The sequence below is a fragment of the Rhineura floridana genome, chromosome 3 (genome assembly GCF_030035675.1).
Source record: "Rhineura floridana isolate rRhiFlo1 chromosome 3, rRhiFlo1.hap2, whole genome shotgun sequence".
NCBI lineage: Eukaryota > Metazoa > Chordata > Lepidosauria > Squamata > Rhineuridae > Rhineura > Rhineura floridana.
The window spans coordinates 203,188,454-203,311,157 of NC_084482.1; the positions used below are offsets into that span (position 1 = coordinate 203,188,454).

Here is a 122,704-nt window from a genome sequence, read left to right on the forward strand (position 1 = left end):
AATTAATCATCAAATCTCATAAACATTACTTTATTCTTTCCACAAAAAGTCAAAGAGAGGTTTCAATTCTTTAAGAAATATATCTATCAATTTTTCTCCAAATAAACATGTCAATTAATCCATCTCGTTAATAATTATAATAATCTTATTGTCATAATCATAGTCCAAATAAACATTTCGATTAATCCATCTCATCAGAATCTGTTAGGTCCAATAATTTCAATAGCCATTATTCCATTATCCCTATTAGTTCCATCTTCCATCTTCAATAGTCCTGTTAGGTCCAGTAATTTCAGTGTCCAATCTTCCATTATCAGTATTCCATAATAATCTTGCTGTTGTAGCCATAGTCATATAATAAGAGTCTGATGGGAATTTCCTCTATCCCAAATATTTTCTTGCCATCCATTCTGAATAAGTTGCTGAAACATTGTTGTAAATTCATATCTGTGTTCTTCTTTTTTAGAAAATGCACTGGCTCATCTCTTAAGAGTTTTTCCATTGTCACATGACTGCAGTTAATTCCATAGATTTTCTCTATATCAAGCTCCATCACATCATTCCAGTCCAGAAGATTATCCAAGCCATTGATAACTTTATCTCTAATATCTTCATTAATTTCTTCAGAGATAACGTTAAATTCCAAACAGTAGATTTTATTTCTAAAATCCATAAACTCCAGATCTTTTTCCAATTCCACATTTGTTCCAATCTCCAGGGCTTGTATCTTCCCTTTATTTTTTCTTTTCTCATCTCTGATCTCATTCTCCTCTCTGACAGGGTCCCCTATTTCTTTAAACTCCTGCGTCATTTTGCTCAGTTCAATTTTCAGCTCCTTACTACCCTGTCGCAGGGTTTGTTTCGTTATCTCAATCTCATCCATTATTTTCTGAAACATAATTACTTCCAGATTCTCAGCCACTTTCTTGATTGCCATTTTTAAAACCACGAAAACAAAGCAAAACAAAAATAAAGAAGAGCCACTTCTTATTTCAGCAACAATTGGGTTAATATTCCAGGCTTGATGACATCACAGTATAAACAGAGCAACCTGCCTTATCTCTCTATGTTCAAGAATGCAAAATAAATTTAGTTCCCAGCATCAAAACAGTTAGTGGCGTCGTGAAGAAGCAGATTCGTCAAAATAAAATAGACCAAAAAGAGAATAGTCCCAGACAATATAATATTCCTCGGAATAGAAATCAGGAATAGAAATCCCTCTTCTGTTTATTATCTTTAGAATGCACTTCCAGGACAGCTTTTTGCGACAGAAACAGAGATAAGCTGTTAATTTCGTGAATAACAGAGAAGAGCTATATCTCACCCAGAAGTTGTCCAAAGCCGATCAATCTGACAAATCTCCTTTTGCTGCAACAATTTAAACCAAGTAAAAAAAATAATAGAAAGAAGGGTGCTTGCCTGTTAGTCCGTTCTCTCTTTCAAGAAAAGATAAACGTATCGCTTAAGCAGATAGAGCTTGTTAGGAAGTCCGTCCGGCATTGTTGGCTGGACCTTATCTCATAAATTAATGAAATCCAGTCCTCCCAACAAAAACAGGCTTTGAGGTTGATCTCTACGTTTCTCCCTGCCCGGGAGAAATTTCATCAGTCAAAAAAAAAAAAAATGTTCTGACTGATTTATATCTGAATAAGCTTCTTTTGAGGCGGGAGTCCGTCCCAAAAGCAGGCACAAGCGAAGTCACCCTTCCCGGAAGTCAGCAGCAAGATCATTTTGTGAGAAAGAAGAGAACATCACAGGTACTTCTAAAGAAGTGGTGTCTGAGTTTGCTTCCCCCCCCCTTTCCTCCCTGTTCCTTTTCCCATCTTTATTTAGATTATAAACCTGAGGTCAGGGATTAACACTGAGATCAGTCTTGTTTGGTTCCCATAGACAACCCATCTTTTCTGCATTTTGATTTGTCCTTTCCTTGCACCTCACTTTTCTTATTAAAGATTCAGTTCTCCATTGCTAAATGACAGATCTCTGGATAAACACCTACAGTTTCCCATTATTTCAGGGATTGACAGGAGCCTGTCATGGTACGGGGGGAGACTCACAATGGTCACCCGGCACTGCTACTTGTGTGGAGTAACAAATCTTTTGTCTTCACAATTAGTTTGGCTAATGCCTTGTCAGAGTTTCTGCTTCTCATACTCCAGAAAAAAAATATTCTGCCTTCAAGGCAGACATTCAGGCCTACATCAGTCAGGAGCCAGAATTTCTTCACCAAAGTTTTTCTTCCATTCCAGTCCACACCTCCTTCATTCCACTTCACCTTCACCATTGTTTTGCCAAAGGATTTTTCCTTTTCCTGAGGCAAGAAAGTTCAGAATCTGAAGGACCATGAAACCCACTGGTGAGGAAAGAAAATGTAGTGTCTTTTTGTAGCAAAGCTGTTGATTTTTTACAAACTGGCTGTAATTCCCTACACTTAAATAACTACTGATAATAGCTTTGATATTATGTTCTCCATTCTCCCTGCTGGAAGCCTCTAATCAGCAGCAGAGGAAGAAATCCCGTTATCTGGCCCTGTTTGGATTCACACCATGCTGCTCTTCCCTTCAGACTGCTGATGAGCCTTCTCCAACCAAATCGAGGGCTGTTTGTTTGTTTGTTTGTTTGTTGCACTTGTATACCGCCCCATAGCCGAAGCTCTCTGGGCGGTTTACAGCAATCAAAAACATTAAAACAAATATACAATTTGAAACACATATTTTAAAAACAATTTAAAACACAATTTTAAAATTTAAAACAATATAAAAAGAATTCCAAACAATTTCAATTTTATTTACACCCAAAAGACCCTCTGGGAGGGGGCATCAGGTGACACCTATACCTGTGAGATGTTTATCTTTTCTAGGAGTTAGGGTCTGTGATCTCATACTTCCAGCTTTTACTTCTGATGTTTGTTTGTCTCTCCCTGTGAGTCCTTGAATGTGCAGCTGGGAAGACTCACTGTTTTGACAAATTAAGCAGTTGTTTCCAGCCTCTGTTATTCAGCATAGGCAGTGTGAAAAACGTCTCCTAAACAGCTTCAGGAAGCCTACAATTTCAGCTTGCTGTTCTACACAGAGAGCTCTCTTAGATTCAAGCAGTTTGCAAAAGCAATAAGCACCCACAAACACCCTATAGATCAGGGGTATGAGACAAGAATTATGAGACGGGAAATGGGGCATGCCATACTATTTATTTATTTGTTTGTTTGTTTGTTTGTTTGTTTGCTTGCTTTATTAGATGCCCATCTGGCTGGTTATCCTGCCAATCTGGGCAACGTAAAACATAGCAATATAAATTTACATTACATACTAAACATAAAAACATTAGCATATTAAAAACATAACCAGTAACTACAGGACCTACAAGGCCTAGCCTACCTCAAAAGCCTGTTTGAACAGCCAGGTCTTCAATGCCCGGCAAAAACTCACCATAGAGGAGGCCTGGCGAAGGTCATTTGGTAGATACTAAGCCTCCTCATTACATCTAGGTATCTTGCCATTTTTATTTGCCCCTACAACCATCCTCGCAGATTTGACCCCAAAACTGAGCTCAGTAACAACCTTCACTGAAACTTTCCTAACAGCTCAAACATTCCTAACAATTCCTTCCACTGGTATATCCTACAGGCATCTATTATGTAGAAGAGGTGTACTGAGAAGTGAACTGAACAAGTTTTCCACCACTGTGAACCTCAATTAAATTTTATCTGTAGCAAGGGTGTAATGCTCTTTCCACATTCCAAACATTTAGATGGCTTCTTCACTGTATGGAACTTCTAATGTACATTAAGACTGGAACTCTGCTTCAGGCTTTTTCTACATCAAAAGCATTTCTATGGCTTCCCCCCCATATGGATCCTTTGATGTGCCTGAAGATTCCTATTCTGACTAAAGCTCTTTCCACACTCAAAGCATTTGTAAGGCTTGTCTCCTATATGAATTCTTTGATGTCCACTAAGGGAGCTACTGTCACCAAAGCTCTTTCCACTCTCAAAGCATTGATAAGGTTTCTCCCCTACATGAGTTCTTTGATGAATAGTAACAGAGCTACTGTCCATGACTGAAGCTCTTTCCACACTCTCAGCTTTTTATGGTTTCTCCCTTTTAAGTATCCTTTCAGGTGAATGATGCATGGAAATGGGATTCAAGCTGTTTCCTATGAATTATTTGATGCAGAAAACAGGAGGCATGCTGAATGAAACTTTGCACACTCTGGACAGTTATATAGTTCCCCACCAGTGTGATTACTTTTTTGTGTGCAGCAAGGATGTGATGATGACTGAAGCTCTTTCCACGTTCCACACATTAAAAAAGGTTTCTCTGGTGTATGTATGCTTTCATGTAAGACTACAACTCTGCTTAAAGCTTTATCCACATTAAAAGTGTTTATTTGGCTATTTATTTCCCCCTGTATGGATCCTTTGATGCGTCTGAAGATTCTTATACTGACTGAAGTTCTTTCCACACTGCAAGCACTTATAAGGCTTCTCCCCTGTATGAGTTCTTTGATGCAAAGTGAGGGAGAATCTCTGACTGAAGCTCTTTCCACACTCTAAGCATTCATAAGGCTTGTCCCCTGTATGAGTTCTTTGATGTCTAGTAAGGGTGCCACTGTGACTGAAGCTCTTTCCACACTCCAGGCATTTATACGGTTTCTCCCCTGTATGAGTTCTTTGATGTTTAGTAAGGTTGCTACCTTCACTGAAATTCTTTCCACATTCAAAGCATTTATAAGGCTTGTCCCCTGTATGAGTTCTTCGATGTGAACTGAGGTTGCCACTCTTATTGAAGCTCTTTCCACACTCCAAGCATTCATAAGGTTTGTCCCCTGTATGAGTTCTTTGATGTGTAGTAAGGGTGCCACTTTGACTGAAGCTCTTTCCACACTCTAAGCATTCATAAGGCTCGTCCCCTGTATGAGTTCGTTTATGTCTAGTAAGGTGGTCACTGTAACGGAAGCTCTTTCCACACTCCAAGCATTTATAAGGTTTCTCCCCTGTATGAGTTCTTTGATGTCTAGTAAGGGTGCCACTGTAACTGAAGCTCTTTCCACACTCCAAGCATTTATACGGTTTCTCCCCTGTATGAGTTCTTTGATGTATAGTAAGGTTGCCACCGTCACTGAAATTCTTTCCACATTCAAAGCATTTATAAGGCTTGTCCCCTGTATGAGTTCTTCGATGTGAACTGAGGTTGTCACTGTTATTGAAGCTCTTTCCACACTCCAAGCATTCATAAGGTTTGTCCCCTGTATGAGTTCGTTTATGTCTAGTAAGGTGGTCACTGTGACGGAAGCTCTTCCCACACTCCAAGCATTCATAAGGTTTGTCCCCTGTATGAGTTCGTTTATGTCTAGTAAGGTGGTCACTGTGACGGAAGCTCTTTCCACACTCCAAGCATTTATAAGGCTTGTCCCCTGTATGAGTTCTTCGATGTGAACTGAGGTTGCCACTCTTACTGAAGCTCTTTACACACTCCAAGCATTCATAAGGTTTCTCCCCTGTATGAGTTCTTTGATGCAAAGTGAGGGAGAATCTCTGACTGAAGCTCTTTCCACACTCTAAGCATTCATAAGGCTTGTCCCCTGTATGAGTTCGTTTATGTCTAGTAAGGTGGTTACTGTAACGGAAGCTCTTTCCACACTCCAAGCATTTATAAGGTTTCTCCCCTGTATGAGTTCTTTGATGTCTAGTAAGAGTGCCACTGTGACTGAAGCTCTTTCCACACTCCAAGCATTTATACGGTTTCTCCCCTGTATGAGTTCTTTGATGTTTAGTAAGGTTGCCACCGTCACTGAAATTCTTTCCACATTCAAAGCATTTATAAGGCTTGTCCCCTGTATGAGTTCTTCGATGTGAACTGAGGTTATCACTCTTATTGAAGCTCTTTCCACACTCCAAGCATTCATAAGGTTTGTCCCCTGTATGAGTTCTTTGATGTGTAGTAAGGGTGCCACTTTGAGTGAAGCTCTTTCCACATTCCAAGCATTCATAAGGTTTGTCCCCTGTATGAGTTCTTTGATGTGTAGTAAGGTGGCCACTGTGACTGAAGCTCTTTCCACACTCCAAGCATTCATAAGGTTTGTCCCCTGTATGAGTTCTTTGATGTGTAGTAAGGAGGCCACTCTGACTGAAGCTCTTTCCACAATCAAAGCATTTATAAGGTTTGTCCCCTGTATGAGTTCTTTGATGTGTAGTAAGTGTGTCACTTTGACTGAAGCTCTTTCCACACTCCAAGCATTCATAAGGTTTGTCTCCTGAATGAGATCTTTGATGTTTTGTAAGGGACCTACTGTAACTGAAACTCTTTCCACATTGTAAGCATTTATATGCTTTTTCTCTCATATGCCATCCTGGTTGTATATTCAGGGCTTTTTGGCAAGTTAACATTTTACTGCACTTAGGAGATGCTCTCATTTCCTTCAGGTGATCAGCACCCCCCTGAATTTTATTTACACCTCCCTGAGAAGTACTGGCTTCATCCCCCAGCTTCTCTGTGTGTCTCCCCTGTTGTCTCTTTGCTCCATCTTTACTCCACACTTTCCATTCCTCCTTCTGCTCTTCAGCTCTTTCCAATGACGCTTCTGATGGTTCCCCTTCAGCCATAATCCTGCAGACATCTCCTGGTGGAATAAAAAGGAAAGCTGGTAAAGTGCTGTGATTGAGGCCAACTCTCCAAAGTAAACCCTGAATGATAAAGGGCAGTCTAGTGTCCTTCCTCAGTTGTGCTGAACTCAACCCCCCACCTACTCTTATGCCTTCTGTGTTTGCTCCTTCGTGTCTGCATGTATGTTGAATGTGTGGGTGACTTTCGTTATGGTCAAGATTATTTAGCTAATTCCCTCACTCCAAAGAAATGTATATTGTTGCTAGGCTAACTCTACTGATGTTAATAGATATGTATTTTTGCTGAACTATTCCCTACTGGAGTGTTAAATGTGTATATTTTGATTCTGTATGCGTGCGCTCAATAAATATCCCCATTTTTAAGACCTCTGTGAGTGTATGTTCTACGGAGATCTTCCAACACATGCTATTGACAATTTTGAAAGATCCTAATTGACAATTTCGAAAGATCCTAATTCACAAGAGTTTTAGAATGTGTTTATGTGAAGTGAATGTTGGTCGTACCATGACAAGTTGCTTTTCTGCAGCAGAGGAGTAAGTCATGAAGGTGTTGTTGCCACTCACTCATTCTGCTGGCACGAAGCTGACCTTTTGGATGGGTTATTCGAGTTGGCTGGGCAACCAGACTCCAGTGTCTGACTGAAGCCCATATTTCTGCATAGCAACCCAGATAAAGGAGAGAAGGGGAACAGAGCTCCAGGGCAAAAGTTGAAAGAGTCCTGAAGAAGAAGGTACAGTCAGAATTAGCAGATCACTCCATTGTCCCCACTGGGGTCAGAGCCCTGGGCTGGGCTGTCTAGGTACTTTAATAGGCCTGGCCTTTCCTCTATGCCCGCCTGACAAAGGCTCTCCACGTCAACTCATACATGCATTGCATGGAGCTTCTCTGCAAGGCCATGATGGCTGAAGCTCCCTTGTCAGAGAAACTAAACCTCCTTAGGTGTCCCCTCTCAAGAGCCGCGCGTGGAGTTGTAGCCAATGTGAGTCAGGAGGAAGAACTTTTCTTGACTGGGAAGGTCTGCTTGGAAGTGGCCACAGTTCCCGAGGCCTTGGAGACCAGCTTGGCAACCAGACATTTTCCAAACAGCTGTTCCCCTTAAAAGGGGTCAGTGGCCAGGTTGGACTTTGCCCTGATGGCAGCGTGCCAAGACTGGAGCCAGAGCTGTCTGTGTGCAGCAACATCCACTGCAATGGCTCTAGGTGACAGCTGGATGGCATCTCCTGAACCACCTGCCACAAAGGCGGAGGCCGTGGCTAGCTCGGTCAGTCCCGGTTGTACATGGGGATCAGGTTGGGCCGCCTACTGCAAAATGGCCTGTGCCCATACCAGGCAGGTCCTGGCCATAAAGGATGGCGGTGCTGAGGTTCTGATGGATAAGACCAAGGCTTTGTGCAACGTGCGCAACATGGCCTCTGCCTTCCTATCCTCTGGGTTCTTTCGGAAGCCCTGCCCATCCCGGACCATCGTGGAGCCATGCGCCGGAGAAGCTACTGGCGGATCTATGAGCGGGACCCCCAGAAATTCAACCTCTTCTTTCTCAAGTGGTTAAGGATGTCTCAGGAGCGCTCGACAGGATCTAGCTGCCCCTGGGTTCTTCCACTGGGATATAACGGTTTCCTTAAAGCCTGGTGCAAAGGACTTCTCTTGTAAGTTTTGCGCTTTGGAACAGCTATAGAAGAGTCCCCTGTCTCTGTTGCTTGCTCCCCCTCCCTAGAGGCAATAGGAGCGAGTGCAACTGTTTCACAGGCCTTCCTGAGGACGGCTATTAGGTCCTGTGGGGCGAACAGTTTGGGAGCTCCCGAGTCTTCCTCCTACTCTGACCCTACAGATGAGAGTTCCCCCTCCTCCCTGTCTGAGGGAGAGAAGGGGGGGTCTTCCTGCCCCCGCTGCCTCATTGCCTGGGAACTGCCTCTCTCGAGGACTGATGTCTTCCTGGGACCCCCAGCCCTGCCTGCTCTTAAGCAACCTTCCCCGACCCTGCTGGCTGCCTTCCTCCAGAGAAAGGGAACCATCCTGTGAAATGGGAGGCCTGGGGGTGCACGTGTGGAAACTGCAGTGGCACCGGTACCACCTGTGGCAAATGAGTCCCCCCTTGAACCCCTGGCCTGTTGCAGTGCCGGGAACCTCCACGGCCTCCACTGCCAGGCCTCACTGGGGTGGGGAGCCTGTGTGGAACTGGGGGCTGGGTGAGTAAACACCCACTGAAGCCCCTGAAGACTTCTGGTGTTAGCAGAATGGCCTCATGAGGTACAGGAGATAGGGACCCTTGGCCTTTCCCTCCCTCCTCTTCCCGGCTCATCACTGGGCCTGCCGGAATGCCTAATGCCGCCGCTCGTGTCACAAGACCCCCAGCTACCTTTGTGGTGCTGGAGAGGGCAGAAGAGTCCCAATGCTGAACCGCAGAAGCAGAACCCCCACCTCGGGCGAGCTTCCTTCCCTCACTCTCCTCCAAGGAATCCACTGAGAGGACCATCATGCTCACGTTGGCCCCTCTCTTTCCTTCCCCCTCCCCTCTTTCTTTTGAAAAAGGGGGGTGAAATTGACAGATGGAGAGGACAATGGAAAGAAGGAGGGGGAGATCAGGTTGCTGAAATAGCTGGCTAAGAAAGAGCAAGAAGAAGAGAGGAAGGAATGAGGAAGTAAAGAGACAAAGGAAAGAATCCCATCTTGCTCTGACATGCTCTGCAGAGAGCTCATGAATGACCTCCAGTGGAGCTAGCAGGAAGTCAATCTGGGATGTGGTTGCCCAGCCCACTTGGGGAACCCCTCAAAAGACCAACTTCCTGCTAGTGGGGCAAATGGGCAGCAACAACCCCTGCATGACTCCCCTCCTCCACCGCAGGAAAAACAGCTTCTTCGGAGGAAGCACTGATATAGTGAGCATAACGGAAACCTGGTGGAATGGAGAAAGCCAGTGGGACACGGTTCTCCCTGGATATAAACTACACTCGAACGAAATGGCATGATGTATTGGCGGTGGTGCCACTCTATAGATGAAAGAGGGCATTGGATCCAGCAAGCTAGGACCCCACAGAACCTTCTCCACAGAACCGTTGTGGGTGGTGATGCTGCGCCCCAAGAGGAACTTAGTACTGGGGACATGCTATCGTCCCTCCGATCAAATAGCTCAGGGAGATTTGAGATGAGAAATGAAATCAAGAAAGCATCCAAACTATGAAATGTTGTAGTAATGGGTGACTTCATCTATCTGTCTGTCTGTCTGTCTGTCTGTCTATTTGTATCCTGCCCTTCCTCCCAGCAGAAGCCCAGGGCGGCAAACAAAGTACTAAAAACACTTTAAAACATTATAGAAACAGATTTAAAATACATTAAAACAAAACAACATTAAAAACATTTTGCACCAGCTGCAGCTTCCGGACCAACCTCAAGGGCAGCCCCACATAGAGCACGTTACAGTAATCCTACTATCTTGACATAGACGGCTACATAGGTGTTCCAGTCACGGCAAAGAAGCAAAGTTTCTAGATACCCTAAATGACTGTGCCCTAGAACAGTTGGTCATGGAACCAATCAGAGGAACAGCGAGCCTGGACTTAATCTTAAGTGGCACTCAGGACATGGTGCAAGAAGTAAGTATTGTCAAACCAATCTGGAACAGTGACCACAGTGCTAATAAATTAAACGTACATATAAATGGCCACTTGCCAGAAAATCCAACACATTCACATTTGATTTCAAAAGGGAAAACTTCCCCAAAATGAGCAGATTGGTAAAAAGAAAGCTGAAAGAAAAAGTCCTGAGGATCACATCACTCCAAAATGCTTGGGAGTACAGAAGTTCAACTAGAGTAGATACTGCAGATCAGGAAAGGTTTCACAAGGGCCAAAAGGATGCCAGCATGGTTAACGAGCAGAGTCAAAGGAGCTATTAGAGACAAAAAGGCTTCCTTCCAAAAATTGAAGTCTTGTCTGAATGAGGAAAATAGAAAGGAACACAAATTCTGGAAATGCAATTGCAAGAAGATAATAGGGGATGCTAATAAAGAATTTGAGAAGCACATTGCTAACAACATAAAAACCTACAACAAAACATTCTTTAAATACATTCAAAGCAGGAAACCGTCCCGGGAGGCGGTTGGACCCTTGGATGATCAGCGAGTCAAAGGTGTGCTAAAGCAGGATAAGGCGATTGCAGAGAAGCTAAATAAATGTTTTGCATCTCTCGTCACAGTAGAGGATATAGGGCAGATCCCTGAACCTGAACTGACATTTGCAGGAAGGGAGTCTGAGGAACTGAGACAAATGGTGACAAAATATGAAGTTCTAGTCTTAATAGACAAAGTAAAAACTGACAAATCATCAGGTCTGGATGGCATCCACTTGAGAGTTCTCAAAGAACTCAAATGTGAAATTGCTGATCTTCTAACAAAAATATATAATTTGCCCCTCAGATCCACCTGTATACCTGAGGACTGGAAAAGGGCCATTGTAGTGCCAGTCTTTAAAATGGGATCCCAGAAATTACAGGCTGGTTAGCTTAACGTCTGTCCCAGGAAATATGGAAGAAAGTATTATTAAAGACAAATTAACCAAGCATATAGAAGAACAAGTCCTCCTGAAGCAGATCCAGCATGGCTTCAGCAAGGGAAAGTCCTGTCTCACTAACCTATTAGAAGTCTTTCAGAGTGTCAACAAGCATATAAAGGTGATCCCGTGTACATAGTGTACTTGGACTTTCAAAAAGCTTTCGACAAGGTACCTCACTGAAGACTCCTGGGTAAGCTTACAAGTCATGAGGATCAGGAACTGGTTAAGTAGCAGTAAGCAGAGTAGGAATAAATGGCATAAACTTTATCCCAATGGAGGGCTGTAGAAATTGGAGTCCTCCACGGACTGTTATTGGGACCTGTGCTTTTTAACTTGTTCGTCAACGATCTAGAGTTAAGGGTGAGCAGTAAGGTGGCAAAGTTTGCTGATGCTACTAAATTGTTCAGGGTTGTTAAAAAGGGATTGTAAAAAGCTCGAAAAGAACCTCTCCAAACTGAGTGAATGGGCGGGAAAATGGCAAATGCAATTCAATGTAGCTAAGTGTAAAGTTATGCATATTGGAGCAAAATCCCTTAATTTCACATAAACTCTCATGCGGTCTGAACTGGCAGTGACCAACCAGGAATGAAATCTTGGGGTCGTAGTGGATAGCTCAATAAATAAACTGACCCAGGGTGTGGCAGCTGTGAAAAAGGCAAATTCCTTGCTAGGGATCATTAGGAAAGGTATTGAAAATAAAACTGCTGATCTCATAATGCCGCTGTATAAATCTATGGGGCAGCTGCATTTGGAATACTGTGTATAGTTCTGGTCGCCTCACCTGAAAACAGGATATTGTAGAGTTGGAAAAGGATCAGAAAAGGGCAAAAGGAATGATTGAGGGGATCGAGCAACTCCTCTATGAGGAAAGGCTGCAGAATTTGGGGCTTTTTAGTTTAGAGAAAAGGCGAGTCAGAGGTGACATGACAGAAGTGGATATAATTATGCACGGGATGACAAAACTGGATAGAGAAAAGTTTCTCTCCTTCTCTCATAAAACCAGAAGTCATGGACATTCAATGACGCTGAACGTTGGAAGATTCAGGAGAGACAAAAGAAAGTCCTTCTTCACGCAGCACCTAGTAAAACTATGGCATGTGCTCCCACAAGAGGCAGTGATGGCCACCAACTTGGATGGCTTTCAAAGAAGATCAGACAAACTCATGGAGGATACGGCTACCAATGGCTACTGGCCACGATGGCTGCACTCTGCCAACACACTCAGATGCAGTATGCTTCTGAAAACCAGTAGTGTAGAAATCACTCTAAATTTTTAAAAATCAATAAATGCAATGCCAAGTAGCACAAAGGAGAAACCGTGAGCCTTCTCCTTCCATACCAGATGATCTGGGGAAATGGAAATCTTTTACTTCCATCCACCACCGTTCTGGAACTGGCTCTGCCCCTGCACCACCATTTTGTGACTGGAGGGCCCTGTGAGTAGGAACGTTTGAGAACGCCTGTGTGAAGTAATGCTGATGGGGACACAACTCATATTCTACAGTTTTGTCACCATTCCCAGATACATAGTCCAATCTCAACTGAACATCTTCCTGCTGATCTCTCCTCTTCCAGCCGGAAGATGAGGTTAGGTGGCCTTTTTGGAACAAGAAACATATAAACGCAAATCTGGCTTAATCAGCATCAGTCTACCCAAGAGCAGCCAACTGGGAGGGGTGATGTTCACCAGGCCTCCCCAGCAGTGGTGGTGCTGCTACCTAGCATGAGGGAGAGGAGCAACACAATGGAGAGATCGGGGCTCTGCCAGAGCACTGCTGGAACCAATCCAGTACTCCCCCCCCAGTGTGCTGACACAGCCCCCAGCTACTGACCAACCCATCCCTACCCCTCCCTGCCAGCTGCTCCTGGGCCTATCCACCTTAGGACTGTGTACTCTGAAGGAATGGCAAGTTCCCCCCATCCTTCTCCCAACGAGAGACCTGCCTGGCCAGAAAAAAGACAAACAGGATACATAACTCAGAACAAATCCATCCATTACCACCATTATCAGAGGCAGTGATGGCATCACAAGTGGGGAGAGTGTTCTCACACTCATGTTCTGCTTGTGGGCTTCCCATGAGCATCTGGTTGGCCACAGAATCCTGGACTGCACACGCCTTTGGTTTGATCCAGCAGGTATCTTCTTATGTTCTTATGCCGGGTAAACAGATCAGGACCATTCTTATAATCTCGTTGGTAACATCACCAAGAGAAATTCATACCTTCCATAGCTATTCACGGAGGGCAAAAGAATCCTTACCCAGAAAGGTTGCCATCTCATGAATCTCCCAAGTGACCTCCTTGTACAGAGCTCTCTGGCCTGGATCCAGCAAGACCGATTCCTCCTCGGTGAAATGCAAGGATACGTCTTCGAAGGTCACCAGTCCCTGAGACAAGAAAACAATAGCCTTCCTCATAAACGCTTCCAGACAAGGTATGGACATCATCTGCCCTTCACACAATCTGAACAGAGATGAGGTAAGCGGGGATTTTTCCTTCACAAAACATCTGAAGTCAACATGGCATCTACCTGAGAGGTCTTAAAATGTGATGTTGCTGATCTTCTAACAAAAATATGTACATATATGACCAGCTTCTATATCTGAGGACTGGTCAATGTATTGCATTAAAGAAAAAAAAGGGAATCCAGACCCTTGGAATGCTGTGTAGAGTTCTGGATGCCTGACCTCAAAAGTAACACTGTAGAGGTAGAACAGGGTTAGAAAAGAGCAACCAGAATTATTAAAGGGATGGAGAGCTCCCCTGTGAGGACTGACCACAACATTTGGGGCTTTTTGGTTTAGGGAAAAGACGAGTAAGAGGAGACATGATAGGTGTATGGTCACACCATATATTTAAAGCATGTCCAACACACATGTAAAGGACACGGCTTCCCCCAATTAATCTTGGGAATTGTAGCTTATCCCTCACCATGCTACAATTCCCGGCACCCATAATGAACTGCAGCCCTCAGGATTCTTTGGGGGAAACCACATAATTTAAATATGTGTTGAATGTGGTTTAAACTGGAGAGGTGGCTTTGATTTGGCAGGGCTCTTACACCTGGAATGCAGGAAGAGGGAGAGGGAAGTTGTTCCCACCAGTTTGCATCAGTTGCAGGAAAAGCTTCACTTGCAAAACATTATGTCTGCCAGGCTACTTTGAAAAGCAGGGCCACAGTTCTCTTCTTGTGAATCAAGCACAGACCTTAATTCTGAGACAGGAGAGCCAGCAGATGGGTATTTAAATAATAACTTCATTATTAAAATATCAAGGCTAAGCCAAAGAGCAAAAGAAGAAAAATTAAGAAGCTGCCTTAAAAGTCAGTCCTTTTAGCTGACCTTTGTCTAGATACGTTCTTAAGTATTCCACGTGTGTATATCCAAAGCTTAGATACATTCAAGATCAAATTCCAAGGTAAAGCAGAAAGGTGCAGCACTTTAAAATAAATGTTTGCTATTTACATACGTGATTTTATTCATCACCATAACTTATAACTGTGGATGTTCCCGAAGGATATTCAAATCAAAACAGAAAGCTGAGGGGGGGGGTAAAGAAGCAGACAGAGCCCAGTGGTAGGGCAGTTGAGATCTATATAGGGCAGGCCTGCAGCCTCAAACAATGGGAGTCTGCTGGGGGGCTTAAAGGGCCCATTACCCACTGCCCCAAATTGTGCTCCTTGATCTTGGGGCTTCCTCCATGCGGCCCTTTCTATCATCTGTGCAAACAGAAAAAGTCTCCCATACTCCCTCACGGCATCTCTTTCAGGAAGGCGGGATAGGAAAGGGAAGTCCCTCTTCTGCTGTCTTTCCTTCTCCTCTAGAAATGGCTGCTCTGTTGTTCTAAACCCTTAAAAGGCCTGAAACCTCTTGCCTGCTTGACAAAGAATGTGTGATGTAATGGCCCTTTAACCGCTAGGGAAAATATTCAAGCGACAGTGGTGTGCTGGAGCCGGCTCGTAGGCGGCAAGAACAATAAAGGGTGGCGGCTGAAGGGGCCTCGGTTTGTAGTGGGCTGCGGGTGCAGGCGATGGGAATTGCGTTACGGAATCTTTCTTTTTTAATCGTTCTGAAGACTTAAAAGGGAGATTGTAACCTGCTAAGCGTGTGCATGTATGTATTTATCTTAAAAAAATTAAAAAAGCATATTATGTGGAGAGCAGAACTTACTAGATGTGGGCTGAAATAAGCCTCTGGTCTCTGCCCGAGACTTACAGGGTGTTGACAAGTCCCTATCTGTCCTCGCTTAGTTCAAACCAAAACGCCCTCAACTGCTAATTTCTCCTCACGCGGAGAGGGAGAAGCTCGAGCAGGAGGAGGCGGCGGCACGAGCACCACGCTCGGCCTCGGTCGAAGCGCGCACGCGCCGGCTGTTGGTCTGACACACGCACGCGCGCGGAGGATGGGTGGGGGGAGGGGGAGGAGAGCGGTGTTTGCGGCGCCCTAGAACGGCGCACGGAACGTTCTCTCTCTCTCGTTTCCCGTCTTCCACGCCGCCCCCTCCAATGCTCGGCTTAGCCTAGCCCTTCCTTGGGGTGATCGCTCAGTGTTTGTTTGCTGACCCCCTTCTCTGCATTCTCACTCGTGCTCCTGGACGATCCCCATCCTAACTCCTTTGCTTCTAAGCGGTCCCGCGGGTTACTGGCTTGTGTGGAAACGGACTGCCCCTTTCCCATGCCTTTAAACATTGTGTGTCGGGTTAGGAGGAAGTGCCGCTAGGCAACATTTGGGTTTTTTGGGGAAACCACTGAAGTGTCTCCAATAATGATAGACTTATTTGTAGGAATCCTGGATGGAAAGAGGGGAGGAGTTCCTGTTGGTTGAAAGGGGTGGTGTAGAGATGAAGCGAAGGCATGGGAAACAGGTGTGATTTTTTTATTTCATCCACCCCAAGTAACCAGCACAAGAATCACCTGGTTTCTCCAAACCCATTTGAAAGCTAACCTGTAAAAAAAGTGGTACATTTGTCCACAATACTTTTCAGAAAATGAGCTCCTAAGTTTTAAAAGGGGAAGGAAGCTTTGCCTTCCTAGAATGTAACAAAATATTGGCAGAATGGTTTTGAATATGCTCTTAAAATAAATATTATGAGCAAGTTTCATAATCAGGAAGCAAGTTCTACTGGGAAAACTCAGCAGATTTCTCATTAAAACTTTTTTAAAATGAAAAGAGGGTGGGAGAGTTTAAAGAAAAACATTCAGGCCACACCCCTGTCACATTCTTTTTGGCTGGCCAGTCTATATGCTTGAGTCAGGAATTAAAGGTGATGTGGTGAAATGTTTTGATAGGTAGATTGTTCTCTCCTGGTCAAAACAAGGCTTTACTCTTAGCTTATTGGATGGAGGCTGATCGTATGCCCCCTGCCAAGGAAAATTTTGAAATTTACACTTGCTTTTGGCTGCTGGTGGTCTTTGGTCATTAACAAAAGCCCAGTTATAAATAATAGATTTGTTTTCTTTAGTTTTAAATAGTTACTATCTAGATGGAATGCTTTCAGACTTATTTTCTAGGATGCTGAGTTCACTTGAAAAGAAACATGTTCCTATCCACATAATTTGTGTAATAGTTAAGTTTACATTGTATGTAATACTAAGCCTTCCATGGGTTTCTGTTAAAATACAAATGTATGTAATTGATCTCTTTTTTTAAAAAAAAAGTGTTGGCACTCATATTGTTGGAAGTGGCTTATTTGAGGGAAGTAGTCTGCCAGTTTTGAACTTTTTTACATGTGATCATAGGATTAATAACAATGTTTGTGTATAATTTTAAATTTGCATTTTCTCCAGCCCTCCTTATTCTGTGACAGGTTAGAGTTGTGCAGTCATGTTGTTAGCAGCTGTGAACATAAGAGTTGAAAATCCAGTTGTCTTAGATCAGCTATTCAAACCTGTTGTGATACAACTCACTCCAAATCTGTTTCAGATAATAGGACTGGTACAACTAGAAAAATAACCTGTCATATTGTCTGGCCAGGGCTCCATCATTTGAGGACTTACTTTGATGCTTATCTTACTACATGTAGTTCTAAAATATCTGCATTTCTGATTTGAACATTGGAATCTTCAGGTTCCTTGGATGGCTTCTCAAAATAATCCCATTGTTTATTACTATGGAGCTTGATTTAAGTTTTGTCTTTAATGCAGTATAATGCCTTTAATTCTTCTCTTTAGGCACCTTATACATTGGAATCAACATATACCTTATTCTGAGTGCAGGGAGAACATCTGTTGTGGTTGTTGGGTATGCTATGGAAGTAATTCTGGTGACCTAGCTACCTTTGTACCATGTGGTACTGTGCGCATATTTGAACCATTAAAACAAAAGTTTTGCTTTGGCAACACAGAAATTGTTTCTTGGAGGAAGTCTTGGAGGAGAGTGTCCAATTGAGCTTCTGTCTACCTGAACCATGCTGTGACTTTCTTTCCGTTAGTGTCAGAGTGGAAAAGCACTTAAACTGGCATTAACATCCAAACTCATTCACTAGCACGGTCTCTCAGTTCTCATTTGTTTATGCTGTACAACTCAGAACCTTCACATGCCTTGGTGACATAATTGTGCTACAGGCAAGCATCATATACCCAGTTAAAGGGACGTATGTTGTGAAAATGAACATATGTAGTGAAAGGTTTGGTATAGCTGAAGTGATCCAGATAGGCATTAAAAAGGAGATTTTACAATTACATTAAATAACAACCAAATTATAAAATTAATTAACAATATAGTGATCCAGATTGCATGTCACAGTAAGCCATGATTAATGGTTTACCATGATTGTACCTACCTATTTATTTATTTATTTAATTATTAGTCGCTCATCTGGCAGGTTTACCAGCCACTCTGGGCGACATACAACATAAAAACATATAATTCACATTAAACCCCTAAAATTCCAACAATAACTCTAAAACCCTAACCTGCCCCAAAAGCCTGTCTGAAGAGCCAGGTTTTCAAGGTCCGGCGGAAGCTCATCATGGAGGGGCCATGGCGGATGTCATTTGGGAGGGAGTTCCACAGAGTGGGTGCCATGATTGAAAAAGCGCTCTCCCTAGTTCTCACCAGTCTAGCTGTTTTAACTGGTGGGACGGAGAGGTCTTTTGAGGCTGATCTTGTTGGGCGGCAACGTTGGTGATGTTGGAGGTGCTCTTCCAGATAGACTGGGCTGAAACCGTATAGGGTTTTAGAGGTCAAAACCAACACCTTGAATTGGGCCCGGAAAGCAACTGCTAACCTAAATGGTCTGAACTGGGGATCATGGCTTGTTATTCCTAAAAAAACATGATATGTAGCAAGATTTGTTCTTGACTTACTGCTTGTGGTCTGTTGGAGTGAAACAAACCATGATCCCTGGTTCAAATGTAGGGTGAAGCCAGGGATTATTGTTTGTTTCCTCTGCATGCTAGCAGGGAGGACTGAAAGACTCCTCTTAGGTGTGAGCAGTGTAAACCATTAACCATGGTTTGCTGTGATGTGTGATCTGGGGTAGTGTTTTTCAAGTGTTCAGACAGTCTTTCAACAATATGAAAAGGCTAAAAGCATAATTATCTATATTGTAGATGGGCTGATACTGAGGGTGGCTTGCCTAATTTTTCTTAATAAGTTCACATATGAAATGCGTATATGGTTTGATGCTACTAGTGCTATGATTCATTAGAAAATATAATAATGCTGGGAAAAACAGAAGGGAGTAGAAAAAGAGGAAGGCCAAACAAGAGATGGATTGATTCCATAAAGGAAGCCACAGACCTGACCTTACAAGATCTGAACAGGGTGGTTCATGACAGATGCTTTTGGAGGTTGCTGATTTATAGGGTCGCCATAAGTCGTGGTCGACTTGGAGGCACATAGCAACAACAAAAAGTGATAGGAAGTACATTCAACTTAGAATAATAACTAGATAACATCTGGATTCCTTTTAAGGGGATCACTTCTGCAATATACAGTTTGTAGGAGCCAGCATTTTGTACAATAAAGAGTATTGTATATTTTATTATTTGTAAATTGTATGCTATACATCCTTTATATCAGTAAAATTTATAATAAACTTATGTACATATATATATGCATACTTTTTTTTTTGAAGAGCCGGTTGTTAAACATTTACCATCACAACACTGCCTCCAACCCCACATTTCAAATGAGTTGACTTACAACACTGGGGAAAAATATTTAACGGGCCAAGTGCTTTGGTTTGGTCTAGCCTTTTTTCTCCAGATGGGTGTGTTTAGACTCAAGAATAAAGCTGTTTGCCATGTGGGAGGCTTGAAGATCCTTGAATTTGTTTCACACCACCAGCCATCACAGAGAGCAAGGGGAGGTGGTCAACAAGTTTCTGGACTGTGTCTCTCCTCCATATTAAAAATTTAAAATCCCATGCACATTAGAAAACTTAAAAGGCTGTCAGGAAAAAGTTTAGGTTAGGCTAAACCCCATTTTCTTTTCCTGCTAGATTTCTGTGTGCAGGGACTTTTCTTGTTCACTTGTATGGAAGAACATTCAACTCTGCTACATGCACTATGAAGTGATTCAGTCGAGAAACAGATTTCCCACCTAATCTGCTCCTGTAAATGAGGGTACTGCCCATCTCCCACACTGTGCTGTCAAGACAAGCACCCTGCCATCATATCAGGATGGATACTTGTCATGTCACCAGCCTATAAACAAGTCAGAATAAATGCTGAATAAAGACCCAGCAAAGTCTTAACTCCTCTCCTTTGTTCTTAAGATGGCAGCCTGAAAGCAGATTCTTATGAGTGTTTTTTCTCTGCATTTCACCAGAAGGTCCCAGGGTGAAAAGCACCATTTAAACAGCATTAAAACAACACCCACAGTCCTATTATTATTAACAACAAGAACAACAACAACAATAATAAATTGATGTACAGTTTCTGCTGTGTTCTGGCAGCTGACCTTTATTTCACTAGGGACAATGGTGAACTTGACAGCAAATGTTTCCAACTCCTAGTATGGTCCTGCCCACATGAAGGTGTCATCTCATAAGCAGGTTGTTCATATTCGATAGTTGTTTATGTGCAATTGGCTTAGAAGCCTCCACACACACCTGGATTTTTAGTCATCACACCCCTTGTTATTCTGCCAATTGCCATCCACACCAGTGGGCAAAGCCAGATGGAGTACTGTGGCATCTCGTAGAGGACTCTCTCCCTTTTGCTTGGATGTATGACCTCTGAGTTATGGACCCACCAGGCTCCCACTGCACTACTCTAGCAGATGGTGGTTTTGACCCATCGACCTCTGGGTTATAGATCCAGCAGGCTCCCACTGTATCAATCTGTTGGGCAAGGGAAAAGTGGCCTAGTGTGGTTTGTCAGCCTGTTTCCAACCTAGCAACTGATGTTCCAAGTCACGCTGCCCACCTTTTGTCTGGCTGAATCTTCCAACAAGGTCCTCTGTTTGAATCCAGGCAGAAACATGGCCCTTTTCCTGTGGGGTGAGAAGTTAACAATGCTTCTTGCAACTCTGAAGCCTTGCTTTGGAGGAAGCTTGAGTTGTGCTCCCCCCACCCCACCCCAGGAAGCAAAAGTAGCTCAACTGGGAGAGTGTTAGACTGAAGATCTAAAGGTCCCTGGTCCAGTCCTGGGCTTTGGCAGAGTGTTAAGTTCCTTTTACCAAGTAGTCCCTCCTCTTCAGATGCACACCTTAACGTGGTGAGGGGGTTTGAGTGTGTTGAAGAAGCTGAGAGCAATGCCGTCAGAAGTCTAGACCAAGAGGCTAGACTCCTAGCAGGGGCACCCAAGGTGGAATGGTCAAAGCTGAAACACCAGACTAAGATGCATCCAAACTCAGAGGAAGGCAATGGTAAACCACCTCTGAATATCTCTTACCACGAAAACCCTATGAACAGAATATCCAAAATGCAACACGAGATAGCGCTGGAAGATAAGACCCCCAGGTCAGAAGGCACTCACCGAGCTACTGGGGAAGAACCAAGGACAAGTACGAGTAGGGCTGTGACTAATGACACAGCTGGGTCAAAGCCGAAAGGAAGCCCAGAGGCTGATGCGCACAGATGTGAAAGGAGAGTCCGGAGTTGTACGACACACACAATAGGAACGTGGAACGTGGGAAGCATGAACCAGGGAAAGTTAGAAATTGTCAAGCAAGAAATGGAACGCATCAACATTACAATACTTGGTGTGAGCGAACTAAAATGGACGGGAATGGGACATTTCCAGTCAGGCAACTACAAAATATTTTATGCAGGAAATGAGAAATTAAGAAGAAATGGGGTTGCTTTAATAGTGAAAAGTGATGTAGCAAAAGCAATTAGGAGCTACAACACAAGGTCTGAGCGAGTGATATCAATGAGATTAAATGGGAAACCTATCAACATAACCATCATCCAAGTCTATGCTCCAATGGCAAACACAGAAGAAGAGGAATTGGAGAGATTTTATGCAGAAGTACAGGAAGAAATTGATCACACACCAAAACAAGATTTGCTGATAATCATGGGGGACTGGAATGCAAAAGCAGGGAACAGAGAAGAATTAGGAATTGTGGGGAAATGGGCCCTAGGAGACAGAAACAAAGCAGGAGAAAGACTTATTGAATTCTGTGAAGCCAATAATTTGTTTCTTGTGAACACATTTTTTGAACAACCGAAAAGATGACTGTACACGTGGCCATCACTAAATGGTCAATATAGGAATCAAATTGATTATATAATTGGTAGCAGAAGATGGAGAAGTTCCATACTTTCTGCAAAAACAAGACCAGGAGCAGACTGCAGTACAGATCATGAAATGATCGTATCGAAAATCAGAGTAAAGCTAAAGAAGAACAACAAAGCAATCATAATGCCAAAATACAATTTAAATAACATCCCAGAAACATATAAAGATCAAATAAGGAACCGGTTTGGGGCTTTAAACTTAGTTGACAGAGAACCAGAAGAACTATGGAATGAAGTCAGAGACGTTGGGCTCATCCAAACGGAGCAAGATAATCTAGCTTTTCCATATTCGCTCCATCATCTGACAGTCCTCACTTGCCTGTTGCTTCATTCTTTTCCCAATGTTAAAAACATGCTTTCTTTGCGCCCGCACATGCAGTGGGAAGACCCTGGCATTCTTTTCGCTTTTTCCCAGCTCCGCCTCTGACACAACCCACTATCACCCCATTGGTGCACAAAATATGATGTGTGCTCCTCTCCCCCCTTTCACCACGATCATTAACACGCATGCGCTTGAACAAACCAGTTGTGTGCAAAAAATTGCTGTACTTTTTCTTCCTGCTTGTATTTGCATTATTGCGCTAAATCGAATGTATGCATGTTTGCTTTTTCTAATATTAAAGTATCTGGGGATACACACGGCTGGCGATCACAATTATTTCTCAGGAACTGCACGAGTGAAACACCCACTCTCTGGCTTTTGGGGAGAGGGAGGGGAGCGGTGTCCAGGGCGGAGAGGCATTCCTAGGAAAGCAGCGGCGACTGGGGTCTCTCCGCTTCCTGGGTGAAGAGATCCATTATTGGGCATCGGAGGCGTGGGGTGGGTGAAAACGCAAGCACGCTGTAACATGTATGGTACCCAAACCGCTCTGCCTGTGTGTGTTTGACTGTCTGTACCAAGAGAAGACACTGAAGGTTTTGGAGGGAGAGAGCGAGCTAGTCTTGGAGGAAGGAAGGAAGGAAAGGGGCTACAGCACTTCAACTAGTCCTTAAGAACATAAGAAGAGCCTGTTGGATCAGGCCAGTGGCCCATCTAGTCCAGCATCCTGTTCTCACAGTGGCCAACCAGGTGCCTGGGGGAAGCCTGCAAGCAGGACCCAAGTGCAAGAACACTCTCCCCTCCTGAGGCTTCCGGCAACTGGTTTTCAGAAGCATGCTGCCTCTGACTAGGGTGGCAGAGCACAGCCATCACGGCTAGTAGCCATTGATAGCCCTGTCCTCCATGAATTTGTCTAATCTTCTTTTAAAGCCATCCAAGCTGGTGGCCATTACTGCGTCTTGTGGGAGCAAATTCCATAGTTTAACTACGCGCTGAGTAAAGAAGTACTTCCTTTTGTCTGTCCTGAATCTTCCAACAGTCAGCTTCTTTGAATGTCCACGAGTTCTAGTACTATGAGAGAGGGAGAAAAACTGTTCTCTATCCACTTTCTCAATGCCATGCATAATTTTATACACTTCTGTGCATAATTTTATACACTTCTATCCTCATAAGGGAGTCGCTCCATCCCCTTGATCATTCTGGTTGCCCTCTTCTGAACCTTTTCCAACTCTATAATATCCTTTTTAAGATGAGGTGACCAGAACTGTACACAGTATTCCAAATGCGGCTGCACCATAATTTATACAATGGCATTATGATATCGGCTGTTTTATTTTCAATACCTTTCCTAATTATCTCTAGCATGGAATTTGTCTTTTTCACAGCTGCCGCACACTGGGTCGACATTTTCATTGTGCTGTCCACTACAACCCTGAGGTCTCTCTCCTGGTCGGTCACCACCAGTTCAGACCCCATGAGCGTATATGTGAAATTAAGATTTTTTGCTCCAATATGCATAATTATATTATTAATGATAATAATAATAATAATAATAATAATCCATTCGTGCATAATCTGGCACAGGGTTTTTACTCCTGAAACAACTATGTTAGTGAGGTGGTGTTTCCTCACAAAGAAGGGGGCAAAGGAAGGAAGCCTGAGGAAAGGAAGAAGGAAGGTTGTCTGTAAAATACAAGGGGAATTGCTTGTAAAGCAATTGTTTTTACCTCAGTTGTGCTTTTTGCAGATTGTCTGTGAGAAAGTGTGGGGGAAGAGAGCCTCACAGAGTATGAAGTAAGACAGAAATAGCAACGGATGAAGTGGGCAAAGAGCGAGGCTGCCTGTATTTTATAAGGGGAAGAAACCTGCTTTTGGTAGATCAGGTGTAAGAAGGAATTATCTTGCGTGCAGTGATGTCTGTAAAATACCTCCACTCTTCTTAGCCCTTTGCTTCCCCCATCCACTTTCTCACAATCTGCAAAAAGCACCATCAAGGAAGACAAAAAGTGCTTTACAAGCAACACACCTTGTATTTTACAAGCAGCCTTCCTTCCTTTGTCCTCCTTCCCTGAGAGCAAATGCTGCACTGCCTCACTCTTAGCCCTATGCTCCCCACCCCCCCAGTGTGGCTCTCTCCACCCATCCTCCACTTTGGCAGCTATTAGTTTGTATGGGACCGTTTGAAAGCCCTTCATTTTAGTAAGATTCTGGCACAACCCACCTCTCAAATTGGGCTTAGCTGTCCCTCCTCTTCTCTGTTACCTTTCCTCTCTTAATTCCTGCTGACTGTCTCCTTGCGTTTCTCTTCTCCCCACAACGAGATTCATACTGACAGCTAATTGGCGGTAACAACTGCTGACCTTGCTGGAGTCTCTCCGAAGTCAAGAAGAAAGGGCGTAGCCATTAAAAGCAAGCACACAACAGTTTGATTGGCTGTAGAGACAGACAGAGGGATGCCTGGAGGGGGTCTTCATCCCGGAGCACCCCCCCCTCCAATACACACTTGCCGTTGGGTAGAAAAAGGTTGCCCAGCCTTGAGCTAGATTATAATAGATCCAGATAATTTGTCTCCTCCAAGTATGCTTGAAGCTAATCATCCACCGCCCTCTTGACCACCTGATGGATGCAGGGAAAGTGGCCTGGTGTGGATCATCAGTCTGCTTTTCATCTGTCCAGCCCCAGCAAAAATACAAGGGAGTCTGAGCGATAGCACTGTCCAGGTCTCTGTGCCCCAATCGGTTAGCGCATCGGCTGTTAACCAGAAGGATAGTGGTTCGAGTCCACCCAGGGACAGCTGTGGGTGCCTCACTCATTATTTAGGGGTTTGAATGGTGAAGGTGAGGACTGTTAATCCAGCATGCCCTGTGCATGCAGCTTGAATTTCACCCTCATCAACCCTTCTCCCCCATCAGCCTTTGGCTGGCTGTGCCGTCAGGGACTCAAACCCGTGTCACAAGATTGGGAACCTCACATGATGCCACTACACCACTGGCACAGACAATGAGAAGCTTTTTTTCCCAGAACAGAAAGCCTGGTGGGAAATATCAGGTAGCTCCCTGGAGGACCAACTCCTGGAGCATTTCACAGCAGCTGAAGATTTGCCCTGCCACAAGAAAACCTCGCCTGTGGTTGTCTGGCCAAGAGCAGACACAGAGCAGAAGATCATGGCTATGGAGTTGTAATCAAAACCTATAGAGTGGTAACACAGCTCAGGGAAGAGAACTGTATAGGAAAAGGTGTGCTAAAGACCTTGGGTTGTATTCAACGAACTCCTGCTCAGAGTAGACCGCAGAACCATTGAAGTTAATGAACCTAAGTTGAGGCCCCGTTCTCAGAATGGCTTAACCCTCAATCCTTCCCAGGGAACTCTGAGAACTGTAGTTCTGTGAGGGGAATAGGGGACTCTCAGCTTGGAAAAGTTACTTTTTTGAACTACAACTCCCATCAGCCCAATCCAGTGGCCATGCTGGCTGGGGCTGATGGGAATTGTAGTTCAAAAAAGTAACTTTTCCAAGCTCTGCGTCCTAACACCTCTCAGCACCCTTTAACAAACTACAGCTCCCAGGATTCTTTGGGGGAAATCACAACTGTTTACAGTGGTGTCATAGTGCTTTAAATGTATGCAAATAGGGCCTAACTTAGGTTCATTACTTTCAATGGGCCTACTATCTACACTTAGCTGAATGGTATGATACTGCTTTAAACGTCTAGTGCAGATGGGGCCTGAGTCATGTCCATTAACTGAAATGGATCTGTGGTGAATAGGATTACCCCTTATTTCTAAAACACATCTTGAGACACACCGTAATAACCTGTTCTTTATTAAACATTTCAGTTTTATAAACTCATGAAAACCACAACTCTAGGCCTTAAATGTTTTTCCAGCAATCCCCTTCTCCAATCTCTTAAAAAAGATGCCCCATATTTACGGACAGTTCAAACAAAAACATATTAGTGAAACAGTTATGGGTGGGCTGGCTTCAGTATGAATGACACCACCCCCCGAAGGCAGAGGTTTATAAATAAAAAATTAGATTGACAGACTTGACACAAGGAAACCAAAGTTTACTCAGCAGTCGAGGGAAAGGGAAGTGCAGCCCCAAAGTGTGATGGCAAACGTGAAGATAAGCAAGATGGGTTAAATTCTTATTTAATATCAGGCAGAGTTACTCATTTTTGCAGGCCCAGAAAAAGGGGCTGTTTCTTGATGAACAGAGTAAGATACGACCGCATGGGAAAATGAAAGTAACAAGAACAAGCGAAAGGGTAGAGTCTTAGCTCTGACCCTTAACAATTGGAGACAATGTTTAATTCTGTTGTCAGCCATTACTACAACATTAGTAAAGTAATGCATTGCTAATTACTTGCATAAACTCTTGTCTGGCCAGAAGAGCTTCACGTACTTGGTTTCGCCCATTATCAAAGACGTAGGCCAGCGCTTGACATCTGATAAAATGAAGCAGGAATCAACCCACAACAGAACACACGCACACCCCGCCTCAAGAGGGCACTCTAGACCTGCGTTCTTCAAAACTGGGCCACCAGATGTTGTCAGATTACAAGCCCCATCATCCCTGACCATTGGGGCTGGGGATGATGGGAATTGTAGTCCAACAAACATCTGGAGACCTAACACTGCAGACTTGCCCTTTGGAACTCCCTCCCGTCACACATCAGACACATGCCATTTATCGTCTTCCCTTTTCCAACAAGCATTCTAAATGGAGATTTTAATCCCAGTCAGTATCTGAATTTATTTGCAATTGCGTTTATGTATGCAATTGTTTTAACAGTTTTTATAGATGGAATTGTTTTGTGTAGTTTTTCACTGTACTGTGAAATTGCTTTGAGATGTTGAGATGCTTCATAGGAAACCATTCACCAATGAAATAATAATAATCCATTGCTCCACCCACTCTTTGCCTCTGGCTCTGCCCAGCATTGGCATGTAGTCCCTGGAAGGTTTCTCAGGAAGGAAGGCGGCCCTCAGGCTGGAAAAGGTTCCCCACCTCTGCCCTGAGGGACTGCACGGCTGTCCATTGCTCATATATCTTCACTTACATAGGAGCAAAACAGGAAGCTGCCAGAGATCCATCTAGCTCAGTACAGGCTACACTGACTGGCAGCAGCACCCCAGGGGTCTCACCTAGCCCTACCTGGATATACCATTGGGGATTGAACCTGGGGGGTTTTTTTGCAAGCAAAGCAGATGCTCTGCCACTGAACTGTAAGCCCCCTCTCCATGGTTGAATGTATATGTTCATGTTACATTGACAGCACATATATTGGGGTGTGTGCAGAGGCTGACACTTGGGTTTATACTGACATTAGACAGCCCCAGGTAAAACCCAGCTATACAAGTGGAAATCATGTTTTCAAGAGTGTTCTTCAGCTTATTATCCGCAACCCCCCCCCATTGTTTAAAACATTTCTTCAAAACCAGTCCCTCTGTTGAGGAGTCAACACCTCCCCTCCCCAAGCCTTCATTTCACTTGATGAGTAGAAATGTAGACAAAATCTAGCTGAAGTGTGGGGACCTTTTTGGTCCTCGAGATTTTGCTGAACTACAACTCCCAGCATCCTTCGCTTGGGCTAAGGATGAAACTATTAAGTGTTTACTCTTAAGTATTTTCATTGCAGTGCTGTAAGCCAGTGGTAGGGATTCTCTGGCTCACAGGCCTAATTAGGCCTGGCAGGGGACCCACTTTGGCCTACGAGGCCATTCCTCACAAACCATGCGCACCCACCCCACGCTGGATGTCATATGTGGAGAAAGTATCAACATGGCTAAAAGGTACAATCGGGAGGTTAAATTGAGCTCATGATGGTTCCTTCACCAGCAGGGCTCCCTGTCAGTGCCAATCAGCTGATTGGCACTAACAGGGAAACCCACAGGGATCAGCTGCACTCAGGAGTTCCCCATGGTGGTGGGAGCTCTGTGTTGAAGCAATTTGCATTGAAACTGCTTGCTAAAGCAGACAATTTTTCCTCCATTTTGACAGGTGGATTCAATGCTAACCCACTTTCTGCTTGTGCAAGGCATCTTTGGATCTAACCACTATGTGTATTTGCACTTATACAACTTTTTAAAACACCCCAATCCTGTATACATCTACTCAGAAGTAAACCCAGTTAAATCCAGTGATGATTACTCCCACATGTGGGTATGGAATTGTTGCCTAAGAGGTCAGATAACAATACCTTTTAAAATCTTTTTATGTATTTATTTAAAATATTGATACCTTGCCTTTTTTACCAGAAATACACAAAGTGTCTACCAAAATTAGTTTTACAACAATGAAAAATACAATAATGAAACAGCTAAAATATCAAATACAACAGTTACGAATAAAAATCAGCACTGAGGTAACTCTAAACGACTTTAAAAAGCTTATTAAAGTGTTACAAATACATCAAATTAATGTTTGGTTAATTAACCAAAAACCTTGGCCAATGGAAAATTCTTTACATCGCGGATGGGAGAAGGTACAGTTTGTACTTACCGTAAAAGGTGTTTCTTCATGGATGACAAGAGGTCTCCACATGGGTACTATAGCTCCCCCTACAGCTCGAAGTCAGGAAATGCTTCAGGAAATGTTTTTTGCTCCTCCCTTCCTGCTGAGGCTCACTTTTCATTCTTGTAAAGCTCTGCCAACAGCCTCAGCTCATCATAGAATATATAACACATCAAAAAAACACAATAGGTGTAAGAACATGGAAACAGTTAACCGGTCTGGGAGAGTCCCAGAAATGTGCGTAGTTGTGGCACCCTATAATATTGTCCCATATAGCCAGCCAGGTTAGGGAGGGCCATGGAGACCTCTTGTCATCCATGAAGAAACACCATTTACGGCAAGTACAAAAGATATCATCTTACTACTCAGGACTTTACCTCCATACCAACTAAACAAAAACTACGCGAGGCTGTCTTCCAATTCTGTGAATATCTAGATAATTTAACTTTAACTAACTCTAGGGTGGCCCCGTGGTATTGGAGATTTAAGACTGCCCATTATTGTGCCGCATACCTGACCCGGCTTTTTCCTACCTGCCTTAGGCATGCATTTACATCACTACGTTTCTTCTCTTTGCCAAACACTGATAGAGAGGGACGGATTGCAGGGATTCAAAAGGGTTTGAGAAAATGTGTTTGCGGATCTCAAATGGAGGAAAACCTACCACACATATTGCTCCACTGTCCAATTTATCTGCTTCCCAGAATTAGGTTTCTTAAGGGGTGCCTAGCTGACTTTGGGGCGATTCCAGAAGATGACGAAATAATCCTACTAATGTCTGACTCTATTCCAGAGGTGACTCACAAAGTATCTTTGTTTGTGCTAGCCGCTCGGAAACTTCGAGTTAATTTTATTTCTGTAAGTTTTAAGAAATAGATGTTTTCCACATGAATTTATGTGATTTTAATGTTTGGTGTTTTTACTCTGTATTCTTTCTATTTTGTGTTGGCCTTTGGCCCTGCATTTAAATAAACGAACAGTAAGTACAAACTGTACCTTCTCTCATGGATGACAGAGGTCTCCACGTGGGACGTACTAAAGCTACAACCAAGGGTGGGTCAGATGGAGGCAGGACCTGTTGGAGAACTCTGCGACCAAATGAAGCCTCCGCTGATGCATAGAGCTCAATTTTGTAATGCTGAGTAAAGGTACACGGGGATGACCAGGTGGCTGCCCTACAAATTTCTACGGAGGCATTAGTGGAGAAGGCCGCCAAAGTAGCAGCTGATCTGGTGGAATGAGCCGTAAGGTTCAATGGAGAAGGCCTGTGCAGAGCTTCATATGCTAGAGATATACACGCTCTAATCCACCTAGCCAAGGTATTTCGTGATACCTTGTTTCCTAAAGTAGGCGGATGGAATGATACAAACAAGGAATCACATTTACGAAAGGACTCAGTTCTAGAAAGGTAGACTTTCAGAGCACGTCTAACGTCTAAGGAGTGCCACGCTCTTTCTCTGGGATGAGAGGGATTAAGACAAAAGGAAGGTAGGATTATTTCCTGCTGCCTATGGAATGGTGAGTTCGCTTTGGGAACAAAGGCTGGGTTAGTTCGTAGCACCACTTTATCTTTATGGAATATACACAGATGTTTTTGTATTGAGAGGGCTTGCAGTTCAGATACTCTGCGAGCTGAGGTGATAGCTACGAGGAGTATCAATTTGAAGGACAGGACCCTGAGAGGAACGGATGCAAGCAGCTCAAAGGGAGGTTTCTGAAGAGCGCTGAAGACGGTATGCAGGCTCCATGATGGAAATCTATGCAGTACTGGAGGACTTAAGGCAACAGCTCCTCGCAGGAACTTTTTGAGAAGAGGATGTGCAGCCAGAGAAGTATTGCTGGTAGGTAGCAGGATGGATGAGAGAGCCGATGTTTGTCGTTTTAAAGTATTTGGCCGCATGTCCTTTTTCAGACCATCTTGTAAGAATTGCAGAACTTGAGCGACCACTGCTGACTCTGGAGAGATAGCTTGTGTGGTCCACCATGAGGAGAAATTTTTCCATGTAGATTGATAGCTTTTAATGGTGGAAGGGCATCTCGCTGACAGGATGGTAGGCACCACTTCAGAGGAGAATCCTAATGCTAACAGCCTATTGAGCTCAATCTCCATGCAGTTAGTCTGAGCCATTATGGGTCTGGGTGTAGGAGAGGACCCTGATGAAGCAGGTCGTGTCGTGCCGGTAGATGAAGTGGCGGACCTTGTGCCAGGCGAACTATGTCCGAGAACCAGGGATGTCTCGGCCAACAGGGGGCCACGAGTACCACGTGAGATGCTTCTGTTCTGGTTTTCTTCAGTACTCTGGACAGTAAGGGAGTCGGTGGGAAGGTCTAGAGGAGGCCTTTTGGCCAACTTACTGCCAGAGCATCTTGTCCTTCTGCTCCGCAACTCCTGAATCGGGAGAAGAATCTGTTTGTCTGGTGATTGTCGTCCGAAGTGAATAGGTCTACTTGGAAGTTGCCGAACTTTGCTTGGAAAGACTAGAATACTTCCACAATCAGAGCCCACTCGCCTAGGAAGAGCTGCTGTCTGCTCAGCCAATCTGCCGTTACGTTCAGGCGACCCTGGATGTACTCTGCTGAAATTGAGGACAGGTGTCTTTCTGCCCACAGTAGCATTGAGGTAGCCTCTAGGTTCAGAGTCCTTGAGCGGGTACCTCCTTGTTTGATCAGGTAAGCGCGAGTTGACGTGTTGTCGGTGCGAATGAGGACATCCGGAAAGGCGAGGATTGGTGCGAAGTGCCACAGAGCTAGGTGTGCTGCCCTTAACTCTAACCAGTTGATGTTTCTGGTCGCCTCTGCTGTTGACCAGCGTTCTTGAACGTATTGTCCCTGGCAGTGCGCTCCCCAACTGTGGAGGCTGGCATCAGTGGTGATGACTGTTTGGGGAGGATCCTGTAGTGGGACTCCTTTCATTAGGTTCTGTATTTCCGACCACCAGGTGAGGGAGCGTTTGACCGGAGATGGAAGGAGAACATGACGATGGTTGTGTAGTGCAATGTCTGATTGGAACTGAAATAAAAAGGTTGGAAGTGGGCGGGAGTGCAGGCGCGCCCAGGGAGTGATCCCTATTGCTGATACCATCATGCCCAGTAGTTTGGCAAGCAATATAATCTCTGGGGATCGAAGTTGGGACAGAGTAGTTGCTAGTGAGGCAATGTTCTGGGCCCTCTGTGGCGATAGGGAAATGAGCTGTTGAGTAGTGTCTATAGTCGCCCCAAGGTGGAGCAGCTGCTGAGAAGGGTATAGATGGCTCTTTTGGGAATTTATGATAAAGCCGTGATTTGCAAGAAGTCTAGTGAAACGCGGATGTCCTGTTGGGCTTGATGGAAGGAATTGGACCGGATGAAGAGGTCATCTAAATATGGATATATGTGCAATCCTTGCATCCGAAGACCCGCTACTAACATCACCATAACCTTTGTGAATAGTCGTGGAGCCAAAGCCAGACCAAAGGGAAGGGCCCTGTATTGAAAGTGGAGGTCGTTGTAATAGAAGCGGAGTAATCGCCTGTGAGATGGGAATATGGGGATGTGCAGGTAGGCCTCCTTTAAATCTATTGAAGCCAGAAAGCCCCGTGGAAGAAGAGCTTCTCTGATGGACATAAGGATCTCCATCCTGGAGGTTCTGTGGGTCACAAATTGATTTAAGAATTTGAGGTCGAGTACCCCCCGCCAGGATCCATCCTTTTTCCCGACCAAGAAGAAGATGGAGTAAAGACCTGAGAAAACCTCTCCTGATGGTACTTCTTCTATGGTGGAGATATCCAACAGGTGATGAATCTCGCCTAAGATTGCTTGGGTGTTTTTCAATGGAAGTGGCTAAGGGAGAGGGAAGGAATCTGGTGGGCGGGTACTCTGTAAGTTCTATCCGGTACCCCTCCTTGACTATGGTGAGTACCCACTCGTCCTGGGTCGTGTGTTGCCAACAGGAAGCAAAGTGGGTTAGGTGACGTCCTACTTGTGGTGTCGGTGGTGAGTCAGAAGCATTGTTGGTTCTGACATCCTTGTCTAGTTTGGTTGGGGGAGGTCCTGGAAGAAGGGGTCTGAGACTTCTGTGGAAATCTCTGCCTGGTCCAGTAGGAGAGCCCGCTTTTGAAGTCACGTGCCCTGGTGGTAAGTCTGGAGCCATGAAAGGACTGGAAAGGGTAAGAGGAAGAGGCAGGATACTTAAAAGTGCACCTATCCTCTCACTTTTGGGATGGCATCACTTTTTATCTCTGGTCTCTACGAGGACTTCTTTGAGTGCTTCATCGCCAAAGAGCTTGGTACCTGAGAAGGGGACAGAAGCTAGGTTGCCACGTGAAACTGCATCCACATCCCAGTGGTTAAGCCAGAGATGTCTTCTAGCTACAGCTGCTGCTGCCATTGCTCTGCAGAAAAATTGGGCAGAGTCCATAGTGGCGTCTGCTATGAATGCCAGGGATCTAGATACCTTGAGTAGAGTCTTTCTGAGTCTAGCTGGGTCTCTGTTAACATCATCAAGCAGGTCTTCAGTCCATAACAGCGCTGCTCTGGCAAATAAGAAGCCGAAGTGGAGGCTCTTGTTGAGAGCGCATTAGCTTCGTGAGAGCGCTTCACGCTACATCAGATTTGCGCTCAATGGGGTCCTTAAAGTGAGCATCTCCGTACCGCGGCAAGAGGGCATGGGAGAGCAGAGCGGAAATGGGCTCATCCACAGCTGGAATGCGAAGCTGGTTCATAAAGTCAGCATCTAGGGCATAAAACTTATTGGCATACTTAGTACCTTTTCTGCATTGGAGAGGCAAGTCCCATTCTAACTTCATAATATTTTTAAAAGAGGTGGGCAAAGGCATGCACCTAGTGGAAGGCTTAGGGACGGGAAGCACTAGAGAGCTCTTAGATAAGGGCTCCTGTTGTTTCTGCATCACATTTAAATCCAAAGCTGCCACTACTTTACGGAAAAGAGGGGCAAAATTAGCCTCTACAAATAATCTAGCAGACTCAGTGTCATCCATATCTGAGCCTTCGCTCCATTCCCCTTCTTCAATATCAGGATCTCTGTCGTCATCATACTGGCCTGTGTCTAAAGAGAGGCCTTGCTGAATGCTGTGGCTTCTAGCAACAGCATGTGGGGAGGGTGAAGGTACCCTATCAAGGTGTGGATGTGCAGTTGAGGGTCTTTTGGAGGCTGGGGGTGGTACGTCTGCATTATCCCATACGGAGGGAGAATGCCTTTTGGATGCCCTGCCACTTGCTAATTCTGTAACAAGCTCCCCAATCATGGCCTCCTTAAGCTGTTGCAATACAGCAGGAGAAAGCAGATCAGATAGGAACAACTGCGTTTGTCGAGGCATTGCATTAGAACCAGGCTGGGATTGGGGGGGGGGGGTAATCTGCATGCATTGAACTGCGGAAACATACCTCCTTTGCTCCTCAACTTCAGATGAAAGACGCTCCAGTTCCCTAGGCCTAATAGGAACAAGGCGGGGGAGCTCTGGGGAGCACTGAGGCCGTGTCGCCAAGAGGACCGCAGCACTATTTTCAGGCAGGAGTAAAGGCAAGTCATGGGAAGCATCCACTTCAGTAAGTGCCCTTTTTTGTTGTAATGCAGGAACAGCCTGAAAAGCGGTGGGCGAGTGCCGGTCCAAAATGGCAGCCGTCTCGTGTTTGTTGGACAAGATGGGGGGTGCCTCCTCACGAGCAGCCGAAAACAGCTCTGCTAAAATCCCCTGCGGTAAGGAGGTAAGTGGAGGGGACTCACTGACTCTGGCGAGCTTGCGGGGAGCGAAGGAGTCCATCTGAGAAGAGGTGCCCTCAAGAGGGTCATCTCCGCCAATAAGCAGCTGCTGCTGAGCATTGGCGGGAATCTGGGGCGGGTGGGAGCTGACTGCAGCCGAGGCTGAGTACTGCCCTGATTTTTTTGAATATTTCTTCTTCTTCGAAGAGTAAGATGCCGTCTTTTCCATGCTTGCAGGGAGCGGAAGGCCGCAGAAATGAAAGTGAAACCAGAAGGACAGAGAACTAAAGGTAATTTTTTATTATTATTATAAAACAAGTAGAAGAATACATAGCTGGAAGATAGGCCAAAAAAAACTGGAATCTAGGCAAAAGGGAGGAGAGAAACTAGGCCAGAAAGGAAGACAGTCAGAAAAGGTGTGCTCCAAGCTGAGACAGGAAAGAAAACTGAGCCTCAGCAGGAAGGGAGGAGCAAAAAACATTTCCTGAAGCATTTCCTGTCTTCGAGCTGTAGGGGGAGCTATAGTACCCACGTGGAGACCTCTGTCATCCATGAGAGAAAATGGATAGGTAGAACTTAGGGCCATCCAATGAAGCAGAATGTTGACTCAGGACAGAGAAAATAATTTCTTCATGCAGCACACAAACTGTGAAATTTGCTCTGGCAAGATGTAGTGACGGCCACCAACCTTGGATGGCTTTAAAAGATAATTGCAGAGCTTGGAAAAGTTACTTTTTTGAACTACAATTCCCATCAGCCCAATCCAGTGGCCATGCTGGCTGGGGCTGATGGGAGTTGTAGTTCAAAAAAGTAACTTTTCCAAGCTCTGCAAATGCACGTAGGATAATGCTACCAATGGCTACTAGCCACAATAACTATGTTCTACTTCCACTTCGGAGGCTATATATGACTCTGAATACCAGTTGCTGGGAATCGCAAGTGGGGAGAGTTGCTGTTGCGCTCAGGTCCTCCTTGCAGGCTTCCCACTGAAGCATCTGGTTGGCCATTGTCAGAACAGAATGCTGGATTAGATGGGCCACTGCCTTGATCAGCAGGACTTACTCCCGGGTGAGTGTGCAAAGGAATGAAGCCTATGACCTCATTTCAACATTTCTGGCTCACTGTTCCATTAAAATCAACACCTAAAGGGATATACAAATGGAACACAACCATTGCAATTTCTGAAGAAATCAACATTAACCAGGCCATAAAACCAATACAATCAGAAAACCTATCAGCAGAATGAATTCAATTTTTTTACAACCTGCAGCTGTAAAGTTATTATCGTAAGCCTTCTTCAAAACCCTAGCAGGACAGCAAAGTACTACATGTGTCCCATTGACTTGGAGGAGGAATTATTTGTTCAAGTTCTGAACAGTTTAAGGTGCTCAAAATAGTATTCCTGGTTATTTTCTCCCGTACCTTTATCGTCACAACAGCCCTGTGAGGTAGATTAGGCTGAGTGTGTGTGTGTGTGTGTGTGTGTGAGAGAGAGAGAGAGAGAGAGAGAGAGAGAGAGACTGGTCCAGAATCATCTGGTGAGCTTTATAGCTCAACTGGGGATTTGAATTCCGGTCTCCACAATCCTGTTCTGACACTAACCAGAACAATCGACAGGCACAGAAAAATGAGGTGGTAGAATGGACTGCAGCTCTGCTGTCACCTTAAATGCTCTCGTCAGCATTTGTCTATAAAGCAAACAGAAAATCAGCACAGCAAACCAAAGGCTCAGCTAGAACCTCTTCCCTCCTCCACCTGTTTCCTTTTGTGCCATGTCTCTTTAGATTGTAACTGTGAGGGAAGGGATTGTGTGATATTTTTAAAAATCAATTTGTAAGGTGCTGTGGGAGCTTTATATGCCATAATTCACTGGTAGATCACACGCTGGGCATGTAAAAGCCCCCTGGTTCAATCCCCCGCAGGGGCTGCAGAAGAATCCTGTCTGAGATCCTGGAGAGCTGCTGCCAGAGTGTAGATCACCCTTCCCCAACCTGGCACCCTCCAGGTGTTTTGAGGCACCTCCAGTCACTATTTTGCAGGTGGGATGCAGTCACAAAGTTGATTTGGCACCCTTGTGCAACAGCTCCGCTTCCCTCCAAAAATGGGACTTTTTTTCCAATAAGGAGTGACAAGAAAATGTGGGACAATATCTACTTGACTCAGGGTCATCCAACCTCCCTGCAAACAGATCAGTATTATTATTATTAGTGGTAGTTGTTGTTGTAGTATAATGTAGTTATTACCCACCCTTCACTAGCAGGTTCCAGTTTAAAAGTGGGGAGGGTATCCCACAACTTAGTGGCTGCCACAGAGAATGCCCTCTCTCAGACCACCATCCCCAAACTTCTGAGGGTGGCAGAACTACCAAGAAGGACCCTTCTGCCGATTTCAGCACCCGAGGGTCTGTAGGGAAGAAGCCATCTCTCAGCTATTTGGGGCAGATGTCATTTGGGGCTTTAAATGCTAGTATGAATACCTTAAATTGGGCCTGGAAATGAAGTGGCAACCAATGCAACTATTTTAGAACAGGGGTTATATGAGTTCTAAAGGGAGCCCCAGCCAGTAATCTGGCGTTGCATTTTGGACATTTCTGAACTGAAGTTTCTGAGTTGTCTTCAAGGGCAGCCCTGGGTGGAGTGCATTGCAATAATTTACTCTAGAAGTTACCAGAGCATGGAGTACCGTGGCCGAGTGATCTCTGTCCAAAAGGGACCATAGCTGGCAAACCAGACAAATAATTGGGTGTTACAACAAATTAAACTATCACTAGGAGCTAACACAATGAAACTGAGGTTATCATACTTTGGACACATCATGAGAAGACAGGATTCACTAGAAAAGACAAAAATGGTAGAAAAAACAGAAGGGAGTAGAAAAAGAGGAAGGCCAAACAAGAGATGGATTGATTCCATAAAGGAAGCCACAGACCTGAACTTACAAGATCTGAACAGGGTGGTTCATGACAGATGCTCGTGGAGGTCACTGATTCATAGGGTCGCCATAAGTCGTAATCGACTTGAAGGCACATAACAACAAACCTACCAAGGCCACCTGGGTGTCGAGTGACAATGCTGGATCCAGGAATATCCCCAAGCGGTGGACCTGTTCCTTCCAGGGGAGTCCAACCCTGCCCAGAACAGGGCATCTCCCCACCTCCCAGACATGAGAACTCTGGATGTATAACACCCGTCTTTTCTATATTCAGTTTCAGTTTGTTAGCACATCCAGCTCATCACCATCTCCAAGCACCGGTCTAGCACCTCAGCTGCCTCTCCTCATTCAGATGGAACAGAGAGAGAGAGAGAGCTGGGTGTCATCCGCATACTGGTGACACTTCACTCCAAAACTCCTGATGACAACTCCCAGCAGCTTCATATGGATGTTAAATGGTACAGGGGACAAGACAGAACTATGCAGGACACCACAGGAAACTCCCATGGGGTTGAACAGTAGCCTCCCATAACTGCTTTCTGGAAACATCCCTCGAGGTAGTAGTAGAGCCACTGAAGGACAGTGCCCCCTACCCCCACCTCCCTGAGCCACTTCAGAAGGACACCATGGTCAATGGTATCAAAAGCCACCAAAAGATTAAGACGAACTAGCACGGTTGCACTCCCCCTTTTTCTCTCCCAACAAATGTCATCAACCAGGGCAACTAAGGCAGTTTCAGTGCCATGACTGGACCTGAAGCCAGATGCAGATATTCAGCCTCCTCCAAGCATGCTTGAATAAGGGTGAATCTGGAAGCAGGTCACCTAGAAATGACCTTGAACTCCTATTCCCATCATCCTTTGCCACTGACCATCTTGCTGGAGGCTGACAGGAGTTGTGGTACAAAACATCTACAGGGCAGGAGGTTGCTGAAGGCTGTGTTAGTACAAAACACAATTTGCCAACCCTGCTTTTAAAAAAAGAAAGACTCTGAACATGTGCAGTTCCACATTTGAAACTCCTTTAAATTATAGCAACATCATGGCTGGAGGAATAAAATGGAGTTTGTTTCTGCTGACCTCATCCTAAACGCACTTACTTTCTACTTTGAAGGTAAAAATAATAAAAGAAGGATGCTGTGGCAACCTGCATCACCTCCTGGGCCCTGGCAGCAGCATCACATTTATTAGCCACCCTTCACCAGCAGGTGCCAGGGCAGATTCCAACAGTTAAAAATTTAATATTAAATATAATTAAAACAAATTACATTCACAGGAATAGGCATGCCCATGCCAGTCTGACACACAGCCAGTTTGCTCTTGCCCCATCATCTGTCACTCTATGGGTGGTCATTTGTGGGGGAGGGGCTAGCCTGAGACGTCCTGGACTTCAGCTCAGAGGTTCAGGCCTAGCTGCTCCACTGTTTGTATGTGAAGTGTGGGGGAGAGGGTAAGAAGGAAATTTAAATGTAATTGCATTGAGAAAATCAAAAGTGGAACCGGCCACTGTTGCTTTCCAGGTAAAAAAGAAACTGGGGGTTGTATTCAGCGTAGCGCTAAGCAGAGCTTGGAAAAGTTACTTTTTTGAACTACAGCTCCCATCAGCCCCAGCCAGCATGGCCACTGGATTGGGCTGATGGGAGTTGTAGTTCAAAAAAGTAACTTTTCCAAGCTCTGCTAAGGAGATCATTTTGTCAGCAGAAGCATTTCCGCTTGCTTGACTGAACGATCTCCCCATATCCTCCCCTTTGCATGCTATTTTGGGGGTTCTTCTAACCCTTCCGGAGCAAATCTGGGGTGGGCACAAGTGTGCAAAGAGGGAGGAGAGGCAGGAAAGTCCCATTGCACTGCCTTCTGCTAACTCAACGAGTTAGCTGAATACGGTCTTGGAAGTTCTAATCACAGCTCTTCCATGGCATGTCTACTTCAGCCCTAAGCAGCCTCCCTTTTCATGAGATATTTCATTATGCATGGTTAAGCTATCATTTTTGCCACTCTTGAAACATTTCTAAAGTTCCACTTTCTTGTAGATCCTGCAGTGCAGTGTGAGGTGGCAGCTTCAACTAAAACTTTCCCTATAGCCTGAGCATCCAAACAGTTTCCATGGCTTCTCTCATGTTTCATACATGCTGAGTTCAGTTTAAAACTTTTGCCACAGTCAGAGCATTTATAGGGTTTCTCTCCTGTATGTATTCTCTGGTGTGAAGTAAGATGTGCTTTCTGGCTAAACCCATTGCCACAGAAAGAGCATTTGTATGGTTTGTCTTTCGTGTGAATCCTCTTGTGTACAATAAGATGAGATCTCTGACTGAAACTTTTTGGGCAGTCTGAGCATTTATATGGCCTCTCTCCTGTATGGATTCTTTCATGTTTAATAAGGCTTGAGCTCAGACCAAAGCTTTTCCCACAATGTAAACATTTATGCAATTTCTCTCCAGTGTGGATTTTCTGGTGCCTCCTAAGGTCAGGCCCTCGACGGAAGCTTTTCTCACAACTTGAACATCTATATGGTTTGACTCCTGTGTGGATTCCTCGATGGGAAGCAAGGTGAGAGCTCCGATGGAAAGTTTTCCCACAATCTGAACATCTGAATGGTTTCTTTCTGCTGTGAGTTCTCTTGTGTTTATTAAGGTGGGAACTCTGGCTGAAGATTTTCCCACACTCCAAACATTGATATGGCTTCATTCCAGTGTGAGTTCTCTTATGCTTAAGAAGAAGTACACTCTGAGTAAACACTTTCCCACATTTGGGACATGCTTTTTGCCTCCTGCCCTTGCAGATCTCCTTCTGAGCAGTGGTTTTACCAATGTCCCAACAGTCTTCTGGAGAAGGAATTGGATTCTCCTGTCTGGTCATTTGTGCAGCTTTCTGCTGTCTTTCTGATCTGCGTTGATGCCAAGGAACATCTCTCCCATCATGACCCTGGAGCACTCTCTCTTTGTCCATTCTCACAGAGGTGTCTTCCTTAGAATTTCCTGGTACTAGATTCTTCCTTAAAATGTCTCCCTTAGAACGCTCAACCTTCTTAGAGTTTCCTGGCATTATACTCTTCCTTAGAATGTCTACCTTAGAATTTTCAATGTCCTTAGAATTTCTTGGCATGAGACTCTTCCTCAGAATGTCTTGCTTAGAATTTTCAACTATTTTAGAATTTCCTTGCCCTAGATTCTTCCTTAAAATGTCTCCCTTAGAATGCTCAAACTTCTTAGAGTTTGCTGGCACTACACTCTTCCTTAGAATGTCTACCTTAGAATTTTCAACTGCCTTAGAATTTTCTGGCAGTAGATTCTCCCTTAGAATGTCTACCTTAGAATTTTCAATGTCCTTAGACTTTCTTGGCACTAGATTCTTCCTTAGAACATCTTCCTTTGAATTTTCAACTGCCTTAGAGTTTCCTAGCAGTAGGTTTTTCCTTAGAACAACTCCCTTAGATTGCTCAACTTCTTTAGCATTTCCTGGCATTTGATGCTTCTTTAGAGTATATTCCTTAGAATTTTCAACATCCTCAGAACTTTCTGCCACTAGATTCTTCTCCTTTTCCTTTATATTCTCCTGGCCATCTTGCACTGCAAGAAAGAGGGAAAAGAGAGCTAGGTGAATACTTAAAGGATGGCTTTCCACATACGACCCTGCCATCTGAGTGCCACTCAGAGAGGGGCCTGGAGAAAACAGTCAAGAGAACAGGCCTTCTCTGTAGTATGGAACTCTCCTGCCTGACACCAACTTTGCCTCATGCCAAAATGATGACTAAGATGCTTTTGTTTTTCCCAGGCATTTTGGCAGTGCCAATGATTGGAGGGTTTTACTTGAATTATTATTATTATTATTATTATTATTAATTTAATTTGTACCCGCCCTTCCTCCCAGCAGGACCCCAGGGCGGCAAACAAGGCACTAAAAACACTTTAAAACATCATAAAAACAAATCTTAAAATACATTAAGATAAAACAGCATTAAAAACATTTTAAATTTTTTTTAAAAGGGTTACAAACATTATTAAAAAGCATATTAAGCAATTCTGACACAGACACAGACTGGGACAGCTCTCATCTTAAAAGGCTTGTTGAAAAAGAAAAGTCTTCAAAAGGCGCTGAAAAGATAGCAGAGATGGCGCCTGCCTAATATTCAAAGGGAGGGAATTCCACAGGGTAGGTGCCACCACACTAAAGGTCCGTTTCCTATATTGTACAGAATGAACCTCCTGATAAGATGGTATCTGCAGGAGGCCCTTGTGACATCCTTCCCCAGCACCACCTGTGAAGCTCTCACTTGTGGCTACCAGCAGACAGGAACGTCAGGTTTTCTTCTTACCCTTTACAGCTCTAGCACAGATTTCAACAAATCCCCCTGCTAGGCCTTACTACCCCACACTCTTGTATCTCTTATAACCTTTAGACTGTGCCTCAGTCTCTGCCAGGCTATCTCGATACCTTGTGTCTATGGGTATAGGTAATTCACAACCCCCCCTGCAGCCTCTTGACTCTGAAGCATACAGCCCTGGGTTTCTCTGTGGAACTAGATACACTTTCCTCCGATCTGCCGCTGCCACCATTCAATACAACTGTTCAGCCTTGGTTACTTTGCTATCCCCCCTGGTATGTGTTTCCCAGCTGAAGGAATCAGGCTTATGTTTAACCAAGAAATATTTATTAAGAACTAGAAATAACAAGATTACTTAAGGAATGCTTCACAAGCGTGTGGTTTCATCTATATTCTGTTATGTACTTTACTTCTTACTAATTGCCTCAGAACTCCGACTCAATCTCCACAACAACACCGACCCTCCAACATCCACCTCTCTCCAACCTGCACCTCACAATTCACCTCCAAACACCACCACACAATTCACCACCTCCCAGATTCAACTGTCATTCTTCCATTTATACTTCCAGCCATTCAAACGCTCAGACAATCATCCAGCATTCTACTGCTCATGTACTCCCCCCTCCTCTTTCACTCCACTTACCATACGTCTTCTATATAACCAGCACTTACCATATTTACAATATAAGCAGGAACATCACAGCCCTCACCTGCAGAGCGCAGTGATCGACTGGGTATGTAAGGGAAAAGACGGTCTTTCAGGTATCCTGGTCCCGAGCTGTACAGGGCTTTGTACACCAAAACTAGACCCTTGAACTATGCATTTAATATGTTTACGTATTTTCTTACTGCATCTTGTAAATTATTTCAGGACTTTTTGTTGTGGGAAGCAATTCATAAATTCAATTAACCTAACCTAAGCTAATAGGGCTGCAATCTTAAACACACTTACCGGCAAGCAAGCCCCATGGAACTCAGTAGGACTTACTTCTGAGTAATCATGAGTAACAGAACACTATATGGAATCATAGGAACCTGCCTTATACTGCCTACACTGACCAGCAGCTGCCCTCCAGGGTTTCAGGCAGGGAGTCTTGGAGATGCTAGGGATTGAACTTGGGACCTTCTACACGCAACACAGCTACTCTGTTACTAAGAAACAGCCCTTCCCAAGAAAGTTCAGCCTTTGGTTCTGTTTCCCTTTTATGCTGTCATGACCAATGGGCATTGCTAGATACTTGAAAGACTCATGCCATAGGAACATGGCACAAATTTGCATATAATATATATGCAAATTCAGGTCAACAAACCCTGGTTCTCGCTATCAAGGCTTATTCAGAGCTATGGGGTGCCAACAAAGTACACTATACTGGTTTAGGCTAATCTATTGGCAAGAGCTGCCACTTATACACATATTTAAAATGTCTTTACCAAGATCTAACACATCTTTCTCCCCCTCTCACACATATACCATCCAGCTATTCCATGGGCAAATCATGATGGTAATTATACTGGATCCCACTGAGTTCAGCACACTGTGCGGATTAGGCCTTCAGCCCAATATTTTGGCAAGAACTGCTGCATATGCACCTAGAGTTCCCAGACTTCCCTGGGAAGAGGGATTGATTGCTAAACCACTCTGGGAATTGTAGTTCTGTAAGGGGAACAGAGGGATGCCTGACAACTCTCAGTACCCTTTGCAAGCAACCTTTTTCAGGATTCTTTGGAGGGAAGCCATGGCTGTTTAAGGTGGGATAAGTGCTTTCAATGTATGGTGGGAACGTGGCCTCTCTTTAGTGGACAGCTCATTAAAAAATGTCATTTCAGTGCTGAGTCACCGTTTTAAAAAGCACATCCCATATTATGGATTATTGTAAAAGGGAGGGGGCATCATCCTTTTCTCACAGTGGCCAACCAAATACCTATGCACGACTTGAACGCAACAACTCTCCCTAGTTGGGATTTCCAGCAACTGGTATTCAGAGCTAAACAATCTCCCACTCTGGAGGCAGAATCTAGCCATCGTGGCTAGTAGCCACTGACAAAGAAGGCAGAGTGCAAGTACAATGTTGACGTCCTCTTCTCCCACCTGTTTTGGTGACTTCATATTTGTCCCCTTTCTCAGAACCCGGAGAGAGTGGAACCAGGAAGATGGCCTCATCCCCTTCCTCCACCCAGGAGTTCCGATCCGGATGGGTGAGGGAAAGAACTGGTGCAAAAGTGAAAGCAGAGAGAAGAAAACGTGTTGTTAATTCAAGCAGGGTGGGTTTTTTTGTTTTGTTTTTGTGAACCATCCTATATAACTTCACAGCCAGAAACCTTCCGTGGCAGGGAATGTTTTGATCCAGGAAGACTTCCATACACAGATTGAGTCTTCTGGGAGTAGCCCCACATGCCCAAATGTGTGCTAGGAGGAAAGGGGGGGGAAATATATCTAAGATGGGATGGGGCTTGCAACACAGAGCAAATATTGCCCACGCAGAGTGAGGGCAGGAAGCACTGTTCTAAATCTGATTTGGCTTCATGACACTATCACTTAGCCAAATCGGAGAGATTCCTCTATTCATTTCAGAATTTTCTAGAAGGTCAATATGATTTGAAAACTGGATGTCTGCTAACAGACACATTTTTCCCTACAGGGTAGCTTATATGCACTAGCACTTACAAACTGCTTTTCTGACTCAAAAATCCCAAGGGGATTTTTTTTTTTTAAGTAAATGATTTGGGGAACTTTTAGAATCTTAAGATTGTATCCAAGTGGAATGTTGCTTGTGCAACAGGACCTCCCTTTCCTCTCCCCATGCACCCCTAAAATCTGTACGGGGGTCTTTCAATCCTCTGAAGCACATTTTGAGGGTACACAGGGAGCTGCAGGGAGAGGAGGGGGAAGTTCCATTGTGCAAGCAGACATCAGTTGTGAGAGAGGAATGGCAGGGCTGGATACAACCCTAATTTTTGACAACTTGCATTTCTGAAAATGTATATATAACTAATTCGTGGGTGGTCTTGCTTCTTTTGTTATATTGTATTGGCCACTGACTACAAATAAACAAAATCTGACTGACAGACAGACATAGTCAAATCTGATCAAACAGACTGAGTGACAAAGCCATAGGCCCAATCACATTTTTCTGTGCAATAAGCCAAATCAGAGTAGAGTAAGGTGGATGCTTCCTGGTTTGGTTTCATTATGCCACTGTGCAGTCAGAACAAATTTGCTGCATGACAACAATGTTGTTATGCTACCTGCACGATCCCTGATTGGCTGGGATTGCTTCAAGTATGAAGACCCTCTTTTTTATATATATAAAAAAAGCTTCACACCAAAGAAGCTGTGCAAACAGAGAGTGAAAAACAGTTGGAAAAGGCAAGCACAGTCCCAAGGTATTATTACTTATTGAATGTGTATTTTGCCCTTCCTCCTGAAGGAGCCCTGAGCGGCACATATAAACAAAGCAAAAACATTCTAGAACCTAAGTTAAAAGCAAAAGCATTCTAGAACACATTAAAAACATTTTTTCATCAGTGGTCTTTGGGTTGCCAGGAACAATCCCTTTCAGCCATCAAATGATAAGGTGTGGTCTGAAGGTAACAGTTACTGAATCTTATAACATCAGATGGGGATCAGCAGAGTGCAGTGATACACACACCATGCTCAAAATGCAAGATAAAAAAATCTTACCTAATGAGGTCACATTTTCATAGTTCTCCTTCATAACATCCCTATACAAGGCTCTCTGATGGGGGTCCAGGAGAGCCCACTCCCCTTCAGTGAAATGCACAGCTACCTCCTCAAAGGACACAGGCTCCTGAAATAGAAAGACCCCTGTTCAATAGGGATGGCAGAACACAAGCCCTTTCTTCCATCCCTGTTGACACCCGACATTCTTCCTTTTGGGAGGAAGGGCAGGATATAAATTTCATTAATACATAACAACATTTAATTAATAAATCATGTAAAACAGTGAGGAAGAAGAGAGTGCCTCTGAGCAGATGCAGAGACCTCGCAGTTTGTCATCCAGGGGAACACTACATGTCACATGCATATCACATCTGCATTGACTGCCAATTCATTACCAGGTCAATAGTTCCTGTTGGCACATAAAGCCCTTAACAGCTTGGGACCACTTAAGGAATCATCTTCCTTCCATAGTGCCTATTTGGTCATTTCAATCTGCTGAACTTGCACTTTTATAAGTGCCACACAGTAGGTTGTATACAATGCTAAAGCATTCTCAGAGTAGACCCACTGAAGTTACTGGACTTGAATTAGTCCAGTAGAAATTAGTATTAGTCCATTCATTTTATTTGGTCTACTTGAAAGTTGATACCTGAAAGATTGTGGAACAGTCTTTCCGATGAGGTGTGCCTGGCGCCGACGCTACTATCTTTTCGGCGCCAGGTGAAAACCTTTTTATACTCCCAGGCATTTTAAAGTGTATTTTAACAGCATTTCCGTATTTTGGACGTTGTTTGGTTCTTTTGTTGTTTGTTTGTTTTGTTTCTTGATTTATTGTATTTATATATTGTGCTTGTTTTTATCTTTTTGTACACCGCCCAGAGAGCCTTCAGGCTTAGGGCGGTATATAAATTAAATTAATTAAATAAATATATATATATATAACCAGTCCATCACTGCGCTCTGCATGCGAGAGCTTCCTGCAGAGACCATCTTATCAGGAGGTCCATTTTGCACAATATAGGAATGGGTTTTAGTGTTGTGGCATCTACGCTTTGGCGTTCCCTCTCCTTAAATATTAGGACAGGCACCCGTCTCTGTCATCTTTTTGGTGCCTGGTCAAGAGCTTACTCTTCCAACAAGCTTTTTAAGTTGGGATCTTCTCCAGTCTGCATCTCTACTGGAATTGGTTTTAAGAGGTTTTTATAGTTTTATCAGACAGCCAGTGTGGTGTAGTGGTTAAGGTCCTGGACTATGACCTGGGAGACCAGGCTTCGAATCCCCACACAGCCATGAAGCTCACTGGGTGACCTTGGGCCAGTCACTGCCTCTCACCCTCAGAGGACAGCAGTGGTAAACCCCTTCTGAATACCACTTACCATGAAAACCCTATTCATAGGGTCGCCACAAGTCGGAATTGACTTGAAGGTAGTCCATTTCCATTTTCATAGATATAAATTTAAAAAGTAAAATAATAAAATAAAAGAATTTAGCGGAATGCAACCGATCATTCATTTTACATTTGTGAGGAGTTATTCCTGTGCTCTGGAACTCTCTACCTATTGATGATAGGAAGGCACCTTCACTGTACAGGTGGGCCCCACTTATACGGCAGGTTCCGTTCCGGACTGCCACCGTAAAGCGAAAATCGACGTAAAGCAGAACCCATTGAGTATAATGGGGCACGTCGCGTGAAAATGCCGCAAAATGCCACAAAAACACAAAAACGGCTTTAAAACGGGGAATTTCCCCTAACTGAAAGCTGCTGCATTAGCGGAACACCGGAATGCGAAGCGCCGTTAAGTGGGGCCCTACTGTACTGTTTTAGACGGCTGCTGAAAACTTTTCTGTTTTGGCAAGCCTATCTAGACACACAATTTAGTTATGTTTGTTTTTAAATGTGTTTGAAATGTTTTATTGATTTATCTTTGTTTTTAAACAATGGCTATATGTACATTTGTTTTTAATTGTCTTGTGCCATTTTAGGCTGCAATCCAATACACGCTAACCAGTGAGTAAGTGCCATTGAACCCAAAGGGCCTTACTTCTGAGTAGACATGTTTTGGATTGCAGCTTTAGTCATGTATTATATAGGACTGAACTTGTACACCATTTGGAGATTATTATTTTTTTGGAGCAAGTGGTTTCTAAATAAATAAACAAACCCATGCAAGGGGTCCCCACCATCCTTTTTTTTAAAATGAAAAATAACATTAGGCAGGTGCAACTATGGGTGGAGGAGAGGCAGCAGAGAGGGACTGCCTTTCCAACCTGAATTAATTAATCCAGAAAAGCTGCTGCTCCAAGTTTCCATACCCACAGTCCCTCTTCCCTTCCCAGCTGCCACTTTGCAAATCCCTTTACCTGAGCAAGATCCAACGCAACTATTTTTCCTCCACGTCTTCTGCAAGGATGCAGAAATTTGGAGTAGAATGAAGACCTTCCTCGGTCTCCTGGGAACAAAGAATATTGTTCAGAAGTTCACTGCACACATTATTATTATTATTATTAACAACAACAACAACAACAACAACAACAACAACAACAACAACAACAACAACATTTGTATACCGCCCCATGGCCGAAGCTCTCTGGGCAGTTTACAACAATTAAAAACATTAAAAACAAATATACAAATTTAAAAACACATTTTAAAAAAACAATTTAAAAACACATGCTAAAATGCCTGGGAGAAGAGGAAAGTCTTGACCTGGCGCCGAAAAGATAACAGTGTTGGCGCCAGGCGCACCTCGTCAACAATATCATTCCATATTTTGGGGGCCACTCCTGAGAAGACCCTCTCCCTTGTTGCCATCCTCCCAGCTTCCCTTGGAGTAGGCACCCGGAGGAGGGCCTTGGATGTTGAGCATAGTGTACAGGTGGGTTTGTGTCGGGAGAGGCGGTCCATCAGGTATTGTGGTCCCAAGCCGTCCCAACTTGCACAGTTTTCTGTTTGTCTACAACCCCCCACCCACCCATTTCAACAGTCTCTCAAAGCAGCTTTCATATATAAAAGAAAATAAAGCCCATTTAAACAGAATTAAAAATTAGCAGTATGACACAGCATAATAAAAACATCTTTTCCAGCCCCAGGGCTACATTCTCTTCTGACCACACTTCCAAGGGTTGGAGGTGGGCAAAGCAACAAACGTAATTTTTTGCCTTTGTACAGTAGGCTGGTTTTTAACCTGCCCCCCCTCTCTATCCTCCACCCAGGCAAGCAAGAAGCATATCAGAGTGCAAGGACACATTTCAGCCAGACAGAAAACACAGGGTGCAAAGCAGGGCCAGTGAGAAGCGTGGCCTAGGGAGAGTTCCACAAGTTGGGCAGAGGGGCCTGCAGGGTCACGTTTGGGGGCCCTGGTCTGAGGTTCCTCACCCCCACCGTAGGGCAAAAACAACCCAGCTGGCAAGGAAAGGCAGTTCATGAAACAGCAGAAAATAAATCCTAAAAAGTCTGTCAACTTTTTTAAAAAAAAAGCCTTTGCAAGCCACAGAAAAATTTGCCAGCAAGCAGGCCCTGTGGATATCCCTTGGGAAGAGGTGCAGTGCCCTGCGCAACCACCTATCTAGCCTTATCCCTCACGTGCTAATTTTCTCCGTGCAGGAAATTTTTAACCTTGGGGACCAGTCAAACTTGCGATCCCGTTTCTGCCCTTATTTGCAAGGGCAGCAATCTCTGGAGGCTTTTAAGAGTAATTTATTTTTTATTTATTTTATTTATTATATTTATATACCGCCCCATAGCTGAAGCTCTCTGGGCGGTTGACAGCACTTAAAAACAATAAAAACAAATATACAAATTTTAAAACACAAAAGACAATTGAAAAACACAATTGAAAAAAATAATTAAAAACAATTTAAAAACACATGCTAAAATACCTGGGAGACGAGTAAGTCTTCTCAATAACCAATCCTTCTCAAAAAAACCCACCCTTTATGCAAGGCCATTGGCTTAACCCTTTCCCCCCGCTTATGAAGCTCTGGAAAGTCCAAAGTACACTGAAGGCAGTACATATGAGTGAAGGAGCACCCCACCCTCCGTGCGCAGATGCAAGATCAGGGCGCCAGTCAGCAGAGCTTGCTAGTAGACAATGGCTGGGAAGCAAGTCTGCAGCCAGACAAGACAAGCCATTCCCCCCCCCTGCATTGGGGCCTGATAAAACAGACAGCTGAGGAGAGAGACTGCTGTTGACATGGAAGCCTCAGGTTTCCTTATAAGTAAGGAGGAAAGGAAGAAGTGGGACACTGGGGGATTTTTGAATTTTTAAACTGAAAGGGCGACAGAGAGGCAGGTTGGTCTGACTGGCTTGTGCAGGGTTGGGAGAATTGATGCTGGGTGTTGCGAGGATTATGGGATTGAAGAAACAGTTGATCACATTCTCTGGGTATGTGGAACACAGACAGCCTCTTCTTCATAGGTTTAGTGATTTGGGGCTTACAGACTTGTCAGCCGGGGCCGTCCTTCAGGATGTGACTTTCTGGAGGGTGGTGCCAGAAGTTTTAGGGCAGTTTGTGAAGGCTATGTGAGGCTTTTTGAAACTGGGGCAGTGAGGAGTGGTGGTTTTTTTGCCAGTAGGTGGCAGTAATAGGGCCTTTCCTTAGCCTTGCTTCGCCATTAAACCCAAGAAGAAACAGTGGGCCAGGGAGGGCCTAGCTCTACTTAAGCCCAAAACCCAGCAAGGAGAAAGGGCTGGGGAGAAACTTGAGGGGCTGGCAGAGAAGAGAAAGTCAGCTAAGTACAGGTGTTCTTGCAACATTGTAATGGGAAAAACCACAAGTTGGAATTCTCCCTTCTCCCGGCACAACTTTTAAAGATACAGAGGACCTCTTGGTTGCCAGGCCCAGCCTCCAAGAGGTCTTTTGTATCTTTAAAAGTTGTACAGGAGGGAGGGAGAATTCCACCTTGTGGTTTTTCCCATTATAGGGTTGCAAGAACACCTGCACTTGGCTGACTTTCTTTTCTCCTAAAGATACAGCATCAGTCTCAGGGATTGAACCTGGCAACCCTAGTCCCCAATAAACAATGGTAAACTGAACAATCCAGCAGTGGCGGCTATTGGCGAGCAGGAAAAGAGACACAGGGGGCACGGACGTTGGGGCCTTTTCTCACACCCCTACCTACAAAAGCCCATCCATATGCACCGGGTCTGAGGTGGCTGAATTTAGAACCGTGGGGCTTAGCATCACAACAGGATCCTAGGGAGCTGCCTTATGCCACCTCAAGCCTGATTGGTCCATTGAGGCCCAGAACCATCTAGAAGCCACAGCCCATGCATGTCTGTCTCATTTAAGCCATTTGGAAATATTCACATTGTCTTACCAGATAAGAAAGACGGGCTTGCATCGCTTCTCAGCTCCAGCAGCAAGATTTCTAAGGAAAGAACAAGAAAGGTAAGTGTCCCGTTTCATCCTTACAAGTGGAACCTGCAACAAAGTATGGCAGTGCGGACAGCTCCCATTCAGAGTTCCAGCCAGGGCTTCTTTCAGGATACTCCGTTCCATTCTCCTTCCCTCAAGAGTCATCCAGCATTCAATGGCCAGTGAACATCCTCCATCGTCAGTGGGCTGTTGGGGAGGGGCTCTTCCTGCCCCTCCCGCTTAGACTTTTTTGTCTAATGGCTTTTTCTTTGCAAACCTTGGGGTTCCCTAAGATTCCTGCTAACTCATCCTTGTATTGGATTATGCTGTTTTGGCTATATAAGGTTTAGCACTTAAGAGAATGATTTCTTACTGCCAAAACCTTAAGGAGGGAACGTATATGATATGTACACTGGAGTCTCTCTGGTTTTGTATGTGCTGTACTGGAATGTATCTATTCTATCGGCTCTTTCTAAAATCCATATTGCTTAATTGGATCTGCTATGCATTAATCAGTCATTCTTTAGAGTCAGTGCAACAAGTATTCAGTGATATCTTGCAATATCTTTACTCTCAAGAAATTATAATCCATTCATGCCTACCTTTTGTAATCCTGTGCAAGACTTTCAGCAAGGCCCATTTAAAAAACATGGCCATTTAGTTACCTTTTTCAGCTGGTATAGCAAAATGGGGAGGAGAGCCAGGCTGGGAGTCAAGAGTCTGTGAGTTCAAATCCCTGCTCATGTCTCCTGGGTGTCAAGGGCCAGCTAAAGATCACCCCCACAGTGAGTGGCTCAGGGGTGACGTGCCCTGCCACCTGTGCAGCCGTGGGCAAGCTGCATAGTCCCAAGGAGCCCAGTTGCCCCCCAGCTGGCAGTTGTGGCCAAATAAGGGGCTGGCTTGTGCAGCTGTGGCAAGCTGAGCAGGCCCTAGCCACGTCGGGAGGACTAGCCTCAGAGGGAGGCAATGGGAAACCCCCTCTGAATACCGCTTACCATGAAAACCCTATTCATAGGGTAGCTATAAGTCAGGATAAGGCAGTCCATTTCCAATCATAAGACTACAAAATGCACAATGCAATGCAAGTGCAAGCAAAATGTGCATGGGCAAAAATATTGCAGGGGGGGCTACAACTGCGAATGCCAAGAAGTATTATCTTGCAAGCAAAACCAGCAAAGATCCAGAAGGGCAGGAAGAATTGCTCTCTGGGCCAAAAACATGAATTTCAAGACAGAATTCTACATGGAGATTTCATAATCCCTGCCTTGAATTAATACTTGTGGGGACACATCAGGCCTTTAAATTCAACCTCAAGCAGGTTGACCTCACCTTTAAATGTCAGCAGCAACTCTTGTAATGCAATCCTCTTCTCAGAAAGATGCCTTATCCTCTGTTCTAGTTCCACAAAACCTTTTTCAAACTTTGAAAATACCCCATTCTTCCTGGTAAAGAGACAGCAAGTGAAAAATGGATCCCACTTAGGGCCTTTGCAAAAGCTTTCCTGATGTATTTGTGATCTTGTAAGTTGCAACTTCCTGGAGTTGAACCCTTTAATCCTACTTTTTCCATACTACGTTTCCATACTATTTTGCCTCCCTGTTGCTCCTTTGATGCCATTTCCTTTCAATTTCATTCCTTCTTGAGTGATCCCAACCAATTAGAGATCCTAACAAATGAGAGATCCCATACTAGATGTGATCCAACACTATATAACCAATCATATTTGGGAATATGCTCACACCATGTAGAGCAAATTGATTATTTAGACAGGATGAAATGCTTCCTGTACTGGTCTTTTGTAGTGGCCCCCCTCCCCACAAATCACCAAAGGATGGGACCTTTTGAATGCTTATAAAGAGGTTAGGAAAACAGACACACCACACCACACCCCCTGCCCTTTCAGCTAAGCCTTAGTTCCATTTTTCTCTCCAATAACTTCCAGACTAGGGCAGTTCCAAAGTCAACCCTGAGTAGTGTAGCTCATCTATAGTTAAATACTGGGTAGCACATACCTGTTCTCAGCCCCTCTGATGCTCTGCAGGAGAAAAAAGAAAGCGGGGAAGAGGCTATCAGGCATGAATCAAAGATCTCTATATAAATTTATATATAAAAAATTTATATATATAAAATAAAATTAAGAATGTTTCCAGTTTTAATTAAAAACACACCAACCAAGAGTTCTTCCAGTAATTTTAAAGGGGGGGGGGAGGTGGCACCACTGAGCCAATGAATCAATCATGGCTGCAATCCTATGCTCACTTAGGCTGCAATCCAATATGTGTCTACTCAGAAGTAAGCTCTACTGAGTTGAATGGGAGTTACTCCCAGGTACATGCGTATTGGATTGCAGCCTTACTTGGGAGTAAGCCCCATTGAACTCAGTGGGACTTATTTTTGAGTAGATATGCATAGGATTGCACTGTTAAAATCTTTTGATTAATTTGTTAACCGCTAACAGATTTAAAAATATATATATTAATATAAAAGTACTCATCAGTCAATGTTTGGCGAGCACCATGCTTGTTCTGATATGGCTTCTGCTCTAAAACAGGCATAACTGAAAGACTTAAGGGCTCGTCCAAACTGACCATGATAATCCACATTTTCCATATACGCTTTGTCATCTGACAGTCCCCACTTTGCCTGAAATTCACTCTTTTTCGATCTGAAAAATACGCCTGTTTTGCACCCGCACACACAGCGGGAAGACCCGTACATTCTGTTCGCTTTTTCCCAGCTCTGCCTGAAACACCACCCCCGATCAGCCAATTGGACCGCAAAATATGACGTATGCTCCTCTCCCCCTTTGCACCGAAGCACAATAACGCACATGCACTTGAACGTAAGAGCGCAAAAGTTTGAATTTCCTGTTGGTTTTGTAGTAGTGGCTGTAATGGAGTTGACCGAGTTTTTGGCTCTTGTACAGCTCCACTTACAGCTATTAAATTTCTGCCTTGTGCAGTTGAGGGCAGCCGGAGCCCAACGGGCGCCTGGACAGGGTCCCCAGCAGTGCCGAAGCCATGCCGAGCTTCCTTGGCTCATGTGGGGGTGGTGGTGGAGGAGGCTACTTCACAGCAGCTGCACTGGCAAAGCTTCGGGATAGGAAGCGCCGCGATGTAGCGAGCTCAGCGCGGCGGGAGGTGGCGGCGGTGGCGGCCACATTTTCCTCCCTTATGGCAACATTGTTCACAAGCGAGGGCTTGGGGGAGGGGGATCTCCATCTCCCCCCCTCGCACCCCCTCCCACCCAGTGCCCAGCAGCCTTTCCTAGCTAGGGAACCCCACGCGGCTGCTGGATCCCTCGATTCTTGGGGGCTGGTGGTGGTGGTGCTGAGTACAGGGCCTCCTTTTCCCCCTTTTGCACACACACACGTGTGCTGGACATATTCTCCAGGAACAATTGGTAATAGGAAGGCATGCAGGGGGAATGAGGTTAGAGCTGCTAAACATCCCTTCCTCTTTCTCCGCTTTGAAGTGTTCCCTCTGATAAAAGAGAACTGTAAACCACTTATCTGACAATAATTGCTGTATTGTTGTTTGCTTGCATTTGCGATATATCGCTAAACCGAATGTATGTGGTTTTGCCTTTTTGCATATTAAATTTTCTGGGGGTAACACGCCTGGCAATTCCACTTATTTCTCATGGAACTGGAAACAAGTAACGACGTGTCATGTCTAGGAAAGTAGACCACCAGTCTCTATGGTTGCGGGCGCCCGAGACGCTCTAGCAAACCACTTATATGCCAATAATTCCTGTGTTTTTGTTTGCTTGTGTTTGCGATAATTTTGCAAAACCGACTGTATGCTTTTCTGCCTTTATGCATATTGCAATTTCTGGAGATACACACGGCTGGCAATTCCACTTATTTCTACAGAACGGAAAGGGGGGTATTGAGGAGCTGCTACTACTTGCTTCTTTTGTAAAGAATGGCAGGAAAGCTGAGAGTCTAATGGGGAGCACCCCCTTCTTACAGAACCAACTTTTCCTGGGGTGGCGTGGCAGCTTTGTGACTCTGCGTATTTGCGCACACCTGTCCAGGCGCATTCTCGATTCAAGTTGTCCTTGTACCTTTCATCCCCCCCCAATGTCTCATAAATCGAATACCACACAAGAATGCAAGCTGGGACCTCTGGCTCCACTGCAAGGTTCCTGACCCCCAAGCTTTTCTAGAGTGCAGCGCTCGGTGGCAGCTCCCAGCTCCCATTCTCTCTCTCGCTCTCGCTCTGCCTGCCTCTCACTCTCCATGTAGGCGGCGGCAGCATCAGCATCAGGGAAGAGCCACCAAGAGAGGCTTCCCAGCAGCTTCCCAACCACTTTGGGGCAAAACTTGATGCTCCGTTGCCTTCACCCCCCCTCCTTCTCCCTTTCCTTCCGTGGCCATTTGCAAAGCGCCAGCAAAGCGAGCTCCCTGCACCAACCAGCCACACTTGAGCAAGACCAGCCAGGAAAAGGCTTTACAAACAGCCACAATTGCAAATCTCACCTGGAGTGGCCACCCAGTTCGCAGGCTGGCTAAAAATAAATGGCTGTAGCTGCGCAGTATAATTGCATCACACCATTGCTCTGATTGGTTCAATTTTCCTGGGCTTTCCCCAGACATTCGCACACATGCGCAAAAGTGGAAATACATGATTGGCTGGGAACAAGGGAAGGGGTATGGAGAAATGCCCATGGACCACCCACAGCTCTAAAGTCCGCGCCTTACAGTACAGCAGACGATTCCCGATTTAAAAAAGCAAATCACATTTTTTGTGGTAATGCAACAGCGGATTTAACCACGCGAAAATGCGCGAAAGCGCACGTCATATGGACGACCGAAAAATAATGAATACACAAAGCGATCATGTCACACATTATACGGTCGTCTGGATGAGCCCTAAGAATGAATGCCTCCCCCACTGACTGACAGCAGCTCCCCAGGATTTCAGACATGGGTCTTTCCCAGCCATTCCTGGAGATGCCAGGAATTGAAACTGGAACCTTCCACATGCAAAGAAGATGGTTCAACATCTGGCTGCGACAATGGACTGGATGAGGGCTAATAAACTGAGGCTCAATCCAGGCAAGACTGAGATGCTGCTAGTGGGTGGTTCTTCTGACTGGATGGTGGATGTCCAACCTGTCCTGGATGGGGTTGCACTCCCCCTGACGGAGCAGGTTTGTAGTTTGGGGGTTCTCCTAGAACCATCTCTGTCACTTGAGGCTCAGGTAGCCTCGGTGGCATGGAGTGTCTTTTATCAACTTAGGGGCGTAGCTGGGCCACCAACCGATCTGGACAGGGATAGCCTGGCTTCAGTTGTCCACACTCTGGTAACTTCCAAATTAGATTACTGCAAAGCGCTCTATGTAGGGCTGCCTTTGAAGACAGTTCGGAAACTGCAGCTTGTGCAAAATGCAGTGGCCAGATTGGTAACAGGGACCAGACGGTGTGAACATATAAAACCGATTCTGGCCCACTTGCATTGGCTGCCTGTATGTTTCGGAGCCCCATTCAAGGTGCTGTTTTTAACGTATAAAACTTTACATGGCTTGGGACCACAATACCTGATGGAACACCTCTCCCGACACGAACCCACCCGGATACTACGCTCTACATCCAAGGCCCTCCTCCAGTGCGTACTCCAAGGGAAGCTCCCAGGCATTCTAACAGCATGTGCTGAGCTCTGACCCCAGGTCTTTTACCTGGTTTATCTGTGCTTCATGATTTTAAACTTTGTATGGTTTTTTAAATTGTATATTTGTTTTTAATGTTCAATGTTTTTAATTTTTGTAAACTGCCCAGAGCTTTGGCTATGCGGCGGTATATAAATAGAAGAAGAAGAAGATGATGATGATGATGATGATGCTCTGCCATTGAGCAATGACCCTTCCTTTGCTAAGAACATGAAGCTGCCTTATAGGGAGTCGATCCATTTAGGTCAGTATTTACACCGACTGGCATCAGCTCTCCAGGGTTTCGAGATGCCAGGAACAGAACGTGAGACCTTCTACATGCAAGGCAGATGCTCTGCTACTGAACCCTTCCATTCCTGCCATCACTGTTGCCCTGCTTGCTTGCTGTTCTAAAGACATCTTGGGCAGTGTGTGCCAATGGACGCCCAGCTGCCCACCATTTAATTTCCCTGGAATGCCTCTGGACCCCCATGTGACTTTGCTTCGTAGACCACACCGTGGCTTGCCCCCTCCCTCCCTGCCTCCACCAGGGGCAGCTCACTCTCTGGTGTTGTTTGGGGCCCTCTGAGCTACAGGGCCTTCCAGGACTTCAGGCCCAAACTTTATACCTAAGGAGCCGCTTTGTGAGAGGCACACATCACACTGTATCGGACAGCCAGTGTGGTGTAGCGGTTAGAGTGTTGGACTAGGGCCTGGGAGACCAGGGTTCAAATCCCCATTCAGCCATGCCATGAAACTCAATGGGTGACCTTGGGCCAATCACTGTCTCTCAGTCTAACCTACTCCACAGGGTTGTTGTGAGGGTAAAATGGGGGAGAACCTTGAGCTCCTTGGAGGAAAAGGTGAGATACAAGTGTGATAATAAAAAAAAATCAAACCCATCGCCTAGATACCAGGGATTTCCCACCTTCACAAGTGGATTCTGGGTGCCTTCTCCATTATCCCTAAATGTTGTCTTCTTGGAGGCTCCCGAAACACTCTCGTCTCTCCTTGTAACAATTTCCTGGTCCAGCTTTTCTAGCCTCTTCAACACGAGGTTTTCTTGCTCTTCCAGAAACCTTCGCAGCTCATCCCATTCTCGGATGATATTCTTCCTCTCTGCTTCCGTCTCCCTCTGCAATCAGAGGGGAGAGACAACGGTGGTGTGACACTTTCCATAGTGGGGTAAAGCAGGGTGCCCACCAATTCCTCCAATGGTGCCTGAGAAAGATCTCAGTTAATATCCCCACCCCGAAAAAGTAATAGAATCACAGAATCATAAAGTTGGACAGGGCCTATAAGTCCACCGAGTCCAACCCCCTGGTCAATGCAGGAATCCAAATTAAAGCATCCCTGACAATGCACGAGAGACTATTTGAGCTTCCTGCCCAGTTTGTGTTTCCCTGAGTCAGCCTCACCTACATTAAACATGTTCTTTTAAACGTTCTAAGACTGGACACTTCCTTCCCTCCCATTTTAAACAGGGATGAGGGGCAAAGAGCTTATTTCTGAATGAGCAAAACCATGGCTGCTATAGGTGCCTTTTCCCCCATTGATGGGGGGGGGGAGTGCCCACACCATTTTGTGTTCCTGTCTCTTTTTCTGCTCTTTTAGATGTGGCAGATCGGTAAAAGGGGTCGAGGTCCACTCAGCCTTCCATCCATCCGTGGTCGGTAAAATGAGTACCCGGCATATGCTGGGGGGTAAAGAAAGGCCGGGGAAGGAACTGGCAATCCCACCCCACATATACAGTCTGCCTAGTAAACGTCGCAAGACATCACCCTAAGAGTCGGAAATGACTCGCACTATAAGTGTGGGGACACCTTTGCCTTTTTAGACGTGGCAACTTTTTTTTTTTTTGTTACGCCACACCCCTACGTCTGCCATTTTGTGACCGGTGCCCATGGCACTCTCTCAAAATTCCAAATGTGCCTACTGGACTAAAAACCTGACTGCTCCGTGCGTTAGTGCTGGGCCAAAGGATCAAACCTTTAGCTCTGGCTGAATATTTTTTTTGGGGGGGGGGCAGGACCAAAAGAGACATGACGCTTCAGGTGAGGACTTCTGCAAAATTGGGGAGTGCACTAAGATTCACTGGGGCAGTGAATTTTAACTTTCAGTAACAGCCATTTTAGATTTTAAACATCTAAAATGGTGACCACAACCTGATAGAGCTTCAAGAGTTCTAATTAGGCCCAATCTGCACTAGACATATAAAGCAGTATCGTACCACTTTAAACAGTCCCGGCTTCCCCCAAAGAATGCTGGGAAGTGTAGCTTGTTATGGGTGCTGGGAGTCCCTCACAGAGCTACAATTGCCAGAGGTCCCTGGGAAGAGGGATTGAGCGATGGTGGACTTACAGTGGGCCATCCACACATCACTCCATTTCATTAGTTGTTCTGTGATGCTTCCCCAGTGCTACCGCATCCTTGTTGTCTGGAGGGGCACTCTTGGGCTAAAGCACAACAAAAGCAGGACAAAAAACCCAGAACATAAACTGGAAATAAACCAGTATAATTTCAGGATTTCAGCAGGAAGTGACGGGACATGCATGAGCTGGAAACAAAGCAATATGACCACGCAAAGCTTTTACAGGCGCAAAAGATATTTGAAAGCAGGATCTCGCACACATTTCTGTTACCGTTACAGAGAAAAGTTCGTCCGTAGGAACTTCTCCTCCTAATGTTAACAGCACTTGGTTAGGAAAGGGGCCATTTTTATTGGGATCATGGCTAGTTTTCTCCACACTGCAGTCCGAATGAAAATCCCCCCCCCATTCTTTCTTTCTTTCTTTCTTTCTTTTTCTTTCTTTCTTTCAAAACTTGATCTGCTTCCAAGTGACCCATTTAGCATCACGTGCAGCTCGACCCTAAGAATACTTTCAGTTTTTGCTCAAAGAGGGCTCTGAACAAAGGCTGAGCTGACAGATCGGCATGGAGAGCATTTGCCTCAGATGTGGGGATGAGGGCAAAAGGGCCCCGCAAAAATCCGAGGGGGAAAAAGCCAATGTTTCCAAAAGGGTTAGCAGCCCTCAGCTGAGAGCAGCATTTTCTTATTTCTCTTTTAGCTTATTGTCTTTGGTTACGTGCACCCAAATCTCTGAGTGGCCAGAGTCTTCAGGGCTGCCAGCTCATACCTCCTTGAGTTCCTTGGAACAAAGGTCACTGAAGCCTGGTGTCTTGGGATACTTGGTTTTAATTTACGGACATATATATACAGGCTGAGCATTAGAGGGAAGGGCTCATCGTATTAGCACTCCAACACATTCCGCTCCCCATAGTTTCCCAGGAGGGCTTTGTTCCCCAAAGGTTTTCCCCCTGGCCTATTGTTCTCCGGTTCCTAAGACGTTGTGGCCTCCACCCAGGTGGGGGGGGCAGGCCTACCTCCTCCTTCTGGAAGCATCACTAGCTAGCCGTTTCTGTGGCAACACACCTGTACTTGGCAGGGGCTATTCATTGAACTGAACAAAGAGACTGGTTTGACCACTTCAGCAGTTCCTTCTATTGGGGTGGGGGGTGGGTGAGAAACCTTTTTCAGTGGGGGGGATATCACATTCACTCCTAGGCAATTTTCCAGGGGGCTGCATAGCAGCGGTGGGTGCTCCACCCTCCATGCAGGAAAGCAAGAGGTATTATCACTGTGCAAGGACACATTCCAGCCAGGCAAAATCAGTAGAGGAGGGTGCAGAACAGAGCTGGGAAGGAGTATGGCTTGGGCAGCCCCTTGAGGGCTAGAAAGAGAGGCATGGAAGGCCGCATTCAAGCCCATGCGTCCCCCTGCTCCCCCCCAGTACCAGAGAATCCCATCTCACAGCAATTGAGAGCCAAAGTGGTTAGAGTGTCGGATGAGGACCCGGGAGGCGAGGGTTCAAATCCCCACTCGGCCATGGAGCTCCCTGGGTGACCTTGGACCAGTCACTGCCTCTTGGCCTAACCTACCTCACAGGGTTGTTGTGAAGATAAAATTGAGAGAAAGAGAACGATGCATGTCACCTTGAGCTCCTTGGAGGAAAGGCAGGATATGATGCAATAATAAATAAATAAAACCACAGGCATGGAGGGGACCCAAAGATCTAATCTGTACCAATTCCTCTGCCCCCCCTTCTATAGATCAGGAGTGGGGAGCCATTGGCCCTCAACTGTGCTTTTTTTTTTTTAAATGAGGTGCCAGTACTCATACCTTGATGAAAGCATCATAAGTGCCAGGAAATTGTTGTGATGGGCAGCCCCCCCACAAAAGAGGTAACAGTACTTAGTATTGTTCCAAAAAAAAAAAGCCCTGGCCCTTCAGATGTTGCTAATCTGCAGCTCTCATCAGCCCCTGCAGGCATGGCAGATGGCTAGGGATGATGGGAGTTGTAGTTCAGTAACTTGCTAGAACTGTTTGTTTGCCCAGCTGCATGCTGGGCATCCTCTCCCATTCACCCTCCATGCGTTGTGAATGACATGGAATGATGCTACGTCATGATGCAGTCTCATTCCAAGGGGCACTGAAATGTGTGTGTGTGTGTTAGGAATACATTCCCCCCACCCCTCAATGCAGCCGTGGCACAAAAGTACATAGCAGTTAGGAAGCCCCCCCTGTCCCCAATTTTCAGAAATGGTCACTTCCATTTCTAACAGTCACCAAAATGCTTCCCCTCACAAATGGCCACAAGCAAATGGGATGGCAAATTTCAGGGGTGTCATTCTTAATTCTGTCCTAGGACGCTTACTAGCAAATCCTCGCTTTTCCTTTGATGGTCTCCTTTCATTTCTTCCCTCTTGTCGTTCATGCTGCCTTGCAGCACCTGAAAGCCCAGGAAAAATGCAATGCACACTTCATTAAAGAACATTCCCAAGATATAGCCATATCGAATTCAATTTTTAAAAATTCTATTTCACGTGAAATCACAATGAGAATTTAAACTAAGGCGGGGGGGGATCGGCTTTCAACCTCTGCTTCTCAAAAATCCTATTTTATTCTAAGGGCCACAAAAAACATAATGGGATACGTTGCAGGGAGGGGTCCATGTAAACAGAAACAAACGCTCAAACTTAATTGGCTCACGGAACCGCTTTTCAAATTCTGCTCAAAGTTGAAAATTCTCTGGAGGATCTGCCTTAGCAAATGAGAGGATCTTTTCCTCGTCTGTTGTTTTGTAAAGGGGCAGCGTGCCACTGAATACCAGTTGCGAGGGGGAGGGAATAGAGGTCTGTTGCCTTTGTGCCCTGCCTGCCTAGAAACATCTGATTGAAAAAGGATGCTGGGCTATATGATGATCCCTTTGGGCTGAACTGGTGGACCTCATCTTACGTCCTCGATATGCCATTAAAACCGCAGCAAAGGACTGACCTTTCTGTTTCAAAGATGCAAAGCATGAGCAGGTGCATTCCCTTCTTGTGTGCCTGCCACATTTCCTCAGCCCGTTCTTCTTGGAATGGATGCAAACAATCGCAATCAATTGTTTAAAACCATTGCCTCCAAGACATGCAAGAGTTGCATCAGCAGGAGCAGCTGGTGAGGCTTGCCGCTCCCTATCGGCTTGTAAATTGGCAGTCCCGGCCACTAGCGCCGTGATGCTCAAGCTGCATACACAACCAGACGTTTCAAGCACATTTCAAGCACCTCTGACTTCACCCCAAAGAATCTTGGGAACTGTAGTTTGTTAAGGGCTCCCTGTGAGGAGTAAACTATACTTCCCAGGATTCATTAGGGGGAAGCCATGTGTTTGAAATGTATGGGGTGTCCACAGCCCCATTTCAATATATCACCTGTTCTTTTTCCTTTGTTTTCATCACGTTCTAACTGGACAGAATTTTTTTTGGGGGGGGGGAATCATTGCAGCTGCTTTTTATTCACTTGACAGCATTTTTGGCAGCTGGTTTTCAGGTGCACTTACCCCAGTTGTATCACCTTCCATTTCGTAGTCTGATCGTCTGCAAAAAGTTGAGAGTATTTCTGGAGAGAAAGAGGGATTAAATGCTACCGCCTGTCTAGAAGAAAGAGGAAGGATTAAAAAAAAAAGTTTGCAAAAACCCAAGCACGGGGAATCATAGAATAGTAGAGTTGGAAGGGGCCTATAAGGCCATCAAGTCCAACCCCCTGCTCAATGCAGGAATCCAAATCAAAGCATTCCCAACAGATGGCTGTCCAGCTGCCTCTTGAATGCTTCCAGTGTCAGAGAGCGCACTACCTCTCTAGGTAATTGGTTCCATTGTCGTTGGGAGACCTGGATAATTCTGTAATGGTGCTCTTGAGCATTGTCTGAAGAGATGAAGGGTCACTTCATATAGGAATGTAGGAAGCTGCCGCATACTGAGTCAAGCCATTGGACCATCTTGCTCAGTACTGACAACGCGGAGTAGCACAGGCTCTCCAGGACTTAAGACAGGGGACTTTTGGAGCCGTACCAGGAACTGAATCCGGGATGTTTTGCATGCAAAGCAGATTCTCCTCCACAGAGCTACACCCTGCCCCCTCTATATGCCTCCATATCGGGGGTAGCTGACACGGGACCCTCCAGGTGTTGTTGGACTATGACTCCCATCTGACCCAGCCATAAATCATGCATGCAAAAAATAGGAAAGGTCTTGTTTCAGTTCCTAGCATGGCTGCTTCTCCACTAACTCTGCTGAAAGACTAACAAGTTTTGATTCCTCCTCTCCCAGTGATTCCATTACTAAGAACGAGTGCCGGAGCTTGCGTTTTTCCTCCTCCCTCCCAGTTTGTTTTCCTTTTGTGTCCGGTCTTTTCTATTGTTAAGCCTGAGGGAAAGGACCCTCCGATCACTGATATTTGCAAGCCAACTGAGGAAGTCTTTTTCAGCTGAGGGGCGGGATGAAAACGCTTTAATATTTTTTTTTTAATTAAGAAGCAGTGCCTAGCAGCAACCTCTTCCTGAAATCCTGGAGAGCGGCTGCCATTGAAACGAAACAATAGGCACTGCTGAACACCATGGTCTGGCTGGCTGCTCAGGATAACAAGTCAAATCTCTCTTTTTTTTCACACTTACCCTTCCCTCCACTTTGTCCACAAGCTTGAAACTGCAGAGAAATCGGCATCAGGTCCTTTCTGCGTCCCGTCCCCCCCTTAAGTCCCGTTGTAGATGGCGATGAGAAGGGGGCAGCTGCACTCGCTGGCTTCTCTACCGGCGGGGCTGGGGGCGGGCACGGATGCCGGATACAGCTTTAAAAGTAAGTTCTGGGAAAGCCGCGCTCATCCCGTCCGCATCAAAGACCGAGAGGGAAGCGAGCAAGCAAGCAACCACGTCTGCCGCCGCGGAGGATTTGATACAGCCCTCTGCTGGCCAGAGGGAAGCCTCGGCCGAGGCAAAGACTGACTCATTGCAGGGCTGTGAGGTTGCACAAAGAGACGCGCAATTTCAGAAGAAGCATCAACACGCTTTCCTCTTCTGGATTTAGGAAACGGGGGCCGGTGGCGGGCGAGAGGAGAAAAACCAGCCACCCCAGTGGCTGTTCTGTATAATGGTTCCCAACCCCCCCAGATCGCTTGAAAATTGGTGAGGGTATAGCAAGGGTAAGCGAATAAGGGAAAAATCAACTCATTCGAAATGTGGTGTTGGAGGAGAGGTTTGCGCATACCATGGACCGCGAAAAAGACAAATTCTGTGTTAGAACAAATTAAACCAGAACTATCACTAGAAGCTAAAACGATGAAACTGAGGTTATCATACTTTAGGCACATAATGAGAAACAGAAGGGAGTAGAAAAGAGGAAGACCAAACAAGAGATGAATTGATTCCATAAAGGAAGCCACAGACCTGAACTTACAAGATCTGAACAGGGTGGTTCATGACAGATGCTCGTGGAGGTCACTGATTCATAGGGTCGCCATAAGTCGTAATCGACTTGAAGGCACATAACAACAATTGCAATGGGATTGTTGTCTGGGGTCTCGGGGGTCTTTGAATGCTCATTTTGGGGGGAGCAGGGTCCCTGTGTCTGCAGCATTCTATGAGCCAATCAGCATGAAAGGGGATGTGTTAGCCACTGAGAAGAGTCTTCTAACCTCCTTTCCTGCTGATTAGAGCCAATCAGAGTGAAAGAGGAGTAAGACTCTCAGTGGCTAACATTCTCCCCTTTCAAATTTACTGGCTTCTGATGTCTGGGAGAAGGAATTAACAAGGATCTCATACTCTTCCCAGCAGGGTGTGTGGCTACAAGTAACATGAAATGACTCTGCACTTCTGAATTTGCCACTACGCTACTGGTCTTGGTGGCTCACTTAATGATATTTCTGACTGTTGTGGCAATTGTAATGCTATATTATTTTAATTGTATTTTTATCGCTTCTTTCATTTCTTATATTGTGTTTTACTTATTCTTCAGAATTCAAACTGGAACAGAGTAAAAAGCAATATCAGAAATAAAATCCATGGAAATGAAACTCTGGTAAGGGAGGCATGGCTTGTGCCTGTCTGAAATCAATTGCCCTGGAGTTGGGGGTTGACCCTGGCAGTTCTTTAACCAAGGATTGAACCTAGGATCTCCTGCATGTATCAGAGCATAGCAAGCTGCCTTACATCAGGTCAGACCATTTCTCCATCAAGCCCAATATTGTCTGCTTTGACTGGCAGCAGCAGGATTTCTAACCAACACCCTTTCCTATCACATGCTGCCTGAGCCGTTTAACTGGAGATGGTGAGGATTGACTCCAGAGCCCTTTTGCATGCAAAGCTAATGCTGTACCCACTAAGCTATGCTCCCTTCTCCAAATAAAGCAGGAGTGACTCACCTTTTTTGGTCAGAGGGCTGCATTCACCCTTGGCCAACCCTCCTGAGGACCACATGCCAGTGGTGGGGGTGGACCAAAGAACACGCAGGGCTCCTCCAGATGACCTGTTTATTTTTATTTTATTTTAAAATGTAACAAAGAAAGAAAAATGGAGAAAGAGGGAAAGAAAGAAAAAAGCCCCATCAGCTCACATTGAGGATACAGTAACCATCCATTTAAACATATAAATCAATATAAGCAGGGCCAATGTCTGGGGGGGGGACACGCAAGTTCAAAGGTGGCTTCTTAGGCACTTGTTAATTTTTTGGCCTTTGATAAGTTTCACAACTTGTTTTTATGTGCATCAGACCAAATTGTGACACACCCTCTCAGCTTAGAGCTGAAAATTTAAACAAATTAGGTATGTGGTTTGGTAAAAGACATAATTTGTTTTGTTAACTGATATAAAGTTTGTCATATGCTTAATATCAACAGTGGCATAGCACAGAAGCAAGCCTTTCCACAATAATTAGTACCTTTGCACAGAAAAAGGCTAGAAAACCATTGGTTACATTAAAAAAATATTTGACCTATGTCTCACTCTTTCTCTTTTTTGGTGCCTTGTTTCCCCTCCCTTGTGTTGTAATTTAATTTTTTTAAATTATGGCTGGTGGCCACAAAAACGGCAAGTGGCCCAGGCCTCAGAGACGGCCTGGATATAAGCAATCAAATGCCCAGATAGGTCTCTGCACAAAATTGAGGTTTATAAGAAATGTGTTAAAATCTAGCAAGAGCAGTGAGGTTGTTGCAGCTTTGAGAAACAGACTGTGATGTTCATCATTATGCTCAAAGCATGTCTCTTAGCGACCATAAGGGCTAACCTGTTTATTGAGCATTCATTCTGATTTGCTTGCACAAAGCTTATGTGGAGGTTATTCATTGTCTAGTCATTCATTGTCTTTCACCTGCTGTTTGTATGAAACAGTGATTCCTCTACCCCAGTGGTTCTCAAACTTTTTTGGTTCACGGCGCACTGTAAAACATAAAATTTTTCTGGCGCACTTCGTGTACAAAATTAAAAATATATTAATATATTTTAAACTATGAATAAAAATAACAAACTATAGAAAACTGTTACTTACCCTATACAAATGGGTTTCTTCTCATTTTTAAAATATACTTTCATAATATTTGAGGCACACCTAGCCACCTCTTAGGGCGCACCAGTGTGCCTGGGCGCACCATTTGAGAATCACTGCTCTGCCCCCTTGTCCACCCCCCCACCAAGGCAAGATGTTAAACCTGCAGGCCTCTAGATGTTGTTGGCCATATTTGTTAGTTTATTTGCACATTTATAAACTGCTTCACAGGGCCTTTGGGCACCAGCCTGCCCTGGGCCTACAGCGCCATAGCCCCAACCCCCCCAATACAGGCGGCACGGAGCTAATAGCCCCCCCATGCACCCCGCCTACCTTTCATGTTGTGTGGATGACCTGACATCAACCAAGATGGCGCCATGATGCCTTTACGGAAGCCCCCGCCACCGTCTTGGATGATGGCAGGCTCATGCACACAGCGCACATGGCATTCACACTGATGGGGGAGGTAGGTGGGGCATTCGTGCGGGCTTATTGAAGCCTGTTCTGTCTGTATTGGGGTGTGTGCCTGGAGCCTCCCTTTCTGTGATCCGTGGCAGGATCAGGTTGCAGAACCTAACCCTGCAGCGGATCATGGAACGGGAGCGCCACCCTAAGGAGGGGCCCTTCAGGGGTCCTTGGCCAGGGCCCAACCTGGCCGGCTCTGCTGCTTCATAACCAAAAGCTTCCAAGGTGGTATACAATTAGATAAAATACAAAACACTACATGTTCAATAAAGGTGTTTTCAGATGACCTATTCATTGAGCATTCATCCTGATTGTTTGCAGGAAGATCAGATATCATCACCCAGTTAATGTGCCTTCATTCTGCTCTGTTTGAAGGGACATTAGATGCTGTTGCGTCAAAACAATTCTTTTATCCCACACTTTCCAATGCATCCATCACTTTCCTTATCCCCAAAAGTCCAATTTTTGGGGGAAGTGGGTTTGTTGCACAAGAGCTCCCAATCAACTAAACGTGTGCAACCTGTATTTGCCAGTATGTGATTGAATCTCACCCGGAAGTGCACTAAAAGCAATGAAACAATCGCTAAAGTTGTACAATTAATATTCCATAAAATGACCAGTTCACACGTCAGGGAAAGCCTTCTTAAACAAAATGTTTTCAATAGCCACTTAGATATCAAGAGGTTAGGCTTAATTTAAGACTAAACTTATTTTGGAGGGCTGGAGCCGCAACATTAAAAGTCTAGTTTCTAGTATCCACTAATAGCACCTCTCAGCAGTACTCTCAGCAGTGACCCATCTGAGGAATGCAGTCTCTGGGCAGGGATATATGGGGTGAGGCGGACCCTTAGGTAAGCTGCTTCCAAGTTGTTTAGGGTCTTAAACTGAAACCAAAACCTTGAACTGCACCCAGTAGCATATTGGCAGCCAGTGCAGCATCTTCAGCAGAAGTGTTATGTGGCATCAACAGGAAGTCTCTGTCAACAACTTAGCCCCAGCTACTGGCCATGCTTGCTGGGGCTGATGGGAGCTGTAATCCAACAACATTCAGAGGGCCACAAGTTCCCCACCCCTGCACTAGAGAGTTGTCATTCCTCAGGATTCAGATCTTCATGAAAGAGTCAATAGAACAGAGGTAGCCAAAGTGATACCCTCCACATATTGCTGGACTACAACTCTCATCATTCCTGACCATAGCATGCTTGCTGAGGCTGATGAGAGTTGGAGTCCAACAACATCTAGAGGGCACTACATTGATTACCTCTGCAATAGAAATTTACAGCGCAAACCTCAGCACAGGCCTGTCTAGGCTAGTGGTTGTGTGTGTATTCTGCAACATACAAACTTGCATACCCTGGGAGCTGCGTCTTTAACTGCCCCACACCTGACATTATGCAATGGGTGACTTCAGCCATCCTCACAGTGAGGGACTGTGTGGTGCAGTGGTTAGAGTGTTGGACCTGGGAGGCCAGGGTTCAAATCCCCGTTCAGCCATGAAGCTCCCTGGATGACCTTGGTCACTGTCTCTTAGCCTAACCTACCTCACAGGGCTGTTGTGAGGATAAAACCAAGATCAGGGGGAGGACCATGTATGCTGCCTTGCTCTCCTACAGTTTTGTTTGTTTGTTTGGGACCTAAAAAAAAAAGTGCCCTAGTTGGTCACATTAACGACTAAAGGGGACTTAATCCTAAGTGGTGCCCAGACCTGGTGGAAACCCTAAGGTTTACTGAACCAACTGGAAACACTGACTCCAGTGCTGTAAAATTCAACATATAAGCTGCAGGTGTGTACAACAAAGATCAACAAAACAAACAGCAGGGGATATAGATTCAAGCTGATCTAGGAGCATATATGTGCTTTAGTGCTAATCGGAAGGAGGATTTTAAATAATAATAATAATGCGCACAGGAAAGTTGACTAAGGGTGAATAGGGCCCTCTTGTCTCAGACCACAAAAAGGTGAGCCAGCCTTGCTTTAAGGTGCCCATCCACAAGATACCTTATTAAACAGTATTGTGGGTAGATCAGTGCTTTTCAGACTTGGGGGGAGATGGACCAGTTGAAAATTGCTGAAGGTCTTGGTGGACCACGTCATGATTTTTCTCTCTGTTGTGGCCATTGTCATGCACTGTGCTAGATGTGGTGTGATTTTTAATTGAGTACGGCATTGCTGCTTTTATTTCTTATCTAAGAGATGGCATTTTGCCGTATTGCAGTTTTAGTGTTAGTGCAATGAAATACAAGATGATAAGAACTAAAAAGGAGCAATACAAACACAAAGAAAAATCGATATGTATATGTCCTGCAGACAGGCCGGGGACCACCCGAAGGAAGCTCGCGGACCCCTTGGTGACCCGTGGACCACAGTTTGGGAACCCCTGGCGTGGGTTGCACAAAACAGCCGCTAGGGGGCTCTGGCTGGATTTCTTTTGCTCCTATTCCTCAACGCAAAGGAGGAACGAGCTTCGCGCCGCTTCTGCAGTAGCTTCTGTCTCCCCCTCTGCTTGTGCAACCTCCCGCCGAGAGGAGCTGGGCTTCCTACCGAAGGTGCTGTATCCGGTGGGTGAAGCGGAGGGGCTGATCCCGGCGAGGGAGGGAAGGAAAGGGGCTTGGGAGGGGAGTGCAGCCACCGGGCAGGGAGAGAGCTCTGAATCGACCGCAGTTGCTTGCCCGAGCCGTGCCTTGTTGGGGGCGCCTTGGAGAGCCCGGCGCCCAGAGGCCTCGATGGGCGTGTCACATAGGGGGTGTTTTTGCTGATCTAGGTTGGAGCCGCCCGCATCTCTTTGGGGTCCACCCCCTCTCTGCCTTAAGACCATAGAGCTTTGCGTGGCCCCTTCGAGTCAAGCCGATCTTGGGGGTAATGCATGTGAGTGCCCATTCTAGCGACTTGAGCAGTGGTGCGCTTTGCACAAGCGCAGAGGCCCTCTCGTCCTCGTTTCTGAGTGCGTACTCTCCGGGACTGAGCCTGGGAAACTTCGAAGCTGATGCCAGGCAACTAATTCCCCCCCCCCAAAAAAAAACACCACAAAGAGGAAAGCTTCCACCAAATGGGAAGGACCATAGCTCAGCGGCAGGGCATCTGCCTTGCACGCAGAAGGTTCCTGGTTCAATCCTCGGGGCCTCCAGGTAGGGCTGGGAAAAGCTCCGACCTTGAAACCCTGGCAAGCTACTGCCAGTCAGTCCGGAAGATGCTGAATCAGTGGTCTGATTCAGTATAAGGCAGCATGCTGTGCTTTTAGGCCTTTGTCCAATTTCCTTAGTACAGTTACAAGGAATAAAGACTGTAGCTCAGCGGCAGAGCATCTGCCTTGTGTGCAGAAGGTCCCAGGTTCAATCCTCAGCAGGTAAGCCTGGAAGAGAATCCTGAAGAGCTGCTGCCAATCAGTGTAGACAGTACAGAGCTCGGTAGACCTATAGCCTTAACTCAGTATAAGGCAGTTTCCAATGTTCCTGAGGGGCTGTAGCTCAGCGGACAGAGCACCTGCCTTGCATGCAGAAGGCCCCAGGTTCAGTCTTCAGCATCTCCAGATAAGGCTGGAGGACAGGCCCCTGTCCTGAAATCCTTCCCGTGTTCCTATGCCGCCTCCAGTTCCATATCCTTCTGTTTCTGCTCTGCTCAGAAAATGCCCCTTTTGAAGGTACACCCTGCCAGCTGCCTCTCCCTTGCCGCAGATCCGGGTCACCTAGGTTATTTCACCCCAGATCCATCCCTTGAAGGAAAATGACCGAAACGGAGGAAACGAAGGTAGGGAGCCAACCTGTGCCAACTCTCTCGTCCCGTTCTTTGTCGTGGTGGCTGGTTGCCCGTTGGGACTGGTAGGGCGGAAGGCGAGGAGCCCAGCAGTCGGTGGCCAATGGCAAGCAGAGACCCCTCAGGCCCCCTCTTCACATAGCACTTCGCAACTGCATGGCTGACCCTGCTGTTAGGCCCGGGGCCAGGCTCTTCAGGCCCAGGGGCCAATTGCAGCCCTCCAGGCCTCTCTGCCTGGTCCTCGAGACTCTGCCCGTATCACATATCCTCCCCAGTCACGCCATTCCCTGCGCCAACCCTGTTTCATGTTCTCCTTACATGTTTTTACCTGGCTGGTGTGTGCCTTTGAGCTCTCATCATGCTTCTTGCTGGCCCGGATGGAGGGCAGGGAAGGGTGTGCGAGTGTGTGTCGAGACTAACCCCTCAATGGCATGTGGCCCTCAGAAGGTTGCCCAGATGGGAATGTGGCCATTGGGCTGAGGAAAGCTTCCCCGGCCCACCTTAAGGCAGAGTGAGGTGGCCATTGGAGCGGATTGGCCTAGCTCCTTGGTTCTGGCTGTCCTTCAGGGTCAGTTGTTTAACACGTTATTGTTATATTTTTACCCCTGGTGGAGGAGGGGAGGATTTTCTGCCTCAGGTGCCAAAATGGCCTGACGGGCTTTGATTGCTACATGGCTTGACTTGCGGGTGGGAAGACACCATTTCCTGCTCTGCCTCTGGTTGAAAGAAAATGCCCGTCTGGGAATGTGCAAATGCATTTAAACATAAGTTGCTTATGTACTTAAATGCGATCGATTCACCTGTGAAAAAGCACAGTCGATGCTATTACTTATTTGCAGCATTTATGTACCCCACTCTTTAGCCCGCAAGACCCTCAGAGCGACGCATAAAATTCGTTTCCCTGCCGTCGGGCTCCTAATCAAAAAAGATGGTGGCACGCGAGGAAAAAGGAATAGGGCGGGAGGAGGGGAGAACAAGCTCCTTTGAATCATAGAATAGTAGAGTTGGAAGGGGTCTACAAGGCCATCGAGTCCAACCCCCTGCTCAATGCAGGAATCCAAATCAATGGCCAACAGCTCTGCTCTGAAGTACAAAGAAGTCTCTTTTCAAATTGGAGTAGCTAGTTTAGGCTGTTTTTATGAGAGGGGTTTTAATGTCAGCCAAGTTTGCTGACGACACTAAATTGTTCAGGGTTGTTAAAACAAAAAGGGATTGCGAAGAGCTCCAAAAAGACCTCTCCAAACTGAGTGAATGGGCGGAAAAATGGCAAATGCAATTCAATATAAACAAGTGTAAAATTATGCATATTGGAGCAAAAAATCTGAATTTCACATGTACGCTCATGGGGTCTGAACTGGCGGTGACTGACCAGGAGAGAGACCTCGGGGTTGTAGTGGACAGCATGATGAAAATGTCGACCCAGTGTGCGGCAGCTGTGAAAAAGGCAAATTCCATGCTAGCGATAATTAGGAAAGGTATTGAAAGTAGAACAGCCGATATCATAATGCCATTGTATAAATCTATGGTGCGGCCGCATTTGGAATACTGTGTACAGTTCTGGTCGCCTCATCTCAAAAAGGATATTATAGAGTTGGAAAAGGTTCAGAAGAAGGCAACCAGAATGAACAAGGGGATGCAGCGACTCCCTTACAAGGAAAGGTTGCAGCATTTGGGGCATTTTAGTTTAGAGAAAAGACGGGTCAGAGGAGACATGATAGAAGTGTATAAAATTATGCATGGCATTGAGAAAGTGGATAGAGAAAAGTTCTTCTCCCTCTCTCATAATACTAGAACTCGTGGACATTCAAAGAAGCTGAATGTTGGAAGATTCAGGACAGACAAAAGGAAGTACGTCTTTACTCAGCGTATAGTTAAACTATGGAATTTGCTCCCACAAGATGCAGTAATGGCCACCAGCTTGAATGGCTTTAATAGAAGATTAGACAAATTCATGGAGGACAGGGCTATCAATGGCTACTAGCCGTGATGGCTGTGCTCTGCCACCCTAGTCAGAGGCAGTATGCTTCTGAAAACCAGTTGCCGGAAGCCTCAGGAGGGGAGAGTGTTCTTGCGCTTGGGTCCTGCTTGCGGGCTTCCCCCAGGCCACTGTGAGAACAGGATGCTGGACTAGATGGGCCACTGGCCTGATCCAGCAGGCTCTTCTTATGTTCTTATGTTCTTAATGTTTTGAAAGGGACCCCCTTTTGCCTTTTTTGCTGCAGGTTCGCCTGACAAGAGGGGGAGATGTCAACACTGAGGATCAAAAGAGAAGCGAAGAGCTGCTGGTAGGCATTTGTGACCCACCCGCTTGAGTGAGAAAGAAAGAAAGAGAGGAACGTCACCTAACACACCATTAATGTATGGAACTCACTGCCACTTGATGGGGTGATGGCGGCTGGCTTAAGTGGCTTTCAGAGTGGATTACACCAGTACATAGGGACATAGCAAGCTGCCTGAGGCCAGATTGGTCCAGCTAGCTCAGTATTGCCTACACTGACTGGGAGTGGCTCTCCAGGATTTCAGGCAGGGGACGTTAGAGTATGGGAGCTATGAAAAAGGTGAATTCCATGCAAGGGATCATGGGGAAAAGAAATGAAAATAAAACTGCCAATATCATAATGCCATTATACAAAGCTATTGTGCGGCCACACTTGGAACACTGTGTACAGTTCTGGTCACCTCCCCTCAAAAAGGATAAGAGCTGGAAAAGGTTCAGAAAAGGGCAACTGGAATGATCAAGGGGATGGAGCATCTCCTGTATGGGGAAAGGTTATACAACATTTGGGGCTTTTTCATTTAGTTAAATGGTGAGTAAGAGGGGGCGTGATCGAGGTGAATAAAATTATGCGTGGCATGGAGAAAGTGGATAGAGGAAAGTTTTTCTCCCTCATAACACTAGACCTTGGGTGATGTCCAATGAAGCTGAAGGGTGGGAGATTCAGGACAGACTAAAGAAAGTCCTTTGCTTAGCACATAGTTAAACTATGGAATTCGCTTCCACAAACACCAGTGATGGGCGCCAACTTGGATGGCTTTAAAAGAAAATTAGACAAATTCATGGAGGATAAGGCTATCGGTTGCACTCAGGTTCTGCTTGGGGTTCCCTTCTGGGACATGTGCTTGGCCACTGTGATGACAGGATGCCAGAGTAGATAGGCCTTTGGCCTGATCTGGCAGCCAGGTTCCTATGGGTCCCAGGCTATGGTCTGAAGGCACATGAGGCCAGCTCCCTGCTGAAGCTAAGCAGGGTCAGGTCTGGCCAGTGCCTGGATGGGAGACCGCCTGGGAACCACATGTAAGCCGCCTAGGGTTTCTGTGATGAAAGGAAAGGCGGGGTATAAATGGAATAAATGAATAAATAATAGTGCCTGGCCAACACTCAGACCTGGGGATTCTCTGATGTGTGGGGTTTCCTGCTCCCAAGTCCTACCCCCCCTTCACCTTCTCTTCTGACAGAGAGAGATAGAAGCTGAGAGGAAGAAGATTGTTGCGGAGTGGAAGTTGCTGCACGAGATTCTTGATGAACAGCAGCAGCTCCTGCTGAGCTGGCTGCAAGACGTTGAGGGCGACATTCTCCGCAGAAGGAACGAGGTCCTCAGATTCTCCAGGACTATCCTCAGGGAGCTGGAAAGGGAGGAAACGGCACAGCAGCTGTTACCGGTAGGGAGAGTGAGATGTTGGAAAGTCAGCACAAAGGCGGGAGCCTGTGGCTCTCCGGATGCTATTAGAGTACAAGCTCTGTCTTCCCTGACCTTTGGCCATGGTGGCTGAGGCTGATGGGAGTTGCTGTCCGGCAACATCTGAAAGGCCACTACTGGACTACAACGCCTATCATTGTTGACTGTTGGCCACACTGGCTGGGGCCGATGGGAGGTGGAGTCCAACGGCACCTGAAGGCCGCAGGTTCCCATCTCTGAGGTAGGGCCACCACCTGGTTAAAGAAATATTAGCCAATTAATCAAATGAGTTTTCATTGATTAATCATTTACTGAATTGATTAAATGTGCAGATGACTAAAACAATGATTCTAGAAAAAACACTCATAGGGTTGTATCCAGTGTTAGTCCTACTCAGAGTGGGCCCCCTGAAGTTAGTGAACATGGCTAACTTAGGCTTGCAGATACCATGGCATGTGAAAAAGACAAATAATTGGGTGTTAGAACAAATTAAACCAGAACTATCATTAGAAGCTAAAATCATACTTTGAACACACAATGAGAAGACCTGATTCACTAGAAAAGACAATCATGCTGGGAAAAACATAAGGGAGTAGAAAAAGAGGAAGGCCAAACAAGAGATGGATTGATTCCATAAAGGAAGCCACAGACCTGAACACGGTGGTTTATAACAGATGCTGTTGGAGGTCGCTGATTCATAGGGTCGCCATAAGTCTTAATCGACTTGAAGGCATATAACAAGAAACTCTGAAAAGAACTTACATGAAATCCATCGTGTCTTTGTGTTTAGATGGTTGCATGTATACGTCACAACTGGCCCCATCAAAGAAGGAGCATTGCCTCCTATGCGAGAGCGAAGGGGGAAGGTGCCGGCCCATTTGTCTTTTATATATAAGTATCCAACGAATACAGAAGAAAAGCCGCTTGTTTAAGCAGCCAGGAGCCAGAAATCCAAAATACATCATTCATTAAACTCAGATGAAATGATAATCCCTCCCCTCCCCGCCTCCCTGGGAGATTTCAAAATGAGTCAAAATACAGTACATCACAGAAGTGAAGATAACTTCTTTAGGCTAACCATATGTGTTTTGCTGTGGCCAGCAGATGTCTATATAGATTATGTCTGGAGGCATATTCAATAAATTTCCACCAGGTGGCACCAAAGGTCTGCTTTTTCTTTTCATAGAATAGTAGAGTTGGAAGGGGCCTATAAGGCCAGCGAGTCCAACCACCTGCTCAATGCAGGAATCCATTTTAAAGCATACCTGACAGATGGCTGTCCAGCTGCCTCTTGAATGCCTCCAGTGCTGGAGAGCCCGCCACCTCCCGAGATCATTGGTTCCATTGTCATACTGCTCTAACAGTTAGGGGATTATATGTTCGGTCGAAATCTGGCTTCCTGCAACTTGAGCCCATTATTCTGTGTCCTGCACTCTGGAGTGATCAAGGAGAGATCTTGGCCCTCCTCTGTGTGGCAACCTTTCAAGTACTTGAAAAATACTATTATATCTCCCCTCACTCTTCTCAAGCAGGGCTGTGGAGTCAGTACGCCAAACCTTCGACTCCGACTCCTCTATTTTTCTACTGTCCAACTCCGACTCCACCCAAAATTACTTCCAACTCCACAGCCCTGGAAAGGGCTGTAAATGTCTTTTTAAATTGGAAGCTCTCATAGGAGCATTTTTATCACTGCCTGAATATGTGCTGATCTTGGCATCACAGCATTCGTCTTCATCTGGGTCCTGTGTCATACACTGACACACAAAATGTTTTCCATCTTGAGTTATGGTGAAATGCTCAAATACAGCTGACTTCATGGGAAGCTTCTTTGACATTTTGAATTTATATTTTAAAAAAATTGTCAATCAAAATTTATTTTGAAGCCAGAGTTGGAGTCGGTACATTTCTACCGACTCCGACTCCACCCAAAATTGCTTATGACTCCGACTGCACAGCCCTGTTCTCAAGGCTAAACATGCTCAGTTCTTTCAGTCTGTCCTCACAGGGCTTTGTTTCCAGTCCCCTGATCATCCTCGTTGCCCTCCTCTGAACTCGTTCCTGGCAAGAAATGAAATTCATGAGTGATTTCCCCCCAGTAATGCTATATTCCAAACATCCTTAGCCAGCTAGTAATACCCAGACCCTCCAGATCTTTCCACCTTTGGACCACAGTCTGTCGCACCGCTAATAATAAAAAAGATATCAAGGCCTTAAATTTAATGTCTGAATTCTGTCCCTTATACAAAATAACAAAAATAGTTCAGCCCATTTGCTGTTTTTAAAGTACTTATACTAAAAATAATGTTACGTCGCCCATAGATACGCATTTAGTGTCAATTAAAAAGATTGGTAATTGATTAAAGCAGGGGTAGGAAAATGGATCCAGATTTTCCCCAACCCCCATGGGCTGTTTTTGACTGGGGGGGGGCGATGTTACCATGAAATCAGGTGAAGTTTTCTTCTGTGCCCATGTGGTTTGAAGTCAAACCATGTCTGCAAAGGCTTGAGGGTTTGCAAGTGCCAAAGATCAGCTGCAAAGATCACCTCCCCGCCCCTGCACTCTCTCTCTCTCTCTCTCTCTCTCTCTCTTGATATCATATATGGCAAGTGGGCATGGCTTGGGGAAAATAGACTCGCAGACCAAATTAGAACCCCTCCTGGGATTCAGTTGGCCCGTGGGCTGGAGGTAGCCGTTCTCTGAAAATAAACACCCAAGTTGGGGATCTAAATCCTGATCGTAAATGAAATGCTGCGTAGCTTAGCCAAGCTGTTCATGCCAGATTGAATGCTCAGATTCAATCTCCCTTCCCCCAAACAGCGTGAGGGATTCAGAATTTTACCCTTTTGGAATGGTCTCTCTATATTGCTTGAAGCAGGGATAGGGACCCATTGGACCTCCAGACAACTCCCAGCAGCCCCAGCCGGCATGGTGAGCCATCAGGAAGGCTGACAGTTCATTCACATGAATGAGTGGAAAGCGGCACAGAGATCTTTCAAATAAAAAACAAGGCAATAGCCACCTAAGGCCACATTCACACCATACACTTAAAGCACTATTATATCACTTAAAACAGTCATGGCTGCCCCAAAGAATCCTGGGAACTGTAGTCATTAAGGGTGCTGAGAGTTATTAGGAGACCTCCCCACCCCCCCAGCTACAATTCCTGGGATTCCCTGGGAAGAGGGATGGATTGGTTAAACCACTCAGGTTTAGTTAGAACTACAAATCTAACATGGAGAACCTTTTCCTTGACCAGTAACCAAAGACAAATGAGCACATAAAGTCAAGGTCTAACAAAACATAATGCAGAATAGGAGCAGAAACAAGAGAAAGAAGTGGGCTCCTGCTGGGAGGAATGGCAGGATATAAATTAAATATTAAATAAATAATAAAAATAAGTAGAACATTTGGGCTTGTATCTTGCTACATTTTGAAAGGATTGTAAAGTATTTTTCATAGATGATATCTGCAGCGGCAACTTAGTTCACGTGCATTGCCTTATCTGAATCCACGCACAAAGAGAAGGTCTCCGAGTAGACGCCACTGAAGAAGACTTGTTTCAAGTCAAAACACGTCTGGCAAATTATTTGAGATGTGTGGTGTATTTTATCTTCTCATTTTATACTTCTGCATTAGAATACCTTTGCAATTTATTACTGTGTTGTCATTGGGAGTGCATGTACATCTTGTCAGTACAGCAAGCAGCTTACATCACAATCTGTGGGAGTAAATTGGTGTTGGAGGAGAGCTTTGCGCATACCATGGACTGCGAAAAAGACAACTAATTGGGTGTTAGAACAAATTAAACCAGAACTGTCACTAGAAGCCGAAATGATGAAACTGAGGTTATCATACTTTGGACACATAATGAGAAGAACTGATTCACTAGAAAAGACAATAATTCTGGGAAAAACAGAAGGAAGTAGAAAAAGAGGAAGGCCCACCAAGAGATGGATTGATTCCATAAAGGAAGCCACAGACCTGAACTTACAAGATCTGAACAGGGTGGTTCATGGGAGATGCTCTTGGAGGTCACTGATTCATAGGGTCACCATAAGTCGTAATCAACCTGAAGGCACACAACAACAAATTGCATGTACATTAGAAATTGGTCATTATTGTGCATTCTATCAGCCATAGACCATATTTTCCACTATTTATTTCTGCATATTTTTTCAGAATACATCATGTTTTATTAGACCTTGTGCTCCTTTTACTTAGAACTAGCTGTCAGCTTTCTTCTCTTCCTTAGTCCCTAGTTTTGCCCTTGTAAAACTCAGTGGGGAGGAGGATGGGGGCTAATCCAGTCTTAGCTGACTCCCCCACCTGTCATAGGTACCAGTCCCAATGGGCATCAGCCACCAGTTGAACCCGTTTGAAACCAACTCAAGGTCTTGGGGTCTTCCAGGTGCGTGCAAATGGCTTCCGTGAGAGGCACTGCAGGGCAAGAAAGATCTTCTCCAGCTACTTCATAAAATTAACTTCTTAACTTTTCTTTCTTCTTAGGGCTTAGACAGCACTGGGTGCAGGTGAGTTCTGGGTTTGATTTCACTAGCTCCTCTCTGCAGTCGTCTCTGAGCTGCTGGTTTCAGAGGGAGCAATTATTTTTCAAACTTTGATGATAAGAAACAAATAATACTCCGAATTAAGATACGTGGCATAAGCACATCTAAATAGTATAGCCATATATAATAATCCATGAGAACATCAGCTGGGCCATACTCGCGCCATACATTTATTCCGCTATTATTCCACTTTAAACACTCATGGCTTCCCCCAAAGAGTCTTGGGCAGTGTAGTTTGTGAAGGGTGCAAAGAGCTGTTAGGAGGCCCCCTGTGCACCTCACAGAGTTTCAGACTGACTGTTAAACCATTCTGAAAAGAGTGCGTCATGGGTCAGCGCCAGCCGGGCAGCCTGCAGTGGCGTCACCACTATCAAGGCCTCCCCTGCTGTTTTTAGGCCTTGAGATTTATTTATTTATGGTTGCATTTATATCTCACCTTTTTCTCCAAGGAGCTCAAGGTGGCGTACAAATATCGTTCTCCTCTCCACATTTGATCCTCACAACAACCCTGTGAGGTAGGTTAGGCTGAGAGGCAGTGACTGGCCCAAGATCACCCCCAGTGAGCTTCGTGGGTGAGTGGGAGTTTGAACCCTGGCCTCCCGAGTCCTAGTCCAACACTCACTAACTATTACACCAATATGCTTGATAGTGAGGAAGGCACTCTTCTAGGTACTTGGGTCTGAAGCCATTGGGTCCACAACTGTTAAAGTGGTATAACACTGCTTGAAATGTAGAGTGTGGCTGTGACCTTATACTCATAGCAAAATTCTAGAGGTGTGGATCCCAACCTTGCTGAAACTAGCCCACAAGTGTTAGACAGCAGCAGGCTTGGAGGAAGCCCAAGATCTGCAGAAGTAAAGAAAATATTTAGGGGGGGAAATTCTTAAAACTGAGGAGGGGGATCCAAAGATAGTCTGATGGGGACTGAACATGCTCAGTGGGCGCACAATGCCAATTGGCTGTTAGGTGCACAGGAAGCTGTCATACTGAGATAGACCCATTGGTCCACCTAGATCTGCACTGGCTGGCAGCGACTCCCTAGTGTTTCAGACAGAGAACTTTTCCTAGCCCTTTGTGGAGATGTCAGGGATTGAACCCCAGACCTTCTGCATGCAGAAAGCGGATGCTCTACCACTGAGCTATAGCCCTTCCGCAAAGTGTGTGTGGAGAGAGTTGTGGGACGAAACGGAACATCCTCAAAGAAAGCATGAATGGCCCAGTGCCTTCAGCTCCTACCACGGAACCTCTACGCTGCCAACATTTTGCTGTAGGTCCCGCTTGTGTTCATACACCGCCCTGAGAGCTTTCTGCTATAGGGCGGTCTAGAAATGTAATTAAATAAATAAATAAATAAATATGAACAGCGCAAACCTCTACATATCTACTCAGTCCCATTGTGTTCAGTGAAGCTTACTCTTAGCAGGCTTACTCTTAGCCGAAGGGTGCAGTCCACATCCAGGACCCTCCAGGAGGAGCAGAGTTTGGACTAGGCAGATCTGCAGCTGAGCCTGGGTGCAGCTGGGCCCACGCTAGCTGCAGACCCTCATCCCAGCTTAGCCGGAGATATGCTGGCATGAGTCCTCCAAAGCCCGCTAAGCCAAGGCCAGGGTAAGTCCCCAGGAAGGACATTCTGTGGGAGGGGCAGGACAGGACAAGGAGAGACCGACCCCTATTTCAGACTCCGTTCAGCTCAGTCACGTGTCCTAGCAAATTGGCGGAAGTTACCCTGGCAAAAAAGGGGGGCAAAATATTTGAAAGGCTCTTTTTCCCTCTGTCATGATCGTAGCTAAATAGCACCTCCATGTTCAGAGGCAGTCTGCCTCTGAATCCCAGGTACTGGGTACAAGTAGGGGAGAGGCTGATGCCTTGATGTTGTGCTGTTGGCTTCCCGGAAGCATCTGTTTGGCTGCAGTCGGGGGGAAAAGGAAGGATGGAGGGCTCCATAGACTTTTGGCTTGACCCAGCAGGGCAGTTCATTTGTTCTTAACCTCTCTCCCCACACGCACACTTTTTTCTCTCTTTTCCTCGCAGAGATGCCACATTTTTCCTGAAATCACAGCCAGGCTTGGTGGAGCTGGAGCAGAAACTGAGCGACGTCTCACACAAAAGAGCCATTTTGCTGGAAACTCTCCTGGAGATCAAAGGTGAAGAAGAATTCTGATTTTGATTTAATCCTTGTGTGCCACTTTTCCAACAACTGCCTTGAACTCAAAGCAGCTCACAATAACAACAAAGGATTAAAAAATTAGCAAACAACATTTCCATTTTGTTATGTGTTGTCTGTGCCAGCGGTGGAGATTCAGTGGCACTCCAGATGAGGCTGGACTACAACTCCCATCATCCTCTGGCCACTCGACATGCTGGCTGGGATTGGTGGAAATTGGGAGTTCAATAAGAACTGGAAAGCTACCAGATTCCCCATTCCTGGACGACAACATGTAAAAGTACTTAACCGCATGATCCTCCCCACCCACACGTCATCTGAAGTAGTACAGTCCAGAGAAAGAGGTTTACCACATCAGCTGCTGTTTGTATGTGACATTTGCCACAGGTTAGCTGCACTTGGGTGGGGATTCACATTTGATATCGGCAAGGCAAGGGAAGACATAAAAGTTGGTAAGTTCTAACAAAATATTTATTAAAAGACAGGGTTAAGAAAGCAGATATTTACAGCCCTTGGTTGCTGTTAGGATATAGGATAACAGCATTGCTGATTTCCTGTGAGTCCATATTGATTGTGCTCTCTAAGCCCTCTGAGACATGATCTGATGTCTGCTGTGTTGTGTTCAATACAAGCCCTTTCTAGGCAAAAGATTATTGGTTTTGCTCAGTCATCCTGAGAAATGGACTTTAACGTGGCCAAGAGAGGGTGCTGCCACACTACAGAAATATTCTCCAGTTGGTTACCAGTCACTGTTCTCACAGTTTTTCATAGTCTTACTCTGGTAGCAAAAATATCCTGATAAGCCATCTGGTGTTGTTGTACAGTGTCCTGTTGGGTTGTTCTCATGCTGTGAACTGAACCTGTGTTCCACAGCTTAGCAATCAACAGAAAGCTGAAAGAGGCATTGATATTAATAGCTCTACTTCAAGCCTCAAATATAATAGCTTGCTACTAAGCATGGTTTCCAAAATTGGAGGAAGAAATATCAATAATTTAAGATATGCAGACGATACCATACTACTAGCAGAAACCAGTAATGATTTGAAACGAATGCTGATGAAAGTTAAAGAGGAAAGCACAAAAGCAGGACTACAGCTGTATGTCAAGAAGGCTAAAATAATGACAACAGAAGATTTATGTAACTTTAAAGTTGACAATGAGGACATTGAACTTGTCAAGGATTATCAATACCTTAGTATAGTCATTAACCAAAATGGAGACAATAGTCAAGAAATCAGAAGGCTAGGACTGGGGAGGGCAGCTATGAGGGAACTAGAAAAGGTCCTCAAATGCAAAAATGTATCACTGAAGACTAAAGTCAGGATCATTCAGACCATGGTATTCCCGATCTCTATGTATGGATGTGAAAGTTGGACAGTGAAAAAAGCAGATAAGAGAAAAATCAACTCATTTGAAATGTGGTGTTGGAGGAGAGCTTTGCGGATACCATGGACTGCAAAAAAGATAAATAATTGGGTGTCAGAACAAATTAAACCAGAACTATCACTAGACGCTAAAATGATGAAACTGGGGTTATCATACTTTGAACACATAATGGGAAGACATGATTCATTAGAAAAGACAATAATGCTGGGAAAAACAGCAGGGAGTAGAAAAAGAGGAAGGCCAAACAGACCTGAACTTACAAGATCTGAACAGGGTTGTTCGCTACAGATGCTACTGGAGGTCGCTGATTCATAGGGTTGCCATAAGTCGTGATCAACTTGAAGGCACATAACAACAACAAGAAGTATGGTTTCAGGCCTCTAAATGCACACTAATAAAAGGCACGCTTCTAAGGAATTTGTACATGTCACCTAATTCATGCACGTAACCTTTCACGTGACAATACCACGCCAGTCTGCTTACAGCGTCTGAGCAAGCTTTCTGTGCGTGTGTGAATTTTTACTGAAGCAGCAGACGTTTCTCCATTAAGTCATACTGAGACTTTAGGCTTGAAAACAAGCTGTTTATTTAGGAAATGCATACTTGATAGGAAAGATCCTATTTCTAATTAACTAAGTTGAAAGCACAGAAGCCAAGCCTGGTCTCTGCCCTTATGCTGTTGAACAGAGCTTGGAAAAGTTACTTTTTTGAACTATAACTCCCATCAGCCCAATCCAGTGACCATGCTGGCTGGGGCTTATGGGAGTTGTAGTTCAAAAAAGTAACTTTTCCAAGCTCTGCTGTTGAGGGGTGGGAGGAGAGAGAGACAGACAAAGATTCTCCCCTTTCCCAAGAGAATTTAGAAGGAAGGAAGTTGGAAAATGAGGTCTGCAATCCCTAAGAGAATCGGTTTACCCTTTGAAGTGTAGGCAGAGCTTGGAAAAGTTACTTTTTTGAACTACAACTCCCATCAGCCCCAGCCAGCATGGCCGCTGGATAGGGCTGATGGGAGTTGTAGTTCAAAAAAGTAACTTTTCCAAGCTCTGAGTGTAGGTCAGCACTGAGAATACAGGACAGTGAGACATCCTAGGGATCTTGGAGGTTCTTTTCCCTGTCTGTCTTAACCCCATGCAAACATAACCAAAGTTTGAGTTGCAGTCCCAACACTTCCAACAATTTGAAGAGTATGGAGAGAGCCCCCCCCCTTTTTTTTGGTGCCTTCATGATGATTTGTGCTCATGATGGTATCGGGGTGGCTATTCACGACCCCACATTCAATACCGTTTGCGCCTCCAAACGTTTGAGAGATATACTGCTTCATTTCCATTCAGTGCTTGTCCTGTAACTTCCTGCTGAAATCCTGTAACTTTTTATACCACAAACCTTCCAGGATTTGTTAGTTTTGCCCCGCTTTTGTTGTGCTATAGGAACATAGGAACATGTGCCTTATACTGAGTCAGACCATTGGTCCATCTAGCTCAATATTGTCTACACTGGCTGGCAGTGGCTCTCCACGGTTTCAGGCAGGAATCTCTCCCAGCCCTATCTGGAGATACCAGGGATTGAATCTGGGACCTTCTGCGTGCAAGGCAGATGCCCTACCACTGAGCTATGGCCCTTCCCGTAGCTTTCCCAGAGTGTCCCTCTGGATCGCAATAATGCTATAACACTGGGGGAGCATCACAGAACAGCTAACAAAGCGGAGGGATGTGTGGATAGTCTGGTATAAATCCACCACGAATGCACTACTATTGCTTCAGTGACATGTTGCAGAAGACACCCCCCCCCCAAAAAAACCCCACCAGACTAGAGGGGCTCAGGGAGAGAACGAGAAAAACCAAAAATGTGTACAGGATGCTCATTTTCTTCTTTCCTCCCCCAGAGAATCTACAGCTGGAGTTGAAGAGGAATGGAGGTACGCACCCCTACCTCCCTGCCCACTGGCCACTTTACCTTCAAAAAAATAAAAATGACATGCTGGCAGCACCATGCTCCCAATCAGGGGCAGTCCTGCGATGGCCGCCTCACCCTGCTGGCCCATCATGGGGGGTGGAGGGGCAGGGCAGAGAGGGAACAAAGGAACATAGGGTCCATCCATACCTAACCTCAAAATCCACGTTTTCCATATTCAGTTGATAGTTTTGAGATCCACATCATGTCCTGTTTGCGGTCGGATTTATTTGTTAAAACCCAATTTTCAAGCATCCATACATGTAGGCTTGAGTTTCTTGGGGGTGGGGCTAATTTGCTTTTGCGTTTTGTCACGCTCCTAAGTCCACCCCTTTACAGTGATTGCTCCATAACTGTAGTTTGCTTTTTGCGTGCATTTCCAGAAGAGCGCAAAAAATGTTATCTTTTTTTTTAATTAACGCACATGCACAGGTTTGTGTTTAAATAGACATTCCTTCAACTGCAGAAGATGCGTATTATTGTTATTATTTATTATTAACAAACTTTATTGAAACATTTTAAAAAATAAAATACCCTTGTCTGGGCTATTACATATAGTACATAAAATTTACTAATACAGAGGTACATTCCATGTTTTCAGTGAATTGTTGCATAATATTGCAAAATAGCTTTCAAGTGGAAATATTATTCATTAAACGTTCAATTTTTATGTTTGATTGTAAAATAGTAGGGTTTTTTTAAAAAAGCAATGTGATACAGCTAGAGATACTAGAAGGAGGAAATGTCCTGGTTCAGTACCAGAAGAAGGAATGAATGTAAGGGAGGAGGCGGAGGCGGAGGCATGGATGGACGGTGAGATCTCACCCAGTTATCTGCCCATAAATAAAAAAAAAGTGGGGAAAGACATCCTCACTACAGAGGTTAGAAGGGTTAAAAATCAGGACAGAAATAATTGGTTTATTGCAGGGTACAGGTCGCCATAAGTCATAGTCGACTTGAAGGCACATCACAACAACAACAAACAGGAAGTTCGGATTTCTGTCAAGAAAATCCAGAATAGCGGGGGACGTCATATGGACGCTGGCAAATTCTCTTGTGGGGGCTTCATGCCAGTGGTGGGTGGGGTCAGCACACACAAGCGGGCAGAGCAATGAATGCGAATTTTGCCTTTGCACAGAAGGCTGGTTTCTACACACACCTCTTTTTATCCTCCATCCAGGAAAGGGAGAAGTTGCACCTGAGTTCAAGGGCGCCCTCCAGCCAGTGGTTGTTAAGCAAGGTCAGTGAGGGGCATAGCCTGGGGGAGGGGGGTGTCCTGGGGAGAGTTTTGAGGCCTGGAGGTTCCCCGCCTGGTGTCTAGGCACAGGTACACAAGTCACTCCTTCCGCCCTCCCCGGAGCCATTGGACTAAGAGCCAAGCTGCCCATTCGGAGATACGGTTTAGCCCTCCTTGGACAGAACAATTTCAGAATGTAGGGGCTGAGGCCCGTATGTTCGAAGGCTCCACGTATAACATGTATCAGAAGCCTTAGGTTGCATTCCACGTAGTACTAACAATTTTGGCACTAGCAGTTTTGCTTGCCCAGTGGAATTATCTCCACTCTCCTCCTGCCGCATGCTGTTCTGGGGGTTCTCCTGACCTTCCAGAGCAGATCTTGGAGGAATGGGGGGGCACGGGGAGAGGTGGCAGGGAGCCCTGTTCCACTAGTGGGAACCCCTGAATTGGCTTCCAGTAACGCAACAATTCACAGGTCCCTGTACTTAGAAAAGTAGCATGTCAGGGAAACAGCTAAGATTGAACCTTGGCATGTAGGACCAGGAGCAGATTTGAGAGGGCTCCTCTCGGTCTCCACAGCAGCACCCTCTTGCATTGCTTACCGGGGGTGGTGGAATGGGAAGGGGGTGCTGCCAGGAAGGAAGCCGACAGGGATGGGCAATGGTGGGGCTTTTACTTTTACTTGAGAGAAAAGGCAAGTAAGAGGCGACCTGATAGAAGGGTATAAAATTATGCATGGCATGGAGAAAGCAGATAGAGAAAAGTTTTTCTCCCTCTCTTGTAACACTAGAATTCATAGACATCCAATGAAGCTGAATATTCAGGACAGGCAAAAGAAAGGACTTCTTCCCACAGTGCATAGTTAAACTATGGAACTCCCACAGGAGGCAGTGATGGCCACCAACTTGGATGGCTATAAAAGAGGATTAGAGAAATTCATGAAGGCTATCAATGGCTACTAGCCGTAATGGCTCTGCTCTGCTACCATAATCAGAGGCGGTACGTTTCCAAATACCAGTTGCTGGAAGCTGCTTGAGGGGAGAGTTCTTGCTTGCAGGCTCCCCACTGGCGTTGTGAAAACAGGATGCTGGACTAGATGGGCCACTGGCCTGCTCCAGCAACCAGGCTCTTCTTGGGTTCTTATGGTGGGCAGCGTAGCGCTGAAAAGAGAAGTGGCAGGACCAGCTGTCATTATCTTTGCCTCTGGGCTACAGCCCTTTCCCCTGGGCTTTATTTCATTTATTTGATCAAAGTACTTATAATATCAGAAAGTTGAACGGCAATAGAAAAACATGGTGCAGCAAATATAGAAACATTTGTAACTCATCATTTATTTATTTATCATGTATAACCTTCATAAAATTTCATGGAAAATTCCATGAAGATGATCTAAATTACAGAATTAATCAGATTTTGCTCTCGTCGTATAACAGGATCCAGCTTACTTCTATTTCTAACAGGAGACGGGCAGGCGAACAAAATGGAGGATGAGAAACCGCCAACAGATCATTCCAAGCAACAGGAACTACACAGCAGGACAGCAGAAGGCATTGCGGAGGAAGTTTCTCTCTCTCCTAAACCAGAAGCAGCTTCTGAGGGTCAGCATAGATCAAAAAGAGAGCAGAGGAACTGTCTGGGCGAGGAGGATAAATCTATTCCCTGTGAGGGAAGCAACAAGCACCTTGATGGCCACAAAGTCCAGCTGAGGACTCAAGAGAGCAAGAAGAAGAAGATGTGTGCAGAGTGTGGGAAAATCTTCAGTCAGAGTTCACGACTTATTAGACATCAGAGAATCCACACAGGTGAGAGGCTGTACAAGTGCTTGGACTGCGGGAAGAGCTTCTGCCAGAGATCTGGACTCATAGTCCATCAGAGAACCCACACAGGTGAGAGGCCGTACAAATGCTCCCACTGCGATAAGAGTTTCAGCTTGAACTCCAACCTCATTGCACACAAGAGGACCCACACTGGGGAGAAGCCATTCAAATGCTCGCATTGTGGGAAGGGCTTCAGCCAGTGGTCAGGACTCATTGCTCACGAAGGGACGCACTGGGAAGAGAAGCCTTACAAGTGCTCTGAGTGTGGTAAAAGCTTCTGCCGGAGCTCGGATCTCATTGTCCATGTGACAACTCACACGGGGGAGAAGCCTTACAAGTGTTTCCATTGTGGGAAGAGTTTCAGTCGGAGGCCGGATCTCCTTGTCCACGAGAGGACTCACACGGGAGAAAAACCATACAAATGCCTCAATTGCGGTAAAAACTTTAGCCAGAGGTCAGGCCTAATTGCACATGAACGGACTCACATGGAGGCGAAGCCTTATAAATGCATGGTTTGCGACAAGAGCTTTAGTCATAGCTCACACCTTGCAGTACACGAGACGACCCACATCGAAGAGAAGCCATTCAAGTGCCTGGACTGTGGGAAAAGCTTTGGCCAGAAACCAGACCTCATTGCGCACCAACAGAACCACACAGGGGAGAAACCGTACGAGTGTGCAAATTGCGGGAAGTGCTTCAGCCAGAGGCCGAGTCTGAACGCGCATGAAAGGACCCACATGGGGGAGAAGCTCTACCCATGCTTGGAATGTGGGAAGAGCTTCCGGAACAGTTCCAACCTGAAGTCCCACAAGAGGACCCACATCGGGGACAAGCCCTACAAGTGCTCCTTGTGTGGAAAAAGCTTCAAGTGGAGTTCTAACCTCATTGCCCACGAAAGGACCCACACCGGAGAGAAGCCGTACAGGTGCTCGGACTGTGGGAAAAGCTTCAAGTGGAGCTCTGATCTTAGCAGACACCAGAGAATCCACACGGGAGAGAGCTGATGAACAGCCCAATTATGAGGAATTTTTTGTTGAAAACTACCAAAAAGATTCTTCATCCTTGTTTGAGTTTTGTTTGGTTGGTTGGTTGATGTTGTTAACTGGCTTTTATATGGGTGTTGCAGTATGTCATGTGGGAACCAGATGTTATAAAATTGGTGCTGTGGCTCTGAATTCAAGAAAGTGGCCTGCACCTGGGTTTGGCTGGCTATTTCAGATGGATGTGCCCATGTCAGCTTGCCTCGCCTCTGCAGCTCCCAGTCATGACAATTCCTGCTCTGCTTCCTCTGGACCAGGGATGGGGAACCTGTGGCCCTCCAGACACTGCTAGATTCCATCAGCCCCAGCCAGCATGGCCAGTGGTCAGGTAAGATGGAAGATGTGCAGCAACATCTGCTGGGCCACAGGTTTCCCATCTGAGCTGTAGACCATTCCCTCTTTCTCGATCTGGTGCTTTCAGGCCCCTAGTCCCCTCCTTTCCTAGTCTGTTTTTCTACACTCCTTTCCTGGGCTGGGCTGTTTATCCTGTCCTCTCTAGGATCAGAGCAGTCAATGGTTGCTACAGCCACTGTAGCCTGACCCATACGTCTATGACATCAGAGCAGCTTAGCCAGTGACCAGACAAAATCCACATTACGATGCAGAGGATTCAACTTCCCTGGGCTATTTGACCTGCCCTGCTCCTTTGAATGATCTGAGCAGCTCTAACAGTGAAACCTCAGGCTACCCTGCCTGAACCACCCCTCTTTGACATCAGAGCAGCTCAGCCAATCACTGCTAGAGACTGCTACACAAAAAAACTGCTAATGCATTACACTAGAAAATAATTCAGTGGATCACCCTGTTTCTTTGAATAGATATTCAGAGAAACAGGGTGATCCATTGAATCTTTCCTAGTGTAATGCATTAGCAGTTTAGATAGTTACAGCTGCACATTACAGGCATGGCAGGATGCTGTGTGTATTGAGACAGATAAGTGTTCTATCTAGTGAAAAGACAAATTCCTTTTTGATGCTACATACAGTGGGCTCTTGCACAAGAATGTTACATCTCCCTAAAACATGGGAGGGGCACCTTTTCTGGACAGGGGGCCAGGTCCTTATCTCCCCACCCCTCCTGACCTATATTTGACAAGGGGGTGGGTGCCGTTCACCTGCCAGTACTCTTGACATAAGTATGACATCAGGTTATGCTGCGCTTTGAAGCCCCAATTGTCAAGAGTTCAAAGCGCAGCATGGTACTGTTTGAAAGCCCTTTTGCAAACTAGAGGGAGGACTTGTCAGGCAGAATGGAATTGCATTAGAACAACATTTCCTTTTAGGGCAGCGGTAGGGAACCTCTAGCCCATGGGCCAAACTTGGCCCACCAGGCCTCCTCATTTGGGCAGTGAGGCCATTTTGGGGAAGCCACACCTGCTGGAAACCTGACATCATGCATCACATCAGGTGTAAGGCAGGTAAGGACAGGGCTTCAAAGGAACAACTGAGAGCTTAAAATGAGCTGATTGTTCCTTTGCTAGACCAACCCTTATTTAAAACAATTTAGGATCACAAAATGTATGCCACTGATATTCCTCTATCTAGCTGTCTGTCTAACAGTCCTCTATACCTCCTTTTGCTGATAAGGCCCCAGGGCTGTGTATGTTAAAAAAAATAGAAAATCAAAACAATCATTTACAGGTCATAATAAAAATAACGCCATAGCTCTCAGACACAATATAGACAAAAGGGCCACCAAAATGACCATGGGGTTGGAGCAACTCCTTTGTAAGGAAAGCTCACAACGTTCAGGGCTTTTTAATTTAGAGAAAAAGTGAGTAAGAAGCGGGGGACATGATAGAGGTGTGTACAATTATGCATTTAAGCGGATGGAGAAAATGTGTTCCCCCTCAATATTAAAAGCTCAGGGACATGCAATGAAGCGGAAGGTTGGAAGATTCTAGACAGACGAAAGAAAGTCCTTCACCCAGCGCATAGTTAAACTATAGAATCAGCTCCTACAAGAGGCAGTGGTGGCCACCACCTTGGATGGCTTTAAAAGATGCGGCATGCTCATGGAGGATAAGGCTATCAAGGTCTACTAGCTGTGACGGGTATGTTCTCCCTCTGCTATCAGAAACTATATGTTTCTAAACGCCATTTGTTGGAAACTGCAGTGGGGGAGAGTTCTGTTGCGCTCAGGTCCTGCTCTTGGGCTACCCACTGGGGCATCGGATTGGCCATTGTGAGAACAGGATGCTGGACTAGATGGGCCACTGGCCTGCTCAATCAGGGTTCTTACGCCTTTAATAGGAAAAATGCTGCATTAATTTATTCCTCACTTCCATATGGATCCAAATGTAGGAGATCAACTAACAATTCTTCATTACACCCCTTTTCCAAAACCCTGATGAAAGAAAGGTGTCTTCACCTGTCTGTGGGGAGTGAATTCCACAGGCATAGGGGCTGCCACTGAAACAGCCCTTCTCTTCCCCCCCCCGCACTGTGCTATGTACTTCAAGCTGCGTAGGGACCATAGAAGGTTGCGTCTGTAGATCTCAAGGCATGGGCAGGTCTATATGGGAGTGGACGTCCTCTCTGGTACTTCTCTGTGGATGCTACCATCCAGTGTCATCAACCATTGCTGTATTAGCACTGCTACCACTTGCAGTGGCAGTCAGTTCCAAAGGCCAACTGTGTATTGTGCTGAGGAGAGGTGGTGGAGGAATGTGAGAATATTTTATCTGCTTTCGGTCAATTTCCCTGGGACAGCTCCATGCTGGGGCTGGCTGCATTTGTGTGCGACGGCGGCCCCAAAGGATTGCTTTATCCATTTTTTTTTTTAACCTTTGTAGAGTAGGCTAGTTTCTAGACACACACAAACAGCCCTCTCACTACCTCCAGGCAAGCAAGAGGCTTTATCAGATTTCAAGGGGACATTCCAGCCAGGCAAAAACTCGAGCAGGGTGCCCAATAGGGTTGCCAGGTTCAGGGCCTGAGACTGATCCTGTATCTTTAGGAGAAGAGAAAGTCAGCCAAGTGCAGGTGTTCTTGCAACACTGTAACAGGAAAAACCACAAGGTGGAATTCTCCCTTCCCCCTGCACAACTTTTAAAGATACAGAAAACCTCTTGGTTGCCGGCCTCCAAGAGGTCTTCTATATCTTTAAAAGTTGTGCAGGGGGAAGGGAGAATTCCACCTTGTGTTTTTTCCTATTACAGTGTTGCAAGAACACCTGCAGTTGGCTGACTTTCTCTTCTAAAGATACAGGATCAGTCTCAGGCCCTGAGCCTGGCAACCCTAGTGCCAAAGTAGGGCCCAGTAGTGGGTGTGTCCTGGGGAGAGGGCATTTTATTTATTTTTCCTGAAAAGCTTTTCTAAACTGCCCAATTTTTAAGCATTTCTGAGCTGTATACAAAAGGACAACATAAAAAGCAATAAAACAACATCATAAAAACATGAAAAAGAAATTCAGTAACAACAGGGTCCAATCTTATGGGCCAGGGAAAGCCTGGGAAAAAGTTACGTCTTTACATGATGCCTGAAGCAAATTTATTATTTATTTATTGCCTTGATAACCCATCGTTCCTCCAAGAAGCTCAAGGTGGCATCCAGACATTGTTCTACCCCTCCCAATTTTATCCTCATAACAACCCTGTGAGGTAGGTTAGGTTGAGAGACAGACTGGCCCAAGGTCACCCAGTGAGCTTCATGGCTGAGTGGTGATTTGAACCCTAGCCCGGCACTTTAACCACTATACCACACTCTGACTCTCTTTTACTGCTTTGACAGAGCCAAGCAAATATAGCTCCACAGCTCCTGAGGAAGGAAAGTATTTCCAAAACCCGTAGAGCATTAGAGTAAATCTGTAAGTAAGAGAGTAAGTCTCCTTTTTTATCTTCGCAGTGAGTGATGGATGATGTTTCACACACGGCAGAGGGAAGGGTGAAGAACTTGGGGGGGAGTCCCAAGGGCCAAACAGAGAAGCCTGGAGGACCACATTTGAGCATCAGGTTTGAGGTTCCCAACCCCTAATTTAAAATCCCTGGATGGAGAATAGAAAGGGGTGTAGGTAAAACTAGCCTTCTGTACCAATTTAAAGACTGGTGTGCAAAGGGTTACAGTAGTAGAGTTCTGCAGCCTTGATGCCTAGATCGACCAGGCTATTTGAGAAGCCGATGAAGCTACTTCCGGTCCCCACCTTGCCCTTTCCTGAGGAAAAAGGGGGTTGCTGTGCTAAGCTTACAGGGAGCGGTGAGTTAAAAGGGACCTTAAGAGGGAGGAGCCATTTGGAGAAAAGTTGGGAGAAAATGATATAAAATCGCAGGAGATCATGTAGGACGTCGTTGGTTACAAAAGAACATGGGAAGCTGCCTTATAAGGCGTACCAACAGTCCATTTAACTCAGTGTTGTTTACACTGACTGGATTTGCAGGGCTTCAGAGGGGGTGGGATCCCCTTCCTGGATTGGAAAAAACTACAAAAGGAGGGGGGGGAGTTTGTATCACATAGTCAGAATCAACCCTCCTACTTCAAAAACTGATTTCAATGTACTGTTGCTAATTTTAAATGGAGAGGAGATTTGTGCCCTTTTAACAGCTGCATGGCATGGGCAAAAATTCAACAGGTGCAACCTTCATTGCCACTTCTCTATACCAGAATAGCTCTTTCTGTTGAATGTCTGCCTGTTTGTGCAGATGTTAAGTGTATGGGCCCATTTGTCTTCTTTTTTAAAAAGTTGGCACTCTTGTTTGTAGATCAGAGAAAACTACCATTCAGAACAATGATGTCTTTAGGTGAATGGAAAACGATAGAAGAGGCTGGTGGCAACGTTTAAAGCAGGTGTGGGAGAACCTTTGGCCCTAGACATTGCTGAACTACATCTCTCATCAGCTCCAGCAAGCAAAGCCAATGGCCAGGGATGATGTGAGTTATACTTCTGCAACATCTGGAAGGCCAAAGGTTCCCCACAGCTGTTTTAAAGACTAACACCTTTATAAAGTAGTGACAACAGAAGAGTTACATATCTTCAAAGTTGATAATGAGGACATTGAATTTGTCAAGGATTATCAATACCTTGGCGCAGTCATTAACTAAAATGGTGACAATAGTCAAGAAATCAGAAGAAGGCTAGGACTGGGGAGGGCAGCTGTGAGAGAACTAGAAAAGGTCCTCAAATGCAAAGATGTATCACTGAACACTAAAGTCAGGATCATTCAGACCATGGTATTCCCGATCTCTATGTATGGATGTGACAGTTGGACAGTGAAAAAATGGATAAGAGAAAAATCAGCTAATTTGAAATGTGGTGCTGGAGGAGAGCTTTGCGCATACCATGGCCTGCGAAAAATACTAATAATTGGGTGTGAGAACAAATTAAACCAGAACTATTACTAGAAGTCAAAATGATGAAACTGAGGTTATCATACTTTGGACGCATAATGAGAAGACATGATTCACTAGAAAAGACTATAATGCTGGGAAAAACAAGGGAGTAGAAAAAGAGGAAGACCAAACGAGAGATGGATTGATTCCATAAAGGAAGCCACAGAACTGAACTTACAAGATCTCAACAGGGTGGTTTACAACAGATGCAAGAGAAGCCATGACTCTTTAAAGTGGTATGATGTTGCTTTAAATGTATTGTGCAGATGTGGCCTTACTGTGTAGACATACTGAGCCAGGTGGATCAATGGTCTGAGTCAGCATAAGGCTGACTCCTATGCTCCTAAAACAAACAAAAACACTTACTGGGTGCGGCTCGAGTTGTGCCTGCCGAGGAGGATGCTTTGCATTGGCCGCTTCAGTTCAAGCTGGCAGTGCAAAGAGATGCTTAGGTTGGCAGGAAATCCCAGGTGGCTTGCTGCAAATGCTGATCGGTGCTTTCCGCAAGCCAGCTTTGGACAGTTCTTGGTTGTGCTGCAGAATTCTCCATTGGCCAGTTCCAGCGGATCTGACAGCAAGGCTCCTTTGCCAAAGAACAATCTGGAAGATAGTTGTGCCTTGACAGCTCTGCTTCACAGGTGATGTCAGCTGTGGGGCTGGTGGGCGTGGTTTGGGGACAGCACCCTTGTGGGCCAGATTGGGACCCCTGCCAGGCTGAATTAGGCCCACGAGCCAGAGTTCTCCCACTGTTATTTTGGCATTATGTATGAACCAGGCTCCTGGCTGACTTGTGCTCTTCTCTTGTCCCGCTCCTCAGGCTAAGCCATCTGTGCTCGCCCACCCCCATTTGAATTGCATGACGTGGATCTGAGGGAGGATATGGCTGAAGGGGAGAGGATAGCCCATCTGAAAACAGAGGAACTGGATCCGGCTGGCTCTAGATTATGGGATGGCATGGAGGAAGCCACAAGGGAAAGCCCACCAGTTAAAGATTCGGATGGTGGGGCCAGGATTATTTTGACAGAGGACACTTCCCAGCGGGTTAAACAGGAGCCGAGCGAGGGGCTCCTTCAGCAATGCTGGGAAGGCCAATGGCAGGCATTTCTGAAGGCCATGCAGTCTCCTCACTCAGGAAGGATCAACCCACAGCTGCCCCAGCCTGCGCTGAGGGAAGACATCAAGGAATTTCGGGTCTCTTCTGACGGAGCAGTCAATGTCAGCCAGTGGCCCCGTGGAGAATGTGGATATGAGATCCTGGACTCTGCTAGAGAAGAGGTCAAGGTAGAGATTCTGGATGAGGAGCCCACTGGCTTGGAGGCACAATGCCAGCGCTTCAGGCATTTCTGCTACAAGAAAGCCAAGGGCCCCCGAGACGCCTTGAGGCGACTCCGGGAGCTTTGCCGTCAGTGGCTGAAGCCAGAGAGACACACCAAGGAGGAGATCCTGGAGCTGGTGGTCCTGGAGCAGTTCCTGGCTGTTCTGCCCCAGGGAATTCAGTGCCATGTCCGGGAACAGGACCCAGTGACCTGTGCCCAGGCGGTGGCCCTTGCGGAGGATTTCCTGATGGGGCAGCAAGACCAAGACACCAAGAACTGGGATCAGCAGGTAAGAGGGTTAGTATACTTTGGTTGTGTCAGAGATGTTTGCAGCTGAAGGTGTGTTCATTGCAGTCCCAAAATATTTATTCTTTATTTATTCTCTTTTCTCCACCTTCCTTTAGCAAATGCATTGTTAAACTATGGATCCAAGTTGGTGGCCATCACTGCTCCCTGTGAGAGCAAATTTCAACGTTTAGCTATGCCCTGCGTGAAGAAGTCCTTCCTTTTGCCTGTCCTGAATCTTCCAACATTCAGTTTCGTTGGATGTCCCCGAGTTCTAGCATTATAAGAGAGGGGGAAACCTTTCCTCTATGCACTTTCTCCATGCCATGCCTCATTTTATACATCACGTTTCCACTTACTCCCCTTTTCTTTTTTTTTTCTTTTTTTTAATAATTTTTTATTCAAATTTTTCAAAAGACAAACAAAACAAAATCAAACAACAAAAACATAAACATAACAATACAACAAAAGAAAAAAAATAAAATAGTTGACTTCCGATTTGTCGCAGATCAGCTATAAGTATATAATATATATCAAACCTGTCCCTTAATATATACATACAGGATCACTTTTCTCCATAGGCTATCTTAGTTAATCGTCAAATCCCAATATCATCATTTTATTTTGATCTTTCAACAAAAAGTCTAAGAGAGGCTTCCATTCCTTAAGAAATGTGTCTGTCGATTTTTCTCTAAGTAAACATGTCAATTTATCCATCTCTAAGTCCATTAATTTCAATAGCCATTCTTCCGTTGTTGGTGTTGATTCCATTTTCCACTTTTGTGCATATAATAATCTTGCTGCCGTAATCATATATAATATTATTCTTCCATATTTCTTTTCTATTTGTTTATCCATAAAACCCAATAAAAAAAATTCTGGTTTTGACTGAATATTTATCTTTAGAATTTTTTGCATCATCCTACCTATCTGTGCCCAAAATGATTTTGCCTTTTTACACAGCCACCACATATGATAAAATGATCCTTCTTGTTGTTTACATTTCCAACAAACATTAGAAACATTACTATACATTTTTGACAACTTTTCTGGAGTCATGTACCAACGATACATCATTTTATAAAAATTTTCTTTAAGATTATAGCATAATGTAAATCTCAAGCCTTTTTTCCACATATTTTCCCACTGATCCATTTGTATGTTATAACCAAAATTTTTTGCCCACTTTACCATACACTCTTTTACTTGTTCTTCTTCCATATCCATTTTCAGCAAGAGTTTATACATTTTCGCAATTATATTTTTATCATTTGTACACAAACCTATTTCAAAATCAGATTTACTTATTTCAAACCCATACATTTTCTTGTCCATTTTATATCTTTCTAACAATTGTAAATAGGCAAACCATTGAGAACTATATCCTTCCTTTATCAGTTGTTCTCTTTCATTATATATTCTCCATGTACGTTTTCTAATAGTTCTTGATGTTAACCATTTCTCTTTTCCAGCCATTTCTCTTCTGTAAAACGCTTCTTGACTTGAGACACATAATGGTATTTTCTAATAGAACCTTGGTTTATATCTATTCCATATTTTCAACAGAGGACGTCTTATAAAATGATTATTAAAGTCTACATTTACTTTTACTTTGTCATACCATAGATATCCATGCCATCCCCACTTCAGGTTATGGCCCTCCAAATCCAATAGTCTTTTATTCCTCAATAAAATCCATTCCTTTATCCAGACTAAACAGCAGGCAGCAAAATAAAGTCTCAGATTTGGTAATCCCAGTCCTCCTCTTTCTTTGGCGTCTTGTAGTAATTTAAATTTAACTCTTGGTTTTTTTCCTTGCCGTACAAATTTAGAGATATCTTTTTGCCATTGTTTAAAAGGTAAATCAGAGGATATTACAGGTATTGTTTGAAACAAAAACATCATTCTCGGCAATACATTCATTTTTATTACTCCCCTTTTCTCTCTTTTGAATTTCCCTTTGAAGCTGCTCATCTTAGTTTGCCCTGGGGAGTTCCCAGCTGCCCCTTCGTATTCCCAGCCCTGCATATCCCACAATTAACCTGTGCAAGCTGCAGAATCGAGTGCTTTGCCTGTAGGGTGGCAGTCTCTAACTGGATTCCAATGGCTATTGCAGGTCATGAGGCTTTCTGGGCAAAAGGCTGTGAATTCCTCCGAGGCAAGCCAGGTTCCGCCAACCCTTTGGACCGGGCATCTTTGCAGAGCGGCCAGTCAGGAAGGGCAGAAGGGGGCATACTCAACAGGTAAGGAGGCCTTGTGTTTGAAATACTGGATGCTTTTTGAACCTTGAGGAGTTTCCCCCTCAAGGTCACAATCTTCCTTGTTTCTAAAGCTTAGTTCTTGCAGAGATGGTCAACTTGACGTCAGCTCAGGCCGCACATCGGACAGAAAGGAAGTGGCTTCCTTAATTTATGTTTATTTAGAGTGTTTTTATCTGCAACTGTTCTTAGGTTGCTTTTGCTGTTGTTGTTAAAATGTGCTGATGTGTTTGCTGGCCTGGGCTCCTTTGGGAGGAAGGGTAAGATATAAATTCAGTGAAGAAGGAAAGAAATGTTGTTTCATTCTATTTCCGCACTTCCCATAAAACATCTCAAAACGATTTCACAGTAAAAATATCAATTAAAAAGAGTTCCATATGTAAAAACATTTTTAGGATATTTTTGAAAAAGGTTGTTGTTATTAGTATTTTCCAAAACTTAAGCATAACATACCACATAGTATTCACTAATAGGCAAAAAACCCTTGCGGTTTAAGAACGTACCTATAGCCAACAGATATTTCTATCAAACTTTAAAAAGCAGGGAAATTGGGTAACTATAGTGAATGTACCAGGGGAGCAGGAGACCTGACCTCCTCTCTGAGATATTGTTCTGCCCTACAGATTTGTCAAAATGCAAACACAGTTTGGGTTGGTCTTTCACAGTCCAATCCATTTGCTGTGTAGCTTGGAAGAGGCCTTTTTTTAACTTTTAAACTGTTGAAGATGAAGGCGAACATGGCTGATTTTTAATTAATTTCAACAAATTATGAGAACTCTGACAGAAAAAACTCCAACAGGGGTCTGGTTTTATTCTCTCTCTTTTTACACTTTGAACTCTCGATCCTCTCTGACTGTTTTGTGTATTGCCATGAAAACTTAGAGGGTTGTTAAGCAAGCGTTTCTGAGTTCAAGACTATAGGTTTTATAAGATTTTGTTTAGAAGTGAGCTTATTGGAAGCATCAGAATGGCATGGGGGGTATTTTCAATTTAACATGGCAGAATGTGAAAAATTCATGCTGGCTGTAATATACAGCCACTTTTGTGGCTATATAATTAAATGTGCACATACAAACTTGGAGTTATATTACAGGTCCAATTAGAGAGATAATGGTTATATGTTTATGCAAAACTTAAAATGAATAAGTCTTAACTTGGTGCTGAAATTATGACACCCGTCTCTAACTGGTCATACCGGTGAGTTAGGTGTGGGTAACTTCAGTCCGGAGGGCCAAAGGTGGCCTCCAGGCCTTTCTTTCTGGCCCTCAGGACTATCCCCATGACATCATCCCTTTCTCCAGCCACACCCACTCTCCCGAGGCCACGCCCTTCCATAGCACTGCTTCACAATCTCCATTGCTTTTGCCTGGCTGGAATGTGTCCTTGCATTCTGGCTTGCCTGGATGGAGGATAGGGAGGTGTGGCTGGAGAAACTAGCCTCCTGTACAGAGGTAAAATTTACATTAGTTGCTCCACCCACTTTTGCCTTTGCCCTCTCCACTGGCATTTCACACACCCATGCCCACATACCAAAGGCTACCCAAAAGGGAATGTAGCCCTTGGGCTGGAAAAGGTTCCCCTTCCCTGCTATAAAGAGGAGAGAGTGTTCCAATGACAAGGGGCCACCACAGAGAATGTTCTTCTTTACAGAGTACATAAATAGGGAATTTACTGTCATGAGATGCCCTAATGGTCCCTGGCTTCGAGGACTTTAAGGGGGAGAGGCACATTCTTGGATGTGAGGCTTGCCAGTGGCTATCAGCCATAATGAAGCCTCTAGGATCAGAAGCAGTGTACCCCTGAGCACCAGTTGCTGGGGCCTGACGTAGGGAAGGGCTGTTGCATTCAAGCTTTCCCTGTGGCACCCTTTGGCCACTGTGAGAAAGAAGATGTTGAACTAGGTGAGGGACCCTTGATCTGATTTTGCAGGATTCTTCTTTTGACTGTAGGCGGGAGCTCACATGATTGAACCAGGTCGGATGAATCAGTGGTCCATCTTGCTCAGATACACTGACTGGCAGCAGCTTGCCAGGTTTTCAGACAGATGTCTCTCTAAACCCTACCTAGAGATGCTGGGGATTGAACCTGGGATCTGCTGCATGCCAAGCAGATGGTCTACCCCTAAGCTACTGCCCCTCATAATTAAATAGAGGGTTTTTTAAAAAAAAAATCCCTGCACCTAGAAAAGTAGCACATATATTTTATTTATTTGTTTGGATTTGTTTTCACAATGTATACAACGCTTAATTACAATCCTCTCTAAGCAGTGTACAAATATCACAATTTAATGAAAATAAAAATAAGTTAAAACTGTAAAAGCAGAATTAAGTTAAAATACCTGGTGGAATTTAAAAAAACAAAAACTTCAGTACATGCAAAGAGACAGCTAGGCTAGAACTCTTCTCCTGGGCATATTAAGTTTTCTGTGTGAAGGGATTTTTTTTAGTGGGGGGTGGGAACAGAGGAACAAATATTCTATCATCCCTCTGATAGCATGAATTGGTACAACCCAGATTGCACAGGTTTAACACCTCAGTCAGATCTAGGCTGGAGTCCTTTAAAGTTTAGAACTGGGGTGGGTGAGCCCCTGTCGGCCACTTTGAGAGGTGGGCAGATGTGCCTGCCTTCCAATCATCTGACCTCACTGTGATGTCAGGTGATTTAACTTAAAGGAAAAAAATGGACGTGCATTCCTGATTCTTTCTCCCTTTACAGCAGGGATGGGGAGCCTTTGGGTCTCCAGATGTTGTTGAACTACAACTCCCATCGGCCCCCACAAGCATGGCCAATGGCCTGCAATGATAGGAGCTGTAGTTCAGCAACATGTGGAGGGCTAAAGGTTTCCCACCCCTGATTTACAGGCATGGTTTGCAATCAAGCCTGTACCTTGAAAGGAATATTTTCCCCCCTTTGAAGCCCAGCAAAGGAATATCCCTGCTGCAGGCAGGGCTTGCATTCGGTGCTGAAATTAAATTCAGCTTTGAAAGCAAGCCCTGCTTACCAGATGGATTGGCTGTGTTCGGGAGCTCCTAAATGGATCCTATCCCAGCAGGGTCACATTTGATACCAAATTTTAAAAGGCGCCAAATGCAAGCCCTGCTTGCAAAGTTAAAATTGGGAGCACATTCTAACAGTCCTGATTGATCCCTTGCACCCACGGCTTTACCTGCCCCACACCAGATGTCAGCTGCTGGACAGGTTAGCATGGCTAGGGGAAAACAGCCTCACAGGCCAAATGAGGACCTCTGGTGGGCATAAATTGGCCTACGGGCCAGAGGGTCCCCATGTCTGCTAAAATCTTCAGCATCATTCTCTCTTTTTCTTTCTCTCAATTTGTCCCACCCCAGCCACCATAAGCAACCTTGAACCTGAAAACCAGTCCTGTCTCAGCATACCCCTACTTTTGGAAACAGAGTGTTGGGCAAGGTGAACCTTTGACTGATCCAGCCAGACTTCCATTATGTTCTTGGTCCTTAAATGTTTATGTAAATGACCATCTGGACCCATATGAACCTGTCCAGGTTTTGGAGGTCCAGTCTGTGGGCCTGCCTTGAAGATCAATCATGGGTGGGAAGAGGGAACAGGGGGAGCTTTTTCAGTGGTGGCTGCATATTTGTGGAACTCCCTCCCAGGGGATATATGTTTGGCCTCCAGACTTTTAAGTAGGCCTTGAAAACTCATAGCCTTCAGGTGGCTTCAGATGCTGGACTGAATTTTTTTACCGACTTAATGATGTATGGTGTGGCTGGTTTTTCAGCAGTTCAAATTAATTTCAAGGGTCTTGATTGAGAAAATAACCCTGGCCTACTTCACCAGGCTGTTGTAAAAAACCCATGAGAATGAATGTCAGGGGAGGGGAACCTGTGGCCCTCCAGGGGTTGTTGGACTCCAACTCCCATCATCCCTGGCTGTTGGCCATGCTGGCTGGGGCTGATGGGAGTCCAACAACCCCTGAAGGGCCACACCGGTTCCTCATCTCTGATTTAATTGGAGAGGGTAGGGGTTGAAGCTGGGACCTTCTTTGTGCAAAGCATGTCCTCTGCTGCAAAGCTACACTTCTTCCCTGAAGGAGCAGAAAGGTACGAGTCTGCCAGGTCTCAAACCCAGCTCATAAGCCTGGCAACCTCATTTCATGCCTCTGCACAGTTGATTAAAGCTCAGCCCTGTGATCCCCATTCACAAGGACTTGTTCAAAATTGGAACCCTGGTCCTCTCACACCCCAAATGAGAATGATGCCCTTAGACCAGGGACAGGAAGCTGTGTGACCCTCTAGAAGGTTGTTAGACTACAACTCCCATTATCCCTGACCGCTGGCCATGCTGGCTGGGACTGATGGGAGTTGAAGTCCAGCAACATCTGGAGGGCCACAGGCTCTCCGTCTCTAGAGATGTGAAGATGCTGAAAGATTTGGAGAGAAAACCAGGGGGGAGGGTTCTGGTTTTATTCCGGGCCTTCACATCTCTACCCATCTCTTATTTAAACTGCTGTCTTATCATAGAATAGTAGAGTTGGAAGGGGCCTGTAAGGCTGTCAAGTCCAACCACCTGCTCAGTGCAGGAATCCAAATCAAAGCATTCCCGACAGATGGCTGTCTTGAATACCTCTGGTGTCGGAGTGCCCACTACCTCTCTAGGTAATTGCTTCCATTGTTGTATGGCTCTAACAGTTAGTCTTAAACAGGCAAAGGTGTCCCCGCACTTGTAGTGCGAGTTGTTTCCGACTCTTAGGGTGACGTCTTGAGACGTTTACTAGGCAGACTGTATATATGGGGTGGGATTGCCAGTTCCTTCCCCGGCCTTTGTTTACCCCCCAGCATATGCCGGGTACTCCTTTTACCGACCACGGATGGATGGAAGGCTGAGTGGACCTCGACCCCTTTTACCGGAGATTCGACTTCCTCCTTCCGTTGGCATCGAACTCCAGCCGTGAGCAGAGCTTTGGCTGCGTGACCGCCGCTTACCACTCTGCGCCACGGAGGATCTTTGAAATCTTTAGTAAAACAGTTAGTCTTACATTACTGTATTTCATTATACTATCACAGTTGTCGTTAGGTTTTTTTTTAATGTAAGCCACTCTGTGTGGAGTTTTCTTTGAATTCATTTGAAATATGTAAAATGAATAAATGAAATATGGGAATTGCTCAGGGTGGCCATGTGACTGTCTTGTTTATTCCATCTTTATTCCTGCAGGTGACAGGCAGGTGTGTGAAAAGGAGGAGACCAGCTTTTGTAAGGGATGTTCTGAGAAAGTGGAACCAAACAACGAAACCTTGGGAAGAGGGAAGGGTGTCCAGACTTGCAAGAAGGGAATAACATTTGGGAGTCAGCAGCAACCAGAGCAGGATACAGGACCAAAGGAAACTCTCGAAAAAACTGTTGCTTGTCAGGAGGATAACTGTGAGGGGGAAGAAGTGAGGGTCCAGCCTCATGACAAGCAAACAACCTGCGTGGATCCTGGGAGAAGCTTCAGGCCAACTTCTGACATTCTCAACCATAAGAGAATCTCCAGCGGGGAGAAACCCTATAAGTGTTCTTTCTGTGGGAATAGCTTCACTCGGACATGGGATCTCCTGGTACACACAAGGATCCACACTGGAGAGGCCCCATATAAATGCTCCTACTGTGGGAAAAGCTTCAGCCGTGGTTCACTCTTCAGGGAACACGTGAGAACCCACACAGGAGAGAAGCCGTACAAGTGTTCACACTGTGGGAAGAGCTTTAATCGGAAACGCTATCTTATAACTCATGAAAGAATCCACACGGGGGAGAACCCGCCTCTGTGCCTCTATTGTGGGAAAAGCTTCTCTCAGAGGGCCAGCCTTGTTGCCCATGAGCGAATCCACACGGGGGAAATCCCGTATAAATGTGGGCACTGTGAAAAAAGTTTCTCCCAGAAGTCCAAGCTTGTCATACACGAGAGGACTCACACGGGAGAGACCCCCTTCAAGTGTCCCGAGTGTGGGAAAAGCTTCAGTCAGAAGGGAAACCTTAGAACACATATGAGAATCCACACTGGAGAGAAGCCTTACAAATGCCTCCGTTGTGTGAAAAGCTTTTCTCAGAGGGCCAAACTACTTGTACACGAAAAAATGCATACTGAATGATCCCAGTATAAATGGATACACTGGGTGCCACACAGCTGACCACTTACTTAATGTGTAGTAGGTGAGTTTTTCTCCCTCATGACACTAGAATTCATGGACCTCCAATGAAGGTGAATGTTGGACGATTCAGGACAGACAAAAGAAAGGACTTCACACAGCGCAGGGCTAAGCTGTGGAATTCTCTCCTGCAAGGGGCAGCGGATGGCCGCTCACTTGGATGGCTTTAAAAGAAGTTTAGACAAAATCGTGGAGGATAAGGCTGTCAGTGTATACTAGCCGTGGTGGCTACGTTCTGCCTCAACTGTCAGAGGCAGTATGCCTTTGAATGGCAGTTCCTGGAAACCATTGGAGGCGAGAGTGCTCGTGCGCTCAGGCCCTGCGTTAGGCTTCTCCCATTGGGGCATCTGGTTGGCCAGCGGCCTGTCTAGAACAGGGGGCTGGACTGGATGGGCCACCGGCCCGATCCAGCTGCAGGGCTCTTCTTATGTTCTCAAATTAGAAAAATTCATCCGGAATAAGGCTGACAGTGACTGCAAGTCATCCTGGCTGGATGCTGTCTCCAGAATGAGAGCCAGCATGACTATGAATACCTGTTCAGGGCAGGGGGCTGTTGTCACTATGTCCTCCTTGTGGGCTTACCGGAGACATTTAATGGGCCATTGTGAGGAACAAGATGGACCGTTGGTCTGATCCAGATGGGCTGTTCTTAATGAGCTGTGAGGCAGGAACCTCCCCAGTAGAAATCTCACCCCTTGCTGGGTTGCACTAGGTAAACCAGGTGTGGGGATCCTGTCTCCCCCCCCCCCAGATGTTGCTGGGCTACAACTCCCATCACCCCTGGCCATTGGCCATGCTGGATTGGGTCTGATGGGAGCTAGAGTCCAGCAAAACCTGGAGAGCCCGCAGGTTCTCCATCCCTCAGGTAAGCTATTTTCTCTGATGCTCAGCCCCCGACGGGAGTGTATCTGTCCATTTTCTTATAGAGCAGTCATGGTTAGAGCAATTAGGATTAGGACTAGAAAGACCCTGGTTTGAATCCTTGCATAGCCAAGATATTCACTGGGTGAGTTGTACTCTCTCAGCCCTTATCTACCTCACAGGGTTGTTGTGGAGACTAAAATAGAGATGCGGGGCCACTGTATATGCTGGCTTGAGCTTCTTGAAGGGAAAGTGGGGTACAACTATAGTACATGAGGGGAGGGGAATCCTGTCCACCTCCCCTGCCTTGCTTCCCTAAGCTACAAATAATTTTCTGTCTAGGAAAAGCCTGGTGTACTGTAACCCCAGCCCACAGGGGTGACCCCAAGGCAGGCAAAGCGGCTAAGGCCACACTTGCACCATGCACTTAAAGCACTATCATGCCGCTGTCAACATTCATGGCTTTTCCCCAAAGAATTCTGGGAACTGTAGTTCGAGAAGGGAGCTGAGAGTTGTTAGGAGACCCCCACCCACCCAGAACTACAATTCCCAGAGTTCCCTGGGAAGAGGGAATGATGGTTAAACCACTCTGGAAACTGTAGCTCTATGAAGGTCTAACAACTCTCATGTGGTAGCATTGCAAAAGCCCAGTGAGAGGGCAGAGCCTGGGAGCGCAAAGGCAGGGCCTGTTCTAGCAGTGGGCGGGGCCTGAGGACCCGATTAAAAAAAAGTGATCTCATATTTCCCTCTCTGTAGTGCTGGACTAGGAAGGCTTCAGGCTTGCAGGATCTACTCTGATGTTTTACTAGACTCTTGAGGTCCATGAACCAGTTGCAAAGTTGTGGGCGGGGATGGTTGACATACACTCACTTTGAATTAAGGGAACAGGGTACCTCTCTGAGCAGTTGCTCAGCCTAGGCATTTGTTTTCAATACCAGAACTGAGCTCCTGGTTCTTCGACACAAAAATCTGCTCCTGGTTTTCTCCCCCACAACTCTCTCCCTTTCAGTCGCCTAATTTAGGAAGAGTGGTGGGGAGAATGTGGTGGTGTTAAAACAGAAATGAGAAAGTCTGGCACCTGGTGATGATGTCACAAGTGTTATCTTGGGCTGACACCTGCTTAAAGGAAACATGTTTGAGGAATCACATGAGTTTTACTTGGTTAATAGTTTCATTCATCAAATAAACCTGCATAAATGTTCATATAAGAAAAAATACATAAACGGGGAGGAGGAACAATCCTTGTTTTGAGATAATACATATGCATGAGGCAGCAGGATTTAGGGATTGCTTCTTCAAAGATGGTGCTTGCCATCTGCAATTTTTATAAGCATGTATTCAACATAATAAAAGCATTTATTTGAATCTGTTAATTGGGGGGTATCTTTTTCAGGCTCCAATCCTATATACCCTTTTGCCCCTGTTGAACTCAATGGTGCTTGCTTTGGAGTAGACATGTGTAGGATTGTGGTTTTTTCTCATTCTTATTTCCTCCTCCCTCTCAATTCATTTTCCTTTTGTGCTGTGTCTTTTTAGAAGAAAAACCAAACGGCAGGGAGTGTTGTATAAGTCACTCTGGCAGCCTTTTTTGGTTGAAAAGCTGGGCAAAACTTAATTAATTAAACAGATAAGTCATTGCATACATTTATTTCTTCCTTCTGTCCCTTCCCCATTTCAGGGGGTTCCATTGGCTAGCCACCACTGTGGCTACCACAAGTAATTTCCACTCACCAACCATTTGGACAAGTGCATTGGGCTACTCGTCAGTGGGGATCCTACTAATGGATCTGAGCAGAGCTGGGTAAAGGGACACCTCTGCCTCAGCCAAACCCCTTTCAGCTTGTCAGATCTGGGGATTGGATTGCTCTCTTAAAAGGGATTTTAAAAAATCTCCTCCTGGACAGTTAAAAGTAAATAGATTTTGTTTGCTGAAAATGGAATCAAGGATCTCTGAGCTTACACCAGCAGTGGGGGACCTGTGGCCCTCCCGCTGTTGCTTGACTACAACTACTGCCAGCACGGCCAGCAGTCAGGCATGATGGGAATTGTAGTCCAGTAGCATCAGGAGGGCCACAGCTTTCGCCATCCCTGCACTGGAGTGTCATTAGAGTGGTCTGCCATCAGCTAGGATAGCCCAGATTGGAAGCTTTGTACATAAAGGGCAGGTGAACCAATGTTGGTTCCCATCAAAAAGGAAAAACACTCTATACATGCTCATATGTCCTCAAGGGTTTTATTTCATTTTTATTTTATTTCCCCCACCACCACCTTCCTTCCCCCTTATTTTTTTCTTTCTTTCCATTTTCTGTGTAATGCAAAGGGCAAGCTAAGTAATGAGGGTTGGAGGAAATCGCTGGATGTGTCCGAAATAATGCTGCACATACAACAGATGGCCGAGGGGGAAATACTGCTTTTTTATTATCATAAAAACAAAATCCTTACTAAAAGTATCACTTAACAATAAAAAAGATACACCAGCTCCCCACCCGAGGCTGATTTTGAGATTTATGGCTTGCATTAAGCCTTGATCAAATCTACCTCCAAGGTCGTGACGGGGCTCATGTATGTAAAGCATTTTTAAGAGCACACCTTGTTAGGTCAAGCTCTAGTTCATCATTTTCTTCCCAAGAGTGAAGAGGCAGATAATGCTGGAAGCTCACAAGCAAAGCTTTCAGGTGAAAACTCTCCCTCGTTCGGCTCTAGCAGGGGTAGGGCCCTTCGGGACATTCCCCTGACCCAGTCCTACTTTGAACCGTCCTGGAGTGGTTTTGTCTGACTGCAATATGTCCTTCAACTCTGATAACATCTCTTGCTTGCGTGGATGGAGGATAGAGACAGGCCTGTATTGATGGTGTGTAGAAACTAGCCTTCTGCACAAAGGTACATTAATCCCCCCCTTTTTTCCCTGGCCCTGCCCACCACTGGCATGCGACTTCCTTGAAAGGTTGCCCAAAAGGGAGCACGACCCTTCAGCAGAAAGATTCCCTGCTCTTAGGCTACAGCATCAACCAATAAAGAGATACACTGCCTTTGAATATGGAGGCTCCCGTTGTGTGAAGAAGTACTCCCTTTGGTCTGCTTTGGATCCTCTCTGCCAGTCGATTCCTTCACATGAGCCTGGGATCAATTGTTTTGAAAGGGATAATTAAACAATTAAAACAGAGATTGTCAAAATATTAATTTCCTAAGAGCAGAGGTGTTAATCCACGGGAGCAAGAAAAACAGAGTCCCATTGTTAAAAGCAAACCAATTTCCTGCAACATAAACTCACTTTTGAGAGTTCAGCATTATAATGTTATTTTTGCCCTATCCCTATTAAGTAAAAAGTTACTAATTTTTAAAACTCTTTCCCTGGACTTTCTGACCCATTCCCCCTATGATGGCTAAAAGTGTCCTGTTTTTTGTGTGCCCGGTCCCTACTCAGCATTGGTGGAGCCACTGTGAGATCATAGAATGCTCACCAGACCTGAGGGGGAATCCTGAGCCATAGAACGCTGACAATAATCAAAACAGCTGCTGTGATGAGCAACAGCATGTCAGGTTGGCTGTAAGAAAATTCAAACGCAGAGCCAAGGGAACAGGATATGCTGTGAAACTGGGGGGAGACAGTGAGCTTTTGATGACTGGGAAGGTGAAGCAAACGGTCCAACCTAATCTGCATGGCTGTTCAGCACATCATCAGCCTTCACCAACCTGATGCCCTCCAGATACTTTGGACAACTGATGGGCGCTGTAGCCCGAAACAACTGGAGGGTATCAGGTTGGCAAAGGCTGCAGCGTATGAATTACATGGAAATGCCTTAAGGTCTGCATAGATTGTTCTGTAATTATTTGGTCTAAAACTGCAAGCTGGAAACAGCCAATTCTGGAAGGTGGTTATTTTAAAAAGCACCATTTCACACTAACCCTTGGAAGCTGCGCTCTGTTTTTAATTTTTTAAAAAAATATATTTTGTATATAGCAAAACAGAAACAAACAGTCTAGGTCAGTCATACCTTAGACTAGCAACCTAGAGAATTGTGTGTGTGGGCTTAAAGATCCCAAGGGTGCTCTTGGCTGTGTAAATGTCTTACAGAAACCTTAGCATCTGGCTGGCTAAGAGATATCCCCTATCCAGACCTTTCTGATCCCAATCAGCACCTCAGGACATAGACTAGGCAGTCAACTTTTAAACCAGCCCATTGTTGTGCCTTTCAGACGTTCTGATCTGCAATGATGCCCATGTGATCACCATGTTTAACTACATGGCATTAGGCAATTTTCAACTACTCATTTCTTCCAGTCAAATCTTGGCATCTCCCAATGACCAGTTTAGTCAGCATTCATCCTGATATGCTTGCACAAAGCTCAGGTGGTCTTAAGACTACTGTACGTCCGTCCTTTATTGAGCATTTGTTCCGATTTGTTTACGGGCTGATTATACAACAATGACCCTTCATCCTGCATTCATGCTGACTAGTTTGCAGGCTGTATACCCTGCTGGCATGTGGCCCCCAGAAGGGAACATGGCCCTCAGGCTGAAAAAGGTTCTCCACCACTACCTAAGGCTTGACCTTTGGTAGAGACTACAGGGGGCAGGCAGGTGCAAACACACCAACACGCACACACAGGTTGCATAAACATTATAAAGCACATGGATTCTCCCAAGGAATCTTGGGAACTGTAGTTTACCACCACCCCCAAATTCCTAGCACCTTTAACAAATTACAGTTCCCAGGATTTGTTGGGGGAAGTCCTGTGCTTTAAATGTATGGTGTATATGCAGTCACATACCCACGATCTCATTCACGATAATGACATCCCTTTTGCTGCTGCTGTCCCCTCTGTTTAGAATTAGGGTATTTTGCTGGTTTAACAAATGATGCCTGATGACCTTTAACCATGCTGAGATCAGGGGAGGGGCCAACACCCAGCAGGCCATGCCATAATTATGGGAGAAAGGAAGATTTTGCCCTCAAACACAGTGCATCCTCCCCCACTCTTTCAAAGGCAGCCCTTGGCTTTTCCGCATGAGACTGACTAGATAGCCACTGGGCATCTATGCAGGGCAAAGTGGTGCAATCCCACAAGGGGGGCAAAGAGAGTTTAACTGGCTCTGCACCCTTGATGACCTCCAAACCACTAAGAATCAAACTTGCCTCTTAATTTCCCTAGCCTCCCCCCCCCCACGTTCTATTTCTTGGTCACGCTCCAGCATGACAGAATGTTGGGAACTGGCAGAGCCAGACGTGCCTACTTCCGAGAAGTGACCCTCCCTCACAGTTGTGAGAATCAAGCCTGCCTCTTAATTTGATTCGCCTCTTCCCGAGTTCCGTTCCTTGGCCATGCTCCAGTGTGACAGCATTCCGGGAACCAATTTGCACAGAGAGGCTGTAGCCCACGCCATGAGGAACCTGTGCCCTCCAACTCCCATCATCTCTGACCATTGGGCCCTGATGGGAGTTAGAGTCCAACACCATCTGGAGGGTCACAGATTCCTCCACTGCTACTGCTGAAAGGTGGCTCAGGTTCTCCTTGCCCAGCTCTACAAGAAACTTCCATCAGGGAAGGGCTGTAGTTCAGTGATAGCTCTCTGTCCAACTGCCGGTGGAGAACCCAGATGAAACCTATTGTGTCGACAATGAGGCGTTCGAGGATATCTGTTTTGGCACCCCGAAACTCACAACTACCTATGGTACAGGTGGGGAGCCTCCAGCCCAAGAGTCAATCTTGGCCCATGGGGCCATTTCCTGATAATCATGTTCACCCGTACATCAGCTGACACCATTGGTTGATATCAGCTGATGGTTGGGGGAGGGGGTTGTCCTCCTCAGTGCAGCTTCGCCAGTGCCGTTCCCTGTGGGGAATGTGCTGGCGGAGCAGGCCCCTCTCCCCCACCCCAGAAGTCAACTTTGACAGGTGGATGGGACCGCCAACGTATTAGATGTCATAATGGTGACAGATTATTGACAGAGAGCCCTGCCAAAGTTGGTCGGTAGAGTGGGGGGGAGAAAAAGATATGGCCCACGGACCTCCCAAAAACGTTCCCACACCCATGACCTACAGGGACCTCAACCATTCCATGAGTGGAGTGACCACCTGCCTCCGGTCCCCTGATTGACTGACAGTGACAAGTGCCTTTGGCTGGAAAGAAGAAGAAAATCTCTTTTCTTTTTTTCATTTTAAGTAGCAGCATTAACTCTTCTGTCAGTTCCAACAATCTTTAATCATTTGCATCCAGCTCGGAGTTGACTCTGTGCTGCTGCAACTCCGCCAGGGACCTCTTTCGGCATGCAGAAGGTCCCGGGTTCAATCCTCAGCGGCATCTCTAGGTAGGTCTGGGAGAGACTCCTCCCTGAAACCCTGGGGAGCCGCTGCCAATCACTGCAGGCGATGCACCGAGCCAGACAGACCAATGTTCTGACTTGGTAGGAGGGAGCTTCCTGGTTTCTCCACGGAACTGAACCGAGATGCCAAGCCGGTCAGCCAATTGCTGGCTTTCCTACTCCATGATAACACAATGTGGAACCTTCGCATTCAAAGGCAGCGTACCTCCTTTCTGAATACCAGGTCAGGGGGGATGGGCCACCTTCACGACTTGCTTGTAAGCTTTCCGACGGATCTGGCTGACCACTGTTGGAGCCAAAATGCTAGGTGTAGATTAGTCGGATTTGAGCAAGACGGTTTATACATTTCTCAGGGAAACTCGCATTTCAACCAGCTCAAAACATGGGGTAAATTTCGTTCCTGTACATAGGAAACACAGCACTTGCGAGACTCACCTCTATGCGTGCTAATCTGATAGCCACCGTGCACTTGTGGTTGTGTGAAGACACACCAGGATGAAAAATGCCACGGTAATCCCCCCTCGCCCGCCAAAAAGGGCTATATGGCTTTAAAAAAGATCTTTAGCAAATGCAGTTCTACCAATTCCTTAGTTAACTAAGGCTGCAGTCATATATACCAATTTACCTGGTGTTAAGTCCCATTTTGTAGACATGTATAGGATTGTACTTAAAAGCCAGTCTACATAAACAGTGGATTACGCAGTAAAATTCCTCCTGAACTTTGTCACATCAGCCGGTGACTATGGGGGAAGTTAATATATTTGAATCCTTATGCTATGTTAAATCCTAACACCTAGGGAATCTATAGATTATGAAGCAACTTATCTACTATACCTTTTAGAAATTGGCATTTGAACACCTCTTTAAGATATCGTAAGCAAATTTTACATGTTGGTTCCTGGGATCAAGGCGCAGGTTTTCATCTATCTTTGGATAAAATTGGATGCCATTTCAAATCAAGATGGTGGACTGAACCTTTCAACACGGCACTGGCTTTAACCACCAATTTCAAAACTGCACTGGGTTTTTTTTTTTTGGTTTCTTATCGCTCCCAAAAACACTGGCTATGAAGCTGCTAGTAAAAAATAATGTTAAAAAATTATCTCCCACTCCCTGCACATAGAACACTAGCATATCAAGAAGTCAAATACAGATTTTTCCCCCTGACACTGAGGTTTCTATATACAGGGAGGGTTTTGTTTTTAAGGATATAAGAAGAGCCTACTGGCTTGTCTGATTGCTCATTTTTAACATGAGAACATTTTGAATTATGAATTCACTCTACAGATGGAACTTCTCCCTGACAATTAGGTTTCTGCTTGCAGGGAGCTTCCCCCCCCTCTTCTTTTTATATGGGGATGTTTTGAATCATGCAGTCTACCCCTCCTGTCAGTCTAGAATGGTAACATAGGAACATAGGAAGCTGACTTATCCTAAGTCAGACAATTGATCCATCTAGCTCAGCATTGTCTACACTGACTGGCAGTGGCTCTCTAGGTCTTCCCCAGCCCTACCTGGAGATGCTGAGGATCAAACCTTGGTCCTTCTGCATGCAACACCAGATGCTCTACCACTGAGCTACAGCCCTTTCCCTACAGGCCAGAAACACTTTTGCCGCATACTCTGCAGTTTCTGCAGACTGCTTTATCTGTTGACGACTTACGAGTGAAAATTCTGTCCCACAGGTAGTCAGGGCATTTACAGAATTTCTTCTTAATCGTACATCACCACACCCTGCTTCTATTACAGTCAGAATTTTTAAAGGTTTTCTCCTATGCAATTTTTTTTTTTAGACATGGAATGTTTTGAGCTCTTCGTGGAGTTCCCTCCACTGTCCTAAGCGTCTACAGGGCTTCCCTCTTGTCCAGATTCACTGAGGTTTAAGAATATCAAATAACCCACGGTAGCTTTTCCTACGGAGTTGATTTTTATATGGCTTTTCCTGTGCGACGTAAGGCCTGCCCTCTGGCTGAATCGTTTCCCACACTCTGCGCACTTGTAGGGCTTTTCCCCCGTGTGGATTCGCACATGGGTCATGAGATTACCCTTTTGGCTGAATGTCTTCCCGCAGTCCGAGCACTTGTACGGGTTCTCCCCTGAATGGATCCTCTTGTGTGCAATGAGGTTCCACTTCCGATTGAAGCTTCTCCCGCAGTCTGAGCATTTGTACGGGGTCTCTCCTTTGTGGATTCTCTTGTGCCCCGCAAGGTACCGTTTCTGGTTGAAGCTCTTCCCGCATTCGGAACACTTGTACCGCCTGTCCTCCGCATGGTTCCTCTCATGCGGGACGAGGCTGGGGCTTTGAGGCAAGGTTTCTCCACAGTCCGAAGAATTAAATGGCTTTCCATCCACGGGGATCGCTTCATGCTTCAGAAGGCCTCCATTTGATCTGAAGCTCCCATTGCCATCGGCATGTGATTTTAGCTCCTCGCAAGACTGGACTTTGGATTCTTTCTTGTGGAAGTCACCTTCCCAACAGGCTATGGCTTCGCCTGTTCTGTTTTCCGGATCCTTTCCCTGCTTACTCGCCAATGCCTGCTGACCAAAGACCGTCGCTCCTTCCTCGCAATGCTGGAAGACTAAGCCGATTCTCATGGACGCGTCATGTGGTTCCACTCGATCGGAGCCATCCGGATGATGATTGTCTCCCATCTGCCCATCAACTGCAGGGATAAGAAGAGGATCAAGCCAATGAGACATGCCCCTCCTTGGATTATCTAAACTTTAGAGCAGGGACATAGCTTAGCAGTAGAACATTAAGCAGATGTTCCCAAGTTCAATCCCCAGCATCTCCAGGTAGGGCTGGGAAAGATCTGTGTCTGAAATCCTGGAGCGGCTGCCAATCAGTGTAGACAGTACTGAGCTAGACAGACCAATGCTCTGAGTCAGTATAAGGCAGCTTCTTATGCTCCTATCTGAACAAACAATTATTTCTGCTCAGGTTTCCCCCCCTCCCTTTTTCTTTGTTTTCCTTTTCTCTGCCCTGTCTTGCTCCTTCCTAGTCTTAATCGGTTCCGTACAGTTTCTTATTATTAATTTACCAATGAGACGCACTGAATACAAAATCAACGAGATCAAATATACACAATTAAATAAAAAACATTATTTTGATGTTATGCTCTTATCACAAAACCAACAAAGGGTATTGTGGCACCTTAAAGATGGTAGTCGCTTCCAGACAACCTGCACATTGAGCATCCTGATTTGTTTGTAGGAAGATTAGACAACCCTTGGCTATTTAATGAGCATTCATTCTGATTTGTTTGAGGGGAGGTTAAATATGGTTGTGTCAAAGCAAAGGTTTTATCCCGCACTTTGCAATGTGTGTCCCCATCTCTTTTCTTATCACAAAAACCCAATCTTTTGGGGAAGCGTGTTTGTTGCACAAGACCTCCCAATCCACTATAATTGTGTAGCCTGAATTTGCCAGCATATCACTGAATTCTGTCTGAAAACTGCAACAATCTGGAAGTGCCCTAACACATTTATTATGGCATAAACTTTTGTAGACTCATCATGGACATTTCATCAGATCCACAAAAGTTTATGTCATAACAAATTTATTAGTCTTTAAGGTGCCATAAAATCTATCCTTGTTTTTGTTGCAAGAGACTCTGGAAATTATTTCAAATACATTCCAATAACAGTTCAAATTATTCAGTTCACAAAACTCCCAACAAATTAGATGGCTCTATTTTGAGCCAGTGTGGTGTAGTGGTTAAGAGGACTGGGACCTGGGAGACTAGGGTTCAAATATCCATGCAGCCATGAAGCTCACTGGGTGACCTTGGGCCACTCACCATCTCCCAGCCTAACCTACCTCAAAGGGTTGTTGTGAGGATAAAATGGGAAAGAACTATGCATGCTACCTTGAGCTTCTTGGAGGAAAAGTGGGATATGAATGTAACACTCTCTGTATATATGTATACACACATACACATGAGCGTGTGTATATAATCCTCTACCTTGTTTGAATACATAATAAAGATAAACCAACTTTTCAATAAAGCTTTTACTTCCTTATCCAGGTTACTTTCAGATCAAATCAGAAGCTGTTCATTACTAACTGGCTGCCCATTTGCTACTGGGCCAAGTTCAAGGTTCTAGTTCTGGTGTACAAAGCCCTGTACAGCTTGGGACCAGGATACCTGAAAGACCGTCTTACCCCTTATATACCCAGTTGATCACTGCACTCTGCAGGTGAGGGCCTTCTGCAGATACCATCCTATCAGGAGGTCCATTCTGCACAACACAGGAAACGGACCTTTAGTGTGGCGGCACCTACCCTGTGGAATTCCCTCCCCTTAAATATTAGGCAGGCGCCATCTCTGCTATCTTTTTGGGGCCTTTTGAAGACTTTCCTCTTTCAACGAGTCTTTTAAGTTGAGACCTATCCCAGTCTGCATCTGTGTTGGAATTGCTTTTAATATTTTTTTTAAAAAAAAACAATTATGTTTTTAAAGCTTTTAAGAAAATGTTTTTAAAGTTGTTTTGTTTTAATGTATTTTAAGTTCTGTTTTTATGATGTTTTGATATGTTCTTAGCGCTTTTGTTTGCTGCCCTGGGCTCCTGCTGGGAGGAAGGGCGGGATACAAATCAAATAATAAATAAATCAAATAATAAATAAATAACTCCCCTCCTGAATCAACACTCCTTGAGTGTTTTTGCCTGGCTGGAATGCGTCCTTGAACTTTGAGTGTGCCCTTTGCTTGCCTGGATGGAGGACAGAGAGAGGGGCGTGCGAGTGTGGGTGGAAAGTAGCCTACCGTACAAAAGTCAAACTTAACATTCATTGCTTTGCCCCCTTCTGCCTCGTATGTGGCCTCTGGAGCTTGTCCAGAAGGGAAGGTGACCATCTGGCTGAAAAAGGTCCCTCACCCATGATAAAGTGGAACCTCCATGCTCAACATTACCGAGAGGGTTCCCCTCCTTGCTCGGATCCTGCTTGGCTATTCTACAGAGCGGCTTGTTCCAAATTTCCGACGGAACCTGCTCCACTTCAGAAGAATTCACGCCCACCTCCGCAAAAGGGGCTGGCACCTGAAAGAGTACAAAGAGGTGGAGATCATGAAGAACATACCTGATAAGAAGAGCCTGGCTGCTGGATCAGCCCAAAGACCCATTTAGTGCAGCATCTTGTTCTCTAATGAGACAACCAGACCCCTCAGTAGGAAGCCTGCAAGCAGAGCCTGAGTGCATCAGCGACTCTCCCCCACTTGTTGATTCCCAGTGACTCGTGTTCAGAGACACGCTGCCTTTGTCACTGGAGGTAATGCAGCCATCATGACCGGCAGCCATTGAGAAGAACATAAAAGCATAAGATCAGGTCAAGGGACCCGCATTGCCAGAGACAGCAATATCACACAACAACAGTGATAACTAGAGATATTACACTGTTAACTCCACCAGCTGCACTGGTTGCTACTTCCCAAGGCAAAGAGATCCAAGAGGGGTGTTTGTAGAGGCCACATTTGGGAAAGCCACCATTTTGCGCATGGTCTCTTCCCTGCAGCCACACATGCCCCCTCCCCACTCTAATTGGTGGACCTCAGGGTCTAGGAAACACCCCTGCTTTAGATCTACCAGTTACCAAACCCTCTCACCTGCTGTCCCCACCTCTTGCTGTCTCGATGCCCCATCAGGAAGCCTTCCGCCAGGGCCACCACCTGGGTGCAGCTCTCTGGCCTGCTTTCCTGGACCCAGCTCTGCATCTCCAAGGGCAGGATGGCCAGGAACTGCTCCAGCACCAGCAGCTCCAGAATCTGCTCCTTGGTTTGCTTCTCCGGCTTCAGCCACTGGTGGCAAAGCTCCCGGAGCTTGTTGCAAACCTCCCGGGGCCCTTTGGCGTCCTGGTAGGAGAACTGCCGGAAGCGCTGGCGCCGCGTCTCAGGCCGGATGGCCCCCTCGTTTGCAACCTCCTCCTTCACCTTCACGAAGGAGTCGAAGCTTCGGTAGACCCTGTGGACTTCTCCGTTGAGGCCTGGCAGAGCCTGAGTCACCCACCCTCCTCTCGGCCACTGAGTGGCATTGGCGACTCCTCGGAAGGAAGCCTGGAAATCCTTGGCCTCCTCCCCGGAGACAGGGTGAGGCTGTGATCCTAAGTTGGGGGCCTGCACACTCTTCAGGAACTCCTGCCACTGGGTCTCCCAGTGCTGCTGCAGCCCTTCCTCTGGTTCCCGTTTAATCTGCTGTGGAGAAGACTTGCTCAGCAAGGTCCCAATACTCCCTACATGTACCACCTGTGGGCCTCTCTTCCCTTCCCCTGGCATCCCGTCCCACAATCTGGAGCCGGCTATGTCCTGCTCCTCCATTTCTAGACCCCTGGGGCAGCTGCTGCTGCGTTTCCTTCTTTCGCGTTCCAACCTCCCAGTCTCCTAAACACTGGACAGCCTCCAACGTTTGGTGGAGAGCACTCTCTGGAGTTAAGGCGATTCCAGAGGCTTCTCTTGAAGTCACAATCAAGGGTCTTCCGTCAAGTTCTCAGCAAGCAAGATGTGTTTCTCCTGAACAGGAAGAGAGACAAAGCAGGTGAGAGAACGAATTATCATGGTAGATTATAAGTTCCGTGGGTCAGTGATCTCTGGGGAGCACCATGTCTGCATTTTGATAACCAATTTCCAGAGGAGTAGCCAGTTTAGTCTATTGCAGCAAAAACAACAACAGAATCTTATGGCACTTTACAGACAATTGAATTTATTATGCCATTGGCCATTTATATGTATATCTTTCAGTTTTCAATACAATCAAAATTCAAACGAAACGCAACAAACTCGATGCAAGCATCTTTTTGTAGAGTAGCCTACAAAGAAGATACATAAAGTAAATAAGCATACGTTTCCCCCATAGTTCATCATATATCATGATTCAGTGCAAATGTTGGGTGTTATTACCAAGTGCTCAACCTCTCTCTCTGCCCCCTTCTTTTGCAGACTGGGGATTCTCTTTGCAGCTGCTGCTATTTCTTTGTGTCTGCCTTCCCTTCCCTTCCCTTGGAAATGAGTTCTCAGCTTTCAATGCCCCCCTCCCTTTCTCCCCCCTCTTTACGCCCCCCTCCTCTTTGCTGGCTTAGCAATCAGTACTTTGTCCCATGCCTAGCCAGGGAAAAGGGGCAATTCTGATCCACACCCACTTCCACCAGCCTGAGAAAATTATATAGGTATATATTAAATCACTTCAAAAAGCCAGTTTCCCACCAGGGCTTTCCTAGAGGGGGAGGGGGCATGGGGGAAAGGAAATGGCTTCACGACTCCTGACGCTTCCCTTCTGACATTGCCAGGCCTTGCTAGGAATCTCAGTTGGACTCGGTAGATTTAACCTCTTCAAGCCGACCTTGGCGGCTTTTACCTTCGTGCTCCATGCGATAGAACAGGGCTGGAGAATCCTGTGGCCCTGAGTAGATGTTTTGCTGGACTCTAACTCCCATCCTCCCTGACCGTTGGCCATTTTGGCTGGGGCTAATGGGAGTTGGAGTCCAACAAACATCTGACAGACCACCAGGTTCCCCACCCCTGTGCTACTAGAAAGACCTGTCCTTAGATATCTCTGCATTGGGGTTGAATTTGTTTTATTTATTTTTTTAATGGTTGTAATTCTTTATATATGAAATTGTGCAATTGTTTTTATTACTGATGTTTTTATTGTGAAATCGCTTTATTTTGTGGGAAGTGACTCATACATGGTAATAAATTGGAAGGACGAAGCAGTCTGAACAGTTCCACCCTACCTAGCTCTTTTTTTCTCCTGGGCACAGTATTTAATTTTTATTTAATGTTATTTTTAATTGTGTTCAGTTCTCAGTATTTAAACTTGTTTGTTTGTTTCTGTGAGGTTAGCAGGAAGTCATAGAAACAACCAGAAAATTTACTTTCAGTAATATTCTCAGAGATGTAATTTTCCTATATATATTTGTGTGTAAGTGTGGCCATTCACACCATACATTTATTCCACTGTAAACAGTCATAGCTTCCCCCAAAGAATCCTGGGAAGTGTAGTTTGTGAAGAGTACTGAGAGGCCTCTATTCCCCTCAGAGAGCTACAGTTTCTTGAGGGGTATAACAATCAATCCCTCTTCCCAGAGAACTCTGGAAACTGCAGGTCTGTGAGGGGAATTGGGGTCTCCTAACATATATATATAGCACATTGGGGAGGAGAGCCTGGCTGGGAGTGCAGAGTCTGTGAGTTCGAATCCCCGCTTGTGTCTCCTGGGTATAAAGGGCCAGCTAAAGATCACCCCCACAGTGAGTAGCTCAGGGGTTATGTGGTCTGCCACCTGTGCAGCCGTGGGCAAGCTGCAGAGTCCCAAGGAGCCCAGTTTCCTCCCAGCTGGCAGATGCGGACAAGGAAGGGGCTGGCCTGTGCAGCTGTGGCAAGCTGAGCAGGCCCCAGGACTAGCCTCAGAGGGAGGCAATGGTAAACCCCCTCTGAATACCGCTTACCATGAACACCCTATTCATAGGTTCGCCATAAGTCGGGATCAACTTGAAGGCAGTCCATTTTCCAACAATTGTAAGCACCCTTCACAAACTACACTTCCCAGGATCTTTGGGGAAAGCCATGACTGTTTAAAGTGGAATAATAGTGCAACAAACGTATAGTGTGAATGCAGTCTGTGTGTGCTTTTAAAAAAGCCTGCTGGCTTATGGGTTGGATTCAGAGTAGACCCATTGATATTAATGAACCTAAGTTAGTCACTTCTATTAACTTCCGTGGGGCTACTCTGAATAGGACTAGCATTGAATACCACCCTATATTTGGATATTTTTATTATGTCTACTTGTTTTCAAAGTCTGTTAATCTTACTGGTATTTTCTTACAAATATATTATTTTATGTCAAATAGATGTTACTGAACTTCAGTTCCCATTAACCCCAGCCAACATGGCCCACTGTACTGGGATTGTGGGAACTGTAGTCCAACTGCCTCTTGAGGACCACAGATTTCCCATCCCTGCTGTACAAGAAACGATATAGCCTTGTGGAAGGTATTATAGGCTGGAGAAAAGTTGATTCCTTTCCTCGCTTATTATTAAAGTTGTTTCACCCGAAAGTGTTTGTGTAAGCTACCAAACTCCCTCCCCAGAGTGCAAACTTGGGAGTGCAGCCTTCCACCGGTGACTTTGGCAACCCCCAAGGCCCCATTTAAAGCAGTATGATCCCACTTTAAACAGTCATGGCTTTCCCTAGAGAATTCTGGGAACCATAAGGGTGCTAAGAACTGTTGGGAGACACACACACCCTGCAATTTCCAGAGCAGTTTCAATCCAGTGTTGGCTAATGGTTCCATGTCAGTGAGGCAGTGGAATCTGCTCTCAGTACTAGTCCAACCTTTCAGCACCTTGGACAGCTCCTTGACAGTTCAGACCAAAACCCAGCGCAGATTCCACTGACATGGAGCCACCAGCCAACACTGTTTCAATCCCTCATCCCAGGGAACTCTGGGAACTGTAGGTCTGTGGGGGGAGAATGGGGTCTCCTCACAACTCTCAGCACCCTTCACAAACTACACTTTCCAGAATTCTTTGAGGAAAGCCATGATTATTTAAAGTGGTATGATACTGCTTTAAATCTATAGAGCAGATGGGGGCTTAGGTAACTTTTAGACTCTGGACTCAGTTTTGTTTTGGGTGGTGGTGGGGAGAGCGATCTTTGGATGCTAACGCATACTTTACTTTCTTCAAGATGTGGTAAGCAAAGGCATTGCTGTGTTTGGCCTCTCTCCCCCACCCCATACCCCACCTGCTTGCTCATTCTGCCAAGTGAAGCCCTGTGCGTAATGTCCCAGCAGCCCCACTGACACTATTCCTCTCACCAACCATATCAATCGTGCTTTGACAGTTTACACTGGAAAGGTTGGCGTTACAATTGTTTTAAAATCAGAAGGGAAAAATCACCACCTAGGAAAATGCAATGGAACAGAGGAAGATGCTGTATGCTGAGTCAGACCATTGGTCCATCTTGCTCAGCGTTTTTTAAACCAACTGGCAGCAACTCTTCGTGGTTACAGGCAGGGAGTCTTTCCCAGCTCTAACCTGGAGATGCTGGGGATTGAACCTGGAACCTTCTGCATGCAAGGCAGATGCTCTATCAACTGAGCTGTGAAGTACTAGTTCCCCTCTATTCGGCACTGGTTAGGCCTCATCTTGAGTACTGTGTCCAGTTCTGGACACCATGCTTTAAGAAGGATGCATACAGACTGGAACGGGTTCAGAGAAGGGCAACAGATCAGGGGACTGGAAACAAAGCCCTGTGAGGAGACTGAAAGAACTGGGCATGTTTAACCTTCAGAAGACTTGACTTGAAAGTTGCCACACAGAGGAGGGCCAGGAGTGCAAGACATGGAATAATGGGCTCAAGTTGCAGGAAGCCAAATTTCTACTGAACATCACGAAAAACTTTCTAATTGTTAGAGCGGTATGACAATGGAACCAATTACCTAGGAAGGCGGTGGGCTCTCCCAACACTGGAGGCCTTCAAGAGGCAGCTGGACAGCCATCTGTCACATATGCTTTAAGTTGGATTCCTGTATTGAGCAGGGGGTTGGACTCGATGGCCTTATAGGCCCCTTCCAACTCTACTATTCTTCCTCTTCTGCCCCTTCCTGAGGACCACACCGTCGGTTTAGTGGCAATGATGTCATCTGTACTATGTGTGGAATGATGTTAATTCCTGAGAAATCTGTTCTGTTAATGAATCTGTTACTTTCCCCATCAGTTGTTGATTTCCCCCTCAAAACTAAAAAGCCCCAGATGTTTAGCGAACAGATGCTACTGAACTCCCATCGGCCACAGCCACCTTGACTATGGTTAAGGATGATGGCAGTTGTAGTCCAAAATGTCTGGAGGGCCACAAGTTCTCAAGCTCTGATTTAGACACTTTGTAGATACACTTTACAAATTAAATACCGACGTAATTTTTTTTTTAAATTAGGGCATTTTACCCCAACTCTTTGGCCAAAAGGGCTCCCAAAACAGCTTACATTCAGCCCACAGGCTTTCAGTATAAAACAGGTGGAGAAAATGTTTGGTTCTCCAGATGTTGCTGAACTATAACTGCCATCAGTTCCAGCAAGCATGGCCAATGCCCAGCGGTGATGAGAGTTGTAGTTCAGAAGCATGTGGAGTGCCAGAGGTTCTCCACACCTGATCTAAAAGACATGACACAACAGGAAAAGGAGTCAGGGTGGGAAGAGGGGGAAAAGCAATCACTAATTCTTAAAGTTGAATACCAGTTCTGATAATGACCAGGTAGTATGGAAACCGGAACTCTTCTTGATCGTCCCAGAGTACAGGACACGGAATAATGGACTCAAATTGCAGGAAACCAGATTTTGCCTGAACATCAGGAAAAACTTCCTGTTAGAGCTATACGACAATGGAACCAATGACCTAGAGAGGTAGTGGGCTCTCCAACACTGGAGGCATTCAAGAGGCAGCTGGACAGCCATCTGTCGGGAATGCTTTGATTTGGATTCCTGCATTGAGCAGGACTTGATGGCCTTATAGGCCTCTTCCAACTCTAATATTCTATTAAACAGTTCAGGGGCAGGAGAGGCCTGACAGAGGCTCATCTCTCCCACTAAGGCAGCCTGCTGGATGCTGTTAAATCCTTACAGCAAGATGAAAATGGAAATGGACTGCCCTCAAGTCAATCCCAACTTATGGCAACCCTAGGAATAGGGATTTCATGGTAAGCAGTGTTCAGAGAGGGTTTACCATTGCCTCCCTCTGAGGCTAGTCCTTCCCAGCTGGCTACGGCCTGCTCAGCCTGCCACAGCTGCACAAGCCAGCCCCTTCCTTGTCTGCAACTGCCAGCTGGGGGGGCAACTGGGCTCCTTGGGACTCTGCAGCTTGCCCACGGCTGCACAGGTGGCAGGGCACATCACCCCTGAGCCACTCACTGTGGGGGTGATCTTTAGCTGGCCCTTTACA

General features: G+C 45.5%; 5 protein-coding genes and 1 long non-coding RNA gene across 13 annotated transcripts; 3 read left to right on the top strand and 3 right to left on the bottom strand.

The window, feature by feature from the left end:
* Positions 1 to 4,376: 4,376 nt before the first annotated feature.
* LOC133378879 (zinc finger protein 420-like) lies at positions 4,377 to 34,454 on the bottom strand. The gene is made up of 5 exons (XM_061613492.1): positions 34,078 to 34,454; positions 33,279 to 33,444; positions 15,340 to 15,414; positions 13,431 to 13,557; positions 4,377 to 6,618 (listed from the first exon to the last, which is right to left on the bottom strand). The coding sequence occupies exons 1-5, from the start codon at positions 34,452 to 34,454 to the stop codon at positions 4,391 to 4,393; spliced, it is 2,973 nt and encodes a 990-aa protein (XP_061469476.1). The 3' UTR covers positions 4,377 to 4,390.
* A 144-nt stretch (positions 34,455 to 34,598) lies between these two features.
* On the top strand, positions 34,599 to 44,606 carry LOC133381191 (uncharacterized). Its single transcript, XR_009761640.1, has 3 exons — positions 34,599 to 34,683; positions 39,762 to 39,870; positions 43,773 to 44,606. It is a non-coding gene; the product is annotated as an uncharacterized LOC133381191 (long non-coding RNA).
* LOC133381172 (zinc finger protein 300-like) lies at positions 35,228 to 63,515 on the bottom strand. Its single transcript, XM_061619857.1, has 11 exons — positions 63,335 to 63,515; positions 62,222 to 62,280; positions 61,055 to 61,129; positions 57,268 to 57,474; positions 52,700 to 52,722; positions 52,017 to 52,129; positions 50,650 to 50,700; positions 47,691 to 47,779; positions 45,330 to 45,456; positions 43,737 to 43,856; positions 35,228 to 40,889 (listed from the first exon to the last, which is right to left on the bottom strand). The coding sequence occupies exons 1-11, from the start codon at positions 63,381 to 63,383 to the stop codon at positions 39,298 to 39,300; spliced, it is 2,505 nt and encodes an 834-aa protein (XP_061475841.1). The 5' UTR covers positions 63,384 to 63,515; the 3' UTR covers positions 35,228 to 39,297.
* A 5,589-nt stretch (positions 63,516 to 69,104) lies between these two features.
* Positions 69,105 to 88,671, top strand: LOC133381178 (zinc finger protein 883-like). Of its 4 annotated transcripts, none has more exons than XM_061619868.1 (9): positions 69,105 to 69,218; positions 70,280 to 70,404; positions 72,633 to 72,695; positions 73,867 to 74,070; positions 78,595 to 78,617; positions 80,685 to 80,797; positions 84,086 to 84,118; positions 85,334 to 85,393; positions 86,824 to 88,671. In XM_061619868.1, the coding sequence occupies exons 2-9, from the start codon at positions 70,381 to 70,383 to the stop codon at positions 88,209 to 88,211; spliced, it is 1,908 nt and encodes a 635-aa protein (XP_061475852.1). In that variant the 5' UTR covers positions 69,105 to 69,218; positions 70,280 to 70,380; the 3' UTR covers positions 88,212 to 88,671. The 4 variants fall into 4 exon arrangements, with proteins under 4 accessions (XP_061475852.1, XP_061475855.1, XP_061475853.1 ...); XM_061619871.1 differs by having other exon boundaries at positions 86,851 to 88,671; XM_061619869.1 differs by having other exon boundaries at positions 69,105 to 69,206; positions 70,332 to 70,404.
* Positions 88,672 to 92,334: 3,663 nt separating this feature from the next.
* LOC133381181 (zinc finger protein with KRAB and SCAN domains 8-like) lies at positions 92,335 to 106,171 on the top strand. Of its 2 annotated transcripts, none has more exons than XM_061619876.1 (4): positions 92,335 to 92,440; positions 94,389 to 95,176; positions 97,289 to 97,415; positions 102,621 to 106,171. In XM_061619876.1, exons 2-4 carry the CDS (start codon positions 94,451 to 94,453, stop codon positions 103,532 to 103,534), a joined length of 1,767 nt encoding a protein of 588 aa, XP_061475860.1. In that variant the 5' UTR covers positions 92,335 to 92,440; positions 94,389 to 94,450; the 3' UTR covers positions 103,535 to 106,171. The 2 variants fall into 2 exon arrangements, with proteins under 2 accessions (XP_061475860.1, XP_061475861.1); XM_061619877.1 differs by lacking the exon at positions 92,335 to 92,440 and adding an exon at positions 92,451 to 93,807.
* A 685-nt stretch (positions 106,172 to 106,856) lies between these two features.
* LOC133381182 (zinc finger and SCAN domain-containing protein 31-like) lies at positions 106,857 to 118,046 on the bottom strand. Of its 4 annotated transcripts, XM_061619882.1 has the most exons (5): positions 117,669 to 117,772; positions 116,382 to 117,281; positions 115,692 to 115,818; positions 112,824 to 113,441; positions 106,857 to 111,064 (listed from the first exon to the last, which is right to left on the bottom strand). In XM_061619882.1, exons 2-5 carry the CDS (start codon positions 117,087 to 117,089, stop codon positions 111,003 to 111,005), a joined length of 1,515 nt encoding a protein of 504 aa, XP_061475866.1. In that variant the 5' UTR covers positions 117,090 to 117,281; positions 117,669 to 117,772; the 3' UTR covers positions 106,857 to 111,002. The 4 variants fall into 4 exon arrangements, with proteins under 4 accessions (XP_061475866.1, XP_061475865.1, XP_061475864.1 ...); XM_061619881.1 differs by lacking the exon at positions 117,669 to 117,772 and adding an exon at positions 117,972 to 118,046 and having other exon boundaries at positions 106,857 to 113,441; XM_061619880.1 differs by lacking the exon at positions 117,669 to 117,772 and adding an exon at positions 117,951 to 117,982 and having other exon boundaries at positions 106,857 to 113,441.
* Between the last annotated feature and the right edge of the window lie 4,658 nt (positions 118,047 to 122,704).

Bases quoted from the DNA above. Each gene is read 5' to 3' on its own strand.
- LOC133381178 (XM_061619868.1), top strand. From the start codon at position 70,381: ATGACCGAAACGGAGGAAACGAAG. The intron at 80,798-84,085 runs GTGAAGAAGAAT...TTCCTCCCCCAG, and splicing joins AACTCTCCTGGAGATCAAAG to AGAATCTACAGCTGGAGTTG. The intron at 84,119-85,333 runs GTACGCACCCCT...TCCTCCATCCAG, and splicing joins GGAGTTGAAGAGGAATGGAG to GAAAGGGAGAAGTTGCACCT.
- LOC133381182 (XM_061619881.1), bottom strand. From the start codon at position 117,089: ATGGAGGAGCAGGACATAGCCGGCTCCAGATTGTGGGACGGGATGCCA. The intron at 115,819-116,381 runs GTGAGAGGGTTT...GTACTCTTTCAG, and splicing joins GCAAGAGGTGGGGACAGCAG to GTGCCAGCCCCTTTTGCGGA. The intron at 113,442-115,691 runs GTAATGTTGAGC...TTATCCCTGCAG, and splicing joins CAAGGAGGGGAACCCTCTCG to TTGATGGGCAGATGGGAGAC.
- LOC133378879 (XM_061613492.1), bottom strand. From the start codon at position 34,454: ATGGACTCCTTCGCTCCCCGCAAGCTCGCCAGAGTCAGTGAGTCCCCT. The intron at 13,558-15,339 runs GTAAGTTCTGCT...TTCTTGTCTCAG, and splicing joins CTTATTTCAGCCCACATCTA to GGACTGGTGACCTTCGAAGA. The intron at 6,619-13,430 runs GTAAGGATTCTT...TTATTCCACCAG, and splicing joins TGAGATGGCAACCTTTCTGG to GAGATGTCTGCAGGATTATG.
- LOC133381181 (XM_061619876.1), top strand. From the start codon at position 94,451: ATGGCTGAAGGGGAGAGGATAGCCCATCTGAAAACAGAGGAACTGGAT. The intron at 95,177-97,288 runs GTAAGAGGGTTA...TGGCTATTGCAG, and splicing joins CCAAGAACTGGGATCAGCAG to GTCATGAGGCTTTCTGGGCA. The intron at 97,416-102,620 runs GTAAGGAGGCCT...TTATTCCTGCAG, and splicing joins GAAGGGGGCATACTCAACAG to GTGACAGGCAGGTGTGTGAA.
- LOC133381172 (XM_061619857.1), bottom strand. From the start codon at position 63,383: ATGCCGATTTCTCTGCAGTTTCAAGCTTGTGGACAAAGTGGAGGGAAG. The intron at 57,475-61,054 runs GTAAGCGTCCTA...CTCTGATTGCAG, and splicing joins GGAAAAGCGAGGATTTGCTA to AGGGAGACGGAAGCAGAGAG. The intron at 52,130-52,699 runs GTATGTGCTACC...TCTCTTTACCAG, and splicing joins ATCAGAGGGGCTGAGAACAG to GAAGAATGGGGTATTTTCAA.